This window comes from Adiantum capillus-veneris, chromosome 3, assembly GCF_014529385.1.
Source record: "Adiantum capillus-veneris isolate H3 chromosome 3, ASM1452938v2, whole genome shotgun sequence".
NCBI lineage: Eukaryota > Viridiplantae > Streptophyta > Polypodiopsida > Polypodiales > Pteridaceae > Adiantum > Adiantum capillus-veneris.
The window spans coordinates 150961186-151105364 of record NC_140933.1 but is presented as its reverse complement, the minus strand read 5'-3'; the positions used below and the strand labels follow the sequence as shown (position 1 = coordinate 151105364).

The window sequence follows — 144179 nt, the reverse complement described above, 5'->3', positions numbered from 1 at the left end:
TGAGATAAGACCTTAGGGACAAAGTAGAGTTGGGGTTTCCAACATAACACTGCCTAGAAACATACCATTCAAGAGCTGAAAACTGCAACTTGAAAGAAGAGCTGATTTTATGCGTTTGCTTAAAATTTTTTATTGCTTGAGAGTATGCACAAATTTCACATAGGTTTTAGACAAGTACACAAGATTCAAAGTATTTCAATAGCTTTTGGACAAGTGAAAAAGCGTTCTTGTAGATTTTGGAGAGCGTTAATAGGTAACAGGTTGGGTTTGTGCAAATACTCAATTTTGTTTTTGGTTTTATGCTTTTAAGATCTGGTAGCTTTTTTAAGTGGAAGGCTAGGTCAAAGAGAGATACTAAAACTTATAGCAGAGCATATGGAAGTCCTAGAACCTATCATTGACGACTACGTGTCTGATACAATTTCACAGTCTTCTAGTTTCTACAAAATGGATTTTGATCTACACGAGAAAGGACATGAGTTAGCTAGTTCTAGCAGAGTGCCACTGAAGGCAATGGATTACAACATGAACCTAGTGTACCAATTTGACAACCAATTTGGGGCAAAGATCTATGCAGATCTTGATAATCAATTTGTTTGCCAAATTGATGCTTGTCCGATGGGATTCATTGAAGATCCAATTGTTTATGAAGTATCTAAATGAGAGATATGTGGACCACACTGGTGTCACTTATAAAGAGATAGAGGATCTAGACCTAGTAGACAACCTAGGATGAGTGGTATCTAAAAATTAAAGAGATGTAGTGCTTGAATCATGGCCATTTCCTTCTTTAGAACATCTCATGCATGTTCATTTTTTGAAAACAAAACATGCCTTGAAAGATGATACATCCATAGCTCTCTATTGGACATCCATAGGAGAAGATATCAACATGTACAAAGGTAAGTCCATTGGATATGAGGCGATCACAAAAGAGAAGATCCTATATGTTTTTGCTTCAACAGCTACAGAGACTGTCTTGATCTTAGACAAGTTTGATACAAATTTGAAGCAATGTCAAGAAAGGATCTTTGAAAGACCACTTTTCATAGGATTCTAGTGATTGACCATGCCCAATGCTCCTAGTGTGATCCTAGAGTCACGAACCTTAAAACCCACAGTTGGGAGTTGTTGGAACACCAACAAAGTTGAGAGAAGAACCGAGCATTAGAAGATTAGATTCTACCACAAAAACAAGTAGAGTGGAGGATACTCATCCAAAGAGAATTGCGGATAGAGGTGATTTTATGGCCTTTATAGGGTCATCTATGCCACACCATATCGAACAAGTAGTGCTAGACGTGACTACAAGAGAATTACCAAGAGCATCAGCACCTACAGTGTATGAGGATACTTTCCTAGGAGCTCCAAGAGTGACAAGATATGTCATTGATCCAAGACCTATGCGTCCATCTCAAGTCACAAAATGCATGGCATCAAAATATAATGGATCAAAGGATCCCCATGCACATTTTGCATCATTTAAATAGGTGTTGAGAGTTGAACACATCACAAATTTTCACATTCAGTTTGAAGGTTTTGGAATTCCTTTGGAAGGCACCACCCTTACATGGTTCCAACCTTTAAAAAAGGAAGACTATGGAAACATAGAAGTGTTGTTACAAGATTTCATTGAGGAGTTTTCCATGCAAGGGATTAAGCACAATACAATGTCACAAATCCATTCTTTCAAACAGAAAGACAATGACAAACTATGAGATGCTGCATTGCGATTCAAGTAGTAAGAGATGTCCACCACAAGAGAAACCCCAGGCAGATCGCCAAGTAGTGTTGTTCATTGAGGGGATTAAGAACAAGCACCTCAAGAAGGACCTTCACTTGAAGAAGCATGTGACATTAAATGAGGTCATGAGAGAAGACATCTACCTAGTATACAATTGTCAACTCTCTGGAGAAGTATCACTAGGTGTGGATGTTGTCTTGACTGAGTCTTGTTTGACAACAAACGGATCAAATATGGAAAAAACAACACCACAGCAGCAGACGTTCATGAATATGGATCATCATGCATATGAAATTATGAAGAGAATGGATCAGACCGTTAGAGCTTAGAATGAGAGAATACCATTGTTTGACATGTGGACGAGACCATTCAATGACACATCAGTGTCTCATGTTGCCACAACAATATCCTAGACAGAATTTATGTGCCATTGAGCATAAGTGGACTAGCCATTCCAGTGAGAAATGTTACTACAATATGGGGTCAAGTTAGGGAAGGTCCTTAGCAACCTAACCTATAGTACCTGCCTAACTCACCAGTGAATCCTCAGTATCAACAAAATAGGCCAACACCACCACCGCCAAGATATGCTTCTAAATCCTCACGTAGGGGTTGAAAGACCAAGACCAGTGTTAGAAAACCAACCACCACTACTAGGTGAAGACCAAGATTTGTGAGGTATGTGTCTCCAGACAAATACCCAAAAAAAATTTCCATCATGGTCGTGCACACGTATTATAAAGAAGAAATCTATGGGTACCATCATGCATACAATCCTAACCCACCAATGGTTATGGAGTCATATGACCATGAGAATATCGCTTCATCCTCTAGGAATCCTTAATCAAGAATTGGGAGTGTATCTAGAGTGAAGGGTTTATGTTGAGTCACAAAACACTAATGCTCATAGCCAATTAAGGAGAGGCTAAACCAATCGCATATCCTCGGAGACCATCTACCCAAAAACCAGACAACAAGGAACCTTAGGGCCTGATTTCAAATGTCGAGGAGACCATCTAGCTAGAGATTGCCTGACTGAGCAACCTAATGCTATAGCCAATACTCCTCAAGTCAAAAAGAGTGATTGTGGACATTGTGATGAATGTGGGACTAAACATTTGTATTGGGATTGCCCTCAAATCCTGGATAAGGAAGGAATAGCAACGGTAACATTGTAGAGGTCATGCCCTCTTCAACTGGTTCTGATTCAAATGCAAAACTACCATTAAATAACTAACGATAGTACAAACAAAATAGAAAGCGACAAGTGAGAAAAGTAGTGATGGATCTAACAAGTCAGTGAGTGTAAAATTAGCAAAGAAATCTGCATAAGATAAAATTAGAGCCTAGTACCATAGGAAGCTTAAGATTGTTACAGTTGAGCTGTCACAAGCTCAAGAGCGATCACAGCAATCGACAATGTCTTCATCTAGTGTGATCTTCATCTAGTGTGATACTAGAAGAAATATTTGAAATCAAACAAAAGCCAAGTAGAGAAAAGCCAAACAATGCTAGTTCAGGAGGTTCAGCCTTAGTCAATAAGAAGTCCATGCCATTGGAAGCAATTATGAAGGCTTATGAAACAAGATTAGACAACCATAAGACCATAGAGCATCAGTGAATGACTTATCCTAATGCGGGATTAGAAAAGTTGAGGTTGGAGATGTGCAAAAATTTTATTGAAACTCCTCAAGCGCTTATGGAACCTCCACAAGATATGCCAAGTCAGGCTAGGATAATACCTCAACCACCTATTGACTCTAATGAAGAAAACGATAACAAGGAAGAGAGCTTAAATGATGTGGCTAAATAAGAACCGATGAAGAAAGCTAAAGTTTTAGCTAATGACAAGGTTCACAAAAAGAGCTCAAATGAGCAAGGTGAGAAAGAGGGTAAAACAGGGATTTGAGATCCTCAAGGAATTGGGAATGCAACTACTTGTAGAGAAGGAGTGATTGAACACGTAATAGATAAATGAATTTGTTTATCATATACCTTTTACCGTGTCAAAAGTCAAAGGTGATTGGCTTGAAGTACTTTGAGGCATAGTTAGAAAGGCTAGAAATGGAAACCATTTGTGGGAATTGGCACCTATTGCAGAATTCAATTTTACAAGGATATGAGGGACTTCAAGATGCAATCCATGTATGGTGACCAAGGAGCAAAGAGATCAAAGGATAGTAGAGAGGAGACCCTTAAAGAGTTGCCTTCCTACTTAGGATCGTATGAGGAAAGATATGAGGTTATGGTTTTGCCATCTCAAAAAAGAACTCATAAGCCAGTCATAGATTCTCAAGGATTGCAAGAAATTATGTCAACTTTGGCGACATGCACAGTGACAATAGTTGAGATGTTAAAAGTCAGACCTCATATGTGGAGAGATGTTGATAGATGTCTTGAGAAAATTGGAATCAAAAATCCTATTGAGACAATATGTCAAGAAATGGAGGATTGGAGCCAACCCAAAAAGGATTAAAAGCCAGTTCCCATAAACAAAGTTGGTGATTATCACGAAGGTGAAGATGGGAACACCACATTGCCCATAGAGCATCAAGGAATATAAATGATTGCTATTCTAGACAGTACTGCAAGAATTGCCATTGCCACTATAATAATTTGCAAAAAATGGGAAAAAAATTTGTTAGATGGACACGGATGGAATAACAGTTAGCTGATGGCTATATTGCAAAGCCTATTGGAGTTTTGGAGCATGTGGTGATGACTTCTTGTGGAACTGAGTATGAACATACATTTGTAGTAGTAGATTTTGGTAATGAGAATAACTATGATGTTATTCTAGAAAGACCATTTATGCATCAGCTAAAGATGGTTCAAGATTGGGACTATGATTATATCTACTTGCACCACAAGGAAACCACCATTCGCATCAACTTGAGAGACCATAGCTACAGAGATGTAGGTAAAACTTCTGTAGAAGAATTTGGTTCGGCTACAGCTGCAAAATGTGAAACACTAGCATGGCTGAATTCTAAAACTCACATGTGGATGTGTGAAGCTTCTGAATGTGAAAGCCTTACAAAAGAAGAGTGTAAAGGGGATAAGTCATTTGATGATTTGGATTCTATATCTGAACCTTTCCCAGAAGAAAGAATGGAATCCCTAGAGTTGACTCAAAATTTGGCCACCTTAGATGTGTGGGTCAATGAGATCACCCCTACAAAATTTTGTGAAGAATGGTTTGGACTTGATTCCATTTTGCATGATAAGTGGGATTCAAGAATAAGACAATCATGAAGGGAAAATGAATGACAATATAACACAAGAACTAGAGACTAGTGTGCAATGTTTGCATATTCAAAATGAGAATTCCGTTCATAGGCGATGCACGAAAGAGCTTCATGAAGAGCATGGGAGATCTAGAGTCTTTGTGCCAGAGATTATGTGCTTGTTTGTACTCTTAAACAAAAGACCAAGGTATGGGACCATTTGTGATTTGTTCTATATCACCAAGTGGGACCATAAAATTTACCGCATTGGATGGAGAGTAAATGCCCAATTGGATTAGTGGATGTGGATTTAAAAAGTATCACTTGCCATTAACTCACAAAATTCTTGAAAGGGCACATGCAGCTAACAATAAGAACAAAAAACATGACAAAGTCATTCACTAGGCACAGCAAGAAGCCAAAGAATGATCTGGAAAGACGACACAACTGTTGGAGAACTTTAAAAAGGAAAAGGCTATTTGGATTTACTAGCTGACAAGCATTGGGGAAGATGGAGAAAGTTTGGATCCATACATTTCTACAAGGCTAGGAGCCAACATGTTACGTATTCATGTGCTAGTAGATTTTGGTGCACATTTGAATACAAGTAGTTGGGATCTATATCAAAAAATGCTAGATTTGGTCCTACAACCATTGGAACGAAAGTTCATAGGATTCAATGGAGCTGTCAGTGTCGCCCCTGTTAAAATTTAGGCATATCAATTGAACTGCCCAATGTGATCCCATTATTTAGTTTGGCTTTTAGGTATTTATTTACTTATTTGTCAAAGTCTTGGGTAGGGCAATTTACTAGGATTGTTATATAAGCAACTCCTTGCCTCCATTGTATACACATTTCAGTTATTCATTGGTTCAAGACTCTCTCTCTCTCTCTCTCTCTCTCTCTCTCTCTCTCTCTCTCTCTCTCTCTCTCTCTCTCTCTCTCTCTCTCTCTCTCTCACACACACACACACACACACATGCTCACTCCCCTTGGTCTCTATGCTTCCGCATCATCGACTTTGAATAGTATCATAGCATCTTGGTGTAGCTCGGTGATTGGAGTGGAGGAGCAAAGAGAAGAAAAACCCTTGTTGGTCACCCGCAGCACAAGAAACCCACAGCGTCTTAAGATGCTGGGTGGTTTTCTCTTGCAGCGGCACCGGACCCCCTCTCTGCTCCTGTGCATTTTAGAATGCAGCTAGGCCATGCGGTCTCCCACCCCTTAGCTCCTACAAGCGTTTCAAAGCACCCCTGCCGATAGCCCCACCCTCCCCTTCCCTGTGTTTCAAAACGCACGCTGCCAAGTGCCAAGTAGCTAGACGCATCCCCTCCCTGGTTCCAATGTTTCGAGACGCCTTAGCGACGACCCTCTCTTTCGACCATAACCCTCTTCTCCTGTGCGTTTTGAAACGCACCGCAATCGTGCTCTCCTTCTTGCTTCAAGCCCACCATTTTGAAACGCTATGGGCTGTGGGAATTGGAGAGCATCTGTAAGGTCTCCAGCTTTCTAGTAGCCAGGAATGAACTCAAGCTTTAGGAGAAAGCATCGGTCAGGAGATCAGGTAGAAACACTATTTTAAAATTAATAAAAAATAGTATTTTTGGAATCTTAAGCACAGCAAACCCCGGACTAGGAGCATAGACTTTTACTAAGGCTCCAATATATTTTCCCCAAATATTTATGAAATTAGCAGAAAATACCAAAAAACTTAGCAGGGTTGGTTTTTTAAGTCAGGCAGGCTGTGGGAGGAAGTTGCAGGACCTGCCAGGGATAGGAATAGCAACAGATGGTGCATTTTTCAGCTTGGGGGCTGCTTGAGCTAGAAGCAGCTGCCTGTCCAGCCAGGGAAGGTCCAAAAGGCCCAAAAAAAGTATAAATAGGGCCCTAGGCCTCTCATTGTGACTCAGACTCAGAGTCGTTGCCATTTCTCTCCTACCTAGAGAGAGCTCTACTTAAAAATCACTAGAGAGTAAAAATTGTCACTGATTATCCACGGTAATTAGCTTAATCCCTTTTTAATTAGCAAAATTATGTTAATTTATCTCTATTTTCTTAATTAATCTAATTAATTACAACATTAACCATGTTTGTATTATAAGCTACTCTCTTAACTCTTAATATTGTGTTGATTACTTAGATTAAGATTAGGGATATTAATCTAATTAATTATCAAGCCATATTAGGACTAAAATTAATCTTTTTGGTCTTAAATTAAGGGTAATTTTAGTAATTAAACTTAGATTAGTATATGATAATTATCAAAGGTAAACTAGATTGTCAAGAATCTGGAAAAATTATCTCTTAATTTTTTGATTAGTTTCTGTAATTAATTAGCTATTTTTATTCAAAAAATTGATGAAAAATCTACTTAATTAGCTCAAAAATTCTCAAGTTAATTTCAACAATTAAAAAACACTATTAGCAACACGAGGTGATTACCTCATTAACAAAAACTTAATCTAAGTATTTATTTAAGCTGAAATTAGTTGTTTTAGCTTAAAATTAAAGGGGGAAATCAGTAAAACTTGTTTGAAAATTAGTTGCGATTTATCAAAGTTATTTTACATGACAAAGAAGTCATGATAATTATCTTAAGGCTAGAAAATAAATACAGCTATTTATCTAAGTCAAATTAAACTAAATCTAGCTAAAAATTAAAGGGGCAAATTAGTAAATCATGTATTTACTAATTTTCTATTTATCAAGTATAGTTTACATAATAAAGAATTTGTGATAATTATCTTAAGCTTATAAAATCAATATAGCTATTTATCTAAATCAAATGAAAATAATTCTAGATAAAAATTAAAGGAAAATTTTAGAAAATTATGTTAGATAGTTATGTGCTATTTACTAGAGTTATTTTATATCATAGAAAAACCTTGATAATTATCTTAAGGTTAAAAAATTAATATAGCTATTTATCTAAGTCAAATTAGACTAAGTCTAGATGGAAATTAAAGGAAAAAATTAGTAAATCATGTTAGATATTAGGTTCTATTTATCAGGGTTAGTTTACATGATAAAGAAGCCATGATAATTATCTTAAGGTTAGAAATTTAATATAGCTATTTATCTAAGTCAAACTAGACTAATTCTAGTTGAAAATTAAAGGGGAAAACTAGCTAATTAAGTTAAAAAATTAAACGATAATTACCAAAGGTCTAAAATATCATTATCTAGTTGTAATAATTATAACATAGTTCATTAGTCAATTTAGAAAAATATAATTGAGCAAAAGTCCTATATTTAGCTAAAGATTAATTAAAATAAATAGACTTTGTGATCAAAAGTTTTTAGTATATGTATATATGTGTATATGTATATATATATATATATATATATATATATATATATATATATATATATATATATATATATATATATATATATATATATATATATATAAACTAGTGATATAAAGTTGAGAAAATGTAATCTTTAAGAGAATATAAATAGAATAAATAATAAGCTCAAAATAAGTAGACTCCAAGCTTAAATTCAATGGGGAAATTAGGAAAAGATATAAGAAAATTAGGAGACCTTAGAAAATCCTTAGGGAACCTTTGGAAAAAATTATCATACCTATATAGGTAAATAACAAATTACTAGGTCAAGAATTCACCAATTAAGACTATAAATTAAATCTTGATTGGGTTAAGATTGAATACAAAGGTTAAGTCTAGCTTTCAAATAATTTACCTAATGATTAGACATCCTTTTTTATAAGGATAGGAAGTTATGAAACCTAAAAGGATCCGAGAAAATCCTACATCTGATGATGAGGGCATAACGACAAAGCCGGGCCTAGTAGTAGGCCAGTTGATGAGAGTATACAGGCCCCGGTGCTAGAACAGATGCTAGATCAGTCCCAGGTGGATCTTTGTTATGATTAAGTTTAGTTAATTTAAGTTTTTCTTTAATTATTAACATTGCATACATAAAGAAGGAGTAAGGAATTAGGAAAAGTAAAATTGGGCGAAACGGAAGACTTCTTCTAAGAAACCCACGAGCACTTGTTTGTAAACTAGGAAGGAAATGTTTGGGATAAGGCTAGTTGACTTAGGAAAGAATGATTGGTCATCCTTAAGACAGCTTTTCTCAAGACACCTTTGATTCCTTGGAATTTTCACTTCAGGTGATGAATAATGATGGTTGGTCAGCCACTGATGAGTCAATTTTCCCCATGTACATGGAGTATGTACCTCCTTCATGAGTATGTTTGTGGATACTATTTAGGATACCGTTTTTATCCTAGGGGTACCACCCGGTTGTATGGGCAACTAGTACTGGCATATGGGCGCCTCGAACTTTTGGGTGATGGGTTTCCACCCTGTTTATAAATAAGGAAGGGTGTTGTTTGTTCACCCATGTATTGGTGTGCTTGAGACAAGTGGAGTACATGTTAGGATTTTTCATGATATATTATAAGTGACCCTACCTTGTCTTAAGTTCAAAGATGTTTGTCTTCTAAAAGAATGTTTTCAATGCTGATTTCAATGACTTGTCTCAACGACAAACTGTGATAAGAAGTTAAAAAGGAATCTATTATTTTAAGTGTTAAAACACATGTGGTAGTAATTAGGAAACAAAAGGATGATGTGTGAGTGCGAGGTGATAAGTGGGGATTGACTAAGGTTGTCAATCATGCACGGGTAGACCTGAGTAGTGAGGTAACTATCCATTTCCATGCACTAAAAGCAGTTAGTAAACTTCTTCAATTGGAAGAGGCATTCGCCAGGGGCTGTGCCCTCACATTTGTTAGGGGGGGAAAAGTGCTGGTTGAAAATACCTTAGCCCAAATTGTTGAAGTTATAAGGCTGAAACAGTCTTAGATTTTTAAATATTGTCACGTTTTTGCTGTGAGACAGGACTAGGTCTTCTTCTAGGGACCCAAGCCATTGTTAATGGTAAAAGTCTATTCCCTGGACTTTTCTTGTTTAGAGACTCTGACTTTTCAATAGGCCTAGAGCTCTGTCAAGGACCCCATCCCAATCTTTCTCTTGGTGGGTTGGGGTCTCACGAGTGATATCAGAGCAAGGTTAATTAAGGTCTTGAACCTAGAAGAAAAACATTAAGGTACTAGGGAAAACTGAGTTTTTTATAAAAAAAAATTAAAAATTGTAATTGAAATATACAAGAGAAAGAGAAAAGAGAAACATTGTCCCCATCTGTGCAAGAAGAATTCCATCAAGCCTTCCGCAAGTTTTTGGTCTTCAACATCATGTTTATGGGAGCATTCACATCCCAAAAAAGAGTGTAATGAAGCTATTGGATTACATGTTTTCCCCACCCACTTAGGGAATTAGCTAGGGAAGGTTTGGTAGAGTTTTTCTCATAGATACGAGAGAGCTGGAAGGATTTGGTTTAAATCTCAAAAGACTCAAATGGGCAAAGGAGCTTCGAGTAATTGAAGTATACTTATTCATAGGAATAGAAGATCCAAATGAAAAGATAGCAATAGATGGTGGTGTTTTAGTGTCACAAAACCAATGGGTATTTGACCAAGTAACTACCATAGTCTACCCAAGAAAAAGTAGGCCTATGAGGGTAGGTCCTAGCTTTAGAGGACCAAGAGATGTTGTATTTTTTGATCCTGTATCCAACCCACACATGGTGCATAGGCTTTTGTTATAGGAGTGTTGATGTCCTTGTACATATTAGTTGTTCTTGTATCAGTCATTGTATATACCATGAGTTTCTTGGAATACTATTTGTCTTGTTATTGAATTAAAGATTAGTGGATTTACTGTTTGATCATTGCAATGTGGATGAAGTGCTAAATGTGTTGATAATAAGTAAAGAAAAGAAAAAATAAATAAACACTAAACTCCTTAAGTTATCACAAGGTAATACTCGCGTAAATAGCCTTTACATTGTTACTCAAGAGAAAAAAAAACTACTAAAGCAAGTCCAACTCCCTACCTTCAAGGGAGAGGGACCGAATTTAGAGCGAGATGCAGATACATGGTTAGATGCTATGGATGACTATTTCAAATCTGCAAGAACTGCTCAAGAAAACCAAACAATGTTGGATATGTTCCATCTCAGCAAAGATGCCAAACTTTGGTGGAAGAAACATTGCAAAGATAACACCAGGAGTAGTCCGTCTTGGGAGAAAATGAAGCAGGCAATTAAAGAACGCAATCTCCCTCCTGCACATCAGGCTATCAAGATGAGTGTATTCTTTGGTCTACGCCAACTAGGACTCTCTTTGGAGGAGTACTACACAAAATTTGTGTCCTTACGACGCTATGCTCCCCAGATGACCATGGAGCAACAAATTGCCCAATTCTATCAAGGCCTCAATAAACCCTTGAGTACACATCTTGAAGCCATGAGGCCTACATCAGTTGAGGATGCCCTTCTTAGGGCCAAACCTCTTGCAGCTGAAGGAAACAACCCCACCAAAAACTATCCCAACTATAGACATTATAGAGGAAGAGCAAGAGGAAATTTTAACCAAGGAAGTCAACGACGTACATTAACTGCTGCAACAACTTTGAATCAACGACATACAGTAACTATTGCAGAAACTTAAATCAAACCTTCCCTAATATAAGATGTTATGGATGTGGTCGGTTGTGACACTACAAGTGCAAATGTCCCCAAGAATTAGACCCGAGAGCTAGGACTAGGCCTAACCACCAACTTCAAGTCAACCAGGGTAACTTACAAAGACAAGGAAGAAATGGAGGACGTGGCAGGGCAAGAGGAAGAGGAAGAGGAGCCCTAGCTTATGCAGCAATAGGGGAGCCTTCTCTAATGAATGAGGAAGATGAAAGAGCAACCTTGTTTGCCGCAATCGACAATCCTGGAGCACGCTAGCAATATGTGCTCATTCAAACTATGGCAAACCAACAAGGTGAAAACTTTGAATTACTTATAGATTGTGGTAGCACCCATTCTTTTCTATCTCCAAAATGTTTAAGGAAGATAAAGTTGAATCAGTACCCAGTCAAAAGAATGGTAGTGGAATTAGAAAACGGGAAAGAAGTCTTTCTCACATTCAATCGGAAAAGTAGAATTTGAATTAGGAGGAGTTTCTACTTCATCTTACTTCCACACCCTACCTGTTGGAATCTATGATGGTATCTTGGGAATGGATTGGCTAATCAAAAACCAAGCGCACGTTCATTGCGTTGAAGGTAGCCTATCCTTTAGGAATGAACTAGGGGAGGAGATTTTAGTTCAAGGACATAATGGGAAGCCGAAATCCCATCTAGTTAAGGCCAGTAGACTTATTAAAGGTCTACATAACGGACAACAAATCTTCATGGTCAAACTAAACAAAGCCAAAGATTCAGGGGCCAACCAACTTTCGGAGTGGCTTAAGAAATTTTCAGATGTAATTAGCTGAACTTGGCATCCCAAAAGATAATGTCTCCATAACTCGAGGGCATGTATAAAAACTAATAATTCTAAGTCATGAGTTGGATAGTTCAATTCATGAAGCATTAATTTTCTACAAGTGTAGGCAACTGGTCGGCCTTCCTGTGTTAAGACTCCTCCTACAGCGAGTCCACTTGCATCGGTTACCACCTCAAAATCTTGAAAAAAATCGGGTAACTTGAGTACGGGAGCGGAGGTGAGGTGTTGTTTCAGTTGCTGGAAACAATCTTCTTGTTCTTTCTCTCATGTGAACTTAGAGGATTTCTTGAGTAGCTGAGTCAGGGGTGCAACAAAATGAGTGCATAATCTTTGACAAATACTCTATACCATCTTGTAAGCAAGATCTTTCTTAAGGAAATCTTTAGACTACATGGGCTACAAAAGAGAATTATCAGCGATGACAGGGATGCAAAGTTCACTTGCAAATTTTGGAAGGCTCTATTTGAAGCTTTAGGCAACTATGCTTCAGCTCGGCATATCATCCTCAGACAGATGGACAAACAGAACGGGTAAACCAAGTAATTGAAGATATCTTTTGAGCTTATTGCAGTAGAGAACCACGTAAGTGGATTCAATTTCTTCCCTTGGTAGAATTTGCCTATAACTCCTCTTTTCATAAAAGCATTGGGATGTCACCTTTCAATGCTCTATATGGGCATGAATGAATATCACCATTGAATTTTTTTGACCCTACTATAAGGGTGGAAGCCTCAAAGAAAATACTGGAAGAAATGGAAGCTCAGACCAAAGCCATATGACAAGATATTAAGGTGGCTAAAGATCATCAAAAGCATTATGCAGACCAAAAGCAATCCGACTGGATCTTCAAACAAGGAGACAAGGTTTTTCTTTGAGTACATCCAAAAAGAAGCAATCTATCTCTTGAAAAATTCAAAAAGCTTAGTCGCAGGTATTGTGGTCTTTATGAAATAATCAAGGTCCTCAATGATCACGCCTACTAAAATTAAAGCTACCAGAACACATCAAAGTTCATGATGTATTTCACGTCAGCCCACTAAAACCCTACATCCCAAATCCAACCATGCATTGGAGGATGAACAGATTATAATGCATGAGCAAGGAGTGTTGGAGCTTCAGCCAGATTGTATCCTGGAAACTAGAGAAAGAACTCTTATGAATAGAGTAATTAGGGAATATTTGGTAAAATGGAAAGATTATACCATTGAAGATGCCACTTGGGAAGATGAAACCTCTCTTCTCAAAGACTTTCCCAATTTCGGTTGAGATGAGGGCATCTCAAATTCTTAAGTTGGGGTTATTGTAAGGTCTCCACCTTTCTAGCAGCCAAGAACGAACTCAAGCTTTTAGGAGAAAGCATCGATCAGGCAAGCAAGTAAAAATTCTATTTCAAAATCAATTAGAAATGATATTTTTGGAATCTTAAGCACAGTAAACCCCGGGCTAGGAATTTTCAGAATTAAAATCAGACAAAAACTGACCCCGCTAGTTCCATCAAAAGGTTCAATGTAAATTAAATTGTTAAGAAAAATTGGATGGTTGCAATAATCATTTAAGCATAGACTTGATGGTTGTAGTAATCATTTAAGCATAGACTTTTACTAAGGCTCCCATATATTTTCCCCAAATGTTTATGAAATTAACAAAAAATAACAAAAAATTTAGCAGGGTTGATTTTTCAAGTCATGCAGGATGTGGGAGGAGGTTGCAGGACCTGCCAAGGATAGGAATAGAAACAGATGGCACATTTTTCATCTTGGGGAATGCTTGAGCTGCAAGCAGCTGCCTGTTCCAGCCAGGGAAGGTCCAGAATGCCCAGAAAAAGTATAAATAAGGCCCTAGGTCTCTCATTCTGACTCAGACTTGGAGTCTTGGGCATATCTCTCTCACCTAGAGAGAACTCTACTCAAAATCACTAGAGATAAAAAAACTCTAGCTGATTATCCATGATAATTAGCCTAATCTTTTTTTAATTAGCAAAAATATGTTAATTTATCTCTATTTTCTTAATTAATGTAATTAATTAAGAAGATTAATCCTCTTTATATTATAAGCTACTCTCTTAACTCTTAATGTTCTATTGATTACTAAGATTAAGATTAGAAATATTAATCTAATTAATTATTAAGTCATATTAGGACTTAAATTAATATTTTTGATCTTAAATTAGAGGTAATTATAGTAATTAAACTTACATTTATATAAGATAATTGGCAATGCTAGATTAGACTGTTAAAAAGCTAGGAAAATTATCTCTTAATTTTTTTATTAGTTTTTGTAATTAATAAGGTAAAAATTAACTATTTTTAATCAAAAAACTGATGAAACCTACTTTATTAGCTCAAAAATTATAAAGTTAATTGTAACAATTAGAAAATACTGCTAGAAACAGGAGATAATTACCTCATTGATAGATAAATATTATAAGTATTTATTCAAGCTAAATTTAACTATTTTTAGCTTAAAATTAAAGGGGGGAATTAGTAAAACATGTTAGATATTTATGTGCAATTTATCAAAGTTATTTTACATAATACAAAAGCTATGATTATTATTTTAAGGCTAGAAAATAAATATAGCTATTTATCTAAGTAAAATTAGACTAACTCTAGGTGAAAATTAAATGGGGCAATTAGTAAATAATGTTAGATAATTATATGATATTTATAAGAGTTAGTTTACATTGTAAAGAAGCCATGAGAATTATCTTAAGGCTAGAAAATAAATATAGCTATTTATCTAAGTCAAATTAGTCTAATTCTAGCTGAAAATTAAAGGGGACAATTAGTAAATCATGTTAGATAACTATGTGCTATTTATTAGAGTTAGTTTATATAATAAATAAGCTCTAATAATTATCTTTATAAAGTTAATATAGCTATTTATCTAAGTCAAATTAAACTAATTCTAGATGAAAATTATAGGGAAAAATCAGTAAATCATGTTAGATAGTTATGTACTATGATTAGAGGTAGTTTACATGATTAAAAATCCATGATAATTATCTTAAGATTAGAAAATTAATATAGCTATTTATCTAGGTCAAATTAAATATTTAGCTATTTATCTATTTAGCTATTTATTAGAAGAAATAATGGAATCCCTAAAGTTGACTCAAAATTTGGTCACCTTATATGTGTGGGTCAATGAGATCTCCCCTACAAAATTTTGTGACGAACGGTTTGGACTTGATTTTATTTTGCATGATAAGCGGGATTCAAGAATAAGACAATCATGAAGGGAAAATGGATAACAATATAACACAAGAGCTAGAGAATAGTGTGCAATGTTTGCATATTCAAAAGGAGAATTCCATTCATAGGTGATGCACAAAAGAGCTTCATGACGAGCATGGGAGATCTAAAGTCTTTGTGCCAGAGATTATGTGCTTGTTGGTACTCTTAAACAAAAGACAAAGAAATTGAAAAGGCAAGGTATGGGACCATTTGTGATTCATTCTATATCACCAAGTGGGACCATAAAATTTGCCACATTGGATGGAGTGTAAATGCTCAATTGGATTAGTGGATGTAGATTAAAAAAGTATCACTTGCCATTAACTCAAAAAATGCTTGAAAGGGCACATGCAGCTAACAATAAGAACAACAAACATGACAAAGTCATTCAACAGGCACAGCAAGAAGCCAAAGAATGATCTGGAAAGAGGAACTGAATGTTGGAGAACTTCAAAAGCAAAAGGCTATTTGGATTTACTAGCTGACAAGCATTGAGGAAGAAGATGAAGAAAGTTTAATCCATACATTTCTACAAGGCTAGGAGCCAACATGTTACGTATTCATGCTCTAGTAGATTTTGGTGCACATTTGAATACAAGTAGTTGGGATCTATATCAAAAAATGCCAAATTTGGTCCTACAACCGTTGGAATGAAAGTTCATAGGATTCAATTAAACTGTCAGTGTCGCCCTTGTTATAGTTTAGGCATCTCAAGTGAACTGCCCAATGTGATCTCATTCTTTAGTTTGGCTTTTAGGTATTTATTTTACTTATTTGTCAAAGTCTTGGGTAGGGAAATTTACTAGAATTGCTATATAAGCAACCCCTTGCCTCCATTGTATACACATTTCAGTTATTCATTGCCAAGGTTGATTGGTTCAGGACTCTCTCTCTCTCTCTCTCTCTCTCTCTCTCTCTCTCTCTCTCTCTCTCTCTCTCTCTCTCTCTCTCTCTCTCTCTCTCTCTCTCTCTCTCTCTCCCCTTGGTCTCTACGCTTCCGCATCATCGACTTTGACATGGTATCAGAGCATCTTGGGTGTATCTCGGTGATCCTTGAAGGCCTTGGAGGGGAGGAGCAAAGAGAAGAAAAACCTCTGCTGGTTGTCCGCAGCACAAGAAGCCCACAGCATCTTAAAACGCTGGGTGTTTTTCTCTTGCAGCAGGGCCAGACCCCCTTTCTGCTCCTATGCATTTTAGAATGCAACCAGGCCACGCGGTCTCCCACCCCATAGCTCCTGCGAGCGTTTCAAAATGGCCGTGCCGTTAGCCCCACCCTCCCCTTCCCTACGTTTCAAAACATGCGCTACCAGGTGCCAAGTGCTAGGCGCATCCCCTCCCTGGTTCCAACGTTTTGAGATGCCCTAGCCACGATCCTCTCTTCCGCCCATAACCCTCTTCTCCTGCATGTTTTGAAACGCACTGTAATCGTGCTCCCCTTCTTGCTTCAAGCCCAACATTTTGAAACACTGTGGGCTGTGGGAATTGGAGAGCAATCTATAAGGTCTCCACCTTTCTAGCAGCCAAAAATGAACTCCAGCTTTAGGAGAAAGCATCGATCAGGAAATCAAGTTAAAACACTATTTCAAAACCAATAAAAAATGGTCTTTTTGGAATCTTAAGCACAGCAAACCCCGGGCTAGGAATTTTCAGAATCAAAATCAGACAAAAACTGACCCCGCTACTTCAATCGGAAGGTTCAATGTAAATTAAATTATTAAGAAAAATTTGATGGTTGCAGTAATCATTTAAGCATAGACATGATCGTTGTAGTAATCATTTAGGCATAGACTTTTACTAAGGCTCCCATATATTTTCCCCAAATATTTATGAAATCAACAGAAAATAACAAAAAAATTAGCAAGGTTGATTTTTTAAGTCAAGCACGCTGTGGGAGGAGGTTGCAGGACCTGCCAGGGGAAGGAATAGCAACAGATGGTGCATTTTTCAACTTGGGGGCTGCTTGAGCTGCAAAGCAGCTTGCTGCATGTTCCGGCGAGGGAAGGTCCAGAAGGCCTAGAAAAAGTATAAATAGGGCCCTAGGCCTCTCATTCTGATTCAGACTCGGAGTCCTTGCCATTTCTCTCCCACCTAGAGAGAAATCTAATCAAAAATCACTAAAGAGCAAAAATTCTCACTGATTATTGATGGTAATTAGCCTAATCCCTTTTTAATTAGCAAAATTATGCTAATTTACCTCCATTTTCTTAATTAATCTAATTAATTTAGAAGATTAATCCTCTTTATATTATAATCTACTCTCTTAACTCTTAATATTTTTGTATTACTTAGATTAGGGATATTACTCTAATTAATTATTAAGTCGTACTAGGATTAAAATTAATCTTTTTGGTCTAAACTTAAGGATAATTATAGTAATTAAACTTAGATTAGTATATGATAATTATCAAAGCTAGATTAGACTGTCAAGAAGCTAGGAAAATAATCTCTTAAATTTTTTATTTAGTTTCACTAATTAATTAGGCTAAAATTAGATGTTTTTAATCAAAAAGCTAATGGGAAACCTACTTAATTAGCTCAAAATTTCTTAAGTTACGTATAACAGTTAAAAAACACTGTTAGCAACATGAGATAATTACTTTATTAACAAAAAATTAATCTAAGTATTTATTTAAGCTGAAATTAGTTATTTTTAGCTTAAAATCAAATGGGTAGTTAGTAAAACATGTTAGACAATTATGTGCAATCCATCAAAGTTATTTTACATGATAAAGAAATTGTGATAATTATATTAAATCTAGAAAATAAATATAGCTATTGATCTAAGTCAAATTGAATTAATTCTAGCTAAAAATTAAAGGGGCAGATTAGTAAATCATGTTAGATAATTATGTGCTATTTATCAAATATAGTTTACATAATAAAGAAGTCGTGATACTTATCTTAAGGTTATTAAATTAATATAGCTATTTATCTAAGTCAAATTAGACTAATTCTAGATAAAAATTAAAGGGGGAAACTAGTAAATCATGTAAAATAGTTATGTGCTATTTATTAGAGTTATTTTACATGATAGAAAAGACGTGATAATTATCTTAAGATTAGAAAATTAATATAACTATTTATCTAAGTCAAATTAGACTAATTCTAGATAAAAATCAAAGGGAGAAATTAATAAATGATGTTAGATATTTACGTTCTATTATTAGAGTTAGTTTACATGATAAAGAAGCCATGATAATTATCTTAAGGTTAGAAATATAATATAGATATTTATCTAAGTCAATTGATCAAAAGTCCTATTTGTAGCTAAAGGTCAATTAAAATAAATAGACTTTGTGGTCAAATTTTTTTAGATTGTGTGTGTGTGTGTGTGTGTGTGTGTGTGTGTGAACTAGTGATATAAAGTTCAAAAAATGGAATCTTTAAGAGAATATAAATAGAGCAAATATTGAGCTCAAAATAAGCAGGTTCCAAGCTTAATATTCAATGAGGAAATTAGAAAAAAGATATAGAAAATTATAAGAAAATTACGAGAGCTTAGAAAATCCTTAGGGAAGCTTTGGAAAAAGTTATCATACCTAAATAGGTAAATAAGAAATTACTAGGTCAAGAATTCACCAATTAAGACTACAAATTTAACCGTGATTGGGTTAAGATTGAATACAAAGGTTAAGTTTAGCTTTCGGATAATTTACCTAATGATGAGACGTCCTTTTTTATAAGGATAGGAAGCTATGCCACCTAAAAGGACCCGAGAAAATCCTACATCTGATGATGAGGGTGGAGCTTCAAAAATAACTAGAGCGTCGCACGACGACGAAGCCAGGCCTAGTAGTAAGCTGTCTGATGAGAGTGTACAGGTCCCAGTGCTACAACAGATACCAAATCAGCCCTAGGTGGGTCCTTGTAATAATTAAGTTTAGTTAATTTGAGTTTTTCTTTAATTATTGACATTGCATACGTAAAGAGGGAGTAAGGTATTAGGAAAAGTAAAATTGGCCGAAACGGAAGACTTCTTCCCAGAAACCCACGAGCACTTGTTTCTAAACTAGGAAGGAAATGTTTGGGATAAGGCTAGTTTACTTAGGAAAGAATTTGGTCATCCTTAAGACAACTTGTCTCAAGACACCTTTGATTCCTTGGAATATTTTCACTTCATGTGATGAGTAATGATGGTTGGTCAGCCACTCATGATGGCTGGTTTTCCCCAGGTACGTGGATTCTGTACCTCCTACATGTGTATGTTTGTGGATACTACTTAGGATACCATTTTTATCCTAGGGGAACCACCCGGTTGTATGGGCAACTGGTACTGGCGTATGGGCGCCCCGAACTTTTGGGTGATGGATTTTCACCCTGTTTATAAATAAGGAAGAGTGTTGTTTGTTCAACCATGTATAGGTGTGCTTGAGACAAGTGGAGTACGTGTCAAGATTTTTCACGATATATTTTAAGTGATCGCACCTTGTCTTAAGTCTAAAGATGTTTGTCTTCTAAAAGAATGTTTTCACTGTTGATTTCAATGACTTGTCTTAATGAATAAATGTGATGATGAAGGTGCCAAGGGAAGTGTGTGCGAGTGCAAGTGCGAGAGCGCAGAGAGAGAGAGAGAGAGAGAGAGAGAGAGAGAGAGAGAGAGAGAGAGAGAGAGAGAGAGAGACCTGCTTTGGATGAGCACACAACAACGGTATCCTGTTGCAGCTCCTTATTCTGTTGTATTAAAGAATAAGTATATACATGGTTAAGTTAGTAGATGGGTTAGTAGTAAGTGGTTTTTGACCAAGCGAGATAACCATACAGCGTCTTTACTTGCATCCAACAATGAAACGTACTCTGTTTTTGTAGTGGAAGACGACGTACAATCTTGAAGACATGACCTCCTAGATACTGCTACTCCAGCAAATATGAAGACATAGCCAAATGTCGATCTCCTATTGTCGACACAACCCGCATAGTCTGCATCCGTATAACCCATGATGGATGCATCACTATTTTCGAAGCGTAAACACCTGCCAACCGTACGTTTGAGGTACCTAAGAATGTATTTCACTGATTCCCAATGCTTGCTACCAAGATTTTCCATATATCGGCTCACCACTCCCACTGCAAAAGCAATGTCTCGTCTTGTGGCCACCATAGCATACATGAGACTGCCCACTGCCAAAGTACGGTACCTTAGCCATTTCAGCTCGCTTAGCATCAGATTTGGGTGCATCTTCCTTGCTGAGTTTCAAGAATGCCTGCATTGGGTTACTCAATGCTTTCCCCCCCTGCATATTGAAACGCTGCAAAAATTTCTCAATGTATGTTTCCTAAGATAACTCAAGAATACGACGTTTGCAATCTCTTCTGATTCGCATGCCAAGAAAGTATGTAGCATCCCCCAAATCTTTCATTGCAAAATTATTGCTAAGTGTTTTCTTCAAGTTGGCAATTTCCACAATGGATTTCCCAAGTATAAGCATGTCATCAACATACAAAATTAGAATGATCATCGAACCATCATCTAGCTTTCTTGTGTACAAGCAGTGATCCTCTTCGCTCCTTTTATATCCTTGAGACCTCATACATGCATCAAATTTATGATACCACTGCCTTGAACCCTGCTTTAAGCCATAAAGTGCCTTTTTGAGCTTACATATTAGGTCCTCACGAGATGCGCTCTCCTGAACAAACCCTTTAGGCTGTTGCATGTAAACATCCTCATCGAGATCCCCGTGAAGAAATTTTGTCTTCACATCCATTTGCACAAGTTCCATGTCCTCAATCGCTACAAGACCAAGTATGGTTCTAAGCGTTGTCATCTTGACCACAAGCAAGAAGATTTCATCAAAATCGACTCCCTTTTGCTGTTTGAGCCCTTTGGCTACAAGTCTAGCCTGTACTTTGGATTTGGATCACCTGAGGTAAATTTTCTTCTTGTAAACCCATTTGCAAGGTAAAGCTTTCGCATCATTTGGCGGTTCTACCAAGTCCCAAGTGTCATTAGCCAGAATCAAGTTATAGTCAGATTCCATAGCCTGCTCCCACTTCACCACATCATCTGTCATCATGGCTTCTTGGTAGCAACTTGGCTCACCGCAATCGGTCAACATGATTAATCAAGACCTGCCTCAAAACGCGCAGGTGGACGAGAGACTCTAGTAGACCGTCTCACTCCTTGACCATTGGTATCCGCTCCCTTTGGAGCATTGCTAGTGGAAGGTACATCACTAGCCCGCTGAGTTGATTTCACTGTCTCTGAGGCAACATCCTCAAAAGTGACTCTCCGAATCTGTATTTCCTTGATAGGTTGTTTATGCATCTTCGATTCATTGAAGATCACATCTGAACTACGGATGACTTGACAAGATTCCGGGTGCTAGTGACGATATCCCATCTCTCCATCTGCACCATATCCAATGAAAATACATTTGTGTGACTTTGGCTCTAACTTTTGGCAAATTTGTTTAGGCACGTGAGCATAAGCTTCACAACTAAAAACACCTAGATGGTCATAATGGGGCTTATGTTTAGACCATAATTGTTCTGGAATCTCATAATTCAATGGCGTACTAGGCGAATGATTTATAATGTGCACTGCGGTCAAGACGGCTTCTGCCCAAAAGCCTTGTGTGAGATTTTCCCTAGAAAGCATGGCTGTGACTCTTTCCTGAATCGTACAATTCATGCGCTCAGCAACTCCATTCTGAGCTAGTGTGTATGGTGCATTAAACTGTCTTTTAATCCCCCTTTTTAGCACAAAAATTATCAAACTCCTTGGAGACATACTCTCCACCGTTGTCAGGCCACAACCTCTTGAGTTTCTTGCCAGATTGATTCTCAACGAGTGCTAAAAAAATTTGGAACACAAGAAGAACTTGATCCTTATGTTTCAAAGGATATGCCCACACCTTTTGAGTAATCTATGAATGTCACAAAATAGCTGGCCCCCCCTAGAGATTTGGTTGACATAGGACCACAAACATCACTATGCACTAAATCTAGAGGTTCAACTCGCTTTTGACCCAATCGTAAGTGCACAGACCTAGTCTGTTTGCCATAGAAACAGTACTCACAAACAAGAAAGTCAACATAAGACAAGACAGGTAAGTAGCCAAAACGAGTCAGAGTTCTCATTCCTTTTTGGCTAATATGACCTAGCCGGCAATGCCACAACTCAGTAGACGGCAGCTCGGCTATAGATATGTAATCATGACCAACATCTAACACATGCACGGAATACAAGGTACCATGCTTCTGACCTCTGAGTACAACAAGATTACCTTTGTTTACTATCCACGAACCATTGCCAAATGTGGTGTTGTAGCCCAAATCATCAAGCTGACCAACACAAATCAAGCTTTTAGTCAACTTGGGCACATGTCTATCACTACATAAAGTAAAGTGTGTGCCATTCCTTAGATGCAATTTGACGTTTTTGACACCCTCAATGTCTAGTTCATAAACATCACCAAGTCTCACTTTGCCACAAGAGTGAGAATAAGTAGAGAACCACTCTCTATGTGGTGTCACATGGAAACTCGCACCAGAATCTACTATCCAATTCTGTGCATATTGCACATCTTCTGTAACAAGATCCTCGACAGGTAGATATGTTGTGAAGACCAATATGTCAGAGGTAAGTGGCATAACAAGCACTGGAAGAGTCTCTACAATAGGATCATTTTAGGACTCTAGCACATTGATCTCCTCTAACTTTGCTTTGCCCTTGTTTGAATCATCAGACTTAGAAGTTTCACCGGATTGTTCTTCTTGCTTTGCTGCCATTTCTTGCAATCCTTCTTCACATCCCCTTTTTTATGGCAGTGATAGCACTCAACATTATGCATAGAACCCTGAGACTTACTGCGTGAGCCCCCACGTTCCTTGCTTTTGGCACGACTTTGAGTGCGACCCCTCTGTCTATCACTAGCAACATGCACATCACCATCCTTCTTGCCTTCGAGAGATTTCCTACGAATCTCCTCGGTAAACAGACTCCCAAGGACGTCATTGTACACTAGACCGGTACCAGGTGTTGAGTTGCTAATTGCAGTACAGAACGTATTCCAAGACGAGGGTAAACTGCATAGCAAGAATATGCATTTGATTTCCTCATTGAAGACCAAACCCTGAGTGGTCAACTGAGTGAAAATGATATTGAACTCATTAATGTGTTTAGAAACAGTGCCCTCTTCCTTCATACAAAGGTTAAACAGCTTCTTCATTAAGAAAACCTTATTAGTGGTACTTCTGTTCTCATAACTGGAACACAAATTATCCCATACATCTCTAGCAATCCTTTCTCCAACTATAGTAAAGTACACAGATTCGGCCAAATGTGAACGCAGGGTAGATTTGGCCTTAGCATCAAGTTTCTCCCATTCAACATCTGTATACTCGCCCTCTGGGCGCTCCATGATAGGATCCAGCTGACCTTTTTGTATAAGAACATCTTGAATCTGCTCTTTCCAGATAGCAAAATTTGTCCCATCAAATTTTTGGATATTGTAAATATCCTTTTCACCACTAGATGACATGGCTGCAAGCTAAAGATAATATGGCGATAAACACTAGTAATTCTGGGAAAAATTCGACAGAGTTTCCCCAGAAAAACTGACAGAATCTCAATCCAAAACTGTCACAAAGAGATCAATAACGCATCAAAATTAATGCTCTCATAGCATAAGACATGTGCATCAACCACTAACTGTGCATAAAAAGTCAAAAGCTGACCCAAGACTTCCAACACGTCGTCAAATGCACCTAGCACTCTCTATACATGTCCTATGGCGAGGCCACAAAAAAGGGGTACTCCAACAACCTGTATCATCGAAAGGATGTCAATATTCGAGAATCCGCCAGCTCAAGAAAACTCACACTATCGACCCTCACAAAAGGTTATGCAGACAAGAAACCAGCCCAGTCTCAGAAAGGGCCTCCAAACCGAGTCTCAAAAACGGTCGGGACTGCAAGAAACAAGCCAAATCGGCTCCACAAAAGGTACATATGGTAGTTTCTGCAGCTCAATGTACATCCACTGTCAACAATATTGCAAGGTGCAGTATACGCGCTCAAACAGGCGCCAAACAAAATGTGCAAGCAGTAAACAAATCCCTGCGGGGAGTAAAACCGCTCTCAAAAGAGCTCAAGCACTATCAAAAGTGCCAAAACAATGTATATGTGCATCAAATACTCTCAGTGAAATCTGTGCTGATGCTAAACACTGCAACCTGTAAGAAACCTGGATGTCCTGTATGTATGCAAGAACCTGTGAGGAGATGGATGCCTGAAAAACCCGCGACAATGTCAATGCTGAAAAGTGCTCCTAATCAGCCCATAAACACCATCTCAATAGCACATAATAGCCATAAAGCGGCTATATACCATCCCAAAATAGTCTTTGAACAATCTGCACCTGTGTCCTGTACATGTACCTGTATCTGTAGCAAAAGTGGAGTTGAAAAAATACAACTTCTGAAGCATAGCTTGAATGAATCTTTGGACTGCACAAACAACTTTGAAAGGGGGTAAAACCCCAAGACACCTGATGGAAACCCTCTCGGAACGCTGAATTTGCCGATGCCAAAATCGGAAACCTGTTTGCACTTTTAAAAGTGCACGCGCGCGTGGACGCGAAAACGGCAAAGCACAAATCCTGCTCTGATACCAGTTGTATGCGCCAAGGGATGTGTGTGCGAGAGAGAGAGAGAGAGAGAGAGAGAGAGAGAGAGAGAGAGAGAGAGAGAGAGAGAGGAGAGAGAGAGAGAGAGAGAGAGAGACCTACTTTGGGTGGAGCGCACAGCAACGTTATCTTGTTGCAGCTCCTAATTCTGTTGTATTAAAGAATAATTGTATACATGGTTAAGTTAGTAGATGGGTTAGTAGTAAGCGGGATGTCCATTCAGTTTGCCTGAATCCCAACATATGAGAAGTTAAAAAGGAATCTATTATTTTAAATGTTAAAACACATGTGGTAGTAATTAGGAAACAAAAGGATCATGTGTGAGTGTGGGGTGGTAAGTGGGGATTGACTAAGGTTGTCAATCATTGACGGGTGGACTTGATTAGTCAGGTAACTATTCATTCATGTGCACTAAAAGCATTTAGTAAACTTCTCCAATTGGAAGAGGAGTTCACCAGTGGCTGTGCCTTCACATTTGTTAGGGAGAAAAAAGCGTTGGTTGAAAATACCTTAGCCCAAATTGTTGAAGTTATAGGGCTAAAACAGTCTTAGATTTTAAAATATTGTCCCATTTTTGTTGTGAGACATGACTAGGTCTTCTTCTAGGGCTATAGACCCAAGCCAATGTTAATGGTAAAAGTCCATTCCCTGGATTTTTCTTGTTTAGAGACTCTGACTTTTCAATAGGCCTAAAGACCTGTCAAGGACCCCATCCCAATCTTGGTCTTGGTGGGTTGGGGTTCTCACAAGTGGTATCAGAGCAAGGATAATTAAGGTCTTGGACCTAGAAGAAAAACATTAAGGTACTAGAAAAAGCTGGGTTTTTATAAAAATGTGTGATTGAAATATGAGAGAGAAAGAGAAAAGAGAAACATTGTCCCCATCTGTGCAGGAAGAATTCCATCAAGCCCTCCGCAAGTTTTTGGTCTTAATAATCATGTTTATGGGAGCATGCACATATGCACAGTACCAAAGAGTGTAATGAAGCTATTGGATTACATGTTTTCCCCACCCACCAGGGGAATTAGCTAGGGAAGGTTTGGTGGAGTTTTTCTCGTAGATGCGTGAGAGATGGAAGGATTTGGTTTAAATCTCAAAAGACTCAAATGGGTAGAGGAGCTTCGAGTAATTGAAGTATACTTATTCACAGGAACAAAAGATCCAAATGAAAAGTTAGCAATAGATGATGGTATTTTAGTGTCACAAAATCAATGGGTATTTGACCAAGTAACTACCATAGTCTACCCAAGAAAATCTAGGCCTATGAGGGTAGGTCCTAGCTTTAGAGGACCAAGAGATGTTGTATTTTGTGATCCCATATCCGACGAATATCCAAAAAAAATTCCATCATGACCGTGCACACATATTACAAATAGGAAATCTATGGGTACCACCATGCATACAATCCTAACCGACCAATGGTTATGGAGTCATATGACCGTGACAACATCGCTTCATCCTCTAGGAATCCTTAATCAAGAATTGGGAGTGTATCTCAGAGCGAAAGGTTTATGTTGAGTCACAAAACACTAATGTTCATAGCCAATCAAGGAGAGGCTAAACCAATCACATATCCTCAGAGACCATCTAACCAAAAACTAGACAACAAGGAACCTTAGGGCCTGGTTTAAAATGTCAAGGAGACTATTTAGCTAGAGATTGCCTGCCTGACCAACCTAACTCTATAGCCAATGCTCCTCAAGTGAAAAAGAGTGATTGTGGACATTGTGATGCATGTGGAACTAAACATTTGTACCGAGATTGCCCTCAAATCCTGGATAAGGAAGGAATAGCAACGGTGAACATTGTAGAGGTCATGCCCTCTTCAAGTGGTTATGATTCAATGCAAAAGTACCATTTAAATAAGTAACAAGAGTACAAGCAAAACAGAAAGCTACAGGTGAGAAAAGTAGTGATGAATCTAACAAGTCAGTGAGTGTAAAATTAGCAAAGAGATCTGCACAAGATAAAGTTAGAGCCTAGTACCATAGGAAGCTAAAGACTGTTACAATTGAGCTGTCACAAGCTCAAGAGCATTTACAACAATTGATAAGATCTTCATCTAGTGTGATACTAGAAGAAGCCAAGCAGAGAAAAGCCAAAGGATCCTAGTTCATGAGGTTCGGCCTTAGTCAATAATAAGTTCAAGCCATTGGAAGCAATTATGAAGGCTTATGAAACAAGATTAGACAACCACAAGACCATAGAGCATCAGTGGATGACTTATCCTAATCAAGAATTAGAAAAGTTGAGGTTGGAGATGTGAAAAAATTTTATTGAAACTCCTCAAGCGCTTATGGAACCTCCACAAGATATGCCAGGTCAGGTTAGGATAATACCTCAACCACCTATTGACTCTAAAGAAGAGAACGATAACAAGGAAGAGAGCTTAAATGATGCGGCTGAATAAGAACCGATGAAGAAAGCTGAGGTTTTAGCTAACAACAAGGTTCACAAAAAGAGCTCAAATGAGCAAGGTGAGAAAGAGGGTAAAACAAGGATATGAGATCCTCAAGAGATTGGGAATGCAACTACTTGTAGAGAAGGAGTGATTGAACACGTAATAGATAAATGAATTCGTTTATCGTATACCTCCTACCATCTCAAAAGTCAAAGGTGATTGGCCTGATGAACTTTGAGACGTAGTTAGAAAGACTAGAAATGGAAACCATTTGTGGGAATTGGCACCTATTGCAAAATTCAATCTTGACAAGGATACGAGGGACTTCAAGATGCAATCCATGTATGGTGACCAAGGAACAAAGAGATCAAAGCATAGTAGAGAGGAGACCCTTAAAGAGTTTCCTTCCTACTTAGGACCATATGAGGAAAGATATGAGGTTATGGTTTTGCCATCTCAAAAAAGAACTCATAAGCCAGTCATAGATTCTCAAGGATTGCAAGAATTTATGTCAACTTTGGCGACATGCACAGTGATAATAGTTGAGCTGTTAAAAGTCAGACCTCATATGTAGAGAGATGTTGATAGATGTCATGAGAAAATTGGAATCAAAAATCCTATTGAGACAATATGTCAAGAAATGGAGGATTGGAGCCGACCCAAAAAGGATAAGAAGCTAGTTCCCATAAACAAAGTTGGTGATTATTGCGGAAGGTGAAGATGGGAACACCACATTTCCCATAGAGCATCAAGGAATAGAAATGATTGCTATCTAGACAATACTGCAAGAATTGCCATTGCCACTATACTAATTTGGAAAAAATGGGAAAAAATTTCCCTTAGATGGACATGGATGAAATTACAGTTAGTTGATGGCTATATTGCAAAGCCTATTGGAGTTTTGGAGCATGTGGTGATGACTTCTTGTGGAATTGAGTATGAACATACATTTGCAGTAGTAGATTTTGGTACTGAGAATAACTATGATGTTATTCTAGAAGCGAACATGGCTAGTGGATTTCTACAAGGCTAGGAGCCAACATGTTACGTATCCATGAGCTAGTAGATTCTGGTGCACATTTGAATACAAGTAGTTGGGATCTATATCAAAAATGTCAGATTTGGTCATACAATCAGTGGAACGAAAGTTCATAGGATTCAATTAAACTGTCAGTGTCGCCCCTGTTATAGTTTAGGCATCTCAAGTGAACCACCCAATGTGATCCCATTATTTAGTTTGGCTTTTAGGTATTTATTTTACTTATTTGTCAAAGTCTTGGGTAGGGCAATTTACTAGGATTGCTATATAAGCAACCCCTTGCCTCCATTGTATACACATTAGTTATTCATTGCCAAGGTTGATTGGTTCAGAACTCTCTCTCTCTCTCTCTCTCTCTCTCTCTCTCTCTCTCTCTCTCTCTCTCTCTCTCTCTCTCTCTCTCTCCCCTTGGTCTCTACGCTTTCGCATCATCAACTTTGACATGGTATCAGAGCATCTTGGTGTAGCTCGGTGATCCTTGAAGGCCTTGGAGTGGAGGAGCAAAGAGAAGAAAAACCCCTCCTGGTCGTCCGCAGCACATGAAACCCACAACGTCTTAAAACGCTGGGTGTTTTGCTCTTACAACGGTACCGGACCCCCTCTCTGCTCCTGTGTGTTTTAGAATGCAGCCAGGCCACGCATTCTCCCACCCCTTAGCTCCTACAAGCGTTTCAAAATGCCATTTGTCGACAACCCCACCCTCCACTTCCCTGCGTTTCAAAACGCACGCTACCAGGTGCCAAGTGCTAGGCACATACCCTCCCTGGTTCCATCATTTTGAGATTCCCTAGCAATGACCCTCTCTTCAAACCATAACCCTCTTCTCTTGTGCTTTTTGACACACACGGCAATCATGCTCCCCTTCTTGCTTCAAGCCCAGCATTTTAAAACGCTGTGGGCTGTGGGATTTGGAGAGCATTTGTAAGGTCTCAACCTTTCTAGCACCCAAGAATGAACTCAAGCTTTAGGAGAAAGCATCGGTCAGGCAATCAGGTAAAAACACTATTTCAAAATCAATAAAAAATGGTATTTTTGAAATCTTAAGCACAGTAAATCCCGGGCTAGGAATTTCAGAATTAAAATACGACAAAAACTGACCCCGCTAGTTCCATTGGAAGGTTAAATGTAAATTAAATTGTTAAGAAAAATTGGATGGTTGCAATAATCATTTAAGCATAGACATGATGGTTGTAGTAATCATTTAAGCATAGACTTTTACTAAGGCTTTCAAATATTTTCCCCAAATATTTATGAAATTAGCAAAAAGTAACAAAAAATTTAGCAGGGTTGATTTTTTAAGTCAGGTAGGCTGTGGGAGGAGGTTGCAGGACCTGCCAGGGATAGGAATAGCAATAGATGGTGCATTTTTAGCTTGGGGGTTGCTTGAGCTGCAAGGAGCTGCTTGTTCCAGCCAGGGAAGGTCCAGAAGGTTCAAAAAAAGTATAAATAGGACCCTATGCCTCTCATTCTGACTCAGACTTAGAGTCCCGGCCATTTCTCTCCCACCTAGAGAGAACTCTACTCAAAAATCACTAGAGAGCAAAAACTCTCACGGATTATCCACGGTGATTAGCCTAATCTCTTTTTAATCAACAAAATTATAGTAACATACCTCTATTTTCTCAATTAATCTTAAGAAGATTAATCCTCTTTATATTATAAGATACTCTCTTAAATCTTAATATTATATTGATTACTTAGATTAGGGATATTGATCTAATTAATTATTAAGCCATATTAGGGCTAAAATTAATCTTTTTGGTCTTAAATTAAGGGTAATTATAGTAATTAGATTTAGATTAGTATAAGATAATTATCAAAGCTAGATTAGACTGTCAAGAAGCTAGAAAAATAATCTCTTAGTTTTTTATTAGTTTCTCTAATTAATTAGGCAAAACCTAGCTGTTTTTAATTAAAAACATTGATGGAAAATCTACTTAATTAGCTCAAAAATTCTTAAGTTAATTATAACAGTTAAAAAACACTGTTAGCAACACGAGGTAATTACCTTATTAACAAAAAATTAACCTAAGTATTTATTTAAGCTAAAATTAGATGTTTTTAGCTTAAAATTAAAGGGAGAATTAGTAAAACGTGTTAGATAATTATGTGCAATTAGTCAAATTAGACTAATTCTAGCTAAAAAATTAAAGGGGCAAATTAGTAAATCATGTTAGATAATTATGTGCTATTTATCAAATATAGTTTACATAATAAAGAAGCCATGATAATTATCTTAAGGTTATAAATTAATATAGCTCTTTATCTAAGTCAAATTAAACTAATTCTAGATGAAAATTAAAGGGGGAAATTAGTAAATCATGCTAAATAGTTATGTGCTATTTATTAGAGTTAATTTACATGATAAAAAAAGTTGTGATAATTACCTTAAGGTTAAAAAAATTAATAAAGCTATTTATCTAAGTCAACTTAAACTAATTCTAGATGAAAATTAAAGGGGGAAATTAGTATATCATGCTAGATTATTAGGTCCTATTTATTAGAGTTAGTTTACATGATAAAGAAGTCATGATAATTATCTTAAGGTTAGAAAATTAATATAGCTATTTATCTAAGTCAAACTAAACTAATTCTAGCTAAAAAATAAAGAGGGAAACTAGATAATTAAGTTGAAAACTTAAATGATAATTACCAAAGGTCAGAAATATCACTATTTAGTTGTGATAATTATACCATAGTTCATTAGTCAATTTAGAAAATTATAATTGACCAAAAGTACTATTTTTAGCTAAAGATTAATTAAAATAAATAGACTTTGTGGTCAAAAGTTTCTAGTGTGTATCTATATATATATATATATATATATATATATATATATATATATATATATATTTCTGTGTGTGTGTGTATAAACCAGTGATATAAATTTGAGAAAATACAATCTTTAAGAGAATATAAATAGAATAAATATTAAGCTCAAAATAAGCAGATTCCAAGCTTAAAATTCAATGGGAAAATTAGAAAATTATAAGAAAATTAGGAGAGCTTTAAAAATCCTTAGGGAAGCTTTGGAAAAAGTTATCATACCTATATAAGTAAATAAGAAATAACTAGGTCAAGAATTTACCAATTAAGACTACAAATTTAACCTTGATTGGGTTAAGATTGAATACAAAGGTTAAGTCTAGCTTTTTGATAATTTACCTAATGATTAGACGTCCTTTTTTTATAAGGATGGGAAGTTGTGGCACCTAATAGGACCCGAGCAAATCCTACATCTGATGATGAGGACGGAGCTCCAAAAAGAACTAGAGCGTCGCACGACGAAGCCGGGCCTAGTAGTAGCCCGGCTGATGAGAGTGTATAGGCCTCGATGCTACAACAGATGCCAGATCAGTCCCAAGTGGGTCTTCATTATAATTAAGTTTAGTTAATTTGAGTTTTACTTTAATTATTAACATTGCATACGTAAAGAGGGAGTAAGAAATTAGGAAAAGTAAAATTGGCCGAAACCAAAGACTTCTTCCAAGAAACCCACGAGCACTTGTTTGTAAATTAGGAAGGAAATGTTTGGGATAAGGCTGGTTGACTTAGGAAAGAATGATTGGTCATCCTTAAGACAGCTTTTTTCAAGACACCTTTGATTCCTTGGAATATTTTCACTTCATGTGATGAGTAATGATGGCTGGTCAGCCATTGATGAGTCGATTTCCCCCATGTACGTGGAGTCTGTACCTCCTACATGTGTATGTTTGTGGATACTACTAAGGATACTGTTTTTATACTAGGGGAACCGCCCGGTTGTATGGGCAACTGGTAATGGCGTATGGACGTCCCAAACTTTTGGGTGATGGGTTTCCACCCTGTTTATAAATAAGGAAGGGTGTTGTTTGTTCACCCATGTATAGGTGTGCTTAAGACAAGTGGAGTACGTGTCAGGATTTTTCATGATATATTATAAGTGACCGTACCTTGTCTTAAGTCTAAAGATGTTTGTCTTCTAAAAGAATGTTTTCAATGTTGATTTCAATGACTTTTCTTAATGATAAACTGTGATGAGAAGTTAAAAAAGAATCCATTATTCTAAGTGTTAAAACACATGTGGTAATAATTAGGAAACAAAAGGATCATGTGTGAGTGCGGGGTGGTAAGTGGGGATTGACTAAGGTTGTCAATCATGGACGGGTGGACCTCATTAATCAAGTAACTATCCATCCCCGCGCACTAAAAGCATTTAGTAAACTTCTTCAATTGGAAGAGGAGTTCACCAGTGGCTGTGCCCTCACATATGTTAGGGGGGGAAAAGTGTTGGGTGAAAATAACTTAGCCCAAATTGTTGAAGTTATAGGGCTGAAACAGTCTTAGATTTTTAAATATTGTCTCGTTTCCATTGTGAGAGAGGACTAGGTCTTCTTCTAGGGCTATAGACCCAAGACATTGTTAATGGTAAAAGTCCATTCCCTGGATTTTTCTTGTTTAGAGACTCTGACTTTTCAATAGGCCTAGAGACCTGTCAAGGACCCCATCCCAATCTTGGTCTTGGTGGGTTCTAGATCTCACAGCATCCTTGAATATGTGTATTGGTAAGGACAGTTGAAGCCCATTTTTTGCTTGCAAAGGCAACTTGGAGCTCATTGGTCTTAGAGATCCTTAAGGATCATCCTAGAAGAAGCGGTCTTCGTAGGCCAATTTTTGGGAGAAGTGCAGATTGGAGTGGATCGGCTTGGAAAGTGATTGGAGATTTATCAGCAGACAGCTTGGAGGAGTGCAAAGTGCTAGGCTTTGAATAGCCAATTGGCAGGAGTTTCGAGCGGTTTCAAGTTCCAGAGAGGGGAAAGCAGACGGTGTGGAGCGGTTTGGCATAATGTCGTGGAGCAGATTGGCATTGGCTTGGATGGAATTCTTAGCCATTGCTATGCATAGTTTATTGTAGAGCTTTGGATTTGTTTGAGGCCTACCACAGGGCAAATGTGCGGAGCAGATATTGGCGACAGAGTTATGGATTTCAGAGAGGGATAGCAGATTGTGCGGAGCCCATTGCGTGTGGAGTTCCCTTTGCGATGGAGTTGAAGCAGCTTGGATCTTTTTTGGCTTGGTTTGTACGGCCATTTTTTGGAGTGCAAGAAGGTACCCGATTACCAGATTTTGCAACTTCAAACTGGCCTTCCCTTACTCGAGCACGTCCAACAACAACGACCAAAAGCAACCAAAAGCTATGGATAACAGATCGTCAACCATCCATTTAGTGCTTTGTACACCGGCACAGTTCTCAAGAAACCTGGAAATTTGTTTGGCTCGAGTTTATGAAGTCAAAATCAAATGGAGGAGTTTGCTAGAGAACAATGACAAAGGTCAGCTGGACAAGGATGGCAGAACCAGTACTCAGTTAGCTGCCTTGGTACCCACGAGGTACGACCACAGTCATGATTGTGATTTGATGCTTTGTTTGGCTCAGGAGTTTGAATCCAAAGTCAAAATTAGGAACTCACAGATAGACAAGGACAAAGGCAAGCTAGACAGAGATTACGGTAATAAAGATCTGATAGAGGATATCGGCATGGCACTCGTGGCGGTGGCCACAGTGGCCTCGATGTCAAATTTCTAGTCAAATGACAGGTTTCACCACTAGCTTCAGCCAAAGAGAGGCTTGTGAGTGGCAGAGAGGGGCAACCACATGCTCCCTATAATTAATTTGGACCCTTGTGTTGGAGTTCAAGTTATTGGTGTTTGGACCCGTAGGTCGGAGTTCAATGTACATGCATCTGGCAAGGAACCAATCAGAAATCTAAAACACTATGGATGAGCTAGCCAATTCATTGTTGTTGGTCAGATTATGGACATGACGTGTTCCAACAGTTCATTATCTTGGAGTTTTATATTTTGGACATGATGTGTTCATAGTTCACGAATGGGGATTATTGGACGTAGTATGGTCTACAGTTCAAAGTTTCTACAAAGGCAACCGATGCATTACTTTCAGGTACAAAGTTGAGGAGAGCAACACTGAGGTGTATCCAGTAGTACAAGGCCTTCTATTGGGGTGTCCATGGTAGCTTCTTCATCGACTTGGTCTCACTATTGGTGTCCACTATGAGCTATAGAGAGGGTGTTAAAGTTTAGGCATCTCAAGTGAACTACCCAATGTGATCCCATTATTTAGTTTGGCTTTTAGGTATTTATTTTTTTATTTGTCAAAGTCTTGGGTAGGGAAATTTACTAGGATTGCTATATAAGCAACCCCTTGCCTCCATTGTATACACATTTCAGTTATTCATTGCCAAGGTTGATTGGTTCAGGATAATCTCTCTCTCTCTCTCTCTCTCTCTCTCTCTCTCTCTCTCTCTCTCTCTCTCTCTCTGTCTCTCTTGCTGACTCCCCTTGGTCTCTACGCTTCTGTATCGTCGACTTTGACAGCCTCAGGTTATGTGAAGCTCATGCTACACATCAAAGGATTACCATTCCCCCATAACTTCTTTGTACTACCTCTAGAATACCTTGATATTCAGCTCATATTGGGTACACCTTGGCAACGCAAATACAAAGTGTATATAAATTGGTCAAAAAACCAATTTACAGCAGAACATCATGAATGACAAATAACATTTGCTTCCATGGAAGATACCAGGTATCTCTTCACGGATGGTGACACAGGAACAAAGGAGTCGGAGGAGATCTTAAATGCAGTAGACGCACAATGAAACATTACTGTTGTTATGCCAGAAATGTCATTTATAAAATCCACTAATAGCCATAATTGTACATCTGCAATTGATTCACTCCATTCAACACAAGTCATTGAGACAAATCTCCTTGTTACAAATTTTGTGTCAGCACTTGAAGACTCAAGGACATCGAGACAGATCACTCAAGCCATCCCAAACAAATTTGGATACCAAAGGAGAGACATGCCAAGGTCACGCCAACACAACACCAAACACCCTCAAGGCGAAAAATCTGGATTCCGAAGGATACCCCAAGAATTGATGAAAACTTCATTTGGGTGCCAAAGGCCTAACTGCAAAGTTTATCTCAGCAAGGTCTAAGTCAACCATGATATTCACCCACCGCTACAAAGGAAAGACAAGAAACCAAGCGTGATCTACCACCAGTCATCCATACTCCAAAGGTCAAAAAACACAAGTAGTCAAATACAAACATCTATGGGTACCTAAGAAATTGATTACCGCTCAAAAATTGATACACAAGCTATGGATTCTGAAATAAAAAATTCATATTCATCCCATGTCACTCACAATTTCTAGAAGTACTTGAAAGACACCACAACATTTGGCAAAGTCAGAACCCACTAAGATGGTGTGGCGTCCTAAACTTTCCACACAAATTCAAGCCAAGAAGCAATTTCAACCTTCATCGATTCAAAAGAATATTGCTGACTCACAATACTTGTTACATGGTGCATGCTCTTTAATGTAGGACCGTGTCAACCTCATCATCGAATGCCCTTGAGAAAATAGCTTAAGACCCACCTCTCACACAGCATTATTTTTTCATGCATTGACTATGTATGCATACATAGGGCCACATTATAAGGCCTTGCATAAGGAACTGCTTTGAAGCCCATGCACCGCACAACCCTAATGACTCATTATCATTCATGAGAACTCCAACTAAGAGAGGGGGAAGCATTCTCAATGCGGACCCTATTGATCAAATGAGAAAAGGGCATTGTGCATTTCGAATGCGGCCCCTATTGATCAGATGAGAAAAAGGCATTGTTTTATTGGTTTGGTGTTATAATTTGTGGTTGATTTCGTCTTTTTGACAAAAATATTTATTTTCTACCTTGCGAAGATAAGGTTCATCAAGTATAAGGGACAAACATAAGATATAAGCCCTTAGGTGTTAGTACTTTACATAATAGTACTTCTCATTAAAAATAGAGAGAGAGAGAGAGAGAGAGAGAGAGAAATAAGGGTTTTTCTTGAACCATTAGGATTCTATGATTTTCTAGCTACTTTCTAGATTTTTTTCACTTATTTTTTGTTGTTTTTCTCTATTTTTATTGCATTTTTTTATTTTTCTTCAAAAAAGAGAAAAATTTACAAAAATCAAAGAAAATTGCAAGAAAAGAAAGATATAATGGCAAAGAGTCTATAAAGTGACAGACTCTTCCAAAAGTCTAATTGGAGGTCGTTTGGTCAAGACTCAAAATGAGCATAAATCGATCAGATGAGGACCAAAGTTGACTAGCGGATTGAGAGCATCAAAGCTACCAAATTCTGTGAAGGAGTTTCACCAAAAACTCTACATGCAAAGTGATGAAAGCAAAGAGACTCTTGGAATTCGAAAGCATCAAAACCACTAAAGGTCATCCAAATGACATCAAAATGGAGTCACACTTCAGTACATAGCTTCTACATGGCTACTACATGATGTCCCGCATCATACATAGTGCCAAGCTTTAGCCTGCAATCCAAGACAATAGTCAGAGCTTCATTCACACGATAAGTGGCTAATAGCAACAATAATGGCTTCCAATAGATGGACTGACACATCAAGTGTGTCTCAAGGGAGTATATGTTCATGTGGAAATAGTGACATAACTGAAAAATTGTATATTTGTGCTAGGTAGTAAAAAATCACAATTTTTTATTTGCCTTATTCATGTTGAACAAGAGCCAAATCTTGTTTTAGCCAATGTTTTACCCTAACCCAGAAACTAATAGCTATGAAGTCCTAAATGTATTGAACTTACCCAATCCCAAGAACTTGCTTGTTTCACCTTTTGAGAAGTCCAAAAGTGGTAGAAATCTTCCATGGGAGGCCACATTTATGGTGGAAATGGCTCAATACCCTTAAAACATCATGGGGAACATGCCCAAAAACTGAAAGTCAATCAGAGCTAAGATCTTGAATCTGAAGAGAAAATCGTGATTTTTTCTCACGGAACTGATCACACCCCCAACAAAATTTTCAACTCAATAACAACTTTAGCAAGAGCCTATAAGCCCCCTTTATGAGATCAAAACTCAAAAGAGTCTTAGAGCTTGTGTACAAAGCTCAAAAAATCAGCAACTAATATTGAAAACCCTTCTTTTATCAAAATTGATTGTCCAAATGTCACCATATTTGAACCATAGCCTATTATCACAATGTACACGAAGCCCATGAGGTCCAAATCCATTTAAAAAAGTTCCATCATAGCTAGGCAAAAACCGCGAATTTTTTTTAATCTTGTATGAATGAATTTTTTTTGAGTTTTTTTGCATTTTGCATGGATCATATAGCCATTTTAAGACATCTAGAGGATCAACAAGATAAATGGATGCATGAAGGCATAAAAAAAGCAGGAATAACTTTGAAAATCTGCTAAAAATGTTATTGTGATGTGATGGTTATATTGGAGCTATGCAAAACAACACGAAAGAAATGCCCAAGAAGTGGAGCCACAGGAAAAAAGCTGGAGCAATTTCCGACCTTCACTTTCATCAAGGAGACACAGAGAGCTGGGAGACTCTGAAATTTTAGAGCTTGACTCATGTTAGGGACAACATGAAGTAGGAGGGAGGGAGTATTGGAAGATTCCAACAACAGATGCTTGTTCAAGAGAAGAAGATGCTCGAGAGGTTTTTTGAGCCCTTGCATAACTGAAAGTGATTGTAATTTTCTCCACCAAAAAACCTTTAGATCTTCGTTCATTTCTATTTATGCGGAATTCAGGGTTGTGAGCTTCCAAGTTGTATCATAAGTTAGACAAGTTTCCCGGATAGGTCACTTATTTTTGAAGCAATTTTAGTCTTTGTATATATAAGCAAAAGCATCAGCGCGATAGCCTCAAGGAGCTCTACACGTCGACACCTACATTGCAAGCATTTTGTGAGATCCAAGCGTCGACTCCCACAACCTTCTAGGTGATATATCATATATCTGAGCGTTATTTTTTATTCCATCAATTGCATTAGATTCCTAGCGCTTAGGAGCACCTAGTAGATGTGTTCGGCATCAGATTCGTTGATTTGCAAGTTTGTTGCTCGAGAAAACTGTGATTTTCCCTAGTGTGCAAATTTTAGGTTTGATGGTCCATGAGTATTCTTGGTCTAGTAAGGAATATGCTTGCCAAGTTTGGTGTTGATCGGAGTTGATTTGCAACTGGGTTTTCATGTGGATGTGTGATTGGATTAGAGAGGTAGAAATGAGGTTTTGTGGAATTAGAGCGTTCATAGATTGTTTCCACGGAGTGTATTGTGTTCAAACAAGATATTGACAATCTCTTAGCATGCCTCCATGCCTTAGTCAAGTCACTTGCTCCCTCAAATTGACATTTTAATCTTGGAACCGTCTCTTTGTCAGATGTGATAGATATTGTAAAAAGCCCCCTCAAACAAAGAGCCACAATTAAAGGATAACATGACTCTTGTAGATACCTATAATAAACTACACACAAAGCTTTAATGTATTTACATCGATGTATTTTATAGAAAATCTATTGAAGAATAGCAAGATTCTTTCTTTTGAAATATGTTCTCTTATGTTTCTTTAATGTGTAAATGTTTTAAGTGAATGCATATCAAATGTGGCACACTTGAGATAAACTTTCTTCCAAGTACTGAGTAGCCTTGCAAGCTATTGCAAAAATGTGTTGCGGCATATTTTCTCCTAAGTACCAACTTAGGTTGGTCTTCTACTATGGAAAGATGTCAATGTGCTAAAAGTGGATCTTGAGCAAAAACCCAATGTACCAAGAATACATCTCTTGTATTTATGGATAGTCGAGGATGACTATGATTTCAAGGGCGAGGTAATGTCATCAAATTTCATTTTTGGTCTACTAAAACAATTTTCTCTCTTTAAATTGGCCATTCTAGTGAGAGAAAGTTACAAAAAAGGTGAAAGGGCTAATAATGTAAAATGGGTAGTAAAATGTATTCTAATACTTGAGAGTTCCAAAAGGTGAATGCATTTTGCAAAAGTGGCAATGAAATTCAATAAGGATTCCTCAAGATTTTAAGACAAAAATGGGATATTTACAAGTTCAAAAGAGTCCAAAATGGATCTCAAAAGCCTCCAAAAGTGTGCAATATGGCTAACCAAAAGCTGAGAATGGGAGCCAAAGGTGTTATTATCCACACATGCAAAGATAAATCTATGTGGAGATAAGGGACATGTCCATAAGCCGAAGGTAAAAGGAGTAGTTCTAAATATAGAAAATTATTCTAAAGGATGTAGTGTAAGTATTTTTAAAATAAATCAAAAAAGAAAGTGTTTCTTAAACAAAATAATCCGCATGTCTTGCTACAAACGTCAAGATGAACAAGTTTTTTTATTTGAGAACCGCAAAAGGAATATTTCTTCGTTTATGGGACTGCACTAGAGAGAGTAAAATTAATTATGTCTTTATGACTCTTACAGCTCCATAAAATCCTCAGTCTAAAGAAATGTATCCATGCTCTTCTCAAGGCTCATTATCTTCTCTCTCTCTCTCTCTCTCTCTCTCTCTCTCTCTCTCTCTCTCACACACTCACACACACACACACACACACACACAAGTTTCCATGGCTAAGTATATTGATTATGCTAATTAACAACATAATAGGTTATTACTTCTTAATGCTTATGTATTCCTATTTTCCAACGTGGGTTATTACTTAATCTTTGTAGATCTTATTACCATGAGGTGTTTAAGGCCTTGATATTGAGTCCTACAAGTTAATTACAAATCAATATTCACAAGATTCTATCAAATTTTAGAGTCTCCATCTCTCTAATTCAATTAGCAAGAAGTGTGTTAACATTGTAAATAATCAAATGCTCTTCGATTGAAGAGAATAGTTAATACAAAGTCTTTTTGGAGGGGGGGTCGGCTCCAAAAATTATAGCCCTAAATTGGTGTCGAATTCTCTCTCTCTCTCTCTCTCTCTCTCTCTCTCTCTCTCTCTCATTGTGTTTCACTTCATGTGTGTATGCATGATTGAAAAATCTTGATGAAATTATACATGTCTTTGAAAATGTTACACTACAACGTGCTTAGATATACACAAAGTGATTGATCTACAAATTAATCTCTATTTTTCCATTGTTATATCGCCAATACTTTGACATTATATTACGTGGACATTGAGGAAATTTTATCTTCTTTTGTCATATTGGAAGGCTCTATGAAATAATCTATAAATTGTGTTGTTTTGCAAGCGTGCTTTCTGACTGGAATGCAAGTATAAATTATATGAGTTGTAATTAAAACAAATGCATGTATCAATGAATCATGCAAATGCACCAATGGCTACATAGTTTATATGAAAATTAGTGTTCAAAATAGTCATCGTTATGCAGGTTGCTTTGAACGTTCTTTGAACATGCTCCTATGAAGGCTTGCAAAAGTCTGCTTGGAATTGCCTACGCTAATGCCAGTTATTTCAAGCAGATTTTTGCTTCTTAAGATACCTCGAGTGCTTCAAACCTCCTAGTTACCAAGCCATCTCTCTCTCTCTCTCTCTCTCTCTCTCTCTCTCTCTCTCTCTCTCTCTCACACACACACACACACACACACACACTTTTTTTTTTGTAAATCAATTTGATTTAACTATCTGTGGGAAACCTCAAAGAGGGGAAAACCCACCAAAAAGATGTACAAGGAAAGGAACACAGCAGTGTTCGGCGGTATAAAATATCTAAAAGCATTCATAAGAAAGTTGATGTATCTCTGCTGTGATATCACCAACTTCCAAGGCAAACCGCAAAGACTGCCGAAGGGAAATCTTGAAGAAAGGTAATGGATCCGTATGAATGCGATGGAACATATAGCCATTACGTTGCCGCCACAGGCTCCAGTATGCCCAAAACCTGACCCACATGAAGAAGGCTGCAAAGCGCTGCAACGCCGGCGAGAAGATACCGAAAATCCAAAACCGCTTATGAAAGACCGTCGTGGGAAAACGTAGCCGCATACACGCTGAAACCCGACGAAGAAATTCTCGAGTGAAACAACAATCCCACAAGAGGTGACAAACATCCTCCTCGGCAGATAAGCAACAGACGCATGATGAAGAGCGGATACAACGCATCCTAAGAAAGGTACCCACTGGGAGCACACCAAGTAAACACCGCCAAAGAAACAAGCGCTCTTTCAACGGCAGACGACTTTCCCATAGTGCAGATATAATCATGCGCCACCAAATATCTGATTTATGCATGTGCCAAATAGCGTTGCAATGATCAGCAATCCATGGACGAGGCAGGAGGAGCATATGCCCGGCCATCAGAAATATCTCGAAATGGCATTTCCCCAAGCTTCCAGTCAGACATGCGATCATCATCAGCCAAAGGTGAACCCGGCAAGAAACCTGTCAACATTTGCTGTAATTCTCTCCAAATCTGGCGATAGTGCATGCCTAATCCAAAGTGGCGAGCGGCAAATGGAAACTCAAAAGTGAAACCATCTGCATCCACCACATCCTCAACCACTCGAATGCCACGGCAGGAGAGGAAATACGCTTGGCGAGGCGAGCGGTCAACCAAAGTAAGAGAAAAAGCCCGACTCCAATGAAGACTCTCTGCACGAAGCGAGTTTCCTTCCCTTCGAGCATTCCATGAAAGATGAATCGTAACCTATTTCCATGCAAAAAGCAAGGTAGAAGAAAGTGGGCATCCAAGAATACGACCATCCATCTTACCAAATACTACCTCCCACATGGATGATTGCCAGTGACCAAATGAAGATGTAACCACATGCTGAGTCAAGTGTGCAAACATAAGAGTCCAAGGCTGAGATTGTTGCACAAGTGTAGGCAAAAGCATAGCCTTCCTAGCAATGACATGCCTACGCAGGTCCAAAATATTCAAACCACCAAAACGCTTTAGTGTACATAGTTTTTCGTTTGCCACAATTGAGACAAAATGGCCGACATAAGAGAGTCAAGACAATGACGGGGCCAATGCAACAATGGCAAAAAGAACTGAACATATGCCACAAGGATACTCTGAACAATTCGTAGGCGAACATGTAGCGGCCAGGTAGAAAGCTTCCAGTAATGCAGTTTAACATTCAGACGATGCATAACCCCCCCCCCCACACACACACACACACACACGAGTGCACGCACAACACCAATTAAAGTATGGCCATGGACAATATGCACTGGTCTGAATTTTGGCACCATAATGGTTGGAGACGATGTCTGCAATATGACTTTGTGCTCATCTAGTGACTGGCCACAGTGGAAAACTCACGCACCATTTCCAATATTTAGCGAGGTTATCGATAGGAGACAAACGTGGTCGAGGAAAAACAAATTACTTTAATTGAAGCAACTTTTATTTAATGGTTTCCTTTACAAAAACATGCTATGAAGTACAACATACTAGATTTTACACTTCTTACATAAGCATTAGCTTCAACTTTTTCCAATGTCCATTTGTCACCAACAAGACTCACATCCATGACACATGTACGTGCATGCACACACGCGGGTGCGTGCGCGCGCACACACTCACACACACACACTATCTCAAATTGGTGGTGTTTCTTGTTGTGGTTGAAGAACCATGCCATAGTGGAAAAACAAGCTTCTATAGGAGAATTACCATTGCAATATCAATTGCCACATTACATTGGGGGACTTAATTGCCGTACTTTACATTGGGGGAATATAGCCGTACTTTGCATGGCGTACAAGATATGACGAGGCGACGATTTCTTTAAAAATCATGAAGAACCTGATGATAGTACACTCGAGAAGAGAAGCCTTCTGCATATGGAGTTTTTCTATATATGGAGTTTTTCTTTGGACATAGACATTTGCGCTTCATGCCAAGAGCTTCCCACATCAACAAAGTCATCTATGTAGCTTTCAATCACTAACAAATGAACAACAAGGTAATAGAGGTCATTTCTAGTTCCCAATTCATGACTCGCATGGAAAGGATGAATAAACATTTGGACTTTGCATGATCCCTACTTGTACTTCACTTGAACCTTGAAGTAAAAAACACTCCTTGGATGCACACAATCTCTTGTCACCTCTTTGTCCACTGGAATTTATTTTACAGAAAGGGAGTCCAGAACCTTTTTGCCATCGGGACCCTTTTGATACCAGGCAGACACATGATCTCCAAAGAGCACATGTTTGTATTTGGCAGGGTGGTCTGAACCCACCAACTCTGATGCCGGGGATATGACAACTTCCTTCGCAGGATCGTAAAAAGTTGCGATAGATATCCTGCTCTTATTCCGGTTCACCACTGCACGATGCTCAATACTTTTGTACCTCCCATTGCTCAGAATCTACATAAGCATATTCCTTAATAATGATAAAAGACACAGACTAATGAAGAGACCTCTTAACTCACACAAAGCCCACCTGCACTTGATCTGCTAAATTCACAACCAAAGCACCAGGTACAGGTTGCACTGCAAACCAACTGCCATCTACAGATACTTGCAAACCTCCAACATCATCTTGTAAAAGAAGTGTGATGGCCCCTAGATCTGAATGAGATTGCAGACCTAGTGTGAGTTCTGGCTGTGGACAAGGAGGATAGTAATTTAATGATATGTTTTGGTACAGCTCTCCTATGGCATCCTGAATATAAGAAGGCTTCAAACCAAGACTTTCTGAGATCAGCGATAAAAGTCGTTGCGCCAAGAGCTTCATATGTTCGCTATACTCTTTGATAGTTTGTCTGCAAAACAATGAGAAAATGTGACTTGTATGCAATTGTAGGCTGAATGATGATGCAACCCAAGTGCCACCAATCATGCAAATGACAAGATCACAAATGAAATGATGAGGAAGTTGATCTTTATGAGCAGGACCAAACAAAATGGTAAGTATTCTTGAGAATCTCAGAGCAGAAATGGATTCAGCTTCAGGCCATTCAAAGAATTAAAGGACGACCCACTTCATAGAGCTGAGCCATTCAAAGAATTAAAGGACAACCCACTTCATAGAGCTGAGCAATCTGTAGCATAAGTTAAAATTTGACAAAATAGATATTGAAAGCTAGTTTTCTTATTTTTAGAGAGACCCAAAAATTGGGATTTTATGTCCTCCCACACTTGAAAAATGCGAGGTGTTTTCACCTCAATATTACATCATCACATTCCCAAGTGGCATCTTCTTGAGGATATGTTGACCATTTAACGAGGTGTTCAATAATGGTCCCATTACACAGACGCTTGGTTCTGCTTTGAAGTATTACTTTGGGATAAACCCCCCCTTGGTAGTACCCCTACGCGTGTAGGTAAAACCGGTTATAGAACGATTAATAACTCGCATTCTCGAGGTGATAACGGAGACCTAAATTCATCTATCATCAAGTTTCATCAAGATTTTAAATTGGTTAAGTGGGTTTACCCATCCGGTGAATCTATATAGTGGTTCTCCAAGGAGCCTGGAGTCAAATTTTGGTTGTGCAATGGAGAACAAGCTGTTTTTTGACCATATCTCTTAGCTCATGTGTGTTTTTCACATGACACCAAAGATAGAAAATTTTCTAAATGATGTGTTTTATCTCTAGTATAAAGGGTTCGGGCTGATTCATAACGGTTTGTGATTTTATGGCCAAAACAGTGTTCCTACCGCCTTTATGACATGAAATGAAAAGCGCTTTTTATGCATGCACATAACCATAAACGCATCATATGCATAAATCAGCGTGTTAAACATGATGAAATTATCATGGGGAAAGATTGTACGTACTTGGTTGATCCATTCATGCACTCGTATGCAAAAAAAAAAAATCACCGATAGGGTGACTACTCAAAAAAACAACATAGAGATAGAGAAATGATGGCTATGGAGTTTAGAGCTTCTTACCGTGCTTTAGAATCGATTAGGGGCTGTCGAAAAGCTTCTTACTTTGCTGCAAGAGAGCGGTGATGAGAGCTACGTAGAGGTATCCGCCTCACGAAAGCTTCCAGAGAGCATGTACACCGTAAAACGAGAGAGAAGATAATAAGCAAGTAGAGAGAGAATATCCTTCTTCATCACCTTCTTCTTGTCGAGAGAGAAGAGCTTATGGAGATGGTGATGAAGAGCTTGCACCACTCCGTATAATAGATACATATAGTCTTGCGGTAGACGCAACAGACGGCATTGAAAACTGAGCACTCTATGCCAATTTATAAGTTCTACAGCTAGTTAGAGTGATGCTTAAGCTCCATGTAGCGCTAGTTTTCAACCTAGAATAGCCTCCTGCTTTTGAGAAAAGACTCGAGTCTTTTCTAAAAACATAGCATAGCTTTTGGTGGTCAACTTTCCCACTTACCATTCAACTTTTATAGCAAAATTGGCCATCTGAGCAGTATCTGGCCAACTAATGGAAACCGTACCTAGACTATGCCACACCGTAATGTCCCCACATAATTATGACTTCGCCGTACTGCCCTGACGTATTTACGGTATCGCTTTTTATAAAAATAGTTCCCATAAAAATCGCGTATGGTTTTGTTTTTGCTTCGAGTAATCATTTTTAAATCCAAAGGAGACTAAAATTAATATTTTTAGGTTTAGGTCATTATAAAAAGCATATTGCTTTTCAAAAATGTTGAAAAATACGAAAAGCTAAAAATAGCATAAAAAGAAAAAAAAGGCAAAATTTTCTAAAATTGAACCACGGGTTTCCCTCATTCATTGGAATAAGAAAGCGGACTCGCTTTTCACTAAAAAACACTAAAATTCATGAAAAGCTAAAAATAGAGTGAAAAGTACTCAAAAAGGAGATTTTTATAAAATTGAACTGTAGATTTCCTGGAACACGTAGATTAAGGATATGGCCTTGCTTTTTGCTAAAAAGCATAAAAATCATGAAAAAGCTAAAAATAGCAGATTTTTTCAAAACTAAACCAAACATCCGTCTAACCTACTGGAACATGGAAACGACCTTGCTTTTTACTTTAGAACCTTCCAATACTGTCAATCAAGCATCTTAAGTCAAAATTTGGCAAAATAGATATTGAAAGCTAGTTTTCTTATTTTTAGAACAGACCCAAAAATTGGGGATCTTACAACCTACAAACTGTAAAGGAGTTCAAAGGTTCATGGGCCATGTTGGTTATTATCGGAAGTTTATTTTTTAAACTTTGCCGAGATAGCTCGCCCATTGCACAAGCTTCTTATTGAGTTCCACTAGACCATGGAGTGTGACCATGCCTATGAGTTATTGAAAGAAAGGCCTTAACAAGTGCTCCCATCCTACGAATGCCCGATTGGAATGTAAATTTCCATGTGCATTTTGATGCATCAAACTTTGCGATTGGGTGTGTTCTAGCTCAACCAAAAGAACATAAATTAAACTACCCCATTAGCTTTGCAAGTTGTCAATTGAATGATGCTGAAAGGAACTACACCACTACAAAGCGAGAAGGTTTAGCTATGATTTACACAGTAAAAAAAATTTGCTGCTACCTTTTTGCCGCCCGACAAGTTTCTTTTCTATGTGGATCATCAAGAGTTGTTGTATCTAGTGAATAAACCTTGTTCCACAGGAAGGATATACGATGGTTACTAATTCTTCTTGAGTTTGATTTTATCTTTGTGGGTGAGACCCGGTAAAAGACATGTCATGGAAGATAATTTGTTTCGCATACCCAATGGTGAAGCCCCTACTGGAATCGATGATGAATTGCCTGATACTTCCATATTCCTAGTTGAGACCATGCTTGAATGGAGTGAGAAGATTTTGAACTTTTTAGTTAATGGTTTTCCACCCAAAGAGCTTCGTAAGGATATAGCTCAAAAACTCTTAAAGCAATGTGAACCATATTCTCTAGTTGCAAGAACTCTCTACAAGCTAGGTAAGGATGATATTCTTAGACGTTATTCTCGTGAGGATGAATATTTATACATACTGTAAGAAGCCCACATGGGTATAGCCGGAGGACATTTTTCAGGGGAACTAACTCCTAGAAAGGTATTGCAATCAGGCTATTGGTGGCCTACATGATTCAAAGATGCATCACTTTTTGCAAAAGGGTGTGATTCCATTGTTACAATATCACACAACAAAAGGATAAGATGCCTTACATCCTATTAAAGTGACTCAACCATTTGAAAATTGTGGTTTAGGCTTTGTAGGCCCAATTAGTTTGTTAGCTCAAAACACTCAATCTCGATATATTATTGTTTCCACTGATTATGTGACAAGTGGGTAGAAGCCAAGGCGACATGCAAGGCTAATGCAAGGCTAATGCAAGCGCATATTTTCTGAAACTTGGAAAAATACTGATCATCAATCAACAGAAGTTAAAAATTCTTTCGTCGTTTAAGAGAACAATACCACAGCTTTTGCAAGGTCAAAGCTAGCAGCAGAGATGCATTCCAACTAGAGAAAGAGATGATGGAAAAAAGGGATTCCATGTGGCCAAATTTAGACAGGTTTGATAAAATCTGACCATGCATTGTTATAGGGTTGACTGAAATCAACAGGGTGCGACCGGCTTTTCCCTTGATGGCTCACCCCTACACGCTATCAGAAAACCCACCATATGGGGTTAATTTTTTAGAAAAAATAAATACAGGGATGGCCACCAAGCTGGTAAACACTCTCTCTCCTCTATCTCTAGACACACACACACACACGATCCTCTCAGCTCTCCCCCCCCCCCCTCTCTCTCTCTCTCTCTCTCTCTCTCTCTCTCTCTGGCTGGTGACGCTTCCTCGAGCGTTGACTGCAGAGCTCCTTGCGAAGCAGGGCCTCTCTCTCTCTCACGTTGTAGCCTTCCAGGGGCCAGGCAGCAGGAGCTTCACGTGCAGAGCTCTCGAGCTCTCTCAAGATTGCAGGTCGCGCTGCTAGGGCTCCTGTCAACAGCAGCAAGCAGGGCAGCAGAGCACGCAGGAGTCTGTTGTGCTAAGCTCAGGCTATTGTGCAGCAAGGCAGCAGATTGCAGAAATTGCAAGCATACACAAAAAAAGGTCCAAGCTGCTGCCCAAACTGCATTGCAACAGATTGCAGAAATTGCAAATATCGACCTGCAAGAAATTCAGGAAATTGCAGAAAGAGAGGGGGGGGGGGGGGGGGGGGGGGGGGGGGGGGGGGGGGGGGGGGGCGGCGGTACGGGGGGGGCCTCGTTACTAAATGACACCTCCTTTTGGGAGGTGGGATCAATGGCTCACGATCACCGGTTGATTGTGACCATTGGATTGTCTATGGAATGCAAAAGATTCCCACTTTCTCGGATCCGGGACTTGAACCCGCTACCCTCTCCCCCACGATATTGACTCTAACAAATAGGCTACCGCGCGCTCGTTGAAAGGTGTGTGTGTGGTAAGTTAATACATCACGGCGTCGCAGACAAGTTCACACCGAGTTCGCATCGAGTTCACACCAAATTTGGTGTGGTGTGCAGACCCTCCCCAGTTCACACCGTGTTCATGTTGAGTTCACACCGAGTTCACACCAAATTTGGTGTGGTGCACATACCTCCGAGTTCACTCTTAGTTCACACCTAGTTCAAATGACAATCCGACGGCCCGGATTGCACCCGCCTCGCGACGCCTACTGTGGGCCATTGATTTCACCTCCCTAGGGAGGTGTCAATTAGTGAACGGGGGGGGGGAGAGAGCATAGCAGCTAAAAAACGCGTTTTTTAAAAAGAGTACAGAACGGGACGTTTTAAAACGTTCAGTACATTGCTTTGGTAAAAAACGTGGGCATTTGTGTACACTGTAAAAAATTGAAATTCTCATTGATTGAGCAATGTGTTTAGGGTCTATACATGTCAACTTTCCATTTAATTATGTGCAACATTGGACTTCAATAAATTATATACCTTTATGTGGACCCATATAATATAATACTTGTAAAAATTATATATTTAAAAAAAACCGACGTATTTTATTTTGATCCTTGAAAAATACGTCTAGTACGCGTATTAAATGCCCCGTATAAAACGTCCCGTCCCGTACCTTAGCTGCTATGGGAGAGAGATTTTCAAAAAAAATCAAAATTCTTCAGAAGGGCACGCAGGCTGTACGCAGAATGTATGTTTGACATGTATGCCTGATGTGTGAACATGTATACATAATGTGGAAACACATCTGCATATAGTGTGGTCTTCTTTCTGCCGCCAGAACTTGTACCCTCTTGTTTTCCTCTTGTTTTCGGTGGCTATCAAGCATGAGGAAGCAGAATGACAAGACTGACCCTTTAGAGGATGCCATTCAAAAGTGCAAAGAAGAAATGACCGAAACCATTAACAAGATCAACCGCAACCTCTTGGGCACAATAAAGATGCTCGAAGAACATGTGTTGGTCCAAGAAAGCAAGATAACTACATGGAAGATCGTGTGACGGCCCAAGGTGAAGTGATTGCATTACTCAAGAAGGATCTCGTTGAGGTACAATCAAAAAACGCACTTGAAAATAGAGAACTGCAACCCTCAGTAATAGAAGAGCTCAACACACGATTAAAGGGCAAGTGTCAAAGAGGGGGAAGAGCACCACAAAGAAATGACGACTTCTTGGGTAGATGTTATTACAAAGACTCAATAGAAGGCGGATGAGGCCGAGAAATGGATCGAGGTTGCCAAGAAAGGAAAAGGCAAGGAAACAACGTCCACGCCCGCCATTATTAACCCAACACTAGAAGAGGAGCAAAGAAGGCGTGTGCGTGCTTTACATGTGAGAATTAGCGGTCTTAAACACAAAGACAATGTGGACGAAGAGGTAAAAGAACTCATGGCTTTGATGGGGGTCAGTGAGCCGATGGACACAAACGCTTGGAGAGTGGGCAATAAAAAGAAAAATGGAAGCAATGGGGAAACCTCGAAAGGAAGGGTACTCATCCTTCATTTTCCCTCCATAGAAGTGAAGGACTTTTTGAAGAAGAGACCAACTCTTAAGAAAATGGGCATCTTTCTCAGGGATGACCTTACCCTCTCGCAGATCGCTCATATGCAAGAGGTAATGCCGGAGATTAGAGCGGCAAGGGAAAAAGGTAAGATTGCCTTTTACCGAGATGGAAAAGTGGTGATATTGGAACGACGCTCCACATGACGATGCGAGACCTATGGGACCAAAGTTGCTACCTAGAATTGAAATGGATCTATGCGCCTTAATGTGGGTGCTTTTGAGGATAGTTTTACTGGGAGAGACATTGTCTTCTACTCTAAGACACATCATGCCCTTGGGCAGTCTATGCCTCACATCAATGGGTACAGATGGGAGACAGCTTGCAGACAGGAGACACGATCAGAGCACAGAGGGTGGGGCTCAAGGGGAGTGGCTATTCAGGGAGAGTTGCAACGATTGATACATATAGCCCGCAAGGATGAGCAGGCTAGGTACATGTGGGTGAGATTGAGAGCAGAGACAGGAAGGTATCTTGATTCTTTACATTGCTATTTGCTACTTTCCCCCGAGTACGTCAGTATATGCACCACCCAGAGGACAGTCCCCCTTTTCTATTTTGGATGCTGACATATGGGAGTTCTCTACAAATGGTGACATTATCATCCTAGGGCACTTCAATGCTAGGACTGCACATCACCAGACAGTATTTTATGATACTTTAGAGGAGATGCTCAGAGAGCTGGATGTTGCAAAGACGGGCCTCTCTAGACTATCACAGGATGTGGAACATGATAGACATGGGGACTGCACATGGATTGGCCATCTTGAATGGCCTACAGAGATTTCTCGTTGCAGGAGGTTTTACATGCTTTCCACACAAACATGGAGCCAGCACAATGGATTATGTCATGGCACAACCGAGCTTCATCTCTAGTATCCAGGATCTCACAGTTGGACCGAGACCTGTTGGTGTGGCAGTGGATCATGCCCTTGTGTTGATGACCATCTCTTTCCAGTTTAGTGTAGCACACAGGCCACAGTAGCAGCCCCTACTCGCTACACCTTCACGCGAGAGACGGACTCTGTATACATAGTGGGATCTACAAACACCCATGCATTGAGGAGCCAAGGCGACCTCTGGAGCAGCTTACTACTATACTGACATAGACATTACATGATGCAGCGGCAGAGGCATGTCCACACACCCAGCCTGAGCAAAGACGGCCTTCTGGGAGCATGCCCCAGAATAGCAAGCATGATGAAGAATGCCGCGAGACGACTTCAAAGGGAGGTGCTTTTGGGGGACATCACTCACAGACAATCATAGATTGACTACCGATGCCTTGTGCAGCGGAAGAGAGCGTTTCTGGCTCGACTAGAGCGAGATCTATACCAACTATTCTTGAGTCGGGACTCAAGTGAGGCATGGAGACTCTTTCATGAGCACTCCCCCGTCCCCCCCCGGCACCAAAGCATAAGCCAAATAGCCAAAAGTGTCCATGTGTTCAATAGATGGCTTCTTATCATGCCATGCTTCATAAGGATCATAGACTGCAAAGCTTTCCTAGGACACTTGTTAAGTATATAAGTAACAACCATGATAGCCTCAAGCCAAAACGAATGTGGCAAAGCTTGACTTTTGACCATATATCATGACATTTCCGTAAGCGAACTATTTTTCCTTTTAGCAGTGTTTTATCCCACGACTAGCCAAAAATGCATTAAACTCATGAGACATATTCTCCCTCCCTTGATCTGAACAAAGAGTGCCTACAGTACATTTAGCCCCCTGCCGTTACCACTACAGAGGCCTGGGGCCAGTACGCATCATCTTCGTACACAGTTCCTGAACAACAGCCCCTTCCCGAACCCCCCGATCCATGCCCACACACATGTGCTTTTTTCACTACTGAGATGGTAAAGAAGGCCATTGACAGGATGAGGACTGGGAGAGCATATGATCATGATGGCTTAGTGGCTGAGCATTTCATGCATGCCAAAGATCTACTAGCAGAGCTTCTAGCAGTGATGTTCAACCGTGCCATGAGACGGATCTATTGTAGCTTTGTGGACTTCCACAAAGCATTTGACGTAGTACCCGGAGCTAGATTCATGCACAGACTAGAGGAGATGGGAGTACCCACAAACTGATTTGGGGGATTATGGCATTCTACAGGTGAGTAGTGGGGCATGTACGCACTCGAGAGGGGTTATCTACATTAGTTCACTCCACTATCAGGGAGAAGCAGGGCTGCCTGCTCTCTCCTACTCTATTTGGTATGTATGCGGATGAGATTTCTGGCTATATTGAGAGAGAGGGTGATAGAGGTGCACAGCTGGCAGGGACATGGATTCCACTATTGTTATATGCTGCTGATATTTTGTTGATCTCCGACTCTCCAGAGGGGATGCAAAGTCACTTGAATGCTTTGCATAGGTTCGCCCATGACAGTGGTTTGTCTGTCAACCTATGTAAAACCAAGGTTATGGTGTTTGACACCACCCCACAGTGGACCGGGAGATCAGGCTATCAGCACCCGCATTCACATACGGCCATGAGACAGTGGAGTATACACATGCTTACACCTACCTTGGGGTGGTCTTAAGTGGACCAGCATTTTCATTGAGGAGAGCAGCAGACACTAGACTGATCAGAGCACATGCAGGATTGGGTGGATTAAAGAGGATGTGTTTACAGATTCAGTTTCAGGAGCCTCGGACGAAGCTCTGGCTTTTTGACACTTTGGTGGCTTCCGCATTGCTGTATGGAGTTCAGATATGGGGGCCTTCATTGGACCATCACGGGAGGTCAGGTCGCAATGATGGATGGGGAAACATGGAGAAGCCTCTAGTCTCTATGATCTTGCGGTCTATTAGAACCAAGGCTTCAGTACCACATGACATTATTCGAGCATAGCTAGCTGTCCCACCCACTAGTGGTTGAGGCGCTTACCAGATCAGTCTCCTTTATACACCCCTTGTTGGACCTCCCGAGAGACAGATATGCCCGCCTAACACTTGAGTCCTCTTGACAATTAGCTATGCAGGCCCCAAGGTGATACAACATGCTGGTATGGGGAGATGACATCATGGTTTCAGGTACATGGGTTCAACATGGATAGATTGCTCCCCTTCGAGTACTTATTGGATGCACCCTCTCTCACTCTTACACAGTCCGAGATCACCACGCTCATCCGCTAGGACCGGACTCAACGGGCACAAGAGTTGAGCACGAAGATGGCTTTCTATAGAAAGCATCTTCTCCAGCTTACTGAGGATGGTTTTGTGACGAGGCCTAGATACATGGACGTCCACTTATCTCATTAGATACGATGTGCTATTCGCCACATATGCACATCTTCACACTAGCTTCGAATCAAGACTGGTAGATATAGCAGAGTACCAACAAAGGCCAGGACATGTCCCCTATGTCACATGGAGCCTGAGACAGAGTTGCATTACACATGACACTGCCCACTTTACTATGAGATACGAGGCCGCTTTTACTGCCTGTTCAGAGGGGGCTTTGGACCACTCTCTAGACTCATGGGGTATGAGGACCAGAGATGTCTGGGTCTGTTTTTGATCGAGCTGCGGAGACACAGAAAGAGCTTGATGAGAGGAGAGGCTAGCCAGTCTCAGAGACGGATCACAGACTTCTTTAGAGCGGACACTGGGCGCCGGAGGAGCAGCTACCGCAGTGTCACAAACTGCTGACGTATCAAAGTCCCGAAGAATGGAGCCAACTTGCAGATGCCAGCAGAGGGGCTTAAACCTTAAGAAGAAGAATTCCTACCAACTTATGGGGACCCTGTCCGATGGGGCCCCATGTGACATAAAGGAAATAAAGCAGGACCCACACACACACAAGAAATTGCCTAGCTGTTGATGACGTGGTAGATTTCCAAAAATTACGCTGGCTGATAACGTGGCAGGCTGTGCGGATTTCCGTGTTTTGCGTTGGCCGATGACGTGGCAGGTTGTATGGATTTCCGTAAATTACGCTGGCAGCTTTTGGCATTGCTTTTGGGACCAGAAGCTTTTGAGTTTGAAGGCTTTTCATGTAAACTGCTTTTCATAGACCAAGGGCCTTTAAATATGTGCTAAGGGCTCATTCTCTGGCATGCTTCCCGGAGAAGGTGCAGAGTCTCCCGGCAAACTCTGCACCCTTACTACCCCGGACTAATATCGAGTACCGGCAAACTCTGCACTCGTACTACCCCGGACTTATTAGCCACTCCCACCCCGACTTCATCGCGCATCGGGCGCGCTCCCGTCTTCATTGCTATGATTTACAGGGCATAAGCCATAAAGAACCCAAGAGTTAGAATTCATGGATTCAGCAAAATATTTGCAGTTTCTGCTCAACGAGCTTCACGACATGCTTTCGCGGCATCCTCAGCAGAATCTTCCGATACTGCAAAGTTTTCAACAATTTTTGAGCTACATGTTACCCCCTCTGATGCCCCAGGTGGTACCTCCTCCTCCGGCACAGAAAGTACAAGAGCTTCTAACCGGCAACCTTCTCAGTTGTCTGTTCCGATCGGGGGAGTCTTCAAGAATATGGTGCAGCCATCTAACCCTGATCCAGTGCAACTGCCTTTGCCATCGCCATTGCCCCCACCACCACCCGCCACCAGGCTACAATGGTTGGAGCCCATATGGATACCCTTATTATCCATACCCAAGATATGCGCCTAACCAACCCAAAGATTTCAAAGATAGTGGCATGACAGTCAAATTTTTCACTTTTTCCGAGGTGAAAGATCGCAAGAAAGCATTGCAGTTCCTACAATAATTCGACAACATCTATGCTTTGGGGAACTATACAGAAGAATCCAAGATTTCTTGAGTAGCGGGATTTCTTAAAGATAATGCTATGCAATAGTTGTTGGGTTAAAGGCCTAAATAACCCCTTTTTGTACATTTTTATACTTTGTTCACGTTCATATTGAACCTGGACACATTTTTTAAAGGTCACTTATAATAAAAGTGGGAAAACCCAAAACTCACTTATTGAGTTTTCCCCAAAAACGTGAGCCCTCTCTCTTCTGCTAGCGCTTCCTCTCCTGCTCGCCTTCGCCTCCCCTCTCTACACACACACACTACACTTCCTCGCGTGCTCTTTCACTTGCACACACCACCGCGCGCTTATCAACTGGTATCAGAGCCTCGATTAGGGTTTCCCCAAACCTGCAAACGCTGGATTTCAGCCAAGAAGGTCAACTTTCACGCGAGATTTTGCAATTTCGTCGCCAAAAGACTCGTCCCTGGATACTAGAGAGCTCCCGGCAACCAAAATTGACCTATAACAGGCTGAAATTAGGTCAAAAACAGGAAATTACAGGTTATGACAGCAAAATACAGGTTTTGCAAATGATGTATTAAGGTGTGGGAATACTTTTGCTAAGTCCTCGCTACCCGGAAACCCTGAAATTGTCGAAAAACAAGCTCTAAAACAAGTGTTTTAAGCAAATTTCAGATTTACGCAGGTTTTTGCAAGTGTTTTTATGGTGCGATTAAATTGGGGAAAGTGCAAATAGATGCAATCCACGTACATTTGACAAATTTTGTCGATGTATGACCATCTGTGGCTCAATTTCATGCAATTTTGATGCTACAAATTGGGACTTTTGTGCTTACATGCTTCTAAAGGCACTGTATTAGCCTTATGTATGTCTTCTGAGGCTAAAAACAACTAAATTTGTTGTTTTCGAGCACAGATTCGCTCACTAAAATTTCCTACACATAAATTTTAGAAATTGAATTTTGTGCCCAAATCGTCCTATTTTGCTCCAAATTGCTCATGTGACCATTTGGAGCTGTAGTGCACATCTCTGTGAGACTATACTCCGATTTTTGCGCATTTTGCCCAAAAATTCAGCGTATTATTCCTCTTATTTCGTGCAACTATGGCCTCATCTTCTTCGAGGTGAAGAACCTCTTCGAGATTAGGAGGTTCGATGGAACAGGTTTTGATCTTTGGAAAGACAGGATTCAAGGAATCCTATTTCTTAAGGATTGCGAAGGGGCACTTGAACAGGTGAAGCCACAGAGTATGACAAATGAAGCATGGGTTAGCATGAACAGGAAGGCCGTTACATACATTAAAATGGCAATGACCGATGAGACCGTCATTGATGTGAAAGGTCTCACGACTACTTTTGATGTGTGGGAGAAGTTGAAGGGAACGTATGAAAATACAACACCTGTCAACCAAGTGCACTTGATGCGAATACTTGTTGGCATGCAACTAGATGAGTCCAAGAGTGCAGCCAGGCGAAATGGGTTACAGGATTTGGTTACCTCAGCTCAAAAGGGTTGTTCGCAGCCGGGATGTTGTTTTTAATGAGGCAAGGCTGCTTCAAAACAAATCTCTCTCCAAGCATGACCATAAAAGGGTGAAATTTCAGTATGACCAGCCACCTCTTAGGCCTATTTTTGACCCTGAGAATGCACCACAAATGGCTGAAAATGTAGATGATCCACTGGTGTTTGAGCCAGATGATGTTGGACAGCAAATTGAGGCTCTTGAAGGGCATTTACAGCCAAGAAACAATGCTGAAAATGGTGCTGAAAATGATGTACAGCAGCCCATTGTTGATGATTTTATAGTGCCGCCTGATGTAAACCCATTGCCGGATAATGTGGATCATTGTGTGAGACGGTCTACTCGTCAAAGACGGCCTATGAGTCGATATGACCCCTCTTTGCATTACATTATATTGACAGATGAGGGAGACCCTCTTACGTATAAAGAGGCAAAGACATGTGAGCACAGCGACAAGTGGGAGCTTGCTATGCAGGAAGAGATTAAAGCTTTGCATGCTAATCATACTTGGGATTTTGTTGAATTGCCCAAAGGAAGGAAGGCTATTCCTAACAAATGGGTGTATAAAATCAAAACTGTTGATGCAAAACCCAAGTATAAGGCAAGGCTTGTGGCACAGGGATATGTTCAAACCAAGGGCATAGACTTTCAGGAAGTGTTCTCTCCTGTTGTGAAGATGACCACTTTGCGTGTATTGTTTGCCATTGTGGCTTCTCTTGGTTTGGAAATGGACCAAATGGATGTACACACCGCTTTCTTGCATGGTGATGTGGAAGAAGAGCTTTACATGAAGCAACCCGAGGGTTTTGTCATCCCTGGCAAGGAACATTTGGTATGTATGCTCAATAGAAGCTTGTATGGGCTGAAACAATCATGTAGACAGTGGTACAAGAAGTTTGATCGCTTCACGCTTAAACATGGTTACAAACGAAGCCATGCAGACCATTGTTTGTATACCAAACGTGATGAGGATGGTAGCCCGATCATTCTTGTGCTCTATGTAGACGATATGTTGATAGCTGCAAAGAAAAGAAGCACTGTAGATGCTCTTAAAGGGCAGCTGAAATCTACGTTTTCAATGAAAGACCTTGGGCCAGCTGAACATATACTTGGAGTGCGTGTTACACGGCAAAGAGATAAGCGCCTATTGTATTTGTCACAAGAAAAGTATATTGAAAAGGTGTTGAACAGATTTAACATGGTTGAAGCAAAGCCTCTTGGTGTGCCATTACAGCCATATGTTAAAATCTCAAAGGATGATTGTCCCAAGTCAAAGGAAGAAGCCAATGACATACAAAGTGTGCCTCATGCTTCAGCTTGTGGTTCACTTATGTATGCTATGGTTGCTACTAGGCCCTACATAGCCCATGCAGTGGGAGTTGTGAGCCGGTTTATGGCTAATCCAGGCAGGTTGCATTGGGATGCAGTGAAGTCCATTATGAGGTACTTGAAAGGGACTAAAACCAAATGCCACTGCTATGGTAAAGGACCAATGGAGTTGAAGGGATTTTGTGACTCTGACATGGTTGGTGATGTGGATACACGGAAATCCACAAGTGGCTATGTATTTACTCTTGCAGGTGGTGCTGTTTCATGGTGTTCTAGATTGCAAAAGATTGTTGCATTGTCCACTACAGAGGCTGAATATATTTCAACCACTGAGGCTTCCAAAGAAGCTATTTGGTTAGCATGCCTATGCAGTGAGTTTGGCTTGCCTGCCAAGGCACCTATGTAACCGGCCTGTTCAATCCAAAAAGGGCGGAAGACTTTACTTCAAACCTTGATTTAGCTTTCACCCATTATTAGTCGTCTATTTTACCTGTACTTTCAAGACACAACAAAGGGGAGAGGGATACAGGTTGCTAGATTGCACCTGTATGAGTAGACCGACACCAGATTGGCCCCTAACTTAGGCGCCTCTTTCTGTATTTCTTTATTGTTCAAAGAAGGGAATAAACGTTGTGGTTCCCTACAAGCTGCCCCGCACAAATTCGGCTGAATTTCCACTGTTCCAACCCAATTTCGGCAGCATAACTGTACTAGAACCCTTCACAGTCAGCATTCCCACGCATTAAATGACTTTCCCGACGCATACGAGCACTTTGCAAAACCTGGCGAGAATCTGCAGCACGCTGAATTCTCTGTTTTCAGCCCTGAAAATGCGCCAGATCGCCTGTACAGCGGTCTCCTTGCGTCCCCGAACCTCCTGGGGGTATTAGGGCCCGTTTAGGGCCAAAACCCTAAACCTGCAAAAATACACAGCAGGCTGTAATTTACTGTTTCGGGCTCCGTTTCGCGTGCCGGTCGCATCCGCAGCAAGTCCTCGAGCTCCCGCACCTGTAGGGCTACTTGCCCTTTGAATCGGACGAGATTTCTAGCGTGAAACCTCTCCGAATTCACCTGTACCTGCGGGGGATTAGCCGCTAGCTAATCCAGTACCTGTGCAAGAGGCTCTTGCCTCGGCAATCGCGCATGAACCCACACAACTGTACATTGGTCAAATGAAGAGCCCACTAGAGGGGCATAACATACTGCCAAAGGGGAGAGAGAGGGCAATGCGTAGCGTGCAGGGCATCACTCCTGGCACCGCACTGTGCATAAGAGGGACGGCAAGCACTCCATAGCTCTTAACCTGTGACAAAATCTGAAAATGAGGCTCTCTCTCCTTCAAATTCAGCGCCACTTCTTGTTGCATGAGGCAAGTGCACCAGAAGGTGCCACTTGGCACATTTATAAGCATTTTCCCGTTTCGGGGTTGCCGTCTAAAAATATCCCAACCGGTTGCCCAGTTGACTTCACGGCAGAGTAAGAAAATGTTCCCCTTGTCATTCCGGAGGTAATGACGTCAACACATTTTCAAGTCCCAAAATAGCAGTTCCCTAAATTTTAGGAGATGCTGCCATTGTATCTTTCTAGGTCATCCGACCCTCTTTGTACACTGCGGCCACATCCAAAACTTAAATGTAGCCTCTGTAGCAAAGGATTCCACTTTGGCTAGTCAATGACCCCACTTGGCTAACCATAGTCCTTGTCCAACCTTAGTACTCTCTTGCCCTCAGGCCTGTACTCCCTCTGGACAGTTCCACACTAGCTATGCAATGCAGGGCAGTTAGATTTCCCGAGGGGTGTTTCCAAAAAGTGAAAGTAAATAGATAATAAGAAAGAAATCAACAAAAAGGATAGATAGTAGTCACACGCTGGTGACAACCTATGCTTGGTTGTGATAGCCAGAGTGCTATATGTCTGGCAAAGAACGCCATGTTTCATGCACGCACAAAGCATATTGTTGTGCGGTATCACTTCATACGAGAAGTGCTTGAGGATGGCCTTATTACATTGGTTAAGGTCCATACATCACAAAATCCAGCCGATGCTCTCACTAAGTGCTTACCCAAAGCACAACATCATCTATGCATAGAGATGGTGGGAGTCACGTAGCTTAAAGGCGCCATTTATGCCTTTAAGTGGGAGGTTGTTGGGTTAAAGGCCTAAATAACCCCTTTTTGTACATTTTTAGACTTTGTCCAAATATGAACCTGGACACGTTTTTTAAAGGTCACTTATAATAAAAGTGGGAAAACCCAAAACTCACTTATTGAGTTGTCCCCAAAAACGTGAGCCCTCTCTCTTCTGCTAGCGCTTCCTCTCCTGCTGGCCTTCGCCTCCCCTCTCTGCACACACACTACACTTCCTCGCGTGCTCTTTCACTTGCACACACCACCGCGCGCTCATCAATAGTGGAGTTCAATCGTGACACAACCGCATGCTCCAAGGACCTGGCAAGCTTTCAAGACAGTTTTTGCACGTAGTTACATGACTTCGATGTTTGAAGTCCGGATTTTGGCAGAGTGGGACAACTTTTGCCACCGAAACCATGGACGACTATAACCAAAGGTTTCTCGACGTGTACCTTCCGGTGTCCTTCTTTAAGTTCATTTCCTTGGAGGACCAGTGCGAGCGCTACACCATTGGACTACCATCACCATTGCAGAAATATTGTCTCTCCAAGCAAGTCTCTACCATGCAAGAGTTTATGGACCATGCCGCGGTCGGCTACAAGCTCATGAAAGGAAAGTTGGAGTTTACCACAGAAGAACCTCCGACCACTAACCAAAACTCCCGGCAACAACGAACAAATTCTCGCGAAACCCGTAAAAACCAACCTCAACGGCCTCGTCTGACACAACATCAACGAGACGCCTTGTTACAAGAAGGTCGATGCTTCGAATGTTTCCAAACAGGGCATACGTTCAATACATGTCCTGAGCGAGCCTCAACGTCCTCAGTGCAACCTTCTGCTCCCACGTCAAACAGATCCCCGGAGCCACCTCCAACCAACCTCCAGCCAAGAAGGCTAGACCTGCTATTGGACTAGTACTCAATATTTATGGTATACACCTCAAGAGTTTTAATGAATTATGCAGAGCTTATGGAAAAGTCAATGGCTTGAAAGCCCTTATTTTCTTTGACCGCCGGAGCTATGGAGAACTTCATCCATCCAGAATTCTTGAAGCAGATGCGCTTTGATTATGATATAGAGGGTGGAGAAATTTAAGCTGAGCTAGCCACGGGGCAAACTCAAAAAGTAGTACCGCTCATTGGTGCACTTCCAGTGACTATACAAGATTATCATGGAAAAGCCGATTTTCACATTATGAAGTTGGGCAATTGCGACGTTCTCTTGGGCATGCCCTCGCACGACAAGAATGATGCAACTCTCCAGGTCCGGAACCGTACCATCACCGTGATGCAGAAGGGCAAGCCCGTTGTCCTCAAAGTTCGGTTGTCCAAACAAAACCTTGAATGACCTCTCTAGTTGTTTTCTAGTTAGATACTTTTGAGCATTGTTTGAGAAAGTATTGTTTGAAATTTGTTTGAAATGGATGTTATCTGTTTTAAACCTGTCTTGGTGCCGATTTGAATTGTTTGACTCTGATTTTAATACTAGTTTCAATAATTGCTGATTACTCCCAGATGGAGAAGTGAGAAATATTGTTTTGGTATTGTTTGAACCTCGGAACGACGCAGGCCGATGCCTGGGAAGCGTTCCGTTGTATTGTAGAAAACCTCCGAACGACGCAGGCCGATGCCTGGGGAGCGTTTGGTTGTATGCTTGAACCTCCAAGCGACGCAGACTGCGGTCTCGGGAGCGTTTGGTTGTACAGTCCTCTGAGCTCATGGCCCGGACCTTTTTAGGTTATTTGCAAGGGGAGTGACGAGGTAGTCGTTGAGTAGCTTCATACCGCAAACCGTTTTTCTCGAAGGAGTGCTCAACGGCGTTGTTTGTTGTGTCTTGTAACATGCATATATAAGCATTTGTGTTGCATTGTGATGTGTCAACTATTGAATATTCCTAATTGGATGAGATTGCCTGGGTATGTAATTTAAGTGCATCAAGACACCCGTGGAAGATCAGTACGGTCTGGGTGTGATGGCTAATTTTACTACGCCGGAATATCAAGAGTTCCGATTCGGATGAAAGGAGAAGCTAACTCCTTAACAAAAAGAGCAAACTGATTGTCCCTCGGAATGACCCTCGGGAAAAAAAAATTTGAGCTAACTTGAGTTGTTTTGCAGATATGCTGTAATCGCGGACAATTACTCTCTTTCAAGAAGGGGAGATGTCACAAACTGCTGACGTGTCAAAGTCCCGAAGAATGGAGCCAACTTGCAGATGCCGGCCAAGGGGCCTAAACCCTAAGAAGATAAGCAAGACCCACACACACACACACACACACACACACACACAAGAAATTGTGTAGCTGCTGATGACGTGGCAGATTTTTGAAAATTACGCTGACTGATGACGTGGCAAGCTATACGGATTTCCGCGTTTTGCATTGGCTCATGACGTGGCAGGCTGTACGGATTTTCGTAAATTACGCTGGCAGCTTTTGATTGCTTTTGGGACCAGAAGCTTTTGAGTTTGAAGGCTTTTCATGTAAACTGCTTTTCATAGGCCAAGGGCCTTTAAATATGTGCTAAGGGCTCATTCTCTGGCATGCTTCCCGGAGAAGGTGCAGAGTCTCGAATACCGGCTTGTACTGTGTTGATGCAATATAAAGAAATACTAAAAGGGGCGCCAAGGTTTGGGGCCAATACTCTCTAGGGTGGAATCCCACCACTCCGGGTCGTGTGTTGTCTCTCTCTCTCTCAGTTCAGTTGTTATTTGAGGTGCTTAAAGTTGTTAAGACTGTTCTTTTCTATTGGCATGTGGTGCTCGTCTAGTGACACACAGCATAGCTCACATTCTCCTCACCCCAAAGGCACGTTGATTGATCGAGCGACCGAGCTAGGGAGATCCAGACGCCCATGACTACAGAGGACTACACAGCATCGACGGAGGCTACATCAGAGGATTCGGATTACTTTGGCTCGACATGCACGACACCCGATCAAACTACCGACCATGGAGGCGATCGATGAGATCTGCCAGCATTCGATGATGGATCTCCTGTTATTTAGCTCTTTTGAGGATTGTACACCCTGCTCATCTTGTATCAACCTTTGTATCAACTCTCACCAGTTATATTCCCACACGCACACCCACATTGTGTTGTGATAGCCCCCAGTCACTACTTTCACACCCTACAAATATCCTACACAGTTCCAGCTAGCTGCTTAGTTCACTGCTAGATTTTAGTTTTTCACTTTACTTCATTTTATTTTTGTACGCAGACATTGTATTCGATCCACCAAGATTGTATCAGTTTGGTCTCATAGGTCATTTTGGCCTTTTGAAGACGTTTAATATAGCATTTCATTTCATTTTCTCTCACACGGTTGTACGCATCCATTCTTGAGTAGCGGCTGAGTAGATGGGCAGAGAGGGAGGGTATACGCGCAGCCGGGCAGGCAGGGTTCTAGAGAGGTTTTTCTACTCTTGACCACATTCTCTTTTGAGGATTGTACACCCTGCTCATCTTGTACCAACCTTTGTATCAGCTCTCACATTGTGTTGTATTAGCCCTCATTCACTATTTTCACCCCCCCTACTCATATCCTACACAGTTCCGACTAGCTGCTTAGTTTACATCTAGCAGTTTAGGATTCTATAGTACCCCTTTTTTCAGTACCTTGTTTATTTTTGGTACTCAAGACACTATCAGATTCACCGCATTGTAACTTTTTGGTCTCATAGGTCATTTTGGCCTTCTGAAGATGTTAATATAACATTTCATTTCATTCATTCTCTCTCTCTCTCTCTCTCTCTCTCTCTCTCTCTCTCTCTCTCTCTCTCTCTCTCTCTCTCTCTCTCTCTCTCTCTCTCTCTCTCTCTCTCTCTCTCTCTCTCCGTGTGTGTGTGTGTGACATGCACACATACACATGCTCTAACAACTTATACACGAATACATACAAATATACGTACAAACGAGCACACATGCGCACACGTACACACACTCTCATCAAGCACAATCATACAAACACACCTACATCAAACAAAAAAATTACATTTGACAATGGTCTACAAGGATCCCCACCCAGAGGAGAGCCGCGGAGCAGTTCAAATTCATCGACGACGTCAGACGGTTACCCATTGGTGAAAACATACTTAGAAAGCTTCTCGCATCCTACGACTTGCCAACGACGGCCATCCATGGACACCATCATCACATACTAGTAATCGGTCCGCCCATGTGTACTACATCTTTTCTACTTTGTAAAAACACACCCACCGTCCAAATAGGTGAGTAATCTTGGCATCTACCATGGTAACTTGAATTGACTACTAGTAAAAAAAGCACCCACCAACTATCCTACCTTCATCATTTCCCAATTCTTGTAATTTAAAACCCATGAATAACAGTATGAAAGCACCTCTCTCTAGGGCATCTGGCCCATGTGAAACACCATGCATTTTCCATATGAAGCCAAGGAAGCCACCATAAGCACCACCTACCCACTTTGACTAGGCTAATCATGCTTTGTGTAACCACAACCTGATTGGTCGAGGCCATTGGCACACTATGGGATGCACACCATGAGAAGCACTATGTGATTAGGTGAAGAATCATAGAGAATAAAAGCACACAACACTCACCATGATGGGCTTTGAGACTTGAGATATTAGAGGCATTGAGGTGGGGCATTTTAAGAGATGCTATACTTCAATAGGCAATGAGAGAGGATTGTAGTTATCTAATTGGCTTGTGATTCGGTTAAGCAGTTCTTGTTGATCTCTCGCTGTCTCTAGTTGGTGATTTCTTTGGGCGATTGCTTGTGGTACTTGAGGTAGTCCCACCAATCTATGGGCATCCTTGGCTTGTAGGTGCAACATGTCTTTAAGACAAGCTACTTCAATGCCAACCCATACATTGCATGAAACATTCCCTTGACCTTCTCCCTAATAGGTGGCCAGAGTCCAGCCACAAACCGATCCTTCTTCAAGATATGTGGTGCTCCTCCTCTTCTCAGTGAGGCAACCAAAAATCCTAAAACTTGGACTCATATTATGCGTGTTTTTGCTCCATCAATAACTGCCAAAGTGGTGCTCTCCCCAGAACACCTCTCAAAAGCTACTCTTAGATGATTCCATCTATTCTGGGTAGCCTACAGCAAAGCGTTGTACCATGATCTTTCTTTTATCTTCATTAGAAGCAGGAAAATATGAAGGCGAGAGGCATCATCATTCCCTGCCAGAGACAAGGTAGGATCAGTACGAATCCTTTTCGGACCGTACGTACGTTGTGTACGATTTTTTTTTTTTAATTATCCTTAAAAAAGGTCCAAAACATAGGCGCCTTGGATTTGCGAGGGTGTTTTTGCATTGTATACTCTGAAAAGTGAATCTGAGAATTTTTGCAAAGCTCTGTAGTTATCGCCAAGAGTGCAGAGAAGGTCAGTGACATACTCTCTCTCTCTCTCTCTCTCTCTCTCTCTCTCTCTCTCTCTCTCTCTCTCTCTTCCCCCCCCCCCCCCCGAGTCTCTCAGACTCTATCTGCGCTCACACTCACCCTCTTGGAATCTTGTTGCGTGTAGGTGCTAAGATCCATCATGCTGAAAGGTACCAATCCATATTGCGCAGCACACACCAATATCATCAAAATCATCAACACGCCAAGGCAGAAGGGTTTCGGCATGCGTATATGGTCTTGCAATTATTGCAATTTCTCACTAACCAGTACCATCACTGGGAAGAAAAGAGAACACAAATGCGTCCAGCGGCTAGAATGTCATTGCGCACACGAGACCGACACCTTGTAGGCCCCAAAGATTAGTTTTTTTAAAAAGAATCTTCGTGTCTCGATCCAGGACCTATTAGCCACTCCCACCCTTCATACATCGCGCATCGGGCGCGCTCCCGTCTTCACCGCTCTGTCTTGCAGGGCATAAAGCCATAGATTACACATGGGTTCTTGTGGAGAATTTGACAGAGATGACGCCTCTCAGTGGGAAGGCAAAGAAAAGTTGAAAATCCAGCACGGGAATTGTAGAAAAGAATGAAGATTTGGGCAAATTTTTTTCGACAAACAAGTTTGCCAGAACCAAGTACAAACATCAACTGCAGATTGGCATATGTATGAACAGATTAATTAAGTACTCCAAGGACCCGAGATTGGCGAAACACCTGAAGGATTACCCGATTGATAAGATTTACTCGAGATGGCACGTGGCCATTCCTTGTCCTCTCAGGTAGGAAGGAAAGCCGAAAAGACAGATAAGTGCAGAAAAGCGGAACCTGTACTCGCAGAAAGAGATGGACAAGAACTCTGGCAAAGAACCACTTCTACAGAGCCAACCAATATGACTTCCTCGACGAAAAGAGCAAGAAAACAAAAGAATTTGAAGGTGGACAGTCCATTAAAATTGGATCCTTTTCTGGATTCCGAGATGCCCCAGGAGCTTTGGCCTTCATCCAGTAGTTTGACATAGCCTTCTCTGGAGGGCACTCCAAGATCAAGAGGGCTATATCTTTTCTAAAGGGAAATGCTCGAACATGGTGGTCCACTCTTCTTCTGAGGGAGGAAGCTCCAGTCAAGTGGTTGAAATTCAAAAGGCTCTTTATTTCTTCTTGGCTGGCCTAGGAGTACGAACGGGATGTAAGAAAAAAGTCGAATTCTATCCAAGAATTATTGGGTCATGCGAAACGGGGTTTCTCGATACATTCGGGGAATTTGACTTACCCCACGGGTGAGATCTTGACTCAGAGAACCAGACAGACCTCCAATATAAAAGTAGAAAGAAAAAGAGTTCCCAGGACAAAGAAAAGAAAGATAAACGACCCCGACTGACTCTTAGAGAAAGGGTTAACTATCTCAAAGAGGGGAAGTGTTTTGGTTGCGGGGAACTTGGACACATCTCCGCAAACTGCCCCAAAAAGGCACAGCAAAAATAGACCGAGATAGGCCAGAGAGTTCTAGAGCAGCTAAGGAACGTGGCAGAAAAGGTAGATGAAAGCAGAACTGGTACCACATTGTGTGGGGCCTGAACCGAATCAGATGAACGAAAGTACAAAACTTTGCCGCACTTAGGGCAAGGTGAAAGATCAGGAAGCCCTCATTTTCTTTGATGGAGGAGTCGAGGCTAACTTCTTTTCACGCGAATTGGCGGCTCGACTTAAAATTACGCCTGACAGACTGAGGCCATAGGCGGAGGCACTTGTAGTGGCACCCGGACGGAATGTAGCCATTACACCGATCATTGGCAAACTTCGTTAGTAATGTGAGGGATGTTTTAAGGCACAAGGACTGTTCTATCATGCCTTTCGAAGGGTGTGATGTCCTCCGAGGAATCCCTTGATACCACAAGAACAATGCCGTGATTGACTATCGGGCTGAGAAAGCAAGTTCGACAAATGAAGGGCAAAGAGATTATACTTGATGAAAATCAATTTCTTTACTCGATTTTCTTGAGAGAACTGAATGATGATTGAAGGTCGAATATGTTTTGACCTCGAAAAAGAACAAGGTTTTCTGCATTAGGGGCTGATTGTTTCTCTCAAGGCATACAAAGCGAGTTGCCTCCTTTACGTCGTGAAGATCACATGATTGATTCCTAGTAGTACACCACGGAACAAGCCACCTTACAGAGTTAGCTGAGGCAAGGATTAAGAAACAATGAACCATAACAGATTTCCACATTACGAGGATCGATGATATACTCGACAGACTTCAGAATTCTACTTGCCAAATTGAAATGAAGAGTGATTATCATCAAATCTGTATTGCTTTCGGAAAGGTCTACAAGACAGCTTTCAGGACAACTTTTGGATTTTCATAGAGTACCGATCATTTGTGGGTTTTCCAGACACTGAAAAAAGCATAAATTACTTATAAATGAGAAAAAGAGTGAGTTTTTCTTGCTTAAGATATACTTTCTGGAACACATTGTCTCACCAGCAGGAGTACAGATGGACCTGGCCAAGATTGACACTATCCGCAATTGGCCCGATTTGAAGAATGTTCAAGAAGTTAGAAACTTCTTGGGCTTGTATTCTTACTACCGGCGGTTCATTCAAAAGTTTGCAAAGGTAGCTTCCCCTTTGCATGTTTTGACATAGAAAGGAGTCCCTTTCTAATGGGGACCCACAGAGGTGACTGCCCTTCAGACTATAACCGGCCTATACAACGTAGAGGGCGGTACTATTTCAATTACCTGTTAACTTTACACAGAGCACTGAGAAGGGAAGAGAGCACAGTTGCGTCCAGCGAATAGAATGTCACTGCGCACACGAGACCGACACCCTGTAGGCCCCAAAGACTGGCGCCCCTTTCGGTATTTCTTTATTCAAATTAAGGTAGACGATCCGACCACTTAGCACAAGCTTTCACAAAGCTGTCCAAACCTGGCGAGGGCTGAAAACGCAGGTTTTCGACCGGATTTCGACAACATAACGGCGCAAAAACCCCTGTAGGTCAAAAACACCTGTCTAGGACGTATTCCCTCGATATCTGGAAGCTTTCTGGTGAGCTGTCACAGAAATTCAGCGGGCTGTAATTCTCTGTTTTTCACTGCCGGGAGCCCAAAAGCCTGTACACGCATCCCAAGGCTCTCACGAGGCTCCCCCGATGTTCCCTTGCAGTTTAGGTGCAAAACCCTAAACCTGCAGAAAAACACAGCAGGCTGTAATTCCCTGTTTCGGATCGTTTTTAGCGGAGCGAACACGCCTACACGTGTCCCAAGGGCTCCCGCACGCAATGGGACAATTCCCCTGTGAATTGGACGAGTTTTCACGCGAGAAAACTCTCCAAACTCGCAATCTTTCGTGATGGAGCTGTGCGTACCTGTGGGGGATTAGCAATTAGCTAGTCCGGTTCCTGTTCAGAAGGCTCTTGCCTTGGCAAACGCGCATAAACCCCCAGAACTGTACATAGGTCAAATGAGAAGCCCACTAGTGGGGCATAACATATTGTACGTAGGGGAGAAAGAGAGCAGTATGTAGCGTGCGGGGCATCACTCCCGTCACCATACTGTGCATAGAGGGCAAGGTAAGCATTCCATAGCTTCTGTACCTGCTACAATCCACCTGAGGCTGAAAATGGCGCCCCCTTTGTTGATATGCAGCTCGTTTTTGCCTCCCAGAGTGGCAGAATCGCTCACAGGCTGACACGTCGCCCAGTTTCCGAGTTTGGGCTTTCCCTGCTAAAAATATCTCAACTGGTGCGTCAGTTGACTTGGCAGCAGAGCAATAAAATGTTCCCCTTGTCATTCCAGAGCTAATGACGCGAACACATTTTCTGGTCAAAAATAGCAGTTCCCTAAATTTTAGGAGATGCTTCCATGGCGTCCCTATCGGTCTCCTGACCATCATTGAAGACTACCATTTGACCAACATCTACAATGTGGGTTAATTTACTGGCCCCTTTCAACTTATAAAGTTGCAGTGACTTGACGAGTGGCCCAAATTCCAGTTTGGCGCACACGAGCTTCCATACTCATGAGAATTCAGTGCTAACTGGCCCGGGCAGTCCTTGTCTGACTGACCTAGATCCCCGATGTGAGAAACCCATTTGGCTGCAGCCGTTTCACACTGGCCATGCAATGTCCACTTGCACCTTTTCAAGGGTTTTGGGACAAACAAGTAAAAATAAAATAAATATATCTAATACTTATTTACGGAAAGCAACAGGAAAAATACACCTCCTGGTGACACACCCCACCCTTGAAATACTGCAAGCGACCTCACTTGCATGCCAATAATACATGCAGATATCTCTTGATATCACATATATTCTATGATGGGAAATCCAAGATATACATGCTTCCGGAAATGTAGCGTTGGACGATTAAACAATCCCACCAACCTGGCTACGACACATATATCAAGCATAGAAGTCTTCTAGTGTACTCTTAAGTACAAACTTCTCTAGCTAAATTCTGTATGGAAAGAGTAGATACAATTGCTTAACTACTCTCTTGAGCATCATGAACCATGCTCTTGCCTTGCTCCAAAAAGGCTGCATCAAGTCATTGTGGGTTCCATCTGAAAGGCTTCAAGATACAATTGCAATAGCTGAGGTGAATCAACCAATTCAGAGTCTTCCATCCATTTGGCATGTAACGATGGATAGTTTTTGAACTTCACCAAATAGCGTCTTGCAACTTTTCCTCTAACCTTTCTTTCTTTATGTGCCAATATCTGTTCAGGAACAAGGATTTCATCCAATTCTTCCACGTCGGGTTCTTCCTCATCAAGCATATTCTCTGGCACATCACCAACAAAGGGCCTTAGAAGGCTGACATGAAAAGCATTATGTATTTTCCAGCCTTCTGGTAGCTTTAACTTGTAAGCTACATCGCTGATCTTTTCTAAAATCTGGAAAGGACCATAATATCGCATACTGAGCTTAGGAAACAAGCGTTCCTTGCCTTTCCTTTTCCTTAACCTGGACTTTTCAAAGCGCAAAAGTACCCAATCACCAAGTGAAAATACAAGTTCACGACGGTGACGATCAGCAGCTTTCTTTTGCTTAGCCTGAGTTTTCTCAAGAGCAATCTTTATCTTCCTGTATGTTTCATCCATATCTTGCACATACTTGTCTACCTCAAATATCTTGTCCTTAGTCTGCAAAATGGGTGGGACTTTCTTTCCTCCTTCCACTATCTCAAATGGTGCCTTACCTCTTGATGTATGCACAGTGTTATTGTAAGCATATTCAACCAATGGGAGATGGTGTTCCCAAGTTGCCTTGTGCTCTGAGACATAACATTTGAGTAGGTCCAAGACAGTAGAATTTGCCTCTTCTGACTGTCCATCAGTTTGCGGATGAAACGAAGAAGAGAACTTGAGCGTAGTGCCCATGTTCTCAAACAATGCCTTCCAGAAAAGACTCGTCATACGTGGATCCCTGTCACTGACAATTGACTGAGGCATCCCATGATATTTAAAGATATTGCTCATGAATATCTTGACCATGTGTTCTGGCTTTATCTTCTTCCTAACAAGAATGAAATGGGCCTGCTTACTAAACCTACAAATGATAGTCCAAATCCCATCATTTCCTGTTTGCGTCCTTGGAAGATCAAAGATAAAAGTCCATTGCTATACTTTCCCATGGCCTATCAGGGATCGGCAATGGCTGCAACAATCCCGGTTGCTTTTGTCTGTCAAATTTGACTTTTTGGCATACTAAGCATGATCTTACAAATGTGTCAACATCTTGACGCAAAGCTGGCCAATAGAAGAATGCCTCAACCCCTTTCACTGTCGCATCAATTCCACGATGCCCAGCATAAGGTGGAGCATGACTTTCCATCAAAATCTTTGGCCGTAACTGTTTAGTAACGCATAACTTTCCATGCATCATGAGAAAGTCATTCTTAAGCATATAGTGCTCATGATGTTGCCCATCAACAAGCTGGTCATAGATCCTTGCAAAATCTGAATCTTCAGCATATTGTGTCTTCATTTCGTCTAGTTCACAATGGTACGGAATTGACACTGCTAAAAATTGGGGCTTTCGTGACAACGCATCAGCCACCACGTTCTTTTTCCCTTGCACATGCACAATCTGAAAATGGAACATTGACAAGATGTTTGCCCATCACATGTGCTTCTCAGACAACTTCGTCTGTGTAAGAAAATATCGCAAGGTTTGATGATCCGTTTGGACAACAAAATCAGCCCCTAGCAAATAGTGTTTCCAACTAGTGAGAGCATGAATTACTGCCAGCAATTCTTTCTCATAGACTTGCAAGTTCCTTTCAGTCTTCAAAAGAATTCTGCTCTCATATGCGACTACTCGGCCATTCTGCATTAGAACTGCACCAAGACTATGGCCACACGCATCACATTGAACCACAAAAGGTTTAGAAAGATCTGGCAAAATAATTACCGGATCTGAAGTCAGCTTCTCTTTCAAGTGTTTGAACGCTAAAATTTCCTTGGCTGTCCACTTGAAAGTAACTCCTTTTCCTTGCAGTGCATGGAGTGGAGAAGCAATCTCAGCAAAATTTCGGATGAACCTCCTGTAATAGGAACATAAACCTAGAAAGCTTCGAATGTCATGTACGGACTTCAAGTCTGGCCATGACCTAATTGCTTCCACTTTAGCGGGATCCATGCGTACCCCATCCTTTGAAACAATGTGCCCAAGGAAGTGAATCTCTTGCAAAAAGAATTCACTCTTCTTCGCATTAATGAGTAGCCTGTTCTTACGTAACTCATTGAAAATTGCAGTCAAGTAATCCCTATGCTCCTCTTCAGACTTTGAGTAGACAATCATGTCATCAAAGAAGGTACCCACGTTGTTGGGGCTTGACCCTGGTTCAACAATGCGGTCCACCATTGGAGCACATTCCCTTTCAAGAAAATGGCAGCTTTGCGTATCTTTGAAGATTCCGTGAAGTTGCCTCTAGGATAAGCTGCATCGAACTGCTGTATGAAGGTCAAAGCCTTCAATTGGTCCTCAGTTCCTCTGAAAGTTTCAAACTTCACTCCCTGCCCACCTTCCTTGTAATCCTTGAGTTGACTTAAAGGAGCCACATTATCATAAACACGTGCCTGTAACAGTGGTGCTCCATGAGTGTTCATTCCAGCACTTGCATCAACTGTTTTCCCTGTCATATCTGCATTTTGTACGTATGGCTGCGAAAAACCAGCCATACCAAATTGTGTTCCAGGCACTCGAAACTGGCCATAGGCACCCTGAAAACCTGGTTGGATGCCCATGTTCGCGTACATAGGGTTACCCATGCCTGTTTGCATTGTCCCGAACACATTCCCTGGCATATAACCTGTGGAAGGTCCAGCCATAGCTTGAAACACTGAACCACCTCCAAAATAACCAGGATAAGTATTAGGTAATGGAAGGGTCTGACGCATAGCCTGTTCATTGCTCCCTTGACCATTCACAAACGGTTCCTGTCCAGCTAAAGCAAGTTGCTTTGGATCATTGGACACCGCTAGTTGCTCAACCACATGGGCTTTCCCTCGAGCATCATGAGTCCTCTGCGCATTGGAAATCTCCTTTTCCTGCAACGGCTCAGCCATGCCCTGTGTAGGAGGCTGAAAACCCTGTGTCGGAGCCTGTAAGAATTCCTGCATCCTTGGGTTGTTAGCCAACTGCTGAAACATGTCCATGCAACAATGCAGTTGAGTTCTAAACAACCTGTCCTCTTCGTGAAGAGTTGAAGGAATTTTCTCTGTGCCATGTGAGGAAGATCCCTCTTCAGGTACTTGGTCTCTCTTCTCTGCCATATCAACAAGCTCTGTGTTGCTTTCACCCACAACAATCCACGCTGCACTTTTTGAAGAAAAAGTGACTATCCCGTCGATGGAACCATAAAACCGGCCTATACAACGTAGAGGGCGGTACTATTTCAATTACCTGTTAACTTTACACAGAGCACTGAGAAGGGAAGAGAACACAGTTGCGTCCAGCGAATAGAATGTCACTACGCACACGAGACCGACACCCTGTAGGCCCCAAAGATTGGCGCCCCTTTCGGTATTTCTTTATTCAAATTAAGGTAGACGATCCGACCACTTAGCACAAGCTTTCACAAAGCTGTCCAAACCTGGCGAGGGCTGAAACACAAGTTTTCGACCGGATTTTGACAGCATAATGGCGCAAAAACCCCTGTAGGTCAAAAACACCTGTCTAGGACGGATTCCCTCGATATCTGGAAGCTTTCTGGTGAGCTGTCACAGAAATTCAGCGGGCTGTAATTCTCTGTTTTTCACTGCCGGGAGCCCAAAAGCCTGTACACGCATCCCAAGGCTCTCACGAGGCTCCCCCGATGTTCCCTTGCAGTTTAGGTGCAAAACCCTAAACCTGCAGAAAAACACAGCAGGCTGTAATTCCCTGTTTCGGATCGTTTTTAGCGGAGCGAACACGCCTACGCGTGTCCCAAGGGCTCCCGCACGCAATGGGACAATTCCCCTGTGAATTGGACGAGTTTTCACGCGAGAAAACTCTCCAAACTCGCAATCTTTCGTGATGGAGCTGTGCGTACCTGTGGGGGATTAGCAATTAGCTAGTCCGTTCCTGTTCAGAAGGCTCTTGCCTTGGCAAACGCGCATAAACCCCCAGAACTGTACATAGGTCAAATGAGAAGCCCACTAGTGGGGCATAACATACTGTACGTAGGGGAGAAAGAGAGCAGTATGTAGCGTGCGGGGCATCACTCCCGTCACCATACTGTGCATAGAGGGCAAGGTAAGCATTCCATAGCTTCTGTACCTGCTACAATCCACCTGAGGCTGAAAATGGCGCCCCCTTTGTTGATATGCAGCTCGTTTTTGCCTCCCAGAGTGGCAGAATCGCTCACAGGCTGACACGTCGCCCAGTTTCCGAGTTTGGGCTTTCCCTGCTAAAAATATCTCAACTGGTGCGTCAGTTGACTTGGCAGCAGAGCAATAAAATGTTCCCCTTGTCATTCCAGAGCTAATGACGCGAACACATTTTCTGGTCAAAAATAGCAGTTCCCTAAATTTTAGGAGATGCTTCCATGGCGTCCCTATCGGTCTCCTGACCATCATTGAAGACTACCATTTGACCAACATCTACAATGTGGGTTAATTTACTGGCCCCTTTCAACTTATAAAGTTGCAGTGACTTGACGAGTGGCCCAAATTCCAGTTTGGCGCACACGAGCTTCCATACTCATGAGAATTCAGTGCTAACTGGCCCGGGCAGTCCTTGTCTGACTGACCTAGATCCCCGATGTGAGAAACCCATTTGGCTGCAGCCGTTTCACACTGGCCATGCAATGTCCACTTGCACCTTTTCAAGGGTTTTGGGACAAACAAGTAAAAATAAAATAAATATATCTAATACTTATTTATTAAATACACCTCCTGGTGACACATACACTAAAAGAGAAATTGACCATTGGACCAGTATTGACTTTGCCGGATTTGCAAAAGTCATTTGAAGTATATTGTGATGCTTGTGGTCGTAGTCTAGGAGCGGTCTTAATGCAAGAAGACCAAGTGATTGCCTATGAAAGCCAATTGTTTTCAAGCCCGGAATTGACAGCACAGACCTATGAGCTAGAGATTTTGGCAATGATCCATGCTCTTACTCAGTGGCGACATTACTTACTCGGAGCCGATTTTACAGTCTTTACTGATCATCAGAGGTTACGCTACTTCTGAAACAGAAGCAGCTTTCGAAAACCCAGATGCGGTGGGCTAACATCTTGTGACAGTTTCATTTCCAGATAGTCCATGTTCAGGGACAGAAGAACTTAGTGGCAGATGCTTTGTCTCGGAAGCCGCTAGTCTTGGCTATTTCCGCGATTCATCATAGAAGCTTCGAGGACATGGTTGATTAGTACGCCACACATCCGGATTTTTCGGATATATTCACTCGAATACAGAATGGGGTGGTAGTAGCGGGATATTCCATACTAGATGGCTTTTTCATGAAGAAAAGGATATTGTGCGTTACACAGCCATTGAGGGAAAAGGTTCTCACTAAGTGCCATTTTCCACCCTTTACGGGTCACCGCGGCATCGACACCACCTTGAAAGGTGTCGAGCGTTACTTCTTTTGGCCGAGACTCAAGAAAGATGTGGACGACTTTGTACCCAGTTCTTTGGTATGCCAAGAGGTCAAGTTTGACAGGCATTAAGCACAGGGATTGTTACAGCCTTTACCCATTCCCACCGGCCAGTGGGAAAGTATTGCTATGGATTTCATTTTTGATCTCCCGAAGACACAGAGTGGGCATGATGGCATTTGGACTGTCATCGATAGATTTAGCAAGCAACCTCACTTCATTCCAGAGAAGAAAATAGTCAAGCCGGATCATTTAGCGAGACTGTTCATTGCACAGATTTTCAGATTACATGGCATGCCTGAGACAATAGTCTCCCATAGAGATCCCCGATTCACGAGTTTGTTTTGGAGGGGTACTTGGTAGAACATTGACACACGGTTGCAGTTCTCATCATCTTTCCACCCACACACAGATGGGCAATCTGAGATTGCAAATTCAGTCGTACTGGATTTATTGAAGTCTTACATTTCTGATCTGAAGACTCAATGGGATAAAAATTTGCCCTTGGTGGAATTTTCCTACAATAACACGATCCACTCTTCGACGAGGAAGGCGCCATTTGAGATCATTGAAGGTGCTTCGAAGGTTCCATCCTTCCTTAGCACGAGAGATAAGAATTTTGAAGCCGACCAATACACGAGGTTGGACACTGCATTTGCCAAGGTCCGGCAAACTTAAGCGAAATCTCTGGAAAGAGAGCAGATCGACACTGTCACGATTTGAAATTAAAGGAAGACGATTAGGTGCTCTTACGTTTTGAGAAGGCACGCCTAAGAAAGAAAAAGGGAAAGCAGCGGCTTTTTCCAAAGCTTAGCATGAAGTATTATGGCCCTTTCCAGATAAAAGAAAAGATAAATGATGTCTCCTTTAGACTGAAGCTGCCGGATACTTGGAAAATTAACAATGCATTTCATGTGAGACAATTGAAGCCTTTAAAAGGCGATGTGCAAGATGATGGGGAGCCTGATGAGCAACCCGAAGTGGAGAAAAGCGAGGAGATACTTGTTCCAGAACAGATATTGGCACACAAGGACAAAAAGATAAAAGGTAAAGTGATTAGGTTATTCTTGGTTAAGTTCAAGAACTATCCTGCATTGGATGCGAAGTGGATGGAGTGTTATGTTAAAGGCCCAAATGGCCCCCTTCTAATGTATATTTTAAAGGTACTAACCTTTCGCCAAGTTCACATTGAACTTGGCCACTAACTTATTAAATTGGTCCTTATACAATAAAAGGGATAGTGAGTTTACAAGCGCACTTACTTATCCCCTTACAAAACTTACGTGCCCTCTCCCTCTGCTCCATTGTTTTGCTAGCGCCCCCTTCCTGCAACTCATCGCCTCCTCTGCGACGCACACACCCCGCACACTCTCGCGTGCTCTTTCACTTGCACACACCGCCGCGCGCTCATCAACTGGTATCAGAGCCTCGATTAGGGTTTGCCCCAAACTTGCAAACGTTGAGTTTCAGCCAAGAAGGTCAACTTTCACGCATGATTTTGCAATTTCGTCGCCAAAGGACTCGTCCCCGGACACTAGAGAGCTCCCGGCAACCAAAATTAGCATAAAACAGGCTGAAATTAGGTCAAAAACAGGAAATTACAGGTTATGACAGCAAAATACAGGTTTTGCAAATGATGTATTAAGGTGTGGGAATACTTTTGCTGAGTCCCCACTACCCGAAAACCCTGAAATTGCCGAAAAACAAGCCCTAAAACAGGTGTTTTAAGCAAATTTCAGATTTACGCAGGTTTTTGCAAGAGTTTTTATGGTGCGATTACATTGGGGAAAGTGCAAATTGATGCAATCTACACACATTTGACAAATTTTGTCGATGTATGACCATTTGTGGCTCAATTTCATGCAATTTTGATGCTACAAATTGGGGCTTTTGTGCTTACATGCTTCTAAAGGCTGTGTATTAGCCTTATGTATGTCTTCTGAGGCTAAAATCAACTAAATTTGTTGTTCTCGAGCACAAATTCACTCGCTGAAATTTCCTGCGCATAAATTTCAGAAATTGAATTTTGTGCCCAAATCGTCTTATTTTGCCCCAAATTGCTCATGTGACCATTTGGAGCTGTAGTGCAAATCTCTGTGAGGCTATACTCCAATTTTTGCGCATTTTGCTCAAAAATTCAGCGTATTATCCCTCTTATTTCGTGCAACTATGGCCTCATCTTCTTCGGATGTGAAGAACCTCTTAGAGATAGGAGGTTCGATGGAACAGGTTTTGATCTTTGGAAAGACAGGATTCAGGGAATCCTATTTCTTAAGGATTGCGAAGGGACACTTGAATAGGTGAACCCACAGAATATGACAGATGAAGCATGGGTTAGCATGAACAGGAAAGCCGTTACATACATTAAAATGGCCATGACAGATGAGACCGTCATTGATGTGAAAGGTCTCACGACTGCTTTTGATGTGTGGGAGAAGTTGAAGGGAATGTATGAAAATACAACGCCTGTCAACCAGGTGCACTTGATGCGAAAACTTGTTGGCATGCAACTAGATGAGTCCAAGAGCGCGACAGAGCACTGGTCATTGTTCGCAGGTACTTTGTCGCAGTTACAGGATTCTGGCTTGCCCCCTTTTGATGATAAGCTGAAAGCTATCTTCTTGCTTATGACCTTACCTGAGTCATGGGAAACTTTGGTGGTTTCGTTGTCCAATAACCCCAATTTGACCTTTGATGGTGTTAGGGGTTCTATCTTGAATGAAGAAATCAGGAGGAAAGCAAGTGGAGAGGGAGGTAGCTCTGCCAACATGGTAAGAGGCAAGACAAAAAAGAAGAATGCTTATGCACAAGGGAGTAAGAGTAAGAGTAAAGAAAGGGGAAATGCAAGCAAAGGCAAGGGTGATGTGACTTGCTATCAATGTGGCAGGCAAGGTCACAAGAAACCCGATTGCAAGTACTATAAAGCTGAGCTAGAAAGAAAAAAGAATGGCGGAGACAAAAAGAAAGAGAAGAAGGAAGTCAAGGCAGATGCACAGAATAGCTCAAAGGACAAAGAGAAGGCCAATCCGGCTTCTAGAGTCGTGATTGAGGAGCTATCAGATGTAGAGGACATCTTGTGTGCCACTTTGTCAGATGATGATGCTTATGACTTTGATGCCTCTCTAAATGTTCATTCACAGGACATGCAGCTCACCAAGAGTGATCTTATTGATGCTTTGTTGACTGTTAATGATGCATTGTCCCTAACTTGGCTTGTTGATTCCGGTGCTTCATTTCATATGACTCCTATTGTCACAAAGTGATGACGAGGCGGACAGCAAAAACCCTAATTTCTGCCAAAACCCCTAAAATTCCTGCAAACCCTAATTTTTGCCAAAACCCCTAATTTTGGAAATCGCGGAGGCTTTTTTTTTTTAAAAAAAAAGGGAAAATGACGAGCGACGCGAATTTTGCTTTTTTTTATAAAAAAAGAGAAAAAGACTCTCTAAGAGAGAGAGAGAGAGAGAGAGAGAACTGATGCTTTTGATTTTAAAAGCTTTTGGGGCTCTACTTTTGGGCATCCCTTGTAACCTTTAAATTAGTGGTGAGGGCCTCACTTCTCAGAGCATCTGGACCCAGAGTCTGAGAGTGAAACCCTAACCGCTCTCTTGTACTTTGAAGATTGATTAATACAAAAAGAAATACCAAAAGGGGCGCCAGTCTTTGGGGCCAATATCTCTAGGCACGGAACTGCCCCGGGCAAGTGTAAAATCTATTGTGATATGTGAATTGTTTGAAGTGGTTATTTGGTGTTGTCGTGATTGATTCTTGACTTGGAGTGTCCAAGTCTGTTACAGTGGTATAAGAGCCCGGCCGATTTCTCTTCTACGGGAAATCCGATCCCCGAATTTTTTTTTCCGCAGCACCTATGGCTTCGGGCAATGATCAGTCGACTCCCTCTGCATCTGGAGATGCGGGCTGGGATCACAACGAAGATTCAGACAGAGAGTATGGCCCGCCTCGGCCTACTCAGGCGGAGCAAAGAGAGATGACGCGTCGTCAATTGATCGGCGATGCAACGAAGATGATACTGAGTTTTGCCAAGGACCCGAAGATGGCAAAATATATGAACCAGACCTCTTTGGAAGAGGTACAGATGGAGTGGCAGAGAACCACAACACCACTCTCGAAACCCGCTCTCAAGAAACCTTCTGCCTCCAAGAAATATACGGAGAAGGAACTGGAGAACGTGGTTGAAGCACGGATTGCTCAGCTTTTCGACGTGCAAATGAAAGGAAAAAAGCACGGCAAAAAGCAGAAGAAAGGCACTGACTTCTCGGGATATTTGGGTCGTCGGTCGACATTTGACAAGGCAAAGAAACAGAAGAAGCGTGTTCGATCTGAAGGAGTGCCCAATTCTTCTTCTTCTTCTGATAGTTCTTCTAGCTCCTCGGATTCGAGCGAAGAAGACAGAAAAGGTAAAAAGCGAAGCAAGAAAAAAAGCTTCGGAAAGGGCAAGAAAAAGGCAAAGAAGGCTGCATCTCGCCCAGAGACTGACAGTTCTACTGAGGACTCGGCTAAAGATAGCTCAGATTCCGATGACGGAAAGTTTTATGCGAACAAGAAGAATTTTTACAAGCCAACCAGTATGACTTTCTTGAAGATAAAAGCAAGAAAGTCCGAGAGTTTAAGGAAGGTGGCCACTCGATCAAGTTTGATACTTTTTCAGGATACTCAGATGCTTCGAAGGCTTTGTCTTTTATACAGCAGTTTGACATCGCTTTCGCGGGAGGACGCTATTCAGAGCACTCCAAGATTCGGAGAGCTGCCTCTTATTTTAAGGGAAATGCTGGCACTTGGTGGTCCACGCTTCTATTAAGCAAGATTGTGCCAGTTACATGGCTGAAATTCAAGAGGCTTTTTATTTCTTCTTGGTTGACGCAAGAATATGAACGAGATGTACGAGCTGCTTGGAACCATCTTCGGATGACCAAGAAAGATACAATCAATGCTTATTGTGAAAGATTCTGGAGCTCTTTTCTACCCGCCTCTTTATTCAAGAAGATCTCGTTCAGAGAACAGATTGAGCGGTTTACCTTGGGTCTACCTACAGAGATCCGAGATCACTGCTTGGAACAGAAGTGAGCTTCTATTCAGCAGTTGATGAGTCATGCGAAGCGGGGCTTTGCCATTCACTCTGGCAGTTTGACCTACCCCACAGATAAGGCCATGACACAACGAGCCGAACAGACTTCTGGGAATGAAACTAGAAAGAAAAAGAGCAACCCAGAGAAAAAGGATGCACAACCCAAGCTTACTCCTGAGGAGAGAGCTCGCTTCATCAGAGAGGGAAAGTGCTTTGGAAGCGGGGAACATGGACATATCTCCGCGAAGTGCCCTAATAAGGCACAGAAAGAACAGAATGATAAAGACGACGATAGGTCTGAGAGTTCGAGAGCAGCTGAGGAATGTGGCAGAAAAGGCAGATAGAAAAGCAGAACTGGTACCACATGGCATGGGACCTGCACCGAATCTAATGAATGAAAGTACAAACTTTGCCGCTTTTGGGGCAAAGTGAAGGATCAGGAAGCTCTTTTGCAGGAGCCACGGCCAACTTCTTTTCACTTGGAATTGGCGGCTCGATTTGGAACTACGCCCGACAGACCGACGCCACAGGCGGAGGTAGTTCAACTGGCACCCGGATGGGATGTTGCCATTACATCGAGCATTGGCAAACTTCGTTTGCAATGACAGGGGTGTTCAGGGCACACGAGTGGCGTTCTACTCGGGATTCCTTGGTACCACAAGAACTACGCCGTGGTTGACTACCGGGCCGAGAAAGTGACTTTGATAAATGAAGGGCTTAGAGATTGTACTTGATGAACTTCAGTTTTCTTACTCATCCTTTTGGGAGAACTGAACGCTGGATAAAGGTTGAATATGTTTTGACCTGATCAAAAGAACGCCAAGATTTTTCTCCACACTCATGCCGATTGCTTTTCGAAGATCAAACCATTGATCTGATACCTGGAAGCACGCCACCGAATCGGCCACTTTATCGTGTGAGCCGAGTACAGAATGAAAAGATTATGAACCCAATGAAAGACCTCTTGGAAAAGGGTCTTGTCCAGCCTAGTACTTCACCGTATTGCTCTCCAGTGTTGTTGGTTTTGAAGAAAGACGGATCTTGGAGAATGTGCATCCATTATAGCACTCTCAACGAAATCACCATCACAAACACATTTCCGATTCCTAGGATCGATGATATACTCGACAAGTTACAGGGATCCTCGTGCTTCAGCAGGATTGACTTGAAGAGTGGATATCATCAGATCAGGATAGCGCAAGGAGATGTCTACAAGACTGCTTTTCGAACGACTTTTGGGTTATTTGAGTTTTTGGTGATGCCTTTTGGCTTAACCAATGCTCCTGCGACATTTAACCGGATGATGGACGGGATTTTTCGAGAGTACAGGCTATTTGTTGGCACTTTCTTTGACGACATCATTGTTTTCTCCAAGAATGACGCAGAACACAGAGATCATCTGCTTCAAGTCTTTCAAGCATTACGAGATCACACGTTAGTGATTAATGCAAAGAAAAGTGAAATTTTCCTACCAGAGATACACTTTTTGGGACACATTGTGTTAGCACAGCAAGAGTGCAAATAAACCCGGCCAAGATAGAGACTATCCGTGACTGGCCCGATTTGAGGAATGTCCATGAAGTTAGAAGCTTCTCGGGACTGTGTTCGTACTACAGGCGGTTCATACGAAAGTTTGCAAAGGTTGCTTCCCCTTTGCATACCTTGACACAGAAAGGAGTACCTTTTTCGTGGGGACCCACAGAGGTGACTGCCTTTCGGACATTGAAAGAGAAATTGACTACGAGACCTATTTTGACTTTGCCGGACTTGCAGAAGTCATTTGAAGTATATTGTGATGCTTGTGGTCGTAGTCTGGGTGCGGTCTTGATGCAAGAAGGCCATGTCATAGCTTACGAGAGCCGTTTGTTCTCTAGGCCGGAGATGACAGCACAGATCTATGAGAAAGAGCTTTTGGCGGTTATCCATGCTCTTACTCAGTGGTGGCATTACCTACTCGGAGCGGATTTTACTGTCTTTACAGACCATCAGAGTTTGCGCTACTTCTTGTCACAGAAGCAGCTTTCGGAAAAGCAGATGCGGTGGGTGAACATCTTGTCACAGTTCCACTTCCAGATTGTCCATGTGCAGGGACAGAAGAATGTGGAGCCAGATGCGTTGTCTAGAAAACCGTTGGTTCTGGCTATTTCCGCGATACATCATAGGAGCTTCGAGGATATGGTCGATCAGTATGCCACAGATACAGATTTTGCAGATATTTTCACACGGATACGGGATGGGGAGACAGTAGCTGGATCCTCCCTTCGGGAAGGCTACTTGATGAAAAAGACTATGTTGTGCGTTACACAGCCGTTGAGGGAAAAGGTTATGACTGAATGCCACTGTCCACCTTTTACACGTCACCGCGGCATTGCTACCACCATGAAGGGGGTAGAGAAATACTTCTTTGGGCGGAGACTCAAAAAGGATGTGGAAGAGTTTGTGCGCAGTTGCTTGGTATGCCAGAAGGTCAAGTTTGACAGGCATAAGGCACAGGGATTGTTGCAGCCTTTACCCGTACCCACCCACCCCTGGGAAAGTATTGCAATGGATTTTATTTTTGATCTCCCGAGAACACAGAAAGATCACGATGATTTTCCGATTACATGGCACGCCTGAGACGATTGTCTCCGACAGAGACCCCAGATTTATGAGTTTGTTTTCGAAGGCAATTTGGGAGAACATTGGCACACGGTTGCAGTTCTCGTCATCGTTCCACTTGCAGACTGACGGGCAATTTGAGATTGCCAATTCAGTGATTTTAGATTTATTGAAGTCTTGTATCTCGGATCAGAAGACTCAATGGGAAAAGAACCTATCTTTGGTGGAATTTGCCTACAGTAACACGATACTCTTCGACGGGGAAGACGCCATGTGAGATTGTTGAAAGTGATGCGAAGGTTCCATCCTTCTTGAGCACGAAAGATTAGATATTGGAAGCGGATGAATATTCGCGAGATTTGGATACAGCTTTTGCCAAGGTTCGCGAGACTTTGCAGAAGTCTCAAGAACGACAGAAGAAGGCAGCGGATCGCCATCGTCGCGACTTGAAACTGAAGGAGGATGATTGGGTGCTCTTACTTTTGAGAAGGCACGCCTAAGAAAGAAAAAGGGAAAGGAGAGGCTTTTCCCAAAGCTTAGTATGTGATACTACGGACCTTTTCAGATTACTGAAAAGATAAATGATGTCTCCTTCTGATTGAAACTGCCAGATACTTGGAGGATTCACAATGCATTGCATGTGAGTCTCTTGAACCCTGTTAAGGGTGATGTGCCTGATGATGGGGAGCCTGATGAGCAACCCGCAGTGGAAGAAAACGATGAGATCCTTGTTCCTGAACAGATTTTGGCACATAATGATACGAAGAAAGGTAAAGTCTGAAGGCGGTTCTTGGTTTCGTTCAAGAACTTTCCTGCATTTGATGCGAAGTGGATGGAGGAGGAGGACCTAGCAGATACTCCTCGGATTGTGAAACTTTACCTCGATGTTTTGGTTTAGCATAGTCTACTCCAAACGGAACCCAGAATTCAGCTTGGCCGGAGATCTTGTGCAGTGGGATGCACAAGAGGGGAGTTACTCCGCTCCTTTGTCAACAGATGCCTCGATTTTGATACTAAAGTCACTGATGTCCCTTTGAGCTTCAGGGATACTGAGAGCTGACAGTATTCTGCTGGATGACTTTATGAAATGGAATTCCTGATTATGATACTGATTTGTTCTTGACTTCTTGTGAGTGCATGAACTGATAGACGAAATGACTGCAGCATTTTGATCTACTTGATCTCCAATAGACATGGTTGCAATAGGGGTTAGTCAATCGGACATCGATGAGGTCCCGATTGGACCTAGATGTGATTGCTAGCTACATTGCCGATAAATCATGGTCTAAGATCCGAATGAATGTTGAATGTCATGTGATGTCCTGTGATGTCGTGTGATGTGACTGTCGATTTTGTACATGTGCTAGATGTGTGTTCCTAGTACGTAGGTACTAACAGTCAGTGTCTGCTAAGACGGTTTATGGCTTTTGTCAGTTTTGCAGGCGTAATCGCGGTCGATTACAATGCTTTCAAGAGGGGGGTATGTCACAAAGTGATGACGTGGCGGACAGCAGAAACCCTAATTTCTGCCAGAAACCCTAAAATTCTTGCAAACCCTAATTTCTGCCAGAAACCCTAATTTCCGAAAATCGCGGAGGCTATTATAAAATATATATATATATATATAATTGGAAAATGAAGAGCGACGCGAATTTTGCTTTTTTTTATAAAAAAAGAGAAAAAGATTCTCTAAGAGAGAGATGCTTTTGATTTTAAAAGCTTTTGGGGCTCTGCTTTTGGGCATCCCTTGTAACCTTTAAATTAGTGGTGAGGGCCTCACTTCTCAGAGCATCTGGACGCAGAGTCTGAGAGTGAAACCCTAACCGCTCTCTTGTACTTTGAAGATTGATTAATACAAAAAGAAATACCGAAAGGGGCGCCAGTCTTTGGGGCCAATATCTCTAGGCACGGAACTGCCCCGGGCGAGTGTAAAATCTATTGTGATCTGTGAATTGTTTGCAGTGGTTATTTGGTGCTGTCGTGATTGATTCTTGACTTGGAGTGTCCAAGTCTGTTACACCTATCAAGGAGTGTTTCTCTACTTTTGATGTAGGCAAGCGTGGCCATGTATACCTTGGAAACAATCATGCATGTTCCATTGAGGGTATTGGCACTGTGCATCTCTCCATAGATGGCACAAATGAGCTTGTCTTGCATGATGTTCGATATGTGCCGGGAATCAAGAAGAGTCTGCTTTCTGTTGGTCAGATGGATATGCATGGTTACAGCATCTTGTTTGAGAGAGGATCATGGAAAATGACCAAAGGCCTAAGGCTGATTGTAAAGGGCACAAAGAAAGGGACGCTTTACTGCATGCATGGAAAGGCCATGTTGGGCAAGTTTATTGCATTGGCTGAAATTAACTCTCACATGGAGTTGTGGCACAAGAGGCTTGGCCATATGAGCCAAAAGGGCCTTTCTAAGCTTTGTACTTTGAACAAGCTTGATGCTAAAGGCACAAAGCTTGATTTTTGTAATGAATGTCAATATGGCAAGCAAGTAAAGCGTTCTTATTACTCTGGTGTCTCTCGTAACTCTTGTGTGCTTGATCTTGTACATTCGGATGTATGTAGCATGCCTACTAAGTCTATGGGTGGTGCATGTTATTTTGTCTCCTTTGTTGATGATCATTCTAGGAAAATTTGGGTTTATTTGCTTAAACTCTAAGGATGAACCCTTTGCTGCGTTTAAGAGATTTCGTGCATTTGTGACCACCCAAACAGGTAGAAAGCTAAAATGCTTGCGTACAGACAATGGGGGGGAGTACATAAGAGCTGAATTTAGAAAGTTTTGTGAAAATTTGGGCATTAAGAGGGAGCTTACTATACCATACAACCCCTCTTCTAATGGTGTGGATGAAAGATTCAATAGGACACTTTGTGAGAGGGTGAGATGCATGCTGTCCACAGCTAATCTCTCTCATGGATTTTGGGGAGAAGCTTTGAAAACTGCAGTGCATATATGCAATCGATCCCCTCACATGTCTTTGATAGGTGACATTCATGAAGAGGTTTGGTCTGGCAAGCCTGCTTCATATGATCACTTAGGCATTTTTGGTTGCGAAGCTTTTGTGCATGTTAGACCTGAGTTAAGAAGTAAACTAGATGCGAAGTCCATTAAAGGCCTCCTCACCGAATATGGTGAAGAAGGCGAAATGGGTTACAGGATTTGGTTACCTCAGCTCAAAAGGGTTGTTCGCAGCCGGGATGTTGTTTTTAATGAGGCAAGGCTGCTTCAAAACAAATCTCTCTCCAAGCATGACCATAAAAGGGTGAAATTTCAGCATGACCAGCCACCTCTTAGGCCTATTTTTGACCCTCAGGATGCACCACAAATGGCTGAAAATGTAGATGATCCACTGGTGTTTGAGCCAGATGATGTTGGACAGCAAATTGAGGCTCCTGAAGGGCATTTGCAACCAAGAAACAATGCTGAAAATGGTGCTGAAAATGATGTACAGCAACCCATTGTTGATGATTTTGTAGTGCCACCTAATGTAAACCCATTGCCGGATAATGTGGATCATTGGGTGAGGCGGTCTACTCGTCAAAGACGGCCTGTGAGTCAATATGACCACTCTTTGCATTACATTATGTTGACAGATGAGGGAGAGCCTCTTACGTATAAAGAGGCAAAGACATGTGAGCACAGCGACAAGTGGGAGCTTGCTATGCAGGAAGAGATTAAAGCTTTGCATGCTAATCATACTTAGGATTTGGTTGAATTGCCCATAGGAAGGAAGGCTATTCCTAACAAATGGGTGTATAAAATCAAGACAGTTGATACAAAACCCAAGTATAAGGCAAGGCTTGTTGCAAAGGGATATGTTCAAACCAAGGGCATAGACTTTCAGGAAGTGTTCTCTTTTGTTGTGAAGATGACCACTTTGCGTGTATTGTTCGCCATTGTGGTTGCTCTTGATTTGGAAATGGACCAAAATGGATGTACATACCGCTTTCTTGCATGGTGATGTGGAAGAAGAGCTTTACATGAAGCAACCCGAGGGTTTTGTTATCCCTGGCAAGGAACATTTGGTATGTATGCTCAATAGAAGCTTGTATGGGCTGAAACAATCATGTAGACAATGGTACAAGAAATTTCATCGCTTCATGCTTAAACATGGTTACAAAAGAAGCCATGCAGACCATTGTTTGTATACCAAACGTGGTGAGGATGGCAGCCCTATCATTCTTGTGCTCTATGTAGACGATATGTTGATAGCTGCAAAGAAAAGAAGCATTGTAGATGCTCTTAAAGGGCAACTGAAATCTGCGTTTTCAATGAAAGACCTTGGGCCAGCTGAACATATACTTGGAGTGCGTGTTACACGGCAAAGAGACAAGCGCCTTGTTTTTGTCACAAGAAAAGTATATTGAAAAGGTGCTCGACAGATTTAACATGGCTGAAGCAAAGCCTCTTGGTGTGCCATTACAGCCATATGTTAAAATCTCCAAGGATGCTTGTCCCAAGTCAAAGGAAGAAGCCAATGACATGCAAAGTGTGCCTTATGCTTCAGCTTGTGGTTCGCTTATGTATGCTATGGTTGCTACTAGGCCTGTCATAGCCCATGCAGTGGGAGTTGTTAGCCGGTTTATGGCTAATCCAGGTAGGTTACATTGGGATGTAGTGAAGTCCATTATGAGGTACTTGAAAGGGACTAAAAACAAATGCCTCTGCTATGGTAAAGGACCAATGGAGTTGAAGGGATTTTGTGACTCTGACATGGCTGGTGATGTGGATACACGGAAATCCACAAGTGGCTATGTATTTACTCTTGCGGGAGGTGTTGTTTCATGGTGTTCTAGATTGCAAAAGATTGTTGCATTGTCTATGACAGAGGCTGAATATATTTCAGCCACTGAGGCTTCCAAAGAAGCTATTTGGTTAGCACGCCTATGCAGTGAGTTTGGTTTGCCTGCCAAGGCACCTATCCTTGGTTGTGATAGCCAGAGTGCCATATGTCTGGCAAAAAACGCCATGTTTCATGCACGAACAAAGCATATTGATGTGTGGTATCACTTCATACGTGAAGTGCTTGAGGATGGCTTTATTGCATTGGTTAAGGTCCAACATCACAAAATCCAGCCTATGCTCTCACTAAGTGCTTACCCAAAGCACAACATCATCTATGCATAGAGATGGTGGAAGTTAAGTGCTTACCCAAAGCACAACATCATCTATGCATAGAGATGGTGGGAGTCATGTAGCTTAAAGGCACCATTTATGCCTTTAAGTGGGAGGTTGTTGGGTTAAAAGCCCAAATGGCCCCCTTTTAATGTATATTTTAAAGGTACTAACCTTTGGCCAAGTTCACATTGAACTTGGCCACTAATTAAATTGGTCCTTATATAATAAAAGGGATAGTGAGTTTACAAACTCACTTACTTATCCCCTTACAAAACTTACGTGCCTTGTCCCTCTGCTCCATCGTTTTGCTAGCGCCCCCTTCCTGCAACGCACACACCCTGCGTGCTCTTTCACTTGCACACACCGCCGCGCGCTCATCAATGGAGGAGGAGGACCTAGCAGATACTCCTCAGATTTTGGAACTTTACCTTGAAGCATTCGGTTTAGCATAGTCTACTCCGATAGACCCCCGACTTCAACGAGGGTGAATCTAGTGGAGCGGGTTTGCACAAGAGGGGAGTCACTCCGATCCTTTGTCAGCGGATTACCCCAATTTTGAATAGAGTCACTCATGTCCCCTTTGAGATTCAGGGATACTAAAGGGCTGAGTAGTATTTTGTTGTATGACTTTATAACTGAATTTCCCGAAAATGAAATTGATTGATTTGTACTTGACTTGTTTGAGTGCAGGAACAAAAAGAAATGACTGCAACATTTCGGTCTCATAAATCTCTATAGACATGATTGCAATAATAATTAGTTAGTCGGGCAGCTGTGAGGTCCCCAACGGATCTAGATGCGATTACTAAATATGTTGCCAATTAATCATGGTCTGAGATTTGGAATGAATTTGTATGTGATTTGTCAAGTGATGTCTTGTGATGTCCGGTGATGTGACTCGTTTCATACAAGTGCTAGATGTGTTGTGTCTAGTGCGTCGGTACTAACAGTCGGTGTCTAGTAACATAGTTTATGGCCTCTGTCTGTTTTGCAGGTGTAATCGAGGGCGATTACAATTCTTTCAAGAGGGGGGTATGTCACAAACTGGTGACGTAGCCAGCCCCCAGACACGCAGACTCTCGTGAAATGCACCGACGTGCTGACATGGCAATGTACGGACGGCCATAATTTGTGTTGGCTGCTTTTGGCTAGCAGATTTTGATTAAAAGATTTTGGCAGCTTTTAAGTTTCAAAAGCTTTTGAGTTTAAACTTTTGGAGCTCTGCTTTTGGGAATCCCTTGTAACAATAAATTAGTCTTTTGTGAACTCATTACTCAAAGCATCTGGACGTAGAGTCTAAGTGTGAATTCACGCAGACTCCCTTGTACTTTGCACACAGATTAATATAAAAAGGAATATCAGAAGGGGCGCCAATCTTTGGGGCCAATACCTCTTGGCACAGAACTACGCCGGGCCCTGTCGTCTTTTGTAAACTCTTTTAAAGTGAATCTCTATTGTGTCACGGTAGAATCTCGACTTGGAGTGTCTAAGTTTGTTACAAATTCCTTCTCCTATGTGGAATAACGTGTTTGCACGTCAGTGAGCTTGCAACTTTCAAATGCAACACGCCGGTCATCCAGGTATAGGACAGCACCAATAGCATAATCACTGGCATCCGTCTCTACTACAAAGGGTTTATTCGGATCCACAATCTACAACATTGGCGCAATAGTAACAAGTCTTTCAATGTTTGGAAGCATTGATCGAGCTCATCGTCCATTGGACGGACGGACTAACACTATGCTTTTTGCTTTTGACGCCTGTAACAAACAAGTAAGGGGCTCCGCAATACAAGCACGGTCTTTAATTTACTTGCCTAATCATGCAAAAAATGGGCCAATCCAGCACAGCACGTGTCTTCTCGAGGTCGATGCAAATGCCAATGCAACACGCCGGTCATCCAGGTATAGGACAGCACCAATAGCATAATCACTGGCATCCGTCTCTACTACAAAGGGTTTATTCGGATCCACAATCTACAACATTGGCGCAATAGTAACAAGTCGTTCAATGTTTGGAAGCATTGATCGAGCTCATCGTCCATTGGACGGACGGACTAACACTATGCTTTTTGCTTTTGACGCCTGTAACAAAGAAGTAAGGGGCTCCGCAATACAAGCACGGTCTTTAATTTACTTGCCTAATCATGCAAAAAATGGGCCAATCCAGCACAGCACGTGTCTTCTCGAGGTCAATGCAAATGCCATCAACCAAGATGACATGACCCAGATACAAAAATTCGGTGCGGAAAAACTCGCACTTGCCTTGCTTCACATATAACTTTTCTCGCCTCAAAACACGCAAGACGAGACGAAGGTGTTGTGGATGCTCCTCGAGTGTTTTACTGTAAATCAATATGTCGTCGAGGAACACAACCACCCACTTTCCCAAATACAAATGAAAGAGATCATTCATCATTTGTTGGAAAGTGGCAGGAGCGTTGGTTAACCCAAAGGGTAAAACCAAAAACTAGTAATGTTCATACCGTGTACGAAACGCGGTTTTCAAGACATCACGTGGATGTATCGTATCTGATGGTACCTGGAATGTGGATCGATCTTGTTTGAGATAAAGAGCACCCAAGAGTCGATCCATAAGGTCATCCATTTGAGGTAAAGGATATTTATTCTTGACAGTGACCTTATTGAGACCTTTGTAATCTACACAGAAGCGCATTCCTCCGTCCTTTTAAGCAATACGAACCGGAGCGCCCCACAGAGACTTACTAGGTTCAATAAAACCTTTGGCAAGATAGGAGGCGGTGTGCCCAATAGGAAGGGCTACTAACTTAAAAGGTGTCCAAGTTTTAACTAAAAGACTTGGGCGGCCAGTCAATTAAAAGAGGGGAACCCAAAATGTAAAAGGGTTAAAAAACCCTTAATGCTAAATGAATCGGGGTCCCGACTCTGATAATCGATCATACGGCGCCTGAAGATAACCACTTGGCGTTCCCTGACCTGCGCACCGCCTTGGGGAAACCGCCGCACCGTCCTGAGGAGGTGTTGCCTGTATGCACCGCCTCGGAGGCTGACAGAAGCCGACACAGAAATCGTTGCAGCGCTGTCCGACTTCGTTGTAGAACCGCCAACCCCCGTGTACAAAGTGCCGCTACGCCTCGTATGTTGGTGTTCCGGGCATTGCTTTGGACCAAGGCGACCATGACTTGCGAAGCACCAACCAGAATTATCTACTCCCCTCGGCCATGACTACCATTCATACTCCAAAATGAATAAACACTCCTGCTATTAAAAATGCTCAGGGAGGGTGTTGCCATATCCTCGGAGTGGCAGCTCCCGAGGACACCCTCTAGCGCGCACAGCTTTCGGGGAGGGCAACAAAAGAACACACCATGCATCCATGTGATTCCCTCAAGCAATCAACACTCCACACACGAGAATCCACGAGAAACAAGAGAAGAACTCGCAAAATTCCCACCACCGGCTCGCATGTGCCCCCCTTGCCCTCCTCTCTCACTATTAGCGTCCCATACCACCCTATACGAGAGTTGGGAGAGCCTGTCAGGCTCGGCCATCACGGCCCCATGAGCTCTGGTGGTTTTGTGCACGTTGCCATGCCTTGCATACGTGCAGGAAAAAGGCTCTGATACCGATGTTAGTCCCTCACTGGATCCATCCTGCAAACATGACATGACACAAGCCAAACTCACACCTAAACAGGCGTAGTGAGCGGACATCAGGCTCACGTCCCAGCCATAGAGCCAACACGGGCTCACCCCCCAGCCTGGGAGCCTGTAGCCAAGCGGGCTAGCCTCTACCACAAGGGCCGGTGTCCCATACCAGCGAGCCACACCAATACGGGTGTGCGGGCAGAGCTGCCAAGGGCCAAGAGTCCAAGTGTGGTGATTCCACAAGATGTCTCACAAATGAGACTCAAGTCCTATTTATAGGACTTCATAACCAAAGGGCCATGTTCACATTGTTCAGACATAACTGCAGGCGCCCATCCTGATGTCTGGGGACGTAACACTATCCATGTACACTTGGCCTCCTATTTTCCCAATGCAATTGTTCACCTGCAATTCACTATATGTCCTCCATATGTAGACATGCATATCCTATAAAAATCTCATCTCTGCCATGCATTTTTTATGCCGCAAGAAACGACAATATTATGAGCTTTGGTGTAGAGAAAGTTGGGGAAGCCTACATGTTTTGTGGGCTTTCTTCAAACATTTTTCAAGGATGTGCCCTTGTTCCCCACAACCGTAACACTTGCCCTCGTTATAGTACTCTGCAAGCTGCTCTACTGAGAATTTCGAGCCGATGGGCTTCTTCTCTTGTTGCTTGCCCTTCTTGTTTTTGCCGTTGGAAGAATCCTTCCCTGATGAGACGGACATTGGCTTGTCAGAGGGATAGGTAAAAGAGCCGGAATGCGTACCAAAGCCTTGGCGTGTGCCACGAGCCTCTAAATGATTTGTGACTTTTGCTTCACGCAATACCGCTTGATCTCTTTCGGAAGACCATAGCAAAACCGCTCCACCTGCTTCTTATAAGGAATCTTCCGAAAAGAAGCTACTGGCAAAATTGTAATCCAAAACCTCTTGCAATAAGCAATTAAAGTGTCTTCCTTCGTCATTCTCAGATGATTCCAAGCCGTGCAAATGTCCTCTTCATACTCCTTCATTAACCATACCTTAAGTGAAGATTCTTTTAAATTTTACCCACGACTTAGGTGCTTTCCTATGTAAAAGCAAAGTCGACCACCATGTTTGTGCATTACCTTTAAGGTTTCGTACCTTGGAGGCTTCCAAGAAACAACCTCCAAAAAAAGCAATGTCAAACTGTTGTATGTATGCAAGGGCTCGATGGGTATCTTTGACACCTAAATAAGTGTCAAACTTTACTACTGACCCCCATCCTTCAACTCCTTGGTCTTCTTACTCTTTTTCCTTAAGTGACAAAAATTACAAAGCATCTCCTCAAGAGGATTCAGATTCGGTTTTGCGAACAGGTAGCTCTAGAGCCAATGAAGAAAAGCCAAAAGGAGGGTAATCCTCAGTTATTGTCCCATGAGATTAGCAAACCTGCAAAAACCAAAAGTCACGCAAAGTTCTCACTAAATTTTCACTTGCACCTCCCTAATCCATCTCTTCGCAATATCTATCACAAGATCAACTGTAGAAACTGGGTTTAGAGTGTTGGTTGATGCTGCATTACCCAATGATGTACCGGTAGGTATGGTACATGAGCTTCTGAACGTATTTCCAAAAGTACGAGGCCACATACTTATTGCGACACAAATGCTATGGGGATGACAAGCTTCCCATCGTTGAAGCCAGCTACACATACATTCTCCCAGCTCTCCAAGGAAGCTATAATCCAAGCATGCCAAGACCGGTTTTAGCCCGATCACCCCCAATACATAGGTCCACCATGCCTCGTAAACCCAACCCAATCTGAAGCGCACACACCAATGTCATTGCGGTGGTGAATACAGAAGGGCAAGCAAGATCAGAACACCCACTTAGACTTGCAACTATTGTGATAAGCAAAAGACAAGTACCATGACGCGTCTGTTGAGGCACCTTATTGGCATCAATACTACTGGGTAATGTGGAGGATGCAAACTTATTCCATCGGCACCTTACTGGCATCAATACTACTGGGTAATGCGGAGGATGCAAGCTTATTCTACCAAAGATTAAGGATGCTTTGATTCTGAAGCGCTTCTCGATAGGGGGGTCTTCCATCCTCCAAGGGTAAGAAAGCACATGAGGCAATGCAGATGCCCAAGATGCATTGTTTGCAGATTTGGCACATGCACATACACAGTAGGAAAAGAACACTACAAGAAAAGGGCTCGTTATTCTTAGGATGTAGATGAGGATACAAATCAAAGGAGACGTGCATATGCACAGTCTAGTTTGCCTTCACGTGTCCATGCACAGTCCTAGGTAAAAAGAGCAGCAAAAGATTGCACAGAAAGAGATTGCTCGCAATCTCATAGAGTGCAACATTGCATATAATGTCTTGTAGACAAAGCAATGGAAGCAAATGGTCCGAGCCATTGTACAAGTTGGCGCCACAGAATCTTGGAGTGGCTTGAACTATTAGAAGATGAGCACATCCAGGAGCGAGAGATCATTGACAGAGCATTGGTCCCGGTGAAAGCTAGGTGGAAGCAATTTGGTTGTACTATCTTTTCTGATGGGTGGAGTGATATTCGCAGACACCACATTATAAGCATCCTTGTGTCCTCTTACCTTGGTACATACTTCTTATGTGTCGTGGACACAAGCAAGGCCAATGAGCGTATTTCAGAGGAGTTTAATTTTGGGCACATTTGGCAGGCCATCATCAAGGTCGGATAATATGATGCAGGTATTCCACATTCCATAGCTTCCTTTCACTTCATCTGCCATCAATGATCATCCTCGACTCTCTTGTACTTTTTAGTAGCTATAACTAATAAGTTATTGGTCGTATCGTTTTGCAGGTTGTCATGGACAATGCGTCCAACTACAAGGCCATGGGGGAGATGGTTGAGACAGAGTTCCGTCGCATGTTTAGACTCCATGTGTTGCACATTGCCTCGATTTGCTCATGGAGGATATTTACAAGTTGTCATGGGTGTAGCCTATTGTTTCTGATGCGGCGAAGATGACTACTTTCTACGGCAAGAAACATCAAGCACTTGCGATATTTGTCATGTGCACATCTAATCCTGTGTGCATGTGGACAAGCTGTATGTAACAAACTGCTGACGTGTCGACCTACTGAAGAACGGAGCTATCGGTCGAGGGGCCTAAACCCTAAGAAGAACAAGCAACAGAAGAAGTGTCACCGAGTGATGACGTGGTTGCCCGAGAGCAGAAACCCTAACTGCTGAAACCCTAATTCTGGAAACCCTAACCCTAAAACCTGCAAACCCTAATTTCTGCCAAAAACCCTAACTGCTGAAACCCTAATTCTGGAAACCCTAACCCTAAAACCTGCAAACCCTAATTTCTGCCAAAAACCCTAACTGCTGAAACCCTAACCCTAAAACCTGCAACCCTAATTTCTGCCAAAAACCCTAACCCTAACCCTAAGGCAGCAGACAAATTCCGAAAATTGCGCTGACATGATGACGTGGCAGGCTGTACAGATTTCCGTAAATTGCGCTGGCAGCTTTTGGCATTGCTTTTTGGACCAGAAGCTTTTGAGTTTGAAAGTTTTTCATGTAAACTGCTTTTTGGACCAGAAGCTTTTGAGTTTGAAAGCTTTTCATGTAAACTGCTTTTCAGGCCAAGGGCCTTTAAATATGAGGCTAGGGCTCATTCTCTGGCATGCTTCAGTACGAAGGTGCAGAGTCTGGAGTACCGGCTTGTACTGTGTTGATGCAATATAAAGAAATACCGAAAGGGGCACCAAGGTTTGGGGCCAATACTCTCTGGGGTGGAATTCCGCCACTCCGTGTCGCGTGTCGTCTCTCTCTCTCTCTCTCTCTCTCTCTCAGTTCAGTTGTTATTGAAGTGCTAAAAGTCTGTTCAGTCTATTCTTTTCTATTGGCAAGTGGTGCCCGCCTTGTGACAGTGGTATCAGAGCATCAGGCGTGTGCTTTTCTGAAAGCATACCGGTCCTACAAAAGAGCAGCCACTCCTCCAATCGGGACTTATTAGCCACTCCTCCAACCCGGACTTATTAGCCACCCTTACTTCATCGCGCATCGGGCGCGCTCCCGTCTTCACCGCAGTGTCTTACAGGGCATAAGCCAATTAAGATCACTTGCAAGAGAAGGATCCAGATTTGTTTCAAGTCACTGTTTTTCTCAGAAGCAGTGCTATGCAGATGTTGATTTCTACAGCTACCAAGCAGCATACTCCAAGTACGTGGCAAGCTTTCAAGAAAATTTTTGCCCGAAGTTGTATGGTTTCTGACATCTTCCTTCGGAGTGCAACTTCTGGCAAGGGGTATCTTGAAATGCTTGCCATGGAAACCCTAGCAGATTATAAATTGAAATTTCTCGACATCTCTCAGTAGATGTCTCTTCACGAGCAGATGACCTTGGAGGTTCACTGTGATTGCTATCTCTTGGGACTACCATCGCCGCCAAAGAAACACTGATTGTCCAAGAGCTGATGGACCATGTTGTGCTCGACTATGACCTTATGGAAGAAACCTAACCCTAATTTTTGGTGCAGGTTTCAGGATGGAAAGTCAATCGACTTTTCGAGCTCGATTGATGTCGAGATTGCTTTTTAAGTTTGAGTTCTGTTTGAGCTTGTTTGGTGATCCTGTTTGGAATTTGTTTGAAATGGATGGTATCTGTTTTGAACCTGTTTTGGTGCCGATTTGAATTGTTTGACTCTGGTTTTAATACTGGTTTCAATGATTGGTGATTTTACTCCCGGGTGGAGTAGTGAGAAATTATGTTTGAGAATGCTTGTTCATACTCATGGCCCGGACCCTTGTGGTTATTTGCGGGGGGAGTATTGAATGATTGAAAAAGTGTTGTTGTTACTCATGGCCCAGACCCTTGTGGTTATTTACGGGGGGAGTATTGTTGTTGTTACTCATGGCCCGGACCTGGATGGTTATGCGGGAGGAGTATTAAGAAGTCTGAGCAGTGGTTACTCTCAGCTCCTCCAAACGACGCAGGCTGCGATCTGGGGGGCGTTTGGTTGTAAAAGGCCTCTATATCTCCCGGCCCGGACCTTTCTAGGTTATGCGGGAGGAGTGATGAGGGAGTCGTTGAATATCTCCCAGCCTAGACCTTGTTAGGTTATGCGGGAGGAGTGTTCATCGGCGGCTTTATGTTTCTATGTCCTGTAACATGCATATGTGAGCATTTGTGTTGCATTGTGATGTGCCAACCACTGAATATTCCTAATTGGATGAGATTGCCTGGGTATGTAATTTTAGTGCATCAAGACACCCGTGCAAAATCAGTACGGTCTGGGTGTGATCGCTAATTTTACTACGCCGGAATATCAAGAGTTCCGATCTGGACGAAAGGAGAAGCTAACTCCTTGATCAAAACAGCCAATAGGAGCAGCTAACTCCTTGATCAAAAGAGCAGAAAGGAGAAGCTAACTCCTTAATAAAAAGAGCAAACTGATTGTCCCTCGAAATGTCCCTTGGAATGACCCTCGGAAATTTTTGAACTAACTTGAGTTGTTTTGCAGATATGCTGTAATCGCGGACGATTACTCTCTTTCAAGAAGGGGAGATGTAACAAACTGCTGACGTGTCGACCTACTGAAGAACGGAGCTATCGGTCGAGGGGCCTAAACCCTAAGAAGAACAAGCAACAGAAGAAGTGTCACCGAGTGATGACGTGGTTGCCTGAGAGCAAAAACCCTAACTGCTGAAACCCTAATTCTGGAAACCCTAACCCTAAAACCTGCAAACCCTAATTTCTGCCAGAAACCCTAATTCTGGAAACCCTAACCCTAAAACCTGCAAACCCTAATTTCTGCCAAAAACCCTAACCCTAACCCTAAGGCAGCAGACAAATTCCGAAAATTGCGCTGACATGATGACGTGGCAGGCTGTACGGATTTCCGTACATTGCGCTGGCAGCTTTTGGCATTGCTTTTTGGACCAGAAGCTTTTGAGTTTGAAAGTTTTTCATGTAAACTGCTTTTTGGACCAGAAGCTTTTGAGTTTGAAAGCTTTTCATGTAAACTGCTTTTCAGGCCAAGGGCCTTTAAATATGAGGCTAGGGCTCATTCTCTGGCATGCTTCAGTACGAAGGTGCAGAGTCTGGAGTACCGGCTTGTACTGTGTTGATGCAATATAAAGAAATACCGAAAGGGGCGCCAAGGTTTGGGGCCAATACTCTCTGGGGTGGAATTCCGCCACTCCGTGTCGCGTGTCGTCTCTCTCTCTCTCTCTCTCTCTCTCTCTCTCTCTCTCTCTCTCTCTCTCTCTCTCAGTTCAGTTGTTATTGAAGTGCTAAAAGTCTGTTCAGTCTGTTCTTTTCTATTGGCAAGTGGTGCCCGCCTTGTGACACTGTAACTCCTATTTCTAGGGTTTAGGACAGCCTAGGAAGTGTTATGGCAACCTTGTGAGCCTATACGCAGGATGTGCATGTCCAGGCACTTAATGTAGCTGCATACCCTCTGATTGCACAACGCGTTAGTATTAGCATCAGTACCTAGCACCAAGCATAAGCATTTTTCACCGCATGTGACCATTTTCAAAATTGCACGTGAACCACCTCTTATAGGCATTTTAATTAATAGGTGAGTCTTCAATTTCCCAAATCGTGAGGTTTTCTTGGAGGTTGCACGACCCAATCATTAGCACCTATAAATGCGACCCTTGGGTCACTAGAGTTAGCCAGAGGAGCAGTGAAGGTGCCTCTCACTACTAGCAGTACCAAGCACCTGGTGTACCAGCAGCACCGGCGTTTTTGCATCAACCATTTGGCGTTTTTGCTTCAGCTCTACAGAGTTTTCAGCAGCATCAGCATTTTGCTTTAGCCCCAACCCGTTCCGCAGCAGTACCTCAGCGGACAACCCATAGCCTCGCCACGGTCGCATTCGCAATTTCCCATCAGCATCCATAGCGTTTTCAGATTTCAGCCCATTAGCCTCGCAGTCTCAGCATTTACCGCAAGCATCTTCATCATCGTCAACATCATCGTCGTCAAGCATCTCAGCATTTAGAACCATTGTACCAAACTTTGTGCAATCTAAAGCAAATACCTCTCTCGCAATAGAGAGGGGGACCCTTGGAGGGGGGTTTGGGACCCCATCTCGTCTCGATCCTGTGTGTGTGTGTGTGTGTGTGTGTGTGTGTGTGTGTGTGTGTGTGTGAGCAACTTTTCTCACAATTTCACTCTCTTTTGTTTTGGTCATTGCACAATCTCTCATAAAGTAGAAAGGGGGGCTCTCTCTCCCCTTCAGTAAAAGGAACCTTGAGCACGCATTGATCAATCATCCTGAGCATACACCATCATTCAATTCTGTTGCACATTGGTATCAGAGCACTTTGGCAGTGTTCGGTATCATCACTCAAGGAAAGAAGCACAAAGAACCACAGAAAATTTTTTTGCTTCTTGTGGTTGCACGTAATCCAAGACCACTTGGGCGTGTCGATCCCTAATCTATGTTTTTGAAGAGCGGCAAGTAACCCAGAAATGAAGGGCTTGTCCAACCTCCCCTCGTTCCTCTTTTTCACTCATTGAGAGCGGACCTTGCACTTAGCGGCAAGCCAATCGACGTGAGCTGGGAAAAAGCAACCTTGGTGTGAGCTCAAGGCCGCTAAGGGGTGCACCCGCATGTAAAAGTTGAGCATGGGTAAGAGAAAAGCCCTCTTAAACGCCGATTGCAAGCCGTACCAAGTACCAAGAACCTTAGGTACCCAAAGTACCCAAGAACCCAAAGTACCCAAATACCCCAAGAACCCATGTAACAAACTTGGACACCCCAAGTCAAGATTCTACCGCGACACAACAGAGATTCACTTCAAAACAGTTCACAAAGACGACACGGCCCAGCGTAGTTCCGTGCCCAAAGGTATTGGCCCCAAAGACTGGCACCCCTTTCGGTATTTCGTTTTATATTAATCTTGGTGAGAAACTTTAGAAGTTTCTCACAAATTAAAGCATAGGGCCCAAAAAGCATCTCAGCGCAGTTTCATCCAGCCTTCAAGTTGCTCCAGTCTAGACCGAGTATACCTTGGGGTGACCATCAAGCTAGATGGTTCTAGTCATGTGAGCAATTTGGTGGTTTGATTGATTTTGTCCTTAGTAAAGCTAACCAGATTTCAGATACGATTAGTCACGCAGGACTAATCTTGGCTCTCAAGTCGAGGTCCAAAGAACCCATTCAGGAAGTATCTTTTGTTTGCATGATTAGTCAGTATGCATTGTTCGAGTCTCTCATTCGCGACGGGTCTCTTGTATTTTCGTCACCGTCTTTATGTGTTACCTTTTCATGGGAATGTAAATCAGTTTTGCATGCTCATTCCTTGGCAGGACAAAGTTACCGCAAAAGCACTAGCACGTTTGTCCATCAAGCATTGGTATTCCCTTTGTGGTTTGCCACAGTTAATAGTTTTGGGTCGAAAAGTCAAGTTTCAATCCCATAGGTTTGACATTGTCGCATTTTTCTTCTGTCACTTGACAAGGAACAGATGTGTCTATGATATCGTGTTTGAAGTGATTGCAGGGAAATCCCCCAAAGTAGATCCTTAAAGAAGATGAACCCGAGATCATAGACGAAGTTAAAGACATGGAGCCAAAGCAGATGCTTCTGCCTCGTTTTCAAGGAAACCCAAAGAATCAAGCACTACAGACATTCTTGAACTTCAAGTATCATGGGACCCACGCAACAAAGTGGGCCGGCAAAGTGTTGTTGGCGGACTCTACGGAAGCCATAGACCTCGGTATCAATACCTCACCTTGAAAAGGGGGGGATGTCACGTGCACATCTAACCCTATGTGCATTTGAACAAGCTGTAACTCCTATTTCTAGGGGTTAGGACAGCCTAGGTGCAGGATTCAAAAAACGTTATTGCTACCATTGAGCTTGGAGCAAAGAGGTTAGTTGCTATTCACCAACGCCACTCAGCCACCTATGAGGCCATAGAGGGATGCTTGTGTGTCGCCGTGAGCACAATAACAAACTCTGATGCTACAATCTTTGCTTTGCGCCAGGCCTTCAGAGTGAAATCCCAGGTCATCCACCACCTGAAAGCTCAAGTTCAAGGATTTCAAGAAATGGTATTGCAAGGAGATATGGGTTTCGTAGCAGAACACCAGAGATTAGCGTACATAGGCTGCTATGGGATATGGGTGGCCGTGTCCAGCAAGATAGGTATAGACTCCTATGGGATATAACCAACCACGTCCTAACGAATCTATGGAATGTGCTCCGTCTCAGCAATTCAACTACTATCCCCACAAGTACTTGGCACAGATGCAGCTGACACACAGAGTTCCTTGTGAGGAATTTGCTAGCCCACATCGCCATGGCTGTGTTAGTCGGCAACCTCAATAGGGTTCCGGACAGGTGCTTCCATCCACTGCTCGACATGTGGCCGCTACTTTCACAAAGGACCATTTTGTAGAGGGCCAATTTGTAGAGAGCAGGGTGCAGCCGCCTATAGTCCAACAGGCTCCTATGATCGATCTTACGGCTCCACCTCCAAAGGTAGACACTTTGGATGTTGCAATGGCGATAGTAGCGACGACACTCTCTCTTCGTTGACATGATCGAGAGAGTGTATCTTAGCATCATTGGGTTGTAGATATGCAGTTCTTTTTAGATATCTTACTACACATTGCGCTTTTCTTTCGCAGTTTTTCAGTGTCTTCTCTCACCAGTAAGTGGTTTTGTGGCGGGCAACCTAATAGCAAGGCTACACTGTCACTTGCATTGGACAAGCAGTTACAGTTGGTCTTGGGTTCACACTCGCTGGACTCTCACCTCGGCAGTGACACGCGGCGCACACAGGTGGTGGTCTAGTGGACACCGTGGCCAGTTCACCACCACCACAGTTCGGAGATAAGTCATAGCTAGACGGTCAGGGATATTTTGCTAGCCGTTAGTGGCTCTTTATGGTTGTATATATGCTTAGTTGTTTCTAGTCGTTGGGCATCATACTTTCTATGGGTCTAAAGTCTTGTGTCTTGTGTTCAGTCTACCACCGCACATCTGCACTCCCCCTGCATAGTTGGAGCCTCAACACCCCCATTGTACCTGTGAGTCCTTGGAGCTGAGTGTGCTTCCAGCCAGAGTCTGTACTGGTTCCATGAGTTAGTCGAGTCCCATTGAGTTATGAGTTTGTTGTTGTGTCTTTTGAGTCTGCTTGTTCCATTGCTCTATAGTGTTTTCATTCTATTGGAGTGAGGTTTCATGCATATTGCATAGAGGAGCACCCACAGCAGAGAGCACGACACACTTTACTCTCCCCTTTTACCCGCCGCTGCCCATTTTCATTGTTCATCCCCTCTGCCTCTTCCTCGTCAACCAATTGTGTATCTCAACTGTGTGTTGTGACAAAGGCAAAGCCATTTGTTCAGCCAAGCTGGAAAGTACTTCAATCTATCTCGTTCCTTACTAGCAGTTGCAGCTAGGTGATGTATCATGGCACAGGTATGGGAGATTATTGTGCATTGATTGTGATGTGCCTATGATGGATTTGTTGTTCTGTATAAGGAGAGGGACCTTTAATATGTATTGAGGACTCTCTCTCTGGCATTCCAAGTGCAACAAAAGCAGAGCAGAGGCCCCAACCTTGTACCTTTGCAAGAAAGAAGTACCGAAAGGGGTGCCAGACTTTGGGGCTAGTGCATCTGAGAAAAAATCTCTGCCTCTCTCTCTCTCTCTCTCTCTCAAGTTCAGTTGTTACAGTTTTCTCACATGTGTTGCTGTAGATTTCTTGCTTGGATTTGTGGTATCAGAGCCAAGACGATTCTTCTCCTACGGAGGATCCGATCCCTTTTCCTGCATCACACATGAGTTCTAGCAGTGAATCCAACAGAGAGGAAAGTGTTCCACTAACTACCCTACTTCAGGGAGATGAAGAGCACTCCACTCCTAGCGGAGGAAAACAAGGAGATTCCAATGGGAGCCGACCTCCTTCCGAAGAAAAGACCATGGCCCACTTCCGACGGGAGATCTTGACAAGGTGGAGTACCGGCGTCAACTACAGGTTGACATGTGTCAAACAGATGATCAAGTACTCCAAGGACCCGAAATACGTAAAGTATCTGCAGAACATCCGCTTGACGAGGTTCACTCACGATGGCAAGAAGAGGAAATCAAAGCCGAGTGTAGAAAAGCAGAAACTATACTAGCAAGAAGAGTTAAAACGAATATCTTCAGCAGAAGTCAATTGGTTGATAAAGACTACAAAGCATTCTTGGAAGAAGAGCCATTCAGAGGGATATCCTGGCTACCTAGGTCAAAATCCCACTTTCGACGAGGCTAGTAAATCCAAGAAACGTGTTCGTTTTGAGGATTCCAGTGAGGAAAAGAAGCGAAAGAAGCGGAGAAAGACAAAGAAAAGCACATCTCAAACAAGTCTAGCAAGCAACACAAGCATTCTAGCAATTCCGAGGACACGTCACCCTCTTTTGATAGTTCGGAAATTGCTTCCCGCACATTTGGGACCATGGAAAGAAACGGAACCACCTGTTGCTACCAACGCAGTATGATTACCAGGAGTGGAGGTCGAGTCCATAACCCCATGCTACTGTTCAATGTTGACAGACTCATCTTCATCTTTAAAATTAGCATGCTAATCAGCAGGAGCAGGCCTCTTCCTCAAGGCATCCCTGCGTGAATGCCTGCTGCTTCCAGCCATATGGACACACTGACACATTGGCAACTAATCTTCAGTAATCTGTAGTTACTTACCAGACCACAAAAGCATACATAGAAGCACTCTAAGATACTGTCAAAACCCCATAGTAGCATACATGTAGCACCTAGTTGCAATCGCATGAGTCCTGCTATTACCCACTCAAACAACTCAACCTGATCTGATCGTACACCGCAATCTGGTACAGCAGCCGCAACGGGTGCCTGCTGAAGGGTTTTTTTATAGCGGTGATGAGGTCTGACATTGCTGAAGCTTTGTACAAATAGTCTGCAGGGGTCCGTAGGGTAGTAGTGCGGGTTAGGTCGAGAGGAGGGAGGCATCAAGCTAGATAGGGGGCAAGGAGGGGCGAGGGAATACGTAGGGACGAGGGGAGGGACGTAGGGGCAAGGGGGGCGAGGGTGGGTAGGGGAACCGATGGTGGATAGGGGCGAGGGAGGGAGGGTGGGTAGGGGTGAGAGAGAGGGTATATATGGGCGAGGGAGAGAGGGGGTGGGAATTGATCGGACTACAATCACCGTGTAGCTAATTCATTCAGCATAGTGTGTAACTAACTTGGAGACCCCAAGTCTAGATTCTACCACAACACAACAGAGATTCACTTTAAAACAGTCCACAAAAGACGACACGGCCCGGCGTAGTTCCGTGCCAAGAGGTATTGGCCCGAAAGACTGGCGCCCCTTTTGGTTTTTCTTTTTATATTAACCTTGGTGCAAAGTACAAGGGAGTCTGCAGGAACTCACACTCAGACTCTGTGTCCAAATGCTCTCAATAATGAGGCCCAACAAACTTATTTATTGTTACAAGGGATGCCCAAAAGCGGAGCCCCAAAATCTCAAACTCAAAAGCTCTTAGACTCAAAATCCATTGTAGTCCAAAAGCTGCAAAAATCAGCCAACGTAAAGCAACCAGCACAAATTACGGGGATCGTACGGGCTGCCACGTCATCAGCCCAACACAAATTGCGGAGGTCCGTACTGCCTTCCACATCAGCCTGTCAGCGGGATTTGCGGCGCATTTTCCACAGCTGCCACGTCAGCAAGGGCTGTGTGTGTATCCAGGAACACTGCCACGTCACCAGTTTGTGACATACCCCCTTCTTGAAAGAATTGTAATCGCCCTCGATTACACCTACAAAGAAGACAGAGGCCATAAACTGTCTTAGTAGACACTGACTATTAGTACCGACGCACTAGACACTTCACATCTAGCACTTGTACAAATCAACAGTCACATCAGCGGACATCACAGGACATCTTTTGACATCACATGACAAATCACATACAAATTCATTCCAAATATAAGACCATGATTAATCGGCAACGTATTTAGTAATCGCATATAGATCTCCAATCGGGACCTCACAGATGCCCGATTAACTAATCCTTATTACAATCATGTCTATAGAGATTTAAGAGAGCGAAATGCTGCAGTCATTTCGTTGCAGCATTTCGTCTTTTAGTTCTTGCACTCAAACAAGTCAAGTACAAATCAATCATTTTCATTTTCGAGAATTCCAGTTCATAAAGTCATACAGCAAAATAATGTCAGCCCATCAATATCCCTAAAACCCGAAGGGGGACATCAGTGACATCAGGGTAGTTGTAACAAACTGCTGACATGTCAAAGCCTAAAGAATGGAGACAACTTACAGATGATGTGGCTGCCCGAGAGCAAAAACCCTAACCCTAAAACCTGGAAACCCTAATTCTGGAAACCTAACCCTAAAACCTGCAAACCCTAATTCTAGAAACCCTAAGAAGAACAAGCAACAGAAGAAGAAGTCCTACCAACTTATGGGGACCCCGTCCGACGAGGCCCCAAGTGACATAAAGGCATTAAACATAACGCAGAACACACTCAAAAGACTTTGCACATCAAAATATGATGATGTGGCACTTGTACGGACATCCCGGAATTCACGGCGGATTTTTAGGGAAATCCCAAAATTTTAGGAATGTGATTTTTGGGGTCAGTTTTTCATATTTGATGCTTATAGGCTTTGGGCCTTTAAATATGAGCCTTGGGGGCCCTCTCTGGCACTTTTTAGCGTGCAGATTGCAGAGTAGGTGCTCCTTGGCTGTTCTACTTTGTGACTTGGCAGTAATATACAGAAATACCGAAAGGGGCGCCAAGGTTTGGGGCCAATACTCTCTGGGGTGGAATTCCGCCACTCCGTGTCGCATGTCGTCTCCCTCTCTCTCTTTCAGTTCAGTTGTTATTGAAGTGCTAAAAGTGTGTTTAGTTTGTTCTTTTCTATTGGCACGTGGTGCCCACCTTGTGACAGTGGTATCAAAGCATCAGGCGTGTGCTTTTCTGAAAGCATACCGGTCCTGCAGACAGAGGTATTGGAATTTTATTCGGGATATCCGCCCTCCAACCCGGACTTATTAGCCACTTCCACCCTTACTTCATTGCGCATCGGGCGCGCTCCCGTCTTCATCGCAATGTCTTACAAGGCATAAAGCCAATTAAGATCATCTGCAAGAGAAGGATCCAGATTTCTTTCAAGTCACTGTTTTTTTTCTCAGAAGCAATGCCATGCAAGCTTTCAAGAAAATTTTTGCCCGAAGTTGTATGGTTTCTGACATCTTCCTTCGGAGTGCAACTTCTGGCAGAGTGGGGTATCCTGAAATGCTTGCCATAGAAACCGTAGCAAATTATAACTTGAAATTTCTCGACATCTTTCAGTAGATGTCTCTTCACGAGCAGATGACCTTGGAGATCCAGTGCGATTGCTATCTTGGGACTACCATCGCCGCCAATGAAAACACTGTCTGTCCAAGAGCTGATGGACCATGCTGTGCTCGGCTACGACCTTACGGAATGAACCTAACCCTAATTTTTGGTGCAGGTTCCACGATGGAAAGTCGGTCGACTTGTCGAGCTCGACTGATGTCGAGATTGCTTTTCTAAGTTTCAAATCTGTTTGAGAACTTGTTTGGTGATCCTGTTTGAAATTTGTTTGAAATGGATGCTACCTGTTTTGAACCTGTTTTGGTGCCGATTTGAATTGTTTGACTCTGGTTTGATATTGGTTTCAATGATTGGTGATTTTACTCCCGGGTGGAGAAGTGAGAAATACTGTTTTGGTATTGTTTGAACCTCGGAACGACACACGCCGATGCCTGGGGAGCGTTTCGTTGTATGTTTGAAAACCTCCAAACGACGCAGACCGATGCTTGGGGAGCGTTTGGTTGTATGCTTGTAAAATAATTGTTGTTGTGACTCCCGGCCCGGACCTGGATGGTTATGCGGGAGGAGTATTAAGAAGTCTGAGTGGTGGTTACTCTCAGCACCTCCAAACGACGCAGGCTGCGGTCTGGAGGGCGTTTGGTTGTAAAAGGCCTCTATATCTCCCGGCCCGGACCTTTTTAGGTTATGCGAAAGGAGTGATGAGGGAGTCGTTGAATATCTCCCGGCCCGGACCTTGTTAGGTTATGCGGGAGGAGTGTTCATCGGCGGCTTTATGTTTCTATGTCTTGTAACATGCATATGTGAGCATTTGTGTTACATTGTGATGTGCCAACCACTGAATATTCCTAATTGGATGAGATTGCCTGGGTATGTAATTTTAGTGCATCAAGACACCCGTGCAAGATTAGTACGGTCAGGGTGTGATGGCTAATTTTACTACGCCGGAATATCAAGGGTTCCGATATGGACGAAAGGAGAAGCTAACTCCTTGATCAAAACAGCCGATAGGAGCAGCTAACTCCTTGATCAAAAGAGCAGAAAGGAGAAGCTAACTCCTTAATAAAAAGAGCAAACTGATTGTCCCTCGGAATGACCCTCGGAAATTTTTGAGCTAACTTGAGTTGTTTTGCAGTATGCTGTAATCGCGGACGATTACTCTCTTTCAAGAAGGGCAGATGTAACAAACTGCTGACGTGTCAAAGCCTAAAGAATGGAGCCAACTTACAGATGATGTGGCTGCCCAAGAGCAGAAACCCTAACCCTAATTTTTGCCAGATACCCTAAGTGCTAAACCCTAATTTTGGAAACCCTAACCCTAAAACTTGCAAACCCTAATTCTCGAAAACCTAATTCTGGAACCTGCAAACCCTAAGAAGAACAAGCAAAAGACGAAGAAGTCCTACCAACTAATGGGGACCTCGTCCGATGGGGCCCCAAGTGACATAAAGGCATTAAACATAAAGCAGAACACACTCAAAAGACTTTGCACATCAAAATATGATGATGTGGCACCTGTACGGACGTCCCGGAATTCGCGGCGGATTTTTAGGGAAACCCGAAATTTTAAGAATGTGATTTTTGGGGTCAGCTTTTTATATTTGATGCTTTTAGGCTTTGGGCCTTTAAATATGAGCCTTGGGGGCCCTCTCTGGCACTTTTTAGCGTGCAGATTGCAGAGCAGGTGCTCCTCGGCTGTTGTACTTTGTGAATCGGCAGTAATATAAAGAAATACCGAAAGGGGCGCCAAGGTTTGGGGCCAATACTCTTTGGGGTGGAATTCCGCGCTCCGTGTCCTGTGTCGTCTCTCTTTCTCTCTCTTTCAGTTCAGTTGTTATTGAAGTGCTAAAAGTGTGTTCAGTCTGTTCTTTTCTATTGGCACGCGTGCCCGCCTTGTGACAGTAATCCGTTGACAAAAGAGCGGAGTGACTCCCCTCTTATGCAAACCCGCTGCACTAGATTCACCCATGTTGAAATCGGGGTTCTATCGTAGTAGACTATGCTAAACCGAATGCTTCAAGGTAAAATTCGAAAATCCTGAGGAGTATTTGCTAGGTCCTCCTCCTCCATCCACTTCGCATCCAATGGAGGATAGTTCTTGAATTTAACCAAGAACCGCCTGATCACTTTACCTTTTATCTTTTTGCCCTTGTGTGCCAATATCTGTTCTAGAACGAGTATCTCCTCGCTTTTCTCCACTCTGGGTTGCTCATCTCGCTCCCCATCATCGGGCACGTCGCCTTTAAAAGGCTTCAATAAACTCACATGAAAAGCATTATAAATCTTGCAAGTATCGGGTAGCTTCAGTCTAAAGGAGACATCATTAATCTTTTCTTTTATCTGGAAAGGGCCATAGTACCTCATGTTAAGCTTTGGAAAAAGCCGCTCCTTTCCCTTTTTCTTTCTTCGGCGTGCCTTCTCAAAACGTAAGAGCACCCAATCGTCTTCCTTTAATTTCAAATCGCGACGGTGTCAATCTGTTGCCTTCTTGTGTCGTTCCTGAGATTTCGCTAAAGCCTCCCGGACCTTGGCAAATGCAGTGTCCAAGCCCCTCGTGTAATAGTCGGCTTCAGAAATCTTATCTTTCGTGCTAAGGAAGGGTGGAACCTTCGGAGCACCTTCAATGATCTCAAATGGTGCCTTCCCCGTCGAAGAGGGGATCGTGTTATTGTAGGCAAATTCCACAAGGGCAAAAAAAATTCCCATTGAGTCTTCTGATCAGAAATGTAAGACTTTCAATAAATCCAGTACGACTTAATTTGCAATCTCAGATTGCCCATCTGTCTGCGAGTGGAAAGATGACGAGAACTGTAACCGTGTGCCAATGTTCTCCCAAATAGCCTTCCAAAACAAACTCGTGAATCGCGGATCTCTGTCAGAGACTATTGTTCGCTGAGCATGCCATGTAATCTGAAAATCTGTGCAATGAACATTCTCGCTAAATGATCCGGCTTGACTGTTTTCTTCACTGGGAGAAGTGAGCTTGCTTGCTAAATCTGTCGATGACAGTCCAATTGCCATCATGCGCACTCTGTGTCTTCAGGAAATCAAAAATGAAATCCATAGCAATACTTTCCCGGGGGGAATGGGAATGGGTAAGTCTGTAACAATCCCTGTGCTTTATGCTTGACCTTTTCGCATACCAAGCAACTGCGTACAGTGTTGTCCACATCCTTCTTGAGTCTCGGCCAAAAAAAGGAATGCTCCACACCTTTCAAGGTGGTGTCAATGCAGCGATGACCCGTAAAAGGTGGACAATGGCACTCTGTCAAAACCTTTTCCCTCAACGGCTGTGTAACGCACAACATCGTTTTCTTCATCAAGTAGCCATCCCGTATGGAATACCCTGCTACTACCTTCCCATTCTGTACTCGAGTGAATACATCCAAAAAATCCGGATCTATGGTGTACTGATCAACCATGTCCTCGAACCTTCTATGATAAATCACGGAAATAGCCAAGACTAGTGGCTTCCAAGACAAAGCATCAGCCACCAAGTTCTTCTGTCCCTAAATATGGACAATCTGGAAGTGAAACTGCGACAAGATGTTAGCCCACCGCATCTGCTTTTCGAAAGCTACTTCTTTTTCAAGAAGTAGTGTAAACTCTGATGACCAATAAAGACCGTGAAATCTGCTCCGAGTAGGTAATGTCGCCACTGAGTAAGGGCATGGATCACTGTCAGTAGCTCTTTAAATCTGTGCTGTCAATTTTGGCCTTGGAAACAATCGGCTTTCATAGGCAATCACATGGCCTTCTTGCATTAAGACCGCTCCCAGACTACGACCACAAGCATCACAATATACTTCGAATGACTTTTGCAAATCCGACAAAGTCAATACTAGTCGAGTAGTCAATTTCTCTTTCAATGTCTGAAAGGCAGTCACCTCTTGTCACGTGACACATCCAACCCTATGTGTCCGTGGACAAGCTACAGCACGACAAGGGTTCAGTCAGTCCAGTCACTCTAGCTTAGGAAGTGTTCAGACACTTTTGTGAGTTTGTTCGCAGATCGTGCATGCCCAAGCACTTAGAGTAGATGCATATCCTCTGGTTGCACACAGCATGATCATCAGCATTACAATCAGAATCCAACAGAATCCATCAGGAGCATTTTCCAGTGCATTGAACCTATTTTTCCTATTTTTGACATTTTTCACTTATTATTTTTAATGACTTTTGTTGGGAACTGAGTAGGGCAATTTGGGTAAGATACTATATAAGCAAACCTAGGCTAGCACTATTTGGCAGAAGAGCAAGGAGAACACAGGCCAAGGGCAGCATGTTCCCCCTCTCTCTCTCAAGCAAGACCTTCCCCCCCTTGGTGGCGATTTCCTCCAAGCAAGGCCAGCATTCGACCACCATCTCCCTGGCGTTTTTCAGCATCCAGCCATCATCGCCATAAGCTCCAGCACCCTGGCGTTTTCAGCACTCCGCATCATCGCCATACACCATAGCAGATCAGCGTTTTACCCTACAGCAAATCAGCGTTTTTAAGCCTCAGCCTGCAGCTTTTTTGAGCCTGAGTGCAGCGCTTATAGCCTTATAACCAGCGAAATCAGCAAGCATATAGCCTCCACAACCAGCGTTTTACCCACAGCTTGAGTCAGTGTTTTTCTTGCAACCTAAACCAGCGTTTTTGGCGCTGACATTCCAGCATTTGAAGTATCAGATTTCAGCCCTTGTGGCGTTTTCGACAGCAGAGCAAGCACTCAGTTTTTCAGCCATAGAGTCGGTCTCGTCGTCCACGTCGTCAACATCGACATAGCCCCTAGACTTGCATCAGTTATCATTCATCCACTTTTGTACCAGATTGTGCAATCAATAGTAGACCACTCTCGCCAACGAGAGTGGGGCCTTCGGAGGAGGGTTTACAAACGTCTCTGGTGTCGTCTTCTCTTCTCTCTCTATCTCTCAATCTCATGCACCCCCACGCACACTGTCCATTCACTTTGTTTGTCCATTGCACTCTCTCATTAGAGAACGGAAGGAACCCTTGAGCACAGTTCGGAGCACTCATCTTGAGCAAAGTTCATCATTCATTCCGCTACACCTTACATTGATATCAGAGCTTTGGTAGTGTTCTGTATCACTCAAGGAAAGAACCAAAGAATTTTTTTGCTTGTTGCGATCGCACGTAACCCAAGTTCACTTGGGCGTGTCGATTCCTAATCGTGTTTTTGAAGAGTGACAGGAATCCCAGGAAAGAAGGGCTTGTCCAGCCTCCCCTTGCATCTCTTTTCACTGATTGAGAGCGGACCGTGCACTTAGCGGCCGGCCAATTGATTGAGGTGGGAAAAAGCAACCTTGGTGTGAGCGCAAGGTCGCCAAAGGGTGCGCCCGCGGAAAAGAGCAGAACTCAGGTGAAGAGAAGATCCTTCTCTAACACAGATTGCAAACAAAAGAAGACCCTCAAGAATCCAAGAATCTCAAGACCCTCAAGAACCCAAGAACCCAAGTTCCTCGTAAACTTAAGAACCAGAGATCACAGTGCATGGCCATCACCCGAAGCGGCATGGATACTTTGCATGGAGGTGATGGGCATGAGAGTAGTGAAAAAGAATTTCCTCACCATGGAGGTTTTCCTGACCCTCCCCCTACGCCATCTACGCCCGGGATTGCACCAAATCCTATGGAGGCCTTGGTCAAATCAATGATTGACATGATGGCACGACAAGAAGCGACTCGCATTGCCTTGGAACGCGAGCGCGATGAACGAAAAGAAAGAAAAGCACAACGAAAGGAGGAAGCCGAAGCAAGGCGAGCGGCCTTGGAGGCCGATCGGGAGGTTCAACACGACCTCCACACTCAAGAGTTGGTTCGACAAGTTCTTGCCTCGAAGTCTGAACCAACCAAAGATGTTGGTAGTTCCTCAAGTAGCGAGTGAAAAATGTTGAATAGGGAAAATAGGTCAAATACACTGGAAAATTCCCCTAAAGGATTCTGATGGAAATGCTTATGATCATGCTGTGTGCAACCAGAGGATATGCATCTACACTAAGTGTCTGGACATGCACGGTCTGCGAACAGACTCACAAAAGTGCCAGATCACTTCTAAATCTAGACTGACTAGACTGACTGAACCCTTGTCGTGTTGTAGCTTGTCCACGGACACATAGGGTTGGATGTGTCAGGTGACATCCCCTCCTTTTCAAAGTGAGGTACTGGTACCGAACAGTATGGCGTCGAGGGAGATCGCCAATAGCATCCGGAATCCTGGAAGGGACTCTTCGCCAACCCACTCGGATGTGTGGGTCGTGCAGTACTTGACCTTCATAAAGGTCTACAACGCTTGCTTCTTTGGGCCGCGCCGAAAGAAGCAACACAAAGTCTTCTGAGGCTCCTTCGATGCTTCAACTTCATCTAGAGGCATGCTTCTTTCTTCTTCAAGAATCTCCATGGCTGAAAATTCCTGAAACCATTAACAACACAAAACCAAGAACATACCTATTCCATGTAAAGTGAGTGGAAAAAATAGTCTTCCTCAAAGACTGTGCATGCAATGTAGATGAACAAAGAGACGGAGTGCCAAACCATTCACCACACACACGCAAACAATGAGATTGAATCTTTCTCTTCTGATCTAAAGCAATCAATTGTGGCAATTCACAACGGAAATGCCCATGGTTGGTGCTCATACTTTCATGTGCTCTTTCTACGAATGTGTCATGATAAGGAAGAGACATGGAATGTGACTTCCGTGAATGCATACTTTTCAGTTTTTCATGAACAATCCGCATACATTCGTGCTCATTCATGAGTGAAACGTGCTCAACGTACAATATGTCATGCCGTCATGCCTAGGAAAAGGGATCACATAAAGACGCTAACTCAAATACAGGAAACGATCACGAATGAAAACACTCGTACAATGCGTGCTGACAAATCATTTGAACACATAGTACTTCCTGTAAGGGTTCTTTGGACCTAGGCTCGAGAGCCAAGATCGGTTCTTCATGACTGATTGCATCTGCAATGAGGTTAGCTTCACTAGAGAAAGTATCAACTAACACATCATCCTTGTGAACAATCACATCATCTTCATGCAAATCATCATGCTTGTGAGAAATCACATCTTGATCATCATGCAAATCATCATACTCGTGAGAAATCACATCTTGATCATCATGCTTGTCATTGTCATCCAACTCATCATGCGCATCATTACCATTCACATCAGCATGCGTATCATCATGCAAATCCTGTGTGTTATGTTTTGAAGAAGAAGAGACTGAGAGAGTCTCCTCCTGAATCCGTTCAATCTTTGCCAGCACATTCGCAATGAGAGAGGGAGAATGAACAACTTGCTCTCCACGAATGACAATGGGAGAGTCACTTTTGGCATTGAAAGTGAACGTATTTTCCGTCCAATCAATGAGAGGGTTATGCTCACAAAACCATCGAGTGCCCAAAATCATATCACATCCTGAGAGAGGAGAGACAAAAAAATTTCTACGGAAAGCAGCTTGTTGAACTGTAAACAACACATCAAGGCACTCTTTCGTGATGAGAGAGTCCATACCGGGAGCGAAGCCAAAGACCTCGAGAAGAGATTTCTGACTAACCTCTAGGCGGGCTCTCTCAACAAGAGGGACTGATCACATCATGCATACTGCCTGGGTCAAACAATATGAAAAAACGTTGCCCCGTCATATGACCATAACATTTAATGAGAGACTCATCAATGGGAGGGTCAGGAGAAACTTGGGGCACACTCGTGTTGTAATTGATTGCATTGACAGCGGAAGTGGGTTCTGTGGATTCTTTAGATTCATTAGAGTCAAGCTTAGGACATGTTCTTTTTATGTGACCCTTAATGTGACAATGAAAACAACGACCTTCCTTAGAATAAGTGCTTTGCTCTTCCGACGTAATGTATCCTCCTAAAATTCCTTGTGCTACCTTTTCATCTGGAGTGAGCTTAGGTTTAGCAATTGTGTTAGCCTTACCTTTAGGTTCATTGGAAAAAAAAAAATCTGAGAGACTATTGGAAGATTGGTTAGAAGAGTTACCGTTCTTACCATTCTTACCGTTCTTACGATTCTGAGGGTTTTGAGACGTCTGAGAGGTACTTGTCGAAGTCTTGTTCTCCTTAGGCTTTCCCTTGTTGTGCTTTATCTCCTATGCGAGAGCAATCGCTACCCCCTTGTTGAGATTGATTGGATCGAGCACCTCGACATTGTACTTGATATACTCGTCCAATCCGTAAAGGAATGCCTCTTTGTGCCCATCATCCGACTTGCGTAATTCGGTGCCTAGCTGCAAAACACGATTAAAGAAAGACATAACTGGCATACCATATTTTGCTTGAGAGCGCGTCAATCATCCTTGAATCGTGCGAGGTACTAAGGTGGCATAAACCGCGCCTTGAGCTTGTCTTGGAAATCAGCCAAATTGAAGGAAAGGGACGTGAATTCGTCGGCTTCCTCTAGGTGCGCCGCTAACTGTGCCTCTTGCCATGCGTGGTACCAATTGATGGCATCACAGGCAAGATACATAGCTGCCTTCAAAACCTTGCTATTTTCTGTCTTCTTAGTTGTCGCAAAATAAGCATTCAATTGATGCAACCAAGAAAGAATAACCGTAGCATCCATCTTACCATCATACTTACTGAAAGTCAACTTCTCTGTGACTCGGTTGTTGGAGTCCGAATCCCGGCTTGCACCACTTGAGGAACTACCAACATCTTTGGCTGGTTCAGACTTTGAGGCAAGAACTTGTCGAACCAATTCTTGAGTGTGTAGGTCTCTATAAACCTCACGATCGGCCTCCAAGGTCACTCATCTGGCTTCGGCTTCCTCCTTTCTTTGTGCTTTTCTGTCTTTTTGTCCCTCGCACTCGCGTTCCAAGGCAATGCGAGTCGCTTCTTGTTGTATTGTTTGTCTTTCTTGTCGTTCATCGTGCTCGCGTTCCAAGGCAATGCGAGTCGCTTCTTGTTGTTCTGCTTTTCTTTCTAGTTGTGCGATCGCAACGCGATTTGTTTCTTGTTGTTGTGCCAACATCTCCAACATCGACTTGACCATCGTCTCCATAGGATTTGGAACAACTCGTGGCGTAAGTGGGAGGGTCAGAAAAACCTCCTGGTGGAAAAAATTCTTTGTCGCCTCTCTCATGCTCATCACCTGTATGTGAAGTATCCATTCCGCTTCGGGTGATGACCATGCACTATGATCTTTGGTTCTTAAGTTCACGAGGAACTTGGGTTCTTGCGGATCTTGGGTTCTTGGGTTCTTGAGGGTCTTGAAGTCTTGAGGTTCTTGAGGGTCTTCTTTTGCTTGCAATCCGTGTTTAAGAAAGATCTTCTCTTCACCCGAGTTTTGCTCTTTTCTGCGGGCGCACCCCTTGGCGGCCTTGCGCTCACACCAAGATTGCTTTTTCCCACCTCATGTTGATTGGCCGGCCGCTAAGTGCACGGTCCGCTCTCAATGAGTGAAAAGAGGCACAAGGGGAGGCTGGACAAGCCCTTCTTTCCTGGAATTCCTGTCACTCTTTAAAAACACGAATAGGAATCGACACGCCCAAGTGAACTTGGGTTCATGCGACTGCAACAAGCAAAAAAAATTCTTTTGATTCTTGTGGTTCTTTCCTTGAGTGATACACAACACTGCCAAAGCTCTAATACCAATGTAAGGTGCAGCGGAATGAATGTTTGAACTTTGCTCAAGTTGAGTGCTCCGAACTGTGCTCGAGGATTCCTTTTACTTACGGAAGGGAGAGCCTTCCGTTCCTTTAGTGAGAGAGTGCAATGGACAAACAAAGTGAATGGACACTGTGAATGGAAGTGCGTGAGAATGAGAGATAGAGAAGAGAATACGACACCAAAGACGTTGTAAAACCCTCCTCCAAAGGCCCCACTCTCTATGGCGAGAGCGGTCTACTTTATGATTGCACAAATCTCTATAATGCTTGGACTTGCGGACGATGTCGACGACGATAAGGACGACAAGACCGATCTAAGGGCTGAAAACTGATGCAAACTTACTGCTGTCCAAAAACGCTACTAACTGAAATCTAATGCAGATCTGCTGCTGTCCCAAAAACGCTAATGGCTAAAAATTACTGGAACCAAAAACGCTGATGTGGGCTGGTCTCTGCTGGCTGAAATCTGCTGGTTTTCACGCGGTCAAAGGCTGAACTCTGTTGATGCTTGGCGATGCTGAAAACGTTATGCAAAGGGGCGGTTTGGGCCTTCTGGAAAACACCAGGGCTGAGGTGGTGTGGCGATGGGTGCCTGATGAACAACGCCAAGGCTGGGAGGCTATGGCGGTGGGTACTGCTGAAAACACTAGAGGATGGGATGTCTTGCTTGGAGGGAAAACGCCACCAAGGGGGGGATCTTGCTGAGAAGTTGCCTGTTGAGCAAGGTGCTCCTGCTACCTCTTCTGCCAATTAGTGCTAGCCTAGGTTTGCTTATCTGAAACAATTGTGTCACATGACACATCCAACCCCATGTGTCCGTGGACAAGCTACAGCACGACAAGGGTTCAGTCAGTCCAGTCAGTCTAGCTTAGGAAGTGTTCTGGCACTTTTGTGAGTGTTTGCACACTGTGCATGCCCAGGCACTTAGAGTAGATGCATATCCTCTGGTTGCACACAGCATGATCATCAGCATTACCATCAGAATCCAACAGAATCCATCAGAAGCATTTTCCAGTGCATAAAACCTATTTTCCCTATTTTTGACATTTTTCACTTATTATTTTAAGTGACTTTTGTTGGGAATTGAGTAAAGCAATTTGGGTAAGATAACATATAAGCAAACCTAGGCTAGCACTATTTGGCAGAAGAGAAAGGAGAACACAGGCCAAGGGCAACAGGTTCCCCTCTCTCTCTCTCAAGCAAGACCTCCCCCCCCTTGGTGGCGATTTCCTCCAAGCAAGGCCAGCATTCGACCACCATCTCCCTAGCGTTTTTCAGCATCCAGCCATCATCGCCATAAGCTCCAGCACCCTGGCGTTTTCAGCACTCAGCATCATCGCCATACACCACATCAGATCAGCGTTTTACCCTGCAGCAAATCAGCCTTTTAAGCCTCAGCCTGCAGCGTTTTTCAGCCTCAGTGCAGCGCTTATAACCAGCGAAATCAGCAAGCATATAGCCTCCACAACCAGCGTTTTTCCCACAGCTTGAGTCAGCGTTTTTCTCGCAACCTAAACCAGCGTTTTTGGGGCTGACATTCCAGCGTTTGAAGCATCAGAATTCAGCCCTTGTGGCGTTTTTGGACAGCAGAGCAAGCACTCAGTTCTTCAGCCATAGAGTCGGTCTCGTCGTCGACATCGACATAGCCCCTAGACTTGCATCGGTTATCATTAATCCACTTTTGTACCAGATTGTGCAATCAATAGTAGACCACTCTCGCCAACGAGAGTAGGGCCTTCCGAGGAGGGTTTACAAACGTCTCTGGTGTCGTATTCTCTTCTCTCTCTATCTCTCGGTCTCATGCACCTTCACGCACAGTGTCCATTCACTTTGTTTGTCCATTGCACTCTCTCATTAAAGAACGGAAGGCTCTCCCTTCCGTAAGTAAAAGGAACCCTTGAGCACAGTTCGGAGCACTCATCTTGAGCAAAGTTCGTGATTCATTCCGCTGCACCTTACACCTCTGTGGGTCCCCACGAGAAAGGGACTCCTTTTTGTGTTAGTATGTGCAAAGGGGAAGCTACCTCTGCAAACTTTCGAATAACCGCCGGTAGTGAGAACATAAGCCCAAGAAGCTCTTAGCTTCAAGAACATTCTTCAAATCGGGCCAATCACATATAGTCTCAATCTTGGCCGGGTCCATTAGTACTCCTGCTGCTGAGACAATGTGTCCCAAAAAGTGTATCTCCGGCAAGAAAAATTCACTCTTTTTGGCATTAATAACTAACTTGTGATCTCGCAATGCTTGAAAGACCTATAGCAGATGGTATCTATTCTGCTTCATCCTTGGAGAAGACTATAATGTCATCAAAGAAAGTGCCGACAAACAATTTGTACTCTCATTGTTTGAATTACATGAAGTGAAACGCGCGCTCGTTGCTGCTGCCCTCACCGTCCCTCGCCATCGCTTCCCACCCCCCCCCCCACCCCCCCTCCCTGCCGGCTGCCCCTCCCGCTGCCCTTTGCGCTTCCCCTGCCCGCCTACCCACTGCACCCCCCCACCCCACCCCCCCCCGCCCGCTGCACTCCTTCCCGCTGCCCATTGCACCCCCGCTTGCCTGCCCACTACACCCCCGCCCGCTACAATCCCGCCCCGTCACATTTCCCCCACTCGCTTCACCCCCTCCCACTGCACATTCCGCCCGCTGCCCGCCCGCTTCCTGCCCAGCCATCCCCCACCGCTTCCCTGTCCACCCGCCACCTAGCCTCTTCTACTTGACAGGCCTCGCAAGCACCTTCAGCGTGCTTGGTCCAGCGGGAGTTTTCCCCCCTCGTCAACGCTTCTTCGCCTCTCTTCCACAACAGCAGACACAGATGGAGACTCAAGCTCCGCCACAGAGGAACTCTAGTGAAGTCCCCTCGCCCGACCCTGCGGAGCCCACCGTTCGACTTGCTCTTTCACCGACAGAGCAAGCGAGCCTAGCTGCAGAGGTGGAGCGCCTGCAGGCGACCTCGTCGTCTGCAAGATTCTTGGCACTAGACGTAGCAGAGGAGAGCTATGTGATCTCCTCCAGGCCTGCCTTCTCGCAGGGGTGGGCAAGATCTTGGACGTTCAGTTCCTCGGACGCGGCTATGACCAATAGAGTTTGAGACCTCCGAGATGGCATCCAAGGTCATCGCGATGAGCCCTTTGACCATTCGACCAATTCGAGCCCACTTTGGACAGTGGAGGCATGGCTTTGACCCAGCTTCGGATGTTCTGGTAGAGGAGGCAAACCTCCCCATCTCCGTCTGCTTTTCTGGTTTGAGGAGGGAGTACTTACCACTTTTGTCCAGGATAGGCTCAGCGATTGGGACTGTCCTGGAGACACCTCGCACGGCAGCCTCAGTAGCTGCCAAGGCGGCTGGCATTCCCTCAGTTCGCGTTCTGGTTAGGGACACTCACACTCTTCCGAAGGTCATCCTACTTCCTCGGGTGAGTGGGGGTTGGTTTAGACAGAGCGTGGAGTATTCGGGTCTCCCGAATCAGTGCTTCATTTGTCGACGGATGGGCCATCTTGCGAAGGCCTGTCCGCGGAGGAGGCCCCGACCTACACCACAGGCCCAACCCCAACCTTCAAGGGCTGGCCAGCAGCCACAGACAGAGACACAGAGCACACAGGCAAAGCCACCCTCCGAGCCAGGGGCTCCAGCGGAGGAGGGATGGCAATAGGTTCGTGGACGACGACGGCAGGGGCCACAGCGACAGCCTGGCACTCAGAGTGGTCCTCAGGCGCCTGCCCAACAGCACTGGGTTCCCACGGGGAACCGATTCGGTCCTCTTGAGCAGGAAGAGATCCCTGCTCCAGCCTCCACCTCAGCTTTACCCTCGACAGCCCCCCCTCCTCCCCCGAGTTCCCCCCCTCATCCTCAGCCCCCCCCCCCGCGCCTCCTACTCCCGCCGCCTTTCCTCCTCGCTCCTCTACCTTTTCCGATCCCCCTCACCCCTCTTCTCCCCCACCTCCCCCTGCTCCTACACCCCCCCCCCTCCCGCTCCAGTCCCACAGTCGACCCAGGGGGCAGGGCCATCCCCGGCTGCTAGGAGATCTCTTGGCAACGCCCTTTCCACGAGTCGCTTGGCGAGAGAGGGACAGCCTTTCTTGCGACCCCCTCTTCTGGTACAGACGTCTCCCTTTGCAGCAGTCCCTCGTGGTCTGACGAGCTTCGACATTTGGCACCGATGGGACTTCTTTGCCTACGACTTTACACGCTTTCTCACCGACTCCTCATCAGACCTTGAGGCAGCCTGCTTCACAGTTCATGTTTTGTTCCTTGCAGCTAGGGGGATAGAGGCCTTCGACTCAGCGGTGGGCTTCTTTTTTCCCCTTTGCGGCAAGGACCAGACTGAGTGGACTCTCGCCTCAGTGTTGGAGTGGCTACAGACACAGGCCCTAGAGTTCTCTCACCACATGGGAGACCTAGGAGTTACAGACATGCTTCAGACTCTTTGGCCATTGGCCAAGTTTGTTGTGACCCCTCCATATGCAGCAGGATGTAGACACAATGCTCGCCATGCTATGTACACATTCATGAGGACTCCTGGACAGAGGAAGTTGCTTTACGCACGGCTCGGTCTACTTGGGCTTGGGCTAGGCACTCTTTGCAGTCACGCCTATCTAGAGGACGCCTGCGGATTACTCCCCATCCAAGCCAGCCTCGAAGATAGCACGTTTAGCTGTTGCGGCAGCATCTGTTCTCTCTCGCTCCCCATGAGGTTCGTCTCATGGAACGTGCAAGGATTAGGTGGGTCCCAGTTTCAACGTCAGAGGGGCCGTTTGCGTCAGGAGCTTCAGCGATGCCTTGTGGGAGGAGAGATTGACCTCCTTATGCTACAGGAGCATCATCTGTGTGATCAACTTTTGCATGGACGATATGATACTTTTTGGTCAGCTGCTTTTGGACCTGGAGGCATCTAGGATGGGGTATGTATGACTATTGCGGATTCTTTGCAGCAGGCCATTGTGGGCAGAGGGATTATTGTGCCAGGCAGGGCACAGTGGATCACTATGCAGGTTCAGGGTTGCCTTGTGGGCTTCCTGAACATCTATGCGCCCAATGTGACGAGTGCACGAGCAGAGTTTTTGTCACAGATTGTTGAGTCTTTGCCGCACGCAGAGCAGTGGTGCATAGGGGTGACTTCAACATGTTGGAGGACCCCTCTGACAAGATTGGTGGTAGCTATGCTATTGTGCATGGAGTTGAGCTGGCAGCTTGAAAGAGGTTTTGTATAACTCTGAGGGTTTTGGATGTGTGGCAGCACTCTAGCTTTATGAGGCCCCCAGACAGCTTGGCCTTCTCTCGTTCGAACCGCAGAGTGGGAGGAGTGAATCTATCGCAGATAGATCGCTTCTACACTAGTGACCACTTCTGTGACTTGAGTGGGACAGTTGGCATTCTGGCAGGGACTTCCTTCTCGGACCATGCACCAGTGATCTTCACAGTGGCAGATAGGCAGAGGAGGGGAAGCACGATGCTTCGCATCCCTGAGAGGGTCTTGCTCGACTCTACACTAAGAGAGCAAGTGGAGGCTCTTTGGCTTAGACATGCAGGATCCTCCTGCTGACAGAGTGGCCTCAGGACTAGCTCAGCTTAGTCGTTTCTTTCTCCAAGAGTCTTTGGCTCGCCTGGCTGCAGCGAGAGAGGAGAAGCAGCAACTCTAACGGGGCGTTGCTTCCTGGCAGAGGATGCAGGAGCAGCATCCAGACAGTCCTTGGTTGGAGGAGCAGTTACAGCAGGCTCACCAGGAGCTTGTTAGCACAAAGGAGCGGCGCCATGAGTTTGCTTTCGATCGACAGGAATCTCAGTGGACGCGGTGGGTGACAGAGTGACTCGTGCTTTCTTTGAGGCAGTGAGACCTCGACATACGCATGCCAAGGTCAGTTAGTTAAGGAGGCCTGACGGGTCAGTTGCTTTTGAGCCAGAGGACATGCGTGCAGTTGCTACTAACTTTTACCGTGAGTTACTATCTGCAGAGCTTCAGTCAGAGCGTCAGGATGCATGCACGAAGCAGGTGTGGGCACAAAAGCCTTGTCTTGTGACTGAGGAGATGCGTCAGAGGCTTGAGCTGCCACTTCAGCTTGAGGAGTTGCACACGGCTCTTAGTGCACTCCCCCATGGTAGTTGTCCAGGTGAGGATGGCTTGACTCCCAGTTTTTTCTTAGAGTACTGGGACTTGCTTGGCCCAGATCTCTGTAGTGCTTTTCAGTACATCTTGCACACGGGAGAGATGCGTGACAGCATGAGTGAGGGCTTGATCTACCTCATTCCCAAGGAGGGTGGCTCCTTGGATGAGATTCGACAGTGATGCCCCGATGCCCCATCACCATCCTCAACTCAGCCTACAAAATTCTTGCCAAGGCTCTGAGTTTGAGGATTCAACCACTTCTAGAGAGCCTTATACATGGGACTCAGACAGGTTTGGTCAAGGAGCGCAGTATCCTTGACAAAGTCTTTACTTTTTGGGAGGCTTCTGCCCTAGTGCGGCTCCATGCTGCGGATCTAGTGATTCTTCTTCTCGATTTTCAGAAGGCCTACGACAAAGTTGACTCGGACTTTCTGGAGGGCACTCTACGCAGGATGGGCTTCTCAAATGCTTGGATCAGAGGGGTGTCATCTTTGTACAGACGGGCACACAGTCAGGTACTTTTGTCAGGAGGTAGACGTCATCGTCTCATGCTCACTCGTTCGGTCAGACAGGGCTTCCCTCTTGCCCCCTTTCTCTTTTTGTTCTATGCTGAGGCAATGAGCAGGTTTTTGGTGTCACAGCAGGTTGGTTTACGGGGTTAGCACTTCCTATTCGGGGAGATGAGCTATTGGACACTGAGTTTGCAGACGACTCAGCGTTGTACTTGGATGGCCAAGAGGCCAACCTTCACATGTGTGAGCAGGCTCTAGAGACCTTCTGTTGTGCATCTCGCGCACTGATCAACTGGAGAAAGACAGTGGCTTTCTCGGTTGGTAGTACTCCTATGCCCGATTGGCTGCCAGGTGAGGGTTTCAGGTGGATTCCCCCAGGGACTGCAATTCGGTACTTGAGCTGTCAGGTTGGTCTGGACTTGTCTCCCAAGCAACAGATTGCTCCCCTCCTCCTGTCCATCAGGAGGAAGTTGTTGCATTGGAGCTCTGCACGACTTTCTCTGGCAGGCAGAGTTGTAGTGGCCAACCAGGGTGTTGTTGGCTACTATGTTGTACATCACTTCTTGCTGGATCTTCTCGAGTTCTTGTACCAGCCAGGTAGAGAGGCTGATCAGGAACTTCCTTTGGTCAGGGCGTGACACTCAGATAGCCCGGGCCAAAGTGGCTTGGCAGGTCATCACTCTTCCTTGTTCTCAGGGAGGGCTTGAGATCATAGACCCAACACAACAGGGCAGAGCCCTTCATGGGAAGTTCATCGTCAGAGGACTTCTTCCAGGTGAGGAGCCCTGGAAGGAGTTCCTGTTATAGCGGCTTCGTGCTAGGGTGCCTCAAGCTGGAGGCCCCTGGCGACCTTCGACCAGATGGGTCTTCACAGAGATGCGCAGAGTTGGCTTGAGCAGGAGACTGGAGGACCGCTTCGCTGTGAGTCTGCTTCGATCTTGGGAGCATTTGCGGCAAGGCCTGGAGCAGCATCAGCCTACTTGCACGGAGGAGCGCCTGAGACAGCCCCTTGTTTGAACCCCATGGTTAGCACTCAAAGAGTCCACTTGGTTGGTAGTCGGCCTCATGTTTCCTGGGGTCCCATGGCAGCGGGTCCAGCACGCCCTTTAGGTGACTGGTTACAGCTTTCAGGCTTGTCAGAGGAGTTGCAGGGCTTTCAGCTACGCGGCATGAGAGGGGTGCAGAGCATGTGCCAAGACATTTCAGAGGCAGTACCAGCTAAGTGGCTCACACCTCTCGAGCCAGCAGCGCCCAGATGGATGGGAGCCTTTACAAAGGTTCTCATCTCAGTTCGGGCTTGCTCAGAGATTGTACCCTCCCTATTTTTGAGTTACAGGGTGAGGGACACTTGCAGCGAGTTGCAGTAGAGGCCCGCAGGTGGCAGAGTGTTGTTTTTAGAGGATCCGAGTGGTGGGCATCTATGGGAGGACTTGTGTCATCGATCCTGACCCAGTAGCTCTTGAGACTAGTCACTGGAGACAGTGGGCTTGGGAGAGTTGTCCCCTGGCACAAGTACAGTGGGATCCTGGAGAGTGGCTTTGGAGGGACCCTTTCTCTTCTACAGACCACCCAGGTTCCCTTTCTTTCAATACACTGTTCAACTGGGACATCACATACTAGCAGCACAGAGAGAGGCTCGCCCTGCTGCAACACCTCATTGGCAGGAGAAGGGTCTCACACTTGAGTTCTTGGCAGCATTTTGGGAGAGGTTGTGGAACTCGAGACAGCCGAGGCGAGTCACTTTGTTTCAGTGGTTGGTAGCACGCAGAGCTACAACAGTTGGAAGCTGGCTTGTACATAGTGGTCTCTCAGCCGCATGTGCAGCTTGCGACCATCTTGTGGAGAGTCAGCGTCACTGTCTTTGGGACTGTCCTTTGGCACAGCAGGTGTGGCTTTGTGTTCTTCGGTTGATGCCTGCTCTTTTCACGGCTCGGCAGTACACTTGGGGGACAGCTGCTTGGTCCACTCTCACGGGCCCGGCACTTCAATTTGAGCTATCTTGACCAGCAGGATGATAGTGATGCACACGGGGCGCCCTACACTCCAGCCTACTACAGAGCTTACTCCACAGGAGTGGTGCAGCGAGAGAGAGGAGTGTTGGGAGCTCATCAGTGGCCTGACACTCTGGTTCATCTGGCGGGCCCGCAGCTTCCGCATCTTTGAGGCTCGCCCCGTACCACGGGCAGAGACTGTTCGCGATCTGTGGCTAGAGCCGATCATACTCTCAGAGGAGAGCTCGAGAGACTCCAGGGCAGCTCCGACCGCATGCGGGAGCGCCGAGAGGCTTTCCTTCGACTCTGGCGTCCTGGGCCTTTTTTCACCATGATCCAGGGTGTACTCAGATGGCACTACCGTCCACCCGTGTGGCTTTTCCCTCCTCCCATTTCTTGATTTAGCCTCATTGTACATATGGTGTTTTTTCATTGGGAGAGTCTCCCCATCATGGTTGTTGTAGCCCTCTCTTGAAGAGGTGGTTGTAGCCCTATGGGCAATTTCATTAACTAACAGAAGGATCTTTTTCTCGGAAAAAAAAAATTGTACTCTCTGAAAATCCTATCCATCATTCATTTCAAAGTCGCTGGAGCATTGGTAAGGCCAAAAGGCATCACCAAAATTTCATATATACCAAAGCTCGTCCGAAAGGCTGTCTTGTCGACATCTCCCGGTGCGATTCGGATCTGATGATATCCGCTCTTCAAATCAATCCTGCTGAAACAAGAGAATCCTTGTAATCGGTCAAAAATATCATCGATCCTTGGAATCGGAAATCTATTCTTGATGGTGATTTTATTGAGAGCTTTGTAATCGATGCACATTCTTCAAGATCCGTCTTTCTTTAAAACCAACAACACCGCAGAGCAGTAGGGTGAAGTACTCGGCTGGATAAGACCCTTTTCAAGGTCTTTCACTTGGTGCATAATCTCTTCATTCTAGGCTTGGCTAACTCGGTAAGGTGGTCGGTTTGGTGGTCTGCTTCCAGGTATCAGATCAATAGTGTGATCCTCAGGACGAGATGGGGGCAACTCGCTTGGCAGGCCCTCAGAGAAACAATCGGCATAAGCGTGAAGAAAATCTTGGAGTTCTTTATCAAGTTAAGACATGTTCGTTGTAACAGACTTGGACACTCCAAGTCAAGAATCTACCGTGACACGACAACAATTCACTTCAAAACAGTTCACAGTTCACAATTGATTCAACACGGCCCGGTGGAGTTCCGTGCCTAGAGATATTGGCCCCAAAGACTAACGCCCCTTTCGGTATTTCTTTTTGTATTAATCTGTTGCACAAAGTACACGGAGTGGGAGGCTCTCACTCTCAAACTCTGCGTCCAGATGCTCTGAGAAGTGGGAGGCCTGCCCACTTATTTATTCATTACAAGGAATGCCAAAAGCATAGCCCCAAAAGTTGTCCATAAAAAGCTGCCCCAAAAATAGGCTTACAAAATAAAGCAGCTTTAAAAATAAAGTTCTCTTTATCATGCTAAATTGCGTAGGTAAAAGCAGGTTGCATTTGCGTAGGGTTCAGTGAAACCGGCCTGTTCAATCCAAAAAGGGCGGTAGACTTTACTTCAAACCTTGATTTAGCTTTCACCCATTATTAGTCGTCTATTTTACCTGTACTTTCAAGACACAACAAAGGGGAGAGGGATACAGGTTGCTAGATTGCACCTGTATGAGTAGACGGACACTAGATTGGCCCCTAACTTAAGCGCCCCTTTCGGTATTTCTTTATTGTTCAAAAGAGGGAATAAACGCTGTGGTTCCCTACAAGCTGCCCCGCACAAACTCGGCTGAATTTCCACTGTTCCAGCCCGATTTCAGCAACATAACTGTACTAGAACCCTTCACGGTCAGTATTCCCACGCATTAAATGACTTTCCCGACACATACGGGCACTTTGCAAAACCTGGCGAGAATCTGCAGCACGCTGAATTCTCTGTTTTCAGCCCTGAAAATGCACCAGATCACCTGTACAGCGGTCCCCTTGCGTCCCCGAACCTCCTGGGGGTATTAGTGTCCGTTTAGGGCCAAAACCCTAAACCTGCAAAAATACACAGCAGGCTGTAATTCACTGTTTCGGGCTCCGTTTCGCGTGCCGGTCGCATCCGTAGCAAGTCCTCGAGCTCTCGCACCTGTAGGGCTACTTGCCCTTTGAATCGGACGAGATTTCTCGCGTGTAACCTCTCCGAATTCACCTGTACCTGCGGGGGATTAGCCGCGCTAGCTAATCCAGTACCTGTGCAAGAGGCTCTTGCCTCGGCAATCGCGCATGAACCCACACAACTGTACATTGGTCAAATGAAAAGCCCACTAGAGGGGCATAACATACTGCCAAAGGGGAGAGAGAGGGCAGTGCGTAGCGTGCAGGGCATCACTCCTAGCACCGCACTGTGCATAAGAGGGAAAGCAAGCACTCCATAGCTCTTAACCTGTGACAAAAGCTGCAAATGAGCCTCTCCCAGCTTAAAATTCGGTGCCACTTCTTGTTGCATGAGGCAAGTGCACCAGAAGGTGCCACTTGGCACATTTATAAGCATTTTCCCGTTTCGGGGTTGCCGCCTAAAAATCTCCCAACCGGTTGCCCAGTTGACTTCACGGCAGAGTAAGAAAATGTTCCCCTTGTCATTCCGGAGGTAATGACGTCAACACATTTTCAGGTCCCAAAATAGCAGTTCCCTAAATTTTAGGAGATGCTGCCATTGTATCTTTCTAGGTCATCCGACCCTCTTTGTACACTGCGGCCACATCCAGAACTGAAATGTAGCCTCTGTAGCAAAGGATTCCACTTTGGCTAGTCAATGACCCCACTTGGCTAACCAGAGTCCTTGTCCAACCTTAGTGCTCTCTTGCCCTCAGGCCTGGACTCCCTCTAGAGAGTTCCACACTAGCTATGCAATGCAGGGCAGTTAGATTTCCCGAGGGGTGTTTCCAAAAAGTGAAAGTAAATAGATAATAAGAAAGAAATCAACAAAAAGGATAGATAGTAGTCACACGCTGGTGACATTCAGTCATCGCTTGTGTTAAAAAAACAGGCTGAGTTTCCGTACACTGCTTCCGCAAAAGGCACCGCAAAACATGGGGGCTGCCGTACAGCCATGCCACATCAACATTCCACTGAACCTGCCACGTCAACATTTTCTCGGGATTGTCCATGCCAAGGGAAGGTGTGTGTGTGTGTGTGTGTTGGGCAGCCACGTCACCCCGCTCCGAGTAGGTAATGTCGCCACTGAGTAAGAGCATGGATAACCGCCAAAAGCTCATTCTCATAAATCTGTGTTGTCGATTCCGGCCTTGAGAACAGTCGGCTCTTGTAGGCAATGACATGGCCTTCTTGCATTAAGACCGCACCCAGACTATGACCACAAGCATCACAATATACTTCAAATGACTTCTGCAAGTCCGGCAAAGTCAAAACTGGTCTTGTAGTCAATTTCACTTTCAATGTTTAAAAGGCAGTCACCTCTGTGGGTCCCCACGAGAAAGGGACTCCTTTCTGTGTAAGATATGCAAAGGGGAAGCAACCCCTGCAAACTTTCTAATGAACCGCCTGTAGTACGAACACAATCCCAAGAAGCTTCTAACTTCATGGACATTCTTCAAATCGGGCCAATCACGGATAGTCTCTATCTTGGCCGGGTCCATCTGCACTCCTGCTGCTGACACAATGTGTCCCAAAAAGTGTATCTCAGGTAGGAAAAATTCACTTTTCTTCGCATTAATCACCAACTTGTGATCTCGTAATGCCTGAAAGACCTGTAGCAGATCTTCTCTATGTTCTGCCTCATCCTTGGAGAAAACAATGATGTCATCAAAGAAAGTGCCAACAAATAGTCTGTACTCTCGAAAAATCCTGTCCATCATCAGGTTAAATGTCGCAGGAGCATTGGTTAGGCCAAAAGGCATCACCAAAAACTCAAATAACACAAAAGTCATCCGAAAAGCTGTTTTGTAGACATCTCCCGGCGCAATTCGGATCTGACGATATCCGCTCTTCAAATCAATCCTGCTAAAACACCAGGATCCTTGTAGTCGGTCAAGAATATCATCGATCCTAGGAGTCGGAAATGTGTTCTTGATGGTGATTTTATTGAGAGCTCTATAATCGATGCACATTCTCCAAGATCCGTCTTTCTTCAAAACCAACAACACTCGAGAGCAGTACGGTGAAGTACTAGGCTGGACAAGACCCTTTTCCAAGATGTCTCACACTTGGTTCATAAATTCTTCGTTCTGGGCTCGGCTCACACGGTAAGGTGGACGATTCGGTGATGTGCTTCCAGGTATCAAATCAATGGTATGATCCTCAGGACAAGCGGGTGGTAACTCGCCTGGCAGGCCCTCTGAAATGCAATCGGCATGAGTGTGGAGAAAATCTTGGCGTTCTTTATCAAGTTCAGCCATATTTGTCCTCTTCTCATCATTCATCTCTCTCAAAAAGATCGAGTAAACAAACAGATTGGATTTCGTTAATTTTGAGACAGCCGAAGCCGATACAATAGGGACAGACTCGCCCTTAAGTTTTACATCAAGTACAATAGTTCGGCCCTTCTCTGTTGTCGAAGTCGCTTTTCTCGCCCAATAGTCAACCACGGCATTGTTCTTGTGGTACCAGGGAATTCCCAGAAGGACATCACAACCTTCCAAGGGCATTATGTAGAAGTCCTCATGTCCCAAATACCCCTGACAATGCAACTAAAGTTTGCCAATGACGGGTGTAATGGCTACATCCGTGCCGGGTGCCGCTAGAACTGCCTCTGCTAGTGGTCCCATCCGATCGGGTGTGATCTCGAGCCGCGCCGCCGATTCAGGTGAAATGAAGTTGGCCTTGGCTCCTCCATCAAAGAAGATCAGGGCTTCTTGGTCTTTCACTTTGCCCCATGCTCGGCAAAGTTCTGTACTCTCGTCCATCGTGCTTGGGTCAGTACCCATGCAATCTGGAACAAGTCTTGTTTTCATCTTTCCTTTTAGTCCACGTTCCTCGTCTGCTTTCAAACTCTCAGGCGTTTCTTAGTCTTTGTATTTCTATTCTTTCGATGCCTTATTAGGGCACTTCGCAAAGATATGCCCCGTTTCCCGCATCCAAAGCACTTCTCCTTTTTGATGTAGAGAGCTCTCTCACGAAGAGTGAGCTTGGATCGTGCATCCTTTTATTTCTTTTCTGGGTTGCTCTTCCTCTTTCTACTTTCACTGTTCGAAGTCTGTTCTGTCCTTTGCGTCATGATTTCATTTGTGAGGTAGGTCAAACTGCTGAATGAATGGCAAAACCCCGTTTTGCATGACTCATCAATTCCTGAATGGAATCTGACTTTTGCTCTAAGCAATGATCTCGGATCTCTGTAGGAAGTCCCAAGGTAAATCGCTCAATCTGTTCTTTGAACGAGATCTTCTTAAATGAAGAGGCTTGTAGAAAAGAGCTCCAGAATCTCTCGCAATATGCGTCCAATGTATCCTTCTTGGTCATCCGAAGATGGTTCCAAACAGTTCGTATGTCGCGTTCGTACTCTCGAGTCAGCCAAGAAGAAATCCTTTTAGATTTCAGCCATTTAATTGGCATTGTCTTGCTCAATAGAAGCGTGGACCACCAAGTTCGAGCATTTCCCTTGAAGTAAGAGGTAGCCCTCCAAATCTTGGAGTGCTGTGCGTAACGCCCTCCAGAGAAAGCTATGTCAAACTACTGTATGAAGGCCAAAGCCTTTGAAGCATCTCGAAATCCAGAAAACGTGTCGAATTTAATTGACTGTCCACCTTCTTTAAACTCTCGGACTTTCTTTCTTTTATCCTCCAGAAAGTCATAACGGTTGGCTTTATAGAAATTCTTCTTCTTTGCATAAAAGGTGCTGTGTCAGAGTCCGAACTATCCGAAGACGAGTCCTCTGTAGAACTGTCAACCACTGGGTGAGATTTAGACTTCTTTGCCTTTTTCTTGCCCTTTCCGAAGCTTTGCTTTTTGCTTCGCTTTTTTACTTTTCTGTCTTCTTCGCTCGAGTCAGAGGAGCTAGAAGAATAAACATATGGTCGTCGGAGTCCGAACTGTCAGAGGATGACTCCTCTGTAGAACTATCAGAAACTGGGCAGAATTTGGATTTCTTTGCCTTTTTCTTGCCCTTTCGGAAGCTTTGCTTTTTGCATCGCTTTTTGCCTTTTCTATCCTCCTTGCTCGAGTCAGAAGAGCTAGCTAGAGAAGAAGAAGAAGAAGAAGAAGAAGAACTGGGTAGTCCTTCAAATCGTACACGCTTCTTCTGCTTTCTTGCAGATGCAAAAGAAGATTGACGGCCCAAATAACCAGGGTAATCAGTCCCCTTCTTGTGCTTTTCCACTTGCTTTTGGATTGGTTGTTTGCCTCCAAAAGCCGACTGATCTGTGCCTGAACCATCTCTAATAATTCTTGCTCTGTAAACATCCTTAGAAAAGGAGGTTTCTTGATTGCCGGTTTGATGGGTGGTTCTGTGGCTTTCTGCCACAGAGTGTGCACTTCTGCGATGGATTGCTGAGACAAAAATTTTGCAAACTGCAGATCCTTCGCAAATTTAATCATCTGCTTTGTGCTCTCGTCAACCTGCTGTCGACGTTTTATCTCTTGAAGTTCATACTGAGTAGACCGAGGTCGCCCGTACACTTCCTCTGTTAAATCATCAAAATCTTCTTTGTGATCTCCTCCCGCATTAGCAAATGCAAAAGAAGTCGACTGATTCTTGTTGGAATCTGTAAGTGTCGCGAAAAAAGGATCAAATTTCCCGGTAGAAGAGAAATCGGCCACACTTTGATACCACTGTGGAGACCCTAAGTCTAGATTCTACCGCGACACAACAGAGATTCATTTTAAAACAATTCACAAAAGACGACACGGCTCGGCATAGTTCTGTGCCAAGAGGTATTGGCCCCAAAGACTGGCGCCCCTTTCAGTATTTCTTTTTATATTAATCTTGGTGCAAAGTACAAGGGAGTCTGCGGGGACTCGCACTCAGACACTACGTCCACATGCTCTCAGTAATGAGGCCCGACAAACTTATTTATTGTTAGAAAGGGATGCCCAAAAGCAGAGCCCCAAAATCTCAAACTCAAAAGCTCTTAAACTCAAAATCCATTGTAGTCCAAAAGCTGCCAAAATCAGCCAACGTAAAGTAGCCAGCACAAATTACGGGGATCGTACAGACTGCCAAGTCATCAGACCAGCACAAATTGCGGAGGTCCATACTGCTTGCCATGTCAGCCTGTCAGCGGGATTTGCGGTGCATTTTCCGCAGTTGCCACGTCAACAGGGACTGTGTGTGTATCCAGGAGCACTACCACGTCATCCGGGAGCACTATCTATTTTGTAAATAGATATGATATATAATGAAGGGACCTTGGCTACACAGCCACTCCCTAACCAAAAACATGTCTGCATTTGCTAGATGCATGGCCTGGAAGTCGAGAAATGACAATTTGCCACACTGTTATATCCTAACCATTCACCAATCCAATGGTGTACTCATGGTCACTCTCACTATCTAGCAACTTCTACTTTTGAGCTAGCAAGTTATTCAAAATATTATCACTTGTCCCATCATCAATGACAACTATGACTCTAGCCACAAGTGAGCACCATGTAGACAACCTAGCCCATGCGGTCCCACCGTGGGAGCCTACCACTTCATAACTAGTGCTCCTCTCCCGTGTTCTTACACTTACTTACCCGACAGATTAACATCAACAAATACATTACTGTGAACTTAAAAGAAGAAATGATGAGGGCTTGTCAGAAACCAAAAAGCACCAGAGCCTAACAGATAGGGTTTCAAGCATAAGAAGATAGCTTCTCATAGGTACCTACCTTCCAAGCGATTAAAAAGACCATCGGGCAAGAGCCACGCGTAGGCATCACCATGGCCACCTAATTGATGCACCACGTGCTGGGAACGACGGAGAGAACTCGTAGCAACCAGCTAGGAACCTCATCCTCAGGTGACCCACCTGAGGAGGAGGATGCACTGAAGTGTCCAAGGGCAAGAGCCCTAACAAGGTGAACACCATGTGAGCACAAGGTGTCCCTCTAGAGTGTGACCCAACGGAGATTAGAACCCACAACCCGTAGGTTGTGAGGCCAAAGCCTTACCGTTAGACCAACTCTTTTGGGACAAGCACATGCTATTCTTTCAACACATATAACCAAAATATAGTTGTTCAGCGGTAGAGAGTAACACAGGTAAGGCAAGGAATCAAGAAAAAACCTGTATGCAGGTGGATTGAGGGGCCAATTTTCAGGGTTCCTCCGAGTAAGGGGGAAGGTGTGATGGTCAAAATAATCGCGCCAGTCGAGGACTTGGTCTTCTCTCACAAGCATGCGATGTCCATATCCTTCAGAGGCTGCAACACCCGACCGGCACAAGTAAAACTGCTTCTCATGGGGGGGAAGGCAGAAGAATTGAGCACCCAAATCCATCATCTGAGTCAGAAGCTCCGCAGGAACACCATGATTGAGTACTTGAAAGAAGCCCCAGCAGTCACAGGCCTGTGCTATCTCCTGAACTAGCTGCGGTCTGGGCCTACCTTCCGATATATCAATGACGGGGATGTTGTGTTGCTGGGAGAAGGAATCGTGGGCGACCTCTGGCCGCTCCCCGGGTGGCCTTATATAATCGGTTGGAATGTGGCTGAGGCCCCGGTCAGACAACGCCTGCGCTGCTGCCATCGCCCGCCAGCACGCTGACGATTTCCTTAATCTTCCTATTTAGGCCCAGAGTCTATGCTTGGAAGTGGCTCAATATTGTGGCCTTATTACTTCGTTAGCGTAGTGACCTCTGGTTAAACCACGTGGAAGAGCTTTTCTAACGGCTCATGCTGGCTTTATTAATCGCAGACAGATCAAACCAGTACATGCTTTTTTTAAATCGCAAGCAACACTCGTTCAGGCTTTTTTAATCGCAAGCAGCGCTTGACAGTCCATGGCTTGCCCACGTCGTTTGCAGCATCTTCATTATTCTCGTCAATACCTGCAGGGTAATCCCGTTAACCCACGTGGAAGAGCTTTTCTAACGGCTCATGCTCGCTTTATTAATCGCAGACAGATCAAACCAACACACGCTTTTTTAATCGCAAGCAACACTCGGCAGCTTGAATGAGCGCGTTTTTGTAATCGCAGGCAGTGCTTGGCAGTCCATGGCCTGCCCACGTCCTTTGCAGCATCTTCATTATTCTCGTCAATACCTGCAGGGTAATGCCCAACTGCAAGTTTCTTGGCTTCCTTGCATTGCGCACGGCTTGCTGCATGCTTCCTTTGTACAAAAAAATTGCGTGGTTTTCTTAGCAAAGCTACATTAGCAGTCATAAAAAGACCTCGCTGCTATGTTAGGATAAAATATGGTGCTTATTACGAGCGACGGCTCATCCCCACATTCTCTCTCCTCTCTCTTCACCACAATGTTGTGGTGTCTAATGTTATGTTTGGAAAGTTAGCAATTGCGAATCGAAGGCCTCTCTCCATATGCAATTACCTTTGCACGTACCTTGAAGGCATGTGGCTCTACACAAGATGCTCATATGGGCACAAAAACTCAGAAGTATATTGTGAGTCGGAGGCTATTGAAGAAAGATGTCGTGCTTGGCAGTATTGTCTTGGTCGATATGTATAAAATGTGGCTGAGGAGCTTCCTATCTGGAATGTCATCTCTTAGAATGCGTTGATTCGAGATGTGCGCAACAAGACCAGGGCCAGAAAGCCCTAGGTTGTTTCCAGCGGATGCAAAGCACGGATCCTTCATCCACGTGGCATCGACCATCCAACAGCAAGTGCTTGCTCGCTTTTTTTATGACCTTCATCAGTCGACTTGTCAAGACGTGCAGCTATTCAGCTATTCCTGCTCTAAACTATAGTTTCGGCCCTCTGACATCTTTCCCATCACAAACTGAGAAATCGTCAAAATTACAGCCTTTCAGTGAAAATAGGAGATAGGCTTCCTTTGTTCTTTCTTGGTACCTTCACAAAAAAACTACAAGATGGGTAATCACTTCAAATCGATGCAGGATGTTGGCAAGGAAGCTCGTCAAGGCTGTTCTAAGCATATGCAAGCAGAAGGCCTTTCTCCAATGCAATCATCTATGGAAGCAAGCACCTATGCTAGCACCTTGAAAGACTTCGTAATATGCTGACATGGGTGAGAGAATTTATGATGAGAATGCTAGTCAATCACAAGCTGTTCACAAACAGGTTGTTCTTAGCAGGGATTTTCTTTATATGTATGGCAAATGTGGTGCACTTACAATGTCCACAGAAAGGCAACAAATCCACTAACAACTCTAGGGAAGAAGCAATACTCGTGAAAGACATCAAGCAGACTCACAAAAGCATGAGCAGGCCTCTTTCCAATTGTCCCAATGCAATCACTTATGCTTGCACATTGAAGGTGTGTAGTCTTATGAAAGACGTTGACATGGGTGAGAGAATTAATGATGAGATTACTAGTCACGGGCTGTTGCAAAAAATTATCATGCTTCCTGTGATCTAGAGTGTGGACTCTTGAAATGCATTAATTGTAAGATTTGTCCCACGGGGGCAGGGCCAGAAAGCTCTAATTTGTTTTCAACGATGCGAAGCGAGGGCCTCTCTCTAAATGCAATCACCTATGCATGCATCTTGAAGGCACGTGGCTCTTCGCAGGATGCCCAACATCATTGATGCAAGGAAGTGCATCAACGAGAGACGTTCAATCCCATGGCGAGTAAGCATTATCATTTTTTTATTTTTGACACTAAGAACACAGTTAATGAATGCACTGAAAATTGCACGCTGCCATGGGAATGGCATGTTCCCTCGTATTATAAAAATTGGGGAGGATTGTGCAAACTCCCCCATGTAAGGAGACTTGCATGTTTTTCTTTTTTGAAACATGAATATGGAACAACAAACAATTAATAACATTGACATCTTGTATGGTCACGAACGTTGAGCTTGACAAAATTCTAACCCTCCTTGTGGTTTTCTGCGACGTACCCCTTTGAAGCACTACGATCAGTATTCCATTTTTGCAAAGAACGCCTCTGAACCACGACAATTGGTATCCCAAACACTCTCAAGTAAAAAAATCTAACATGCTTTGATGAAATCTCTCTCCGTGCTTCATTTCCTCTCGGATAAAAAAATCAAACAACCTTTGATGAACTCTCTCTCTCTCTCTCTCTCTCTCTCTCTCTCTCTCTCTCTCTCTCTCTCTCTCTCTCTCTCTCTCTCTCTCTCACACACACACACACACACACACACACGCACGCACGCGCGCGCACGATTCTTTTTTGTTGTGGGTTAATGAATATCCTGAAATCGTCACAAGTTTTGTGTCCACAAAGCAGCAGCAAAACCGTGTTGTGTGTCCATAGAGCAGCGATAAATCAAAGGCAGAAGCAATATTTGATACACAAGTGCATAGATGAAAGAGTATGATGACGCCTCAAAAGCAACAGTCGGTTACTTTAGAAAGACTCATATTTCAGACGCACATTGGTGACCTTTCGTTGGGCACAGAATTCTCGGTGGTTAGATTGCTCGTCGAGAACTGTTGGAAGTGCTTGGGAGTGCTTTCATTAATATGTATTCCAATTGTGATTTGCGAACGCAAAGGGGACTCCCCAAATGCAATCACCTACACTAGCCTTATGCATTACCTTCACATAGGTGAGAGAATTCACAAGAGACACCACCTATGCTTGCACCTTATAGGCATGTGCCCTTCCACAAGACAAGGAAGCTCTATGTTGTGGTTCAACCGATTTAAGGGAAAGGCCTCTCTCCAGACGCAATCACATATGTTGCACCTTGAAGGCCTATGCCAAATGTGGTGCCCTCACAAAAACACAAAAGTTCTTGATGGGACGCCTTTCTGAGAGGTCATTTCTTGAAGTGATTTGATTGCCAGATTATGGTTGTGGAAAGGAAGCAGTATGTTGCTTTTATTGGGTGCTCTGACTACACCTTGAAGGCTTGTGGCCTTATGCAACACGTCGACACGAGCGAGAGAATTCACAAGGAGATTACAAGTCAAGGGATATTGGAGAAAGATATTATGCTTGATGGTAGTATGATTGATCTGTCTGCCAATTGTGGTGTCCTCATGAAAGCACATAAAGTTTGTGATGGCATTGTCTCTAGATCCAAACGCCAGAGAAAGGCAACATAGAGCACTGAAAATAACACAAGAGGCTAAAACTCAAGCAAACTAGGAGAACAACACTGAAGAGTGTGCGGTGCATGAGGATACAAGGGAGAAAAAGAGTAGAGACACCCATCCAAACCGTAAGCAGACCCATGCCATAAGTACATGAAAACACATTTACAAATGTCCACAAGTTCCCAATCACCAAGCAAATAGGTATTATTTTCAAAACTTAGCCCGTCAAGCAAAAGAACTCCACCTAAGAAGAAGAAGAAGCCAGAGAATGGACCTCCAAAGCTTGTTGCTTTTCTTTTCCTTTAGCCATAGTGTCACACACTCAAAGTACAATCTCTTAAACAACTCTCTCTCACCACAATGGCTACCAACAGAGTATACACGAGCTTGCTAAGTGAGGAAGACCCTCACCTTTATATAGGATTGAAGGATCATGCTGAGAGTAAACTATTGTTGAATGCAGCTACGCCGTTCATCCTCGACTAGTCATTAGTTGAAAGACGTTTTGCCATAAATGGGGCCATGTGTAATGCCAACAGATGACCTCCAGAATAGGGTGGAGTCCACAACTTGTAGATCCAGCTTCATCACACATACATGTGCAGGCAAGTGAAATTTCTTGTTTAAAAATTAACTCTACGGAGCCATACGATAATGCTACTAATAGTGAGGCCAACATAACAAAAAATGACCTACATGTGTGGTCATGAAAAATGAAAAAAAAAAAAAGAGGAAATGAACATGGCCGGTCAAAGAAATAAAACCATGTAATTGTGAGCTAAGCAAGCCTATAAAATAGGAAAATGTTCCACATCCAGTCTTTTGTGTGTGTGTGTGTGTGTGTGTGTGTGTGTGTGTGTGTTGGAATTAGGGTTGTAGAGAAACGCAGACAGCTTGGAGAAGACAAAGGAATCTCAAGGCACACAATAGAGAGTGTGTTACTTAGTGTGCAATGGAAAAATAGATAGCCCTAGAGTGAGGGGCGTACATACAATGCTCGGGGGAAAAAACCTCCTAAGAGGGAAAAAATGCCCCGGCGGTCCTAGTGTGTTCACACACATCACTACCAACAAACCCCCCCTGGAGTGATGCGGTGAACGAGAGCTAGCACATGAGTAAAGGGAAGTGTCATGCCCTGAGGAAATGATCAGTCCACAAAGGGAAGTAAGCCCAAAGCTTTGCAGAAAGCTTCAAGCTTCTCAGGAGACAATGCCTTTGTGAAAAGATCTGCAAGGTTGTCCTGTGTTGGCACATAAGCCAAGCTAATCTCTCCTGCTGAGAGCCTCTCCCTGACATAGTGGTAATCCACCTCAATGTGCTTTGTGCGAGCATGAAAAACTCGGTTCCTTGCAACTACCAATGCACTCTAACTGTCAGTGTAGATAGTGTTGGCAGTGTCCTGTCCAACACCCAAATCAGCCATAAGGCATCCAAGCCATACACACTCAACCGTAGCTGTGAAGACTGCCTGCCCTGTACTGAGCCTCACAACTCGAAGTGGCCACAGTAGGTTGCTTCTTGCTCAACCATGATATACATAAACTGCCAAGCATGAAACAAAAAGCACTTGTGGACACTCACGTGTCAAAACAACCAGCCCAATCTGAGTCCGAAAAAGCGTGTAAATCTGGCAGCAATGATCCCCCTTGGGATAAAACAAGCCAAGATGTAAAGTGCCACTAAGGTAGTGGAAAATCCTCTTGACAGCCTGCTATTGCTTAAACCATGGGCTATGCATAAATCTGTTGACATGTGAGATTGCAAACTGAATATCCGGCCTCGTGTTGCATACATAAATGATGCAGCCAACAGCAGGTTGGTAAAGAGTGACATTAGCAGGATCGCCAGCATCATGTAGACTCAACTTCATGTAGACTCAACTTCAAACCTGTTTCCATGGGAGTGGCAATAGGTTTTCAATCTTCAAGTCCAAACTTATATAGCAATGTCTCTATGTAGCTTTTTTGACACAAGGCAATACCACCATCACACTGCTTAAACTGTATACCCAAGTAATGATGCAACAACCCCAAATCTTTCATCTTGAAAGTAGCGTTCACATCAGCCTTAAATTCAGCAATATGTCTCTCATTTGGTCCAGTGATCAGCAAATCATCGACATAAAGAACCACGATGAGAAGTACATCACCCTCACGCTTTACATACAATGTGCTTTGTGTTGGACTGTTACAAAAGCCTTGTTTGACCAAATGAGTGTCAGCTTTCTCATACCAAGCACGAGGAGATTGCTTTAACCCATACAAAGCCTTCTTACATCTGCACACTTTGTCCTCTTGTCCTTTTATGATAAAACTGCGAGGCTACGTTACATAAACTTCCTCAAATATGTCACCATTCAAGAAGCAGTAACAATGTCTGATTGATGTACATCCCAACCAAAATGAGCTGCCAATGCACATAGAAAACACACAGTAGTCATACCACAAGTGGGAGCGAAGGTCTCTTCATAATCAATGCATTTTTGTTGTGCATATTCCTTTGCAACAAGTTGAGCCTTATGGCGATCGATCTCACCATCCGGCTTGCGTTTCAACTTGTAAACCCACTTCGTACCAATGGCCTTTTTGCCAGGAGGCAAATCACATAAAGTCCATGTGTCATTTTCTATAAGTGCATCATATTCTGATTGCATGGCAGCCATCCAATTTTCCGAATTCTATGCTTCATCAAAAGACAGAGGCTCCCTAACATCATGTAAGCTAGACACAGCCAAAGAATAACAATCTAATGCATAACATGCACGGCGAGAGCCTGAACAAGTACGACTAGACAAAGGTGCATCCAATTTACTGTCACGCAAAGTGTGCACCAGCCATTTTGGCATACCTCTAGCCTGCTCATTTTCAGCCCTTTCCTCATCAAGTACATCATGTACATTTGCATCAGTAATAGGTTGATCTGTAACATTTTCAGAAACCCCCATAGGCTGAACATTTGCCTCATTGGAAATTATATTCGTATTTCCACCACTGAAAAGAGGCAACAAAGTGTCATAAATGTCCTGTGAGCTTACATTACTATCCCTAGTAAATGACAGCAAGGGCTGAACAGAATCTTCCACAAACACTACAACCTGTGAAACCAGAATACGTTTTGTTTGCGGATGATACAACCTGTAACCTTTGCTTTCAGCACTATAACCAACAAAAATAATTTTGACAGCCTTATCATCCAATTTTTTGCGTTGTGTTTGTGGCACCAAAGCATATGCCAAACAACCAAAAACACGCATGTGCTCAATAGAAGGCTTTCTATCATGCCATGTTTCATATGGAGTAATAGACTGCAAAGCTTTCGTAGGACACCTGTTAAGTACATAAGTGGCACACATGATGGCCTCAAGCCAAAAAGAATGCGGCAAAGCTTGACTTTTGACCATACATCGTGCCATTTTTGTGAGTGACCTGTTTTTCCTCTCAGCAGCACCATTTTGACAAGGTGTATAAGGCACTGTACATTGGTGTTTTATCCCACGACTAGCCAGAAATGCATTGAATTCATGAGACATATACTCCCCCCCTCGATCGGAACGGAGGGTGCCCATAGTACATTTCGAGACATTTTCAGCCATAGCCAGAAATTGTTTGAAGCACATAAAAACTTCGGACTTTGCTTTAAGCGGAAATACCAATGCATGCCTGGAGTAATCATCAATGAAAGTCACGAAGTAAAGGTTTTTCCCCAAGGAGGGAGTTTGCATGGGCCCACAAACATCACTATGCACAAGCTGCAACCTGCATGTGGCCTGAACTGCACCTTTCTTTGGAAACTTAGAACGCTGCATCTTACCCAAAATACAGCCTTCACAAACATGTTTGACAGGTGCTTCAAGAGGCGGCAAAGAAGCAACCATATCAGATTTATGCAAATGCAGCAAACTGGCAAAATCAGATGACCAAAACGTGCATGCCAAAGTTTTGCATCTAAAATAGCCCTTGAATCTGCAACTGCATTTGCAAAATTTTGTCCACACTTGTCATACAAAGTGAGCTTATACAGCCCACGACACAAAAGCCCAGATGCAACGATTTCATTACCAAAACTGAGATCATGAACTGTACATTTTTCATCCACAAATTTGACTACAAGTCCAAGTCTAGCAAGTGCAGATACAGACACAAGATTATTCTTGATCCCAAGTACATAAAGTGCACCAACAAGTGTGAAAGAACTGCCATTTGCAGCAGTAAGCACAGTCTTTTCAACTCACATTGTTGCTTATATTCCAACTATCTCTAAAGCTCATAAAGAGGACTTGACCAAGTTCTTGTCTAATGTTGCTGAACTTGCTAACCTTCTCAGAAAGCAGTGTGGGCTCAGGCCGAGTTTTTTCATGGCCTCGACTATTCCGATTCTCCCACCTACCAACAGTCTTTTCTGTAGGGATGCTGCAACTACAGAAGCTATTAAAGAATTTTAGAAAGATTTATGTTCTCTTACTGAGACTTTGCTTTTGAAATTGGTACCTAAGGTATCCATAATTTTCCCATTTCTACCAATACAACAAGTGGAGGTTGAATCTTTAGGGTTGGAGCACAAACTTTGGTTACTCCCTAGTAAAGGCTTTCTGGCTCCTATCTCAATAGAGACTTGGATTTTTTTGGCAAATCTGCCAGGCGCTAAAATGTAGGATTATCGGCTAAAGATACTCAAAGGAGTGCAAAGTTTGGACAAAGGAGAGTTGATTAAAGCTCCGTTCAACATGTATTCTCTGGATTACAAGAAGTGTAGCTCTAATGCAAGTCTTTATGTGAGAGCCAAAGTTCTCATGAAATTCAGTAAAAAGAATGCTGATTATTATGTGGAATCAGTCTGGAATATTTACAGACCATATCTCAAGTGCGCTTGCAGATTTCTTGACCCTAAAGCGTCATATGAGTCTACCATTATATGGTTCAACCATGCAGTTTGGTAGGCAATCAACAATCTGGAATCAATATTCTCGAAAAAGCCTACATCCTTTCATCTTACTCTCATCTGTTCTTGGTTAGGTGGACAAGCAAAGGAGTTGGTTTTGGCACACATTGCATTCATACAATTCCGTACGTTAATGGTTGAAATGCTCAAGGAGCTCGGGGCAAATGAACCAAGGATGCTCCTTACTACTTACGGTTCTTACAAAGGTATAAAAACTATTCTGGAACTTTTGAAGCCTAACTTTGAAGATGATAAGTCCCCTTCTCAAAAAACACCCAACACACTGCTAATCCAAACTCCACATTTACTTCCTTTCTTACCCCCTCTTCGTCTGCTGACTCCAATTTTGGAAGAGGAAAATCTAGAAGCTTTACAAGAGGAAGGGTTGCCTATTAAGCATCTTTTGGAAATGTGACTGTGCAGGTAGCGGTCAATGAGATCGGGAGGCGCTGTCTACCAAGCAAAATTGGGTTCTGTAGTGTAAATTTCACTCATTGTCATTTCACTAGTAGAATTTTGGATTTCTTTTCACCAAAATCATTTTTTTGTTGACTGCTTTGATTAAATATGGTAATCATTCTGTGATTAAAAATATGGTGTTTGGTTGGAGATATTTTGACCCTATTAAGTGTTTTGTATACTCAAATGAATTTATGAGACATGAACCTAGTTTAAAGTGTGAATGCAAAAATTTTACCGCTTATTACAAGGATTTTGGTTTACTTGGTGTGCATGTCTGTACGACAAACCTAACTATTATTAAGACTTCTTCTCTTTGAGATTTACTTGGTATGGGTTTGAATCACATACGTGTAGAACCTCTAAATCCTAGAATGGCACTGTCTGCACTACTAGACTGTCTGGTTGACTTAGCCTTAAAGCTCCAATTGGAGCGGCAGATCCTACAGGATCTTGGTGAAAAACTTACAACAATCTTTTTTCAAAAGGTTAATCTTTTGCCAGATAAATGGCTTAGCTTGGTTACTACTTGGGTCACCCCAAAAATTATGCAAGAATGTCATAAGTTGACTCGTGATTGGTTTATAGTCGGCCTTGATAAAGCAGCTAACATTGTATTAGTTATTTGTAAGAAGCTTGTTTATGAAGTTTCCTTGGTAAGGTTGGGTGGAAATGAATTTGAAAAGGCGAATGAAACACTAAAGGATGTGACCTTAGGCTTGCTAAGGGATTTGGACAATATGGGATACATTGTAACTTCAAATAAGCTTCCCGTGCTGTTTCCAACTTTTTAAAAACACAAACAAAAGTTCATATGGATTTTCGATGCTTAAAACTGTTTTTTTTTCTTGTGTTACAAAAGATGTTACTTCCTGCCTAAACCTAATCATGGCAGAGGTCTACAATCTTTGTGCTAAAATAAGAATAGATCTTAAAAGATTCAGTGGTATAGAGTGCTCTACATTTTGGCTTGCTACGAATTCTTCGGAGGTGTTTATCAACCTACCTACGGATATCTATTGTATCTTCATCGCTGACATTACACACTGTTATGAAAATATTCCTCTCTCAGGAAATGACGGCCTTCTTGGAGTCCCCCATCCAAACCGTTAGCAGACCCATGCCATAAGTACATCAAAACACATTTAGAAATGTCCATAAGTTCCCAATCACCGAGCAATGAAGTATTACTTTCAAAACTTAGCCCATTAAGCAAAAGAACTCCACCTAAGAAGAAGAAGAAGCCAGAGAATGGACCTCCAAAGCTTGTTGCTTTTCTTTTCCTTTAGCCATAGTGTTACACACTCAGAATACTCTTAAACAACTCTTCCTCACCACAACGGCTACCAACACAGAATACATGAGCCTGTTAAGTGAGGAAGACCCTCACATTTATATAGGATTGACGGATCAGGCTGAAACTAAACTATTGCTGAATGCAGCTACGCCATTCATCCTCGGCCAGTCATTAGTTGGAAGATGTTTTGCCATAAATGGGGCCTGTGTAATGCCAGCAGACGACCTCCAGAATAGGGTGGAATGCACAACTTGTAGATCCAGCTTTATTGCGCATACATGTGCAGGCAAGTGAAATTTCATGTTTCAGCCTTAACTCTACAGAGCCATACGATAATGCTACTAATAGTGAGACCACATAACAAAAAATGACCTACATGTGTGGTCATGAAAAAAGAAAAAAGAAAAAAAGGGGAAATGAACATGGCCGGTCAAAGAAATAAAACCATGTAATTGTGAGCTAAAAAAGCCTATAAAATACAAAAAATTTCCACATCCAGACTTGTGTGTGTGTGTGTGTGTGTGTGTGTGTGTATGTTTGAGAGAGAGAGAGAGAGAGAGAGAGATTGATTGATTTTGCTACTTTACTCTTGCTACAAGCCTATTGGCTCAAGCATTGGGCTAGCCAATGAATGGCTCTAGTCAAAACAAGCAAGGGGTGTAGCATTTGGA

General features: G+C 43.2%; 1 protein-coding gene across 1 annotated transcript; it reads right to left on the bottom strand.

Annotated features, from left to right (window-relative positions):
* Nucleotides 1-43119: 43119 nt before the first annotated feature.
* On the bottom strand, nt 43120-133415 carry LOC147461946 (2-oxoglutarate (2OG) and Fe(II)-dependent oxygenase superfamily protein). The gene is made up of 3 exons (XM_086509409.1): nt 132888-133415; nt 43929-44250; nt 43120-43852 (listed from the first exon to the last, which is right to left on the bottom strand). The coding sequence occupies exons 1-3, from the start codon at nt 133346-133348 to the stop codon at nt 43607-43609; spliced, it is 1029 nt and encodes a 342-aa protein (XP_086365535.1). The 5' UTR covers nt 133349-133415; the 3' UTR covers nt 43120-43606.
* Nucleotides 133416-144179: the final 10764 nt, after the last annotated feature.

Excerpts from the sequence above, each read along its gene's own strand:
- LOC147461946 (XM_086509409.1), bottom strand. The coding sequence starts at position 133,348 with ATGGCAGCAGCGCAGGCGTTGTCTGACCGGGGCCTCAGCCACATTCCA. Across the intron at positions 44,251-132,887 it reads CTCAATCCACCTGCATACAG|ACAAACTATCAAAGAGTATA; the intron begins GTTTTTTCTTGA and ends ATTGTTTTGCAG. Across the intron at positions 43,853-43,928 it reads ATTTAGCAGATCAAGTGCAG|ATTCTGAGCAATGGGAGGTA; the intron begins GTGGGCTTTGTG and ends ATGCTTATGTAG.